The sequence below is a fragment of the Podarcis bocagei genome (assembly GCF_964188305.1).
Source record: "Podarcis bocagei genome assembly, chromosome: 10".
NCBI lineage: Eukaryota > Metazoa > Chordata > Lepidosauria > Squamata > Lacertidae > Podarcis > Podarcis bocagei.
The window spans coordinates 17,348,756-17,470,403 of record NC_138135.1 but is presented as its reverse complement, the minus strand read 5'-3'; the positions used below and the strand labels follow the sequence as shown (position 1 = coordinate 17,470,403).

Genomic DNA, 121,648 nt, shown 5'->3' with positions numbered 1-121,648 from the left:
ACTCTCCCCTCCTGTGGTTTTCAGCAACTGGTATTCAGAATCATTACTGCCTCCAAGTGTGTTCGTGGGTTCTAGTGTTGTGAGAGGAAGAAATACCTTTCTCTGTGTCATGCATAATTTTATAAACTTCTATCATAACGAAAAAGCTGATATCCCTGATATGCTAGCCTTCTAAGCACAGGGACTGATTGATGATTGATTGATTGATTGATTGATTGATTGACTGACTGACTGAAATATTCACACTTCCACTTTCAGTCTTCTATGGTGTAATTCAGGCACCACAGTGAGAACTAGGCTGTTATCAAGTTGCTTTAAGGACATGCTTTGCAGCCCATCGTGAAAAGCTCCGGAACATTTCTGAGGGCCATTAGCATTCAGCTGAACGCTGCCCAGTTAGACAAAGAAAAGTGATACCTGAAGGGGGAACAGTGTAATATGAACATTGTCTTAGACAATTGAATTATTTATTCATTAAGATTTCTTTCCCCCCCTTTCCCCACTGGCACTTCTGCTACATTTGCTGAAGTGTTTGCCTTGGAGAATATGTGCATAAGGGAAGTCACTGAGTGCACAGAGTAGGCCACTAATCACGAGGATATTATAATGAGTTTTTCATGGTCCATTGTCATTTAGTTATCTTCATGGAATTACTACCCTCTCTTTGCAAACGGTTCCCATTAGCACGAACATTTAAGAGACATACATATTTATTTCCTGGCATGCAATTTCAAAGGTGGCAATCCTTTCTGGTGCAATGGGCAATCTTCTGGACAGGATTATTATGCATCTAGGCAGATTTAGACACGGGTCAAATTCCATTCCCAGGTATTTGGCAGCGGATCAGGCTAAAGTAGAAAGCGTTGCATCCATGCTGCACCAGCAGAATTTTGCTCACACAATTCTCCCCCTTCCCTGCACATCTTCAACATTTGCTTTGAAAAGTCTCACAAGCCTCCAAACCCTATAAAGAGATACAACATACATATGAGGTCCCCAATCCCCATCCCCCCCAGTATAGAGTCTTTGTGTTCCGTAGCCAAATCCTAGATGAATTAAAATATTAGTTTCGCAATCGATGACAGACAGTAATTCTGAGTGGCCAAAACTGTAGACTAATCGTTATGATTATACCCCGCCTCTCACCCTGAGGTGATCCCAGGGCAGATTACAACACAAGCAATACAAATAAATAACCACACATATGCAACAAAAGTCAAGCATTAACAATGATAAGGTACGAGGTCTCAGAAATACTTTTCAACAGTTGAAAGCTGAGTACAGATGGATCTAGAGTAGTGGTGGTGGAGAAATACTATTCCGTTACCATTAAAGGCAGACATATCAAATTTGCACTTTCTGAAAGTGTGAACCAATTTGTGAACCAAAGAAAACACAGACATCTGTCGGAATGTGCACTTCTCCATATTTTGCAGTGCAGTTCTCCAGCCGAAGGAGGTGTAAAAAGATGCATATACTGAGATAATATGTGCATTAAAAATGCATGTACAGGCAACTCCCCATTTGTGTGCATTTGGCACGCGCACAACTGCTGGTGCCGGTGTGTTTTCGGCACCAGAATGGGCCGAGGTGAGCTAATGTGCAGCCTGACGATGCGCACCGTGCCTCGGAACACAACCCCCGCATAAATGCCGTCTTGCCTGTATTTTTGAAAACGCCATGAAAAAATGCATCAGAGGAAATTGCTTTGTAAGAATTTGTATACAGTGGTACCTCAGGTTACATACGCTTCAGGTTACAGACTCCGCTAACCCAGAAATAGTGCTTCAGGTTAAGAACCTTGCTTCAGGATGAGAACAGAAATCGTGCTCCGACGGCACGGTGGCAGCAGGAGGCCCCATTAGCTAAAGTGGTGCTTCAGGTTAAGAACAGTTTCAGGTTAAGTACAGACCTCCGGAACGAATTAAGTACTGTACTTAACCTGAGGTACCGCTGTATTAAGGGGAAAATGCACTCAAATGCTGGTGACTGTTCACAAAGTTCTTTTTTGTAATTGCAAATTGATATGGAAATGTGCAGAACTGAAGTCAAGATTGGAAAAATGAGAAACTGAGAAAAACTGAAGTTGACAGATTCTCCTTTTCCTAACTAGACACACCTCTTTAGGGAAGGATTTCCACAATTTGTGGTCTGCCACAGAGAAAGTCCTCCTCTGGGCTGTCACCACTCTGACATCTCAGTGTGGCCAACAGGGTCTCCTCTTAACACCTGCAAAGTTTTGTAGGGAAGCTGGGGGAGTTTCAGATACTTCAGGTGTAAGTTATTTAAGGCTTTAATCACCAAATAAAGCACCCAGAGTCCTCCTTTAAGCACACCCAGTCTTGTACATTCCTAATGGGATTTTTATTTATTTATTCTTCTTCAGTGCCAGAAGTGATTTGCCATGGGGACACAGGAGTGGCTGTTGAGAGGCAGAACTCCAAATCCCCTCAAGAACAAGGAATAAGCCAGGTGCCTCTTTGGATTCTGGCTGTGGCACAATATTATTACAATGGATTTTGACTAGCAGATGACATTTTGGTCTGCAGATAACTGAACCCGGGTGGACACATCACACACAAACACTCCCCACCACACGCACCAAAATACAATAGTTTTAAGGCACGCAAATCAGACTTAAGGAGCTTATAGTTTAGAAAGCTGTTGGAGCCGAAGGATAATTGCAATGTAGGAAAAGAAACAGAATTTGGATAAAGTAGAATATACTTCGCAGCGCCAGAAATGACTGGTGGTTTCTGCCATTCTTGGAACAGAGCCACCATATTGCCTGGGGAAATCAAACTCTTCCAACTCCACAATTCTATGATTCTATGATCCCCTGATGAAGAAAGAAAAGCTACACAAGCAAATACATTAAGATGCCTCCACAGTGCTGAAAAAGCTGTGAACTGTTTTCTATACAGAATGGAAACTCGCTGCAAGCAAATGTGAAGTTTAAATTGGATGCCAGAGCCACAGTTTTGGTTGTAGGCTGCCAGAGCTGAAGAATAACCCTTGTCTCTCCAAATGTAGGGGGACCTCATTGTGCCTTCATGCACTGCACCCTTCAAAAGTAACAGACATCCAGATCTGAAGCTTTAAACACACCAGATAGCTGGATTGGATCCATGTGTTTATATGCTGCTTCCTCTTCCCAGATTGCCCTCTAGTCTGCTAAGGCTGTAGTCCTAGTCCAGGGCATAAGCAAAGTCGGCCCTTCAGATGTTTTGGGACTACAACTCCCATCACTCCTAGCTAACAGGACCAGTGGTCTGGGATGATGGGAATTGTAGTCCCAAAACATCTGGAGGGCTGACTTTGCCTATGCCTGTCCTAGACCCACTTGCCTGAGAGTGCCAGTGGTCTATTGGTGCAAATGGCACTTCTCCCACCAACCTTCTTCACACAATGCATAATCTGTGTAATGGTTTCAATAGATCAGGGTATGGCTGTCAATGGCAGGGCCAGCCCAAGAGCTTTTGGCGCCTGAGGCAAGATGTGCCACTGACGTCCCGCTCCAGATCAAGGCCTGCACCCCAGTGGCATGGGAGGAAATCAGCAGCAATGCAGCTCCTTGGCTATGGCTTTTAGATGCATTTTCGGCTTACCTAAAGCTGAGTTGGAAGCTGCCACTGAGTATGGATTGGGATCTCCTGCCCCCTTTGGAACATACCACCCCGAGGTAGGTCATCTCACATGTACCACCCATGCTATGACAGCAAGCTAGCTTAGCAGATGCAGGGCGGACCACATGGCACAACTTTCCAACTACTTTCCACCCCCAACGTTTGCCAACTGAGGCAGCCGCCTCACTCTGCCTCATGGTAGGGCCGGCTACAAGTCATTATGTCTGTGTTCTACCTCCAGTATTGGAGGCAGTATGTGTAAGAATTCCAGTTGTTGGGGAGCACAAGAGGGGGAAATGCTGTTGGACTTGTGTTCCTGAATGTTGGCCTCTCTACCAGTCCCATCGGGCACCAGCCACCTGTGGCAATACCCACTGAAATCAGTAAGATTTCATTTTAAGTAGATATGGTCAGGATCACAACATAATCCAGTAGAAGGCCAGAATAAAGTATCCTGCAATCTATGATCATGAAATGGATCCAGATGCATATATGCAATAGGCCCCTAGCACCCATCTTTTCATTGTTAACCAATTTCCTAACCTTGAAATTCAATCAATATTTATTTCAGACATCTGTTTATTGTCTTTGGGGGCTTCTTTTTAGCTTCTTCTGCCGCAAATAAATGGAGACATTTCCCCCACCCAGGTTGCTGTGTTTTTGTGAAAACTCCCAAGGCACCATGTGTACAATGACTTTCAAACCACGAAGACACATGGCTTTATTCGTGAGAATGGCATTAAATAAAAAGATTAAAAAGACAACGTAGCAATTGCAAATGATAATCAGTCATACTAGATGCACCATCCCATTTTTTAAAAGTGCCTAAAGTGTCACTGCGATCTAATTCTTCCTCTGTTCTCATCACTTACTTGTCCCCTCATTGCTCTTTATTTTATCTAACATCTGTAAAGTTAGCAAATTAAGTAGTCACAGCTGCACAAGTGTGTTAATTCATGCACTAAAGTTTTGAAGAATGTTTGGCTTTTTAGATATAAATAATAAATATTATCTAAAATAATCGTGGGGTTGTTTTTTTACTCATCAATGAATTCTTTTCTCTGATGTACATTTCAAGTTACAGAATGGCATTGGCCTACAATTCAACACAGTGTTAGGTGTGCATAAGCCCACCCATTTTGCCTAACTATGGTGGACAGTAGCCCTGGTTTGTAAGACTCAGCAAATATCATGGGCACTTTGATGCGCCTGGATAGAGATATTAAAATCATAGTGGCACAGAGTTGCTGAAACTTTGAACTTGGCAAAATATACAGTTCAGCCATCCATTTCATCAAAGTGGAAAAACTTTATCCATAAGCTTTCTGAAAATTATGACTATGGGCCATCCTGAAATATGAGCCATTCACAAAACTCAGGAACACAACTCAGAGTTCATGGAGAGAACTTAGCTTTCAAGGCAGCAGTAAAACACTTCATGAACAGCACTTCTTTCTCTAGTTGCAGATTGTGTGCAAATTTGTCAAGTCTGGTGCGAATGCCAAAATATTGACATAGAAGATAAAGCAGCAACTGAATAAATAGCTAGCTAGCTAGATAGCTAGCTAGATAGATAGATAGATAGATAGATAGACAGATTGATTGATAGATAGATGATAGATAGATAGATAGATAGATAGATAGATAGATAGATAGATGATAGATAGATAGATAGTTAAAACGAATGACAACTTTACTCATTTATTAATGAAATATGCAAGCTGAGCTTGTCTTTGTTAAGAATCCCAAAGGTTAAAGAAAGAAGATATTTACATATTTGTTTCTATTTTCCTGCTTCTTGAGAATGTCTGTGTGCCAAAGGACTTACATACCTACATGCATACATAACCCAAAATGGGTTCATGGTGATTTACAATCAGAAATACAAAACATGCAAAATACAAAATAATTGCGGCTATATCACAACAAACAAAACCCACACAGCTTGCAATAAAATCCTTCCTAACCTCACAGCAACAAAATCAACATAATAATCAAGCTAACATGTTAACAGTCAATTGTCTATGAATGGTGCTGAGGAGATAATGTCTATGCTAGGCAGACCTTTCTGGGGAGAGTGTTCCATATAATGGGGGCCTCTAATGACAAGGTTCTCTCTTATAGCCACCCTCCGTACTTGTGATTAAAAGTACTGCTCATTTACTACACAGTTGCACTTGTGTATATTTCAGTGGGGAATGATTTGTGTGTGTTAACCTAGAAGCCAAGAAAACCTACAGCTGGCTAAGTTACAAGTGACAAAGGGAAAAAAGAACCACTTTGTTATTTAATATATGGTCACAATTAGAGTTCTAGACAGAATCTGGAGAAGAATCTGGATTTGCACATTTGTGTGTGTAATGTCTCTGATTCCAGTTCCAATTTTTGTTCCAGTTCTTGCATGCTGTGGTACCGCGTTGCTACTATACTGTGCAACTTCCTGATGTGCTCTTAGACCCAACGATAGTGCCACTACCATCTTCCCTGTCCAGTGCATTAAAAGAATATTGTCACATGTAGTTTACATCTGACATTCGTTGCATTTGACCAAACACAGCTATGGGATCTGTAAACTAAAGCGGAAAACTGGTGAAAAGCTCGGTGGTGGATGACTGTCTTTTCTTCACCTGACATTCTTCTAAAAATCCCTCCCAAGCTGTTTTTTGCCCTGCAAGGCAAAAGGCATGGCATACGGCTTGCCCCCTGTGCTGTTTCCCCAATTTATTGTAGTCTCAGCATTTTCCTCCTAAATGGGAACAAGCTACATGTGACCGAGCATCACATACATTTTAGTTCTCAGAGGTTTCGAAATGAAACCTTAAATCATTTCGAACCTTAGTCACTAGTGAGCTATAAACTGCAAACTGTTTTCTTAAGGAATTATTTTACTGGATTCAAAAAGCATAGCACAAGGGCTTCCTACAGACAGCTGCTCATAAAACAGGAAATCAGGCCATTGTTTTTCTTAGATGGCATTAATGATACTCAACATGCAAGATAAATAAGGAATGCAAGGAACAAAAAATATCCACGTTGCAAACTTCCCACACTACATTCATCTCATTCCAGTGGGCAATATACCAATCGCTCTCATGTTAAACCTGTTGCATATCTCCGTGGTTGGCATACCCTGCACCTCTAATCAGTGTGGGATATCTTAGAAAATGGGAAGGATCTGAGGTGTTTGAGAGACTGCATGCTCTAACTTGCATGCATCGTAACAGTGTGCACTTAACAAATGGAATTCACAGCCCCAGGACATAATGGCCATCACTAGCTTGAGTAGCTTGAAATGTAAATTACAGCAGGGGTTCACAAACTTTCTATCACTGGGGTCCAGCTGAGAATTATTAAGGCCCACCAGTCACAAAATGGCTGTGAGGTCAGTCACAAAATGATGGTAGGTGGATCAGAGTTGGGCATAATCAGCTGGCAATTACTAACATCATTTTCTACTGGTATCTAATCAGTCTTCAGAAATTCCTAAATTCTTTCCCGCAGCATTTATCTTGTGGGAAGGAGTTCCATAGGCCAGCATTCCTCAAGCTCAGTACACACATTTGCTCTGGAGGTATTGTGACAACCTTCCTATTTTACCCAGAATTTGTTGCTCCAAAGGCTGTAGGTGAAGATGGCATTTTCCAGGGGTGTCAGGTACTTATCCAAAGTTTGTGTTTCCTTTTGAAAATAAGGCACAGCGGAGACTGTAGTGTCTTTATGATATATAATTTATAGTATATAAAGTGGTACCTCGGGTTAGGTACTTAATTTGTTCCGGAGGTTCATTCTTAACCTGAAACTGTTCTTAACCTGAAGCACCACTTTAGCTAATGGGCCTCCTGCTGCCGCTGTGCCACCGGAGCACGATTTCTGTTCTTACCCTGAAGCAAAGTTCTTAATCTGAAGCACTATTTCTGGGTTAGCGGAGTACATAACCTGAAGCATATGTAACCAGAGGTACCACTGTACAACCTAAGCCTATGATGGTGGGGTTCACAGCATTAACACCCCCAAAGGGTCTTGGTTCTCCCATACCCACAGCCTCGGATTCAAACAGAAATCAAACATTGCTCTCAAACTTTGCTCTGACTCTTTCCAGTTCACTGCTTTATCCTCGAGGAAAGGAGGCCCCACCCACTTGCCACCTTGAACCAAGTCCCTTAACCCAGGTTATCACTTCACCAGGAGTTATCATTTCACCAGGAGTTATCACATTCACCCAGGTTATCACTTCACCAGGAGGCTATCTTAGCTATTCCAATAATTAGAAGCCTTGATTAAATTCTAACACTTGCTGGATCCAGGAATTAGAGGGTCCTGGCACCCAGTTTAAACACTGTTTTCTCTTCTCACCCCCACATGCATCTCAAAAACATTTTAACTCACCACTTGCAATTTCTTCTCCCTTTGTGTTTTCACACTCGACTTGGACCTTTTTTGTTTCCCTGACAATTTCTTTCATCCCCGTTTCCTTGTCTGTGTATATTCATGTCTCCCTGCTATAACAGCTTTCCCCTCTTACCTTTTCTATACCCATTGTATTATTATAATCATTAATGCATATTAACCTTTTATTTCTAATTTTCTTCCAATGCCTCCTCTAGCCTTTACTGTCAGAGGGAGACCATCCTTCCCTCTTCCTCCTCTGAGATTCTCTGTCTAAGCAAACAAGGAGTTGCTGGTGCTTGCACTGGTTAGGTCAAATAGCTCTGGCATGACTAGGGTGTGCAGCAGACAAGTGAGGAATTACTGAACAGGTCGTGGCACTAAGGCCCACCTGAAAGTGGCCCAAGTCCCACTGGTGGAGAAACACTGTCCTAGTGGATCACGGGAGCTAAATGGGACCTCCATGTACAGAAGTAACATGCTGCAGAGTACCAGATTGCTGGGGATAAACAATGGAAAATATTGCCACCTGCATTCCCTGCTTGTGAGCTCTCAGAAGCATCTGACTCATAGTTGTCAACTTACAGATTTGAAAATAAAGGACCAGCAGCCTTGAAAATAAGGGATCAGCAGCCAAAATAAGCAACCTGCAGCCTCACCTGTTCCAGGCACTCCAGTCTTCCTGTCCTCCTGCAGTCTGGCCAAACTCATGCTGGTAGCTTCAAGAACACTGTCCAACCAACTTTGTAACCAGAGGTTCAACTGAATAGAATCTGAATCACATGCACCACAAGGCCTACACAGCCTCAACTTAAGATGGCTCCCTGGCCTGGCTTTGTACTGCAAAGTTTGCAGCAGCACGTGCAACAAAATGGCGTCCAGCATTCAAAACCCCCCTCAGCTTGCATGAACTAGCCACACACACACACAGCTCCCCCCCTCGCCACGAGATTGCCAGTCACCCACCATTTTAGTCAACCAGCTCCTTTCTTTCCCCCCATAAGTCAATCGAAGGAGCCTCCAAAACAAATTCAAAAGCCCCCCTCCCACGAGATCTCCTTTCCTTTTCCCCCACCATGTGCCCCCGCTCCAGACAGACCTTTTCGCCGGCAAGGGTGAGTGGGCCGTCAATGACGTATCCATCTGATTCCGATCCGAGCACTCAGCACAGGTATGTTCAACTTCTGAGCCCCTCTGAGCCATAGGTAGAAAGCCCAGCCAGCAGCCAAATGAAGCCTCAAGGAAAACCACCGTCGCCTCTCCGCTGGGAAGCGCTGAGCAAAGGTGAGTCCCCAGGCAACGCAGCCGATTTGATTGGCACAAGGCATGCAAGCTCCACCCCCCAGTTGTTCTTAGACTTCTTATTGGGTGAGCAACACAGTCAAGCAACACAGTTGGAGCCTCCCTCCTCCCTGGCCGGCAGGGAGGGAGGGAGAGGAGCTGCTTCCTTTGAAATTTAAGGGACATCATTTAAGGGACATCCATCAATAAGGGACAGCAGCGGGACATGGCGCTGGAATAAGGGACTGTCCCTTCAAATAAGGGACGCTTGACAGCTATGATCTGACTTGGCTGTTAAGACTGACACAGAACAATGATTCAGCAAAGCAACTTTCATATGGCCTTTATGCATACTGAATACCATTGGCTCACACAAGTAAAAATAAGTTATGACAGTAACAAAGTAGTACTATTAAACCATGGTTTCTTTATTGAGGATTCAGGCTGCTGAGGGAGCTCTGTTAGCAAACATTATTGGTTAAAGTACCAAATATGCACAAAGAGTGAAGCAGGACGCAGGTTGACACCAAGTTTGGAAAAAAGTGGAACCTGGCGATAACCTGTAAATGCAATAGCAATGAATGAGTGGATTACAGGCAAAGTGATTCACATAGACATGTAAACCTTACTTCTGTCCCAAGAAATGGAACCTAGGAGGGAGCCATGTTCAGTCCTCTTCACATCTTCAGGTAGGGCAGGTAAAGACTTCTGCCTGAATCCCCGGAGAGTCACTGCCAGTCAGTGTACACAGTGCAGAGCAAGAACCCAATGTTTGACTTGCTAAAAGACAAGTTCCTATGTTCCTATAAGAACCTATGAGCGCACAGAGCAGTCACTGGGCTTGCAGCCTTGAGGATGTGGCCAGTGGCATCCTGGGAATCAGGATGACTACAGAAATACATGGAGGTACCGGTTCACACAAATAGGTTGTAAGCACCATTATGGACCTGCACACTCCTAAAACAACTGTATGTGAACCAATGTATTAACTGGCCCCTACATTCACCTAGAAGGGACACGGGTGGCTCTGTGGGTTAAACCACAGAGCCTAGGACTTGCCAATCAGAAGGTCAGCGTTTCGAATCCCCACGACGGGGTGAGCTCCCGTTGCTCGGTCCCTGCTTCTGCCAACCTAGCAGTTCTAAAGCACGTCAAAGTGCAATTAGATAAATAGGTACTGCTCTGGCGGGAAGGTAAACGGTGTTTCCGTGCGTTGCTCTGGTTCGCCAGAAGCGGCTTAGTCATGCTGGCCACATGATCCGGAAGCTTTCTGCAGATAAACGCCGGCTCCCTCATCCAATAAAGCGAGATGAGCGCCGCAACCCCAAAGTCGGCCACGACTGGACCTAATGGTCAGGGGTCCCTTTACCTTACATTCACCTAGAAGGGTCAGCTACAATTGTAAGTAACAAAGTAAACATGTGGTAGAGGACAGGACAGCTCCTGCAGCTGAAATAAATGAAGATTGCAGAAATTCCAAAAGGATGCACATTAAAAGACAACATTGTTGATCTGTATAAAAGGGAAAGCAGAGTTCACACTTTTAGGAACAGTGAAGACTCAACAATTAACGCCCCATTCAGTTCTCCACAATGTCACAAATTAAAGCTAGGCAACTAACATGGTTAAAAATAGTAACACCACAGCAATTTTTTGAACAGATCTGGTTTCAGCAATGATAGTAACACAACCACTGTACCTTGGAAGCACTCAATTTAAGGCTATGTTGCATATCATAATCAAGAAGAGAAAAATTTGTTGTTAGGGATTTGTGCATGGGGGGGAGGGGGACTAATACCTTTATTCATGCTCAGAAGTGGTAAAGTATATTGCCCAAGGAAGTCATTGGAAGTGAGAGAAAGCTGATCTTCTACAACAAATCGTACTAAGGCAAGCTCTGGAACTTGGATGTTAAATGTGAATGTTTCATTCCACCTGGGACTCAAAGCTGAAATAAAGAAAGCAATATAAGACAAGCAATGATCTGTTAAAACAACTCTACATTGCTAATTGTGTTCTATTCACTGACCACTGAAAATAAAACCTCCATTTGTTTCCTATTTCTTTCTCTGCTCATTGATGATTCTCACTGATTGCAGGAGTACAAGTCTGAAATGCTCCCACAAATGCAAAACAAAGGCTGGCTAAGTAGAAACTCTTCTTATGTTTTTAGCTTTTACTGTTTTATATCTATGCTTTTCTATTTTTTATCTGTAAACCACCTTGAGTCCCAGTCTGGGGACTCTATCATAGAATTACAAAATTGGAAGAAACACCAAAAGTCACCTAATCCAACCCCCTGGAATGCAGGAATCTCAACAAAAGCATGCATCACTGATGGCCATCCAATGTTGTCTTAAAAATAGGTTTTTGGGTGTGAGGAATTCAAATCTGCTATTATTTTTATGATTGGACAACATTTAGCTTGGTTTAAGTTTGATGAAGAAGCACATAAACTGCTTTTGGAAAACTACAGAATTTTAATTTATACCTTCTGAAAATGTCAGGTAATGCTAAATAATAAAATAATAATAATGGTAATGTATAACTTCAAGCACTAGGCAATCATTTTTAGTGATTTCTGTGCAAGTTTACACATTTTGCTTACCAAGCAAAATTAAATTACATTAATTTAACCAAAATATCTTTTGAATTCCCAAGTTGTGTTCCAACTTTTTTAGCACTCCTCATTTTTGGGAATTTGAAAGCTGAAAAATTCAACTACACCTAGACTTGTTTGCCTGATGTTAAAACTGGCATTACACTGCAGTAGAGAGCTGTCCCTTTGGAATTTAAATGATCCACTGACAGGCTCCTTCTTTTTAGTTTAATCACAACTGTGCACAGTTTCCAGCAGTGAACCATAATGAGGTGAACCATTTGAAGTGACACAGTGATTTGATTCCTCCCTTAATTTTGTCGTAATGCTTCTTTTCTTTCTTTCTTTCTTTTGCAGAGGGATAGTGGAAAGACACCAAGGATGCATAAAAGACACAACTTTCAAGATTTGCCAGGATTTTTTTTTTTCTACTGCAAGCCTAAGAAAGCAATCAAGCCAAAGGCTTCTCTAATCCAGCACCATGTTCTCACAGTGGCCAACCTGATGGGAAGCCTGCAAGGAGTTGGATGTTGCGGTGTCTCCGAAAAAAATTACACATCACTTGGGAAGACAGGCAAACTAATGCCAGTGTACTGGAAGAAGCAAAGATCACCAGTGTCACGCAATTATTCTTCAATATCAACTTTGTTGGACTAGTCATGTTGTGTGGATGCCTGATGATCACCTTACAAAGCAACTACTCTATTCAGAACTTTAAAATGTTAAACGTAAAGCTGGTGGTCAACAAAAGAGGTTCAAAGTCTCTCTCAAGGCAAATCTAAAAAGATGTAGTATATACACCGACAACTGAGAAACACGGGCCTGCGAGCGCTCCAGTTGGAGAACAGCCTTTACCAAAGGTGTCATGGGCTTTGAAGATGCACAAACTCACGTGCTAAGAGGAAGGCACGCTTGGCAAACCCTCACCATGATCAACTCCAGCCTGGAAACCTAAGTCCCCATGGGGAAGGACATGTGGGTCCAGAATTGGCCTCCACAGTCACTTACAGACTCACTTTTAAAACCATGTTTATGGAAGACTCAGCTATAGGTGATTGCCAAAGAAGAAGAAAGAGCTCTCGCCACTTGTGATTCCCAACAACTGAAATCCAGAAGCTGACGGGATGAAACAGACTTTCCTGCAGGGGTGGCCTTATCACTAGGCAGATCCTATAGAATGGCAGTGAGATGCTGGAGGACACAGCTTGATGCGTTTCACACTGTCCTGCTTCCCCGAAACTAGTCTGCTGTCCTCAGGCACTGCCTCATCTCCAGTGTTGAAGCAAGATTCACCTGCAATCAGGTCAGCTTCTATACATGACAAGGATGGGAAGCCTCTGGCTCAGGGACCAAACGTGGCCTAGAGACGTCTCCATCTGCCCCAGATAGAGACATATCCCCCCCAGTGGCCCCACTTCATTCCCCAAGTCTTTTTGCCTGGATGGAATGTGTCCTTGAACTCTGACAATGCCACCTGCTTATCCAGATAGAGAACAGAGAGGCATGTGTGAGGTTATGTAGAATGCAGCCTACTACATACAAGTAAAATCTTTATCTATTGCTCCACCCACTTTGGGCTCTGGCCCAGCCCATCACCAAAAGGAAAGGGAAATTTGTGGTGTTGCAGGCACCAGGCAATCAGCGCTTCACACAGCTGGCTTGGGCTGCCAGCTTACAGGACTGGCTTTCTATGAGCTTGTTTCTGCAAACAAAAGTGTATGTCTGTCCACAGTGTGGGGACCTGTATGCTTCTGTAGTGGCTCAACTGTTCAAGTAACATACATTTTTACACACCCCGGAAGAAGCACTAAAACCACAGCAGACAACTAGGGACAAGCAAAAACACAGAAAGAGAGGTATACTGGTACTACAAACATACAAATTCCTCCATTTTTCTCCGTCTGTTTTCTTCCACTGCCCACTTACAGCTCTGACGTAAACAATGAAGGCGGGAAACAAACCTGTCCACCTCCACAGAATGCAATTAGAACAAAGCTTGATCTTTCCTTTGTTCTACTTTCCCCCATACACATGTAAATGTATGTATTTTAGCCTGTCCTTTCTAATTCATTCAAATAATGGAATTTTTAATATTCCATATAAGAACTCTCTCTGTGTGTGTATGTACCATTCATGCTTTCCTTACTAATTTATGCACTGCTGTTTCTGTACATAGGCCCAGTTGCCAAAGGCAAAACTTTGATAAGCTATGCAAGCCCATGAGTTAAATCCCTAAATTACTGAAACATTACACAACCAATAGACTGTTGCACTTACCATTGCCCTTAACTACACAGCTCTGTTGCTTTGCATGGTCTTCCGGAACACCATAAATTTCTACTAGAACTAGGGGGTCAGCTTTATTACTCCTGGAGAGACTGCTAGGTGGTAATTGATGACCGCTGATAAGCTGCACAGAAAAACAACAACAGTGCATAAGCTTCAACTGGGATATACAATGGTACCTCAGGTTACATACGTTTCAGGTTACATACGCTTCAGGTTAGACGCCGCTAACCCAGAAATAGTACCTCGGGTTAAGAACTTTGCTTCAGGATGAGGACAGAAATCATGCTCCAGCACTGTAAAATGCAATTGATTATTATTCTGTAAAATGCAATTGATTATTATTCTGGCATCAATGGTTTTACTGAAAAACAGATGGGGAAGCCTACCACACAGGACAAAGCTAACTGAGAATTATTTACCCTTAACTATGAAACAGCTGTAAAAAAAACAAGTGTTTGAGCTGCTATTGGGGCAAGAGGAATGGTGGGAGGGAGGGGCTGCTTAATCGTGTCCTCTCAATTTTCTGTGTAATACTGGGGAGTCCAAGCTTCTTTTCCTCCCATATACATGTTATCAAATCACCAAAGATGGAAAAGCAGCAAGAGGAAGGGCAATTTTGAATGGGGAAAAAATGACTACATGGGAAAGGAACAAGAAACTCCTCACCTGCTATTCCTCCACTTGGGATTACAATTGCCATGGCCACTTTTCATTTTAAAAAGATTTTTTTTTAAAAAAAAAACCACATCTGACATATAATGCCTACTATGAGCCTCTGTTTTCCTTCATTTATGTGCAATCTTTAGCATTTTCTGCACCCAAGCCCCCCAAGTGCATCTGTAATTAGGTAAAAGGAGGTCCTTGTTCCCCCTTGAAAGTAAAAATAAGTACAGTGAACTTGAGCATGTTCTTCTTCCGCACTTCCCCTCCTCTCCATCTTTTGTGCCTCTTTTTGTCTCTGTTCTGTCAGAATGCTGCTTGCAACAAGCTTCTTTGGACAAATACTTCTCCTTTTTGCTCATGCTACTTTGCAAATCACAGTGTGTATCAACGGTTCTATATTTTATACCGAGTAATGATGACTTATGATTTCAACACCACTTTTGAAAATCCCAGTGGATAACAGCAGCAGTTTGTCACTGGCAAAATATACTCAGTCCTTGGTACTAGATGTGCTTGTTGCTTTGCTTGTTATTTACATAAATCTCTTTCATATAGTTAGATCAGACCTGTAAAAGCTACTGCCCATAAGTCTTCTCTCAGAGTATATCAGGTGAAGTTTGAGTAGAATGCTATGCAACACATCTTACATCCTGCTCCAAAGGGTGCTTCCATGCCTGTATTTCTCAGACTTAGGGCACTGCCAGACAGTTGCTATTCTCAGGTGGAATTTAAACATATATTTGGCAAATTCAAATTGTGTGTTTTATAGTTGATTGGGAGGTCTTGTGCAAAAATCCTGCTTCCCCAAAAGATCGGACTTTTGCAATAAAGAAAACAATGGGAAAATGCACTGCGACATATGAGCTAACATATGCTTTGACGCAACCCCATCTAACCTCAATGCAAACAAATAAGAATGAATTCTCAATAAACAGTCAATGTCGTCTAATCATCCTGCAAACAAATCAGGATGAATGCTCGAAAGGTCAACTGGAAGTGCCCTTAGTTTCTCATAAAAAAGGCCCTCGTATTACTGCAATACTCTCTATATTGCAAGGGCATTTCATTTTATCACATCTCTTAGCAACTGATCCACCACAAAACTGTCTTATTAGAGGGGTGTTTTTTAGTACATATCTACCCATTCACTAATCACTTGCTTCAATCACCACCTACTTAATCCCTTTTCTCTCTCTCTCTCTCTCTCTCTTTCTGACCTTGAACAATTCTGATCTCCTCACAACCCCACAGACATTTTATAGTCTTTCCCAACCTTTCACTAGAGAAAAAGAAACTCACTCAGTCTCAGCAGAACTATTGATATCTGTCTGTGCATACACTGCACTATGTTCTGGCTCCTAAACATAATAAGCCCATTCCAGAGCCTAGCACCACATTTTAAGCAGAGGCGCTACACATTTACAGAAAACCCATTAAAAAACGGGTTATGGGATGTCAGAGGGCTAAGAGGAATGGACCAAAAGCCAGCAAAATGGGGGGGGGGGGGCGACTGCAACAAAGAGAAGTCGCTCAAGCAACTTCATTGAAAAGGCAGGGATGCCTGGAGTATCATAGTCAGAATACTTCAAAATTGATATAGGGCTTGGGGTACATTATCTCAGGGTGCTTACAATAACCTTGTACAGCAGGTTAAGTATTATTATACCATACTGCTGGTGTGAGAGAACATTGGCTTCCTCAAGGCAATTTAGTGAGGTCATGACAGAGGTGACATTTGAACCAGGGATTTCCCACTTCACTTCCTTGCAGAGCAATCCTAAACCGTGGTTCTGTACTCCTCTGGGCGAGGGAGTGGCAGGTTCAGATGCGGCAGAAGTTTCTCCACCACCACCACCTCCACAGATGGCAGGGGGCGGTTTCTGCTGTGCCCACCACCAGCACAAGCTGTTGACAACCTACCCGGGGTGTTTGCTCCCTTCAGGAGGCCCTGAAATTTGTGGGGATGGGGGGAGCGGCAGAGCTGGGCCACACATGGATCTTCCTGGAGGCCACAGATGGGGCCTAACTGGGCCTTTCTGCAGCAGAAGCCTAGAGCTAGCAAAACGTAAAATAAGCTTCTGCCCTGGCCAGTACCAAGAGCAGAACTTTGAATGCCGTAGTGTTGCTGTCCCTCTGCCCAGCCCCACTGTTCCTTGGCTGGGACTGTGGATTGCTCCCTTAGCCTTGCAGCAGCTCCCTTAAACAAAAGGCTCAAAGCCCAATAAAATTGCAACATGTTAAGTAGTAGATAGGTAGCCGTGTTGGTCTGCCATAGTCAAAATAAAAAAATTCCTTCCAGTAGCACCTTAAAGACCAACTAAGTTAGTTCTTGGTATGAGCTTTCGTGTGCATGCACACGAAAGCTCATACCAAGAACTAACTTAGTTGGTCTTTAAGGTGCTACTGGAAGGAATTTTTTTATTTTGAACATGTTAAGTGTTTATTGGATCAAACCAGAGAGACAGCCCTTACTTAAGTGAAGAATTTCTGTTAATTAAAAGCACACACTGGCATGAACAAAATCTTTCAGTCTTTTTTTTTTTTTTGCAATTAATTAAGTGGGGCAAACTTTTTGAGTGCATTTTTTAAAATCTGAATCGGTGTTACAAAGCTGGCTCATTGTCACATGTTTGCAAACGCAGGGCAAAATGGCAACTGTGTAACAAGACAATGAACTACAGCAGTGGTATTTAATAATGTGCCAAATGCCTTTGATGACTAAATAGCATTTGCAAGAAGCTAGTCTCAGCATCTGTGGTACTCAAGGTATTTATTTCCAACAGCAAGCAGAGGAAAAGCACAAGAAAATATTGCAGATAATAAATCAAGCAGGTGTGATTTATTTTAGTTCTGACTGGCAATTTTTCAGTACCACTGCTACGTATGAGCCTCACAGCTTGAACTAAAAGGTCTATGTCACAAAGTTTTAGCACACAAATGATATTTATAGGTTATATGTGAAAAATAAGCTAGTTAATCTCAGCATAACAAAAACAATAACTGATAAGTGGAAAGCCGACCTGCCTTCTGAAAGAAGTAAGGTACAGGAATGGATTCAGACCGCATTACTAAACTGAGTGCAAGCCCTGATTTAACTGGATGGTGCCCTGCAGGTTCAAGCAACCCAAAGCTGAGGCCACTTATAGCAACGTCTGAGGAAATTGGGAACATGCTGCAAATGTGCCCTAAACCTTCCTCCGAGGGGTTCAGTGTGCCATTTAGCCTCACAACATGCCTGTGGGGCAGTTCACTAAAAGATCCCCACAACCAGTCATTAAACTTTGCAGTCCAGAGGGGATCTGAAGCAGAGTTTTCCATATCCAAACCTGACCCTCTAGCCACCATGATTCTCCAGCATCCATCACTAAGATGGATGGACATCTGATCAGCAGCACCAGCTGTGGGGGCAAGGTCCCTATGAAGTCAAAGGCAAACAGAACAGAACAGGCAGGAAAAGGGTAAGCTCTTGTTTTTTAGCTCTTTGAGTCATGAGGCAGAACAAACCACCAGTATGGGAGCCAGATCAAGCAGCTTCGGAATAATCAAAGGATAAGTCGGACAAAAATAAATAGAGATGACTTCTGTGACCAGGTAAAGGTAAAAAAAAAGGTAAAGTACCCCGGACGGTTATGTCCAGTCAAAGGTGACTATGGGGTTGCGGTGCTCATCTCGCTTTCAGGCCGAGGGAGCCGGCGTTTGTCCACAGACAGCTTTCCGGGTCATGCGTCCAGCATGACAAAACCACTTCTGGTGCAAAGGAACACCTTGACGAGTGCCAGAGCACACAGAAACGCCATTTACGTTCCCGCCACAGCGGTACCTATTTATCTACTTGCACTGGCGCGCTTTCGAACTGCTAGGTTGGCAGGAGCTGGCACAGAGCAACGGGAACTCACCCTATCACAGGGATTCTAACTGCCAACCTTCTGATCGGCAAACCCAAGAGGCTCAGTAGTTTAGACCACAGTGTCACCTGCATCCCTAGTTAATAACCAGGTAGAGACTAGCAAACATACACTGAAATAAAAACCCTGTTGGGCTCTGGGTGTGCTAAGGGCTCTAACTCTTTCCATAGACAATGCTTCCCAAAGCTAGTGCCCTCTATTTGTTTTGAACACCAATCAGTTCCCACCAGCACAGCTACAGCTGATGGGAATTGTAATCTAAAACAACTGGAGGGCAGCAGGTTGGGGAAGGCTGCTCTGGAGCTATCTATGTTTTAAAACCTGTATCCTGTTGATGTAATGCAAAAACTTTTGGAGGCTAAAGTGGTATTTGCTGCAGCCAAGGCTATTTGGTTGGTTGGTTGGTTGTTCATTAGTCCTTTAAAATATTTATATTCCACCTGTCTCAACAACCTGATTAAAACAATTCATTAATCAATTAAAAATAATTACACAAATTAAAAAAGAAGCAGGTAATATACAGTAAGTATAAAACAGTGCAGGTAGTCAATCAAGTGCCACCAGACACCTGAGCAAACAGGAGTTTTTAATTAGCGCCTACAATTTGACAATGTAGGCATATCCCCATGCAATCAACTCATTTCATACTTGCATCAGCCCCAGGACTTTCCTTTGCACGTTCCTAGGAGGAAAATTCAGAAACTGCTTATGCAGTGTCACTGGAATCAGTGGGACTGCAGCGATATATATATGTGTGTGTGTATCGTTCCTCCACATTTCATAATGGCACATCTATAAGTGTGACTTGAATCATGTTTATAGCTGAGTAAGTGCCTTGAAGCTATTATGCATCTTCACAAATCTACCAGAAAGCAAAGAGAGAGCAACCATATGCAATTGATAGCACAGGGGCGCTGCTGGTACACATTTTTATTTTAAATTAACTATAGGCCGCCTTTCACTGCGAAAAATAACAAGGTAGTTTACAAAATAAAACCAGTATAACACAATAACAATAAAACATAACGCAGGATATCAAGGGTTTGGTAAAGTCAGTATTAAGGATCTGAGCTTGGGAGTGCCCATGTAAATAGTTCAATATCTACCAAGCTGCAGAACACCTGTGCCATAGGTGCCCATCATATATTTAAGTGGAGTTCATTATACAATGTGGTGGCTAACACAAAGAAGGCCAGATGTGTCTCTACTAGATGCCTAGAAGGACCTCATCTGACAACCTAAGTGAACAAGCTGGTCTAGGTAGAAGGGTCCTCCTTCTCAGACAACCTGGTCCTAAGCTGTGAAGGACTTATATGTCAACAGCAAAAGGAGAACACTTCAATCTCCCAGGACATTCTATACAAGATCTCAAAGTAGCTGTTTTACTACAAAGGAATTTCAGAAATAGACTGGAAAGAGAAGCTGCTGAATTGCAACTCATTACCAAACTTAAAACCATGGAGAGACCTGGTCTGAACAAAGACATTGGATTCTTATCTCATTATACATGACTAAGCCATTTCTCACCTTCTCACCCCTTGCCTTTTCCTGTAAGACCTATTACAGTCGTTAAGAGTCGTCAACAGACTCATCTCAGCTATCTGCCAATCTCCCATTCCCACCACCCTTCTGAGTAATACCCCTCCCCACCTTCTCACTATATAGAAGGGTCTGGCAACTTCTGTTTCAGTGTATCTGAAGAAGTGTGCATGCACACGAAAGCTCATACCAAGAACTAACTTAGTTGGTCTTTAAGGTGCTACTGGAAGGAATTTTTTTATTTTGACTATGGCAGACCAACACGGCTACCTATCTGTAACAAAATCTTAAACTCAGCTCAGCAGCAATTATGCTGCCAATTGACACCAATCAGCTATCAGGTACAGGTTACTTGAAGTGCTTATCACGAGCTGAGGTGGAAAATACAGAGAAAGTATTAGTATTTATTTGCAAAAAAGAAAGCACAAGTGGTCTGGCAAATTAAATAAAGAATGTTATCAACAAAATGAACTGACCTTTATAGTAAGAAGCACCGGTTGACAGTTTGCAGATATAGCATGTGGAGTAAATTGTGTGTCTCTATTTCTTAGATATTCTGGTTTTAGTAAATAGCCAGAACCACCATTATCCAAAAATTTCCCAGTTTGAAGATCCATTTGCAGTCCTGCTGTTTGGAAATTTAAGGCCACTGTATGAAAAAGCAGAATGTTCAATTACAGAAAGGTAGACAGCAGGAGGCTACAATTTAAATATATATATTTACAATATCCACCCTGCAAGCTGCTTGAATATACACACCACAGTAACTCCAGCTCTGGATTCAAAGCACTTGAGTAGATACAGCTATTATGGTGTCTTCTTAGAAGGTTTTCCATTTTTAAAATAAGCATATTATGGACAAACTAACCAATCTCAGACTGAGTAGAGCAAATCAGTAAGGCATTAAGAGGATCAGGCTAGAATTAGCTGATCAGGCTGCCTTAGTTGATGGCACTTTGAAAGAGGGATCATAGCTCATGGTTATGTAAATTCATCCAATGCTTTTTGTTTTGCAAACCCAGGTATATTGCAAGGCTGTGGGTGAAATTTTACTGCGGTGCAGTAACAAGGCTACAACTTTTATTGGCAGCAGTGCCTTAGCAGTCTGGCTTCACATATGGCAAGGATCAATTCATCACCTAGCTCATCTACTGTGTGATGTGAAAGCCCCACCCTTAGTCCATGTGCTGGGTAGTTAATACACATTTTGCTGCTGCTTCTTTTTTTACAAAATTGCTTTTATTTGTTAGCTTCTTTTTAAAAAATGCTTTGTAGTTTTACTGCCTCCAGAGGTCCTCCCCTCCCCCAAATGTATAAAATGAAAGGCAGCTCTGATTTGTTTGTTCAAACACTCATTTTTGCCTTCATAAACCAGTATGTGCAAACTCCATCTATAATAATTTTTCTGCTTATTGCGGGCAGCAGCGCTCCAAAAATATGACCAATCTTTCAAAATTATGGAAGAGTGGCAGCCATACCTCTCTGGAATTCCCAGTTATTAAAATTCTCAGCATGTCTCTAGTGTATGGAATTGCAACATATGAACAAGAGCGATGTCGGCTGCAATCCTAAACACACTTACTAAGGAGTAAGCTTTGTTTGTTTGTTTTAGAGGATTTGAAATATTCAAGGCAAACCCTCCCAAGGAAGGTTACAAAGATAATTAGCTTCATATGCATAGCAGGAACATGATGCTTCCAAATAATTTATAGAACAGCCCAGCTGCAATTATTCCAGCCCAGGTCCTCAATGACAATCTTTTTACCCATCCACTCATAATCTCTCCTGTCCTGCCTATCCACAGAAGTTGCTTCCAGCTTTCAGGCATTGCCCCAGTGGTACAGTGCCTCAGTTTGTGGAAGTTTTTGTTCTAACGATGAAAAGATTTGGGGATTTGGGTGGGTATGGCTGGACCACCTTTCTGTTTTCCAAAACCTTTGAGGTCTACGTAACAGTAGCGATGAGGAGGAAATTAGACTCAGTTCGCATGTAAAAGCAAATGTACCTAACTAACACTTTCTGAAACAATATGCAAATTGAAACACAGCCATCCATTGAAACTCAAACTTCCCTGAATTTTGCAATGTATTATTATTATTATTTATTTTATTTCTATACCACCCTATACCCAAAGGTCTCAGGGCAGTTCACATAAAATATCAAATACATAAAATCAAAACAAAACCAACAACCCAACAGAACCCCCCCCCCCAAAAAAAAAAGAGCCAGCATTTTTTTAAAAAGGCATAGGATGTAGATCAAGTCAGGCAAAGGCCTAGTTGAAAAGGAACATTTTTGCCTGGTATAAAGGTGTATAGTGAAGGCACCAGGCGGACTTCCCTGGAGAGAGCATTCCACAGACAGGGAGCCACTGCAGAGAAGGCCCGTTCTCGTATTGCCACCCTCCTGACCTCTTGGCATTAGCTGTGTGGCCACAGGCTAAGGGCCCAGTGGCATCACTAATACGTCGCCAGCCTCAGATGCTCTGATGTAGAAGAGGACCTTGCAAACATTGGCCTCAAACAGCTGACTGCTTTATGGCTTCGTGGAAAATGTACTGATCCAGCATGCTGAGACACATTTATTTGCAGGGTGCAGTTCCTTAGCCTGGAGATGAAATTCATTTTTTTAAAAAAACACCCTCACACTTCAATTAAAACAGTAAAAAAAGTAAGTTTTGAAAAATCCATTTGCCTAGGTGCATGTACATAAAAATAAATATATTCCATGTGTTATATAGCAGGACTTTACAAATTTGTACAGTGGTACCTCAGGTTACAAACACCTTGGGTTTCAGACTTCACTAACCCAGATGTAGTAGTGGGTTAAGAACTTTACCTCAGGATGAGAACAAAAATCGCATGGCGGCGGCACAGCGGCAGCAGGAGGCCCCATTAGCTAATGTGGTACTTCAGGTTAAGAACTGTTTCAGGTTAAGAATGGACCTCCGGAACGAATTAAGTTCATAACCAGAGGTACCACTGTACTTTTCAATCAAACTGAAGGGTTAGTTTGGTACCTGCACACCAATGAATTCTGCAGCTCCCAATTTTCTGTATGGATTTTAGAGTTCCATTCAGAGTGGAGATCCCACAGAAATGGAACCACAGTCCATAGCAGAGAACGGCCATAGCTCACTGGTAGATCATCTTGCTTTGCATGCAGAAGGTCCCAAGCTCAATCAAAGAGGGCTAGGAAACAACCCAAACTGAAACCATAGGTAGTCACAGCTATTCAGTGTAGACTAGAGGTGGGGAACACGTGGCCCCCCAGATTTTGCAGGACTACAATCCCATCCTCCATGGCCATTGACAATGCTAGCTGGGGAGGATGGGAGTTAACAATTCTGAGCTAGATGGAGCAATGGTCTCTGTATAAGATGTTCTATGAGGTCTATTCATGCCAAAACACCGGGGGAAAGCCTACCTGGAACTCTTGAGTGCCTTTCATATGCAATTCCCTTGTGCTATGATGTTTGAAGGAGCTGTAAGAAAACTACGAGCTGCACAGAAAAGACTGCATTCTCTCAGAAGCTTCTAGCATGTTTATTCAACCACACAGGGTCAAATCTGGTAGCAGGGTTGGTGGAACCCTTACCATGCAAGCTGAGAAACTGCTCATGTGCTTCTATGTCATTGTATGCACCAATGCAGAGCTTTTTTCAGCCTGAACTCACTGGAACTCAGTTCCAGCACCTCTCAGGTGGGTGCCATTGCCATTCTAAGAGAACGAGGGAGGTGTTCATAGTAAGTTCTGGCACCTCTTTTTCTAGAAAACTTGCACTGCACCAATGCCATAATAAACATGAAAGTGCCTGTTTATAATTAATTTGGACAGCCTTGGGTTCTGAATTAACTATTCTGCAGAACCCCTAATAAATTTAAATTATGAATTAATTACAAAGCAGAGCTGACAGATCCCACTCACCCTTCAGCGGCTGTTCAGTGTTGAATGAAAGAGAGAGAAAAACAAGATCTGCTCTTCTAATTTAATGATAAGTAGTAAAACCTAATTATAGTAAAAACAGCAACACCTGTACTGAAAATATGCTTGACAATCTATGTAAGTTATGTGAAAATGCACCATTCTGTTGTCTAAACATTTGAATTGCTACACAAGCCCTCCTTGCAGTTTAATCATAAAGCACTGGTCTTTATCTTGAACACAAAACTGTCAGAATTTCCTTTTCTCAGAAGCTCAAAACACTTTCCGTTGTTTTGCTGCTGCAGTTTTGGAAATAAAACAGCACACTGCCTGGAACAGGATATTATAATTCATGGGGAAAAGACAGCACAGTTATCACTGGCATGAAGTAAAATCTTCCCTTGTCTAGGACTGTGGTGCTCCTCATATTGAAAATTCACTAGTCAGCCTAGTAAAGCACAAACATGACACACATAAAATAGATAAATGATTTTGGGTTTTTTAAAAATCAAGGGAACTTGATTGTTTGCCAGAGAGAAATACCGACCCAAAGAGGCACAAGTCATGTATAAGAGTAATTCAGAAGAGGCTTATTCTCTCTTCCTATGAGATAAATGTAGAACTACTGACTGCGTGCTGTCAACTTCACATTTTATATCTGAGGAAGAAATGTCTGAATTTTAGAGTCCTTGGGTTGTTATGCTGTGTGGGGTATGTGCGTGTGGATTCTTCTTGGTGTCACTGTTTTGAGTTCTGGATTCTGAACTGGCATCCTTACAGGCTGATCTATAACTGATATTTTCGGACTCACTGGAAATTCTGAATTCCCAAAACAATATGCAAACAAGAATGCATCTATTTTTCAAAATTTGCACTTCTACAAAATTTGCTGTTCTGTGTACAAACGTGTGAATATTAGGCGAAAGTGTGCATTGAAAATGCATATATTTGTGAAAACAGCATTATTTAGAACTTTAGAAAGATAGGAAACTGAGAGAAATCAAAAAGAGGTGTGGATAAGCCCCTGGTCAGTTTGTGCTGATCTACTGCATTTCCAAATATGCGTCCTAACAGTGGTGCTGCCAAGGCAGGTCTTTGAGGCAGATATCCAGGGGCCCTACTCAGCAGAATAAGCAGTAGCAGCCCCAAGTGCAGCAGGGCAGGCTAACTACATACTGAAGTAAATGAAGTAATACACATCACATCTAATGAGGGCACTTAAAATGCCCAATTTCATCGCTGCATATTAATGATCAAATCAGGAGTGCAGGAAGCACTCGGTCCATCTAGATCAGGATTGTCCACACCAGGTGTGGGAAATCTTTGGCCCTCCAAATGTTTCTAAGCTATGCTTCCCATCAGCACAAGCAAGTATGGCCAGCTGTGGATCAGCAACATCTGGAGGGCCAAAGGTCACACACACACACACACACACACACACACACACACACCTAGCCTGCCCTGAGTGGCAGAGGCTCTCCAGGGTTCAACATGGGAACATTCCCAGTACTGCATGGAGATGCTGGGGTTTGAATCAGAGGCCTTCTGGGTGCAAATCAGAGGTTTCTGCTAATGTTTGGGCTGGGTGTTCATCAGTATGCGGATGATACCCAGCTCTACCTCTCTTTTAAATCAGAACCAGTGAAGGCGGTGAAGGTCCTGTGTGAGTGTCTGGAGGCGGTTGGAGGATGGATGGCGGCTAACAGATTGAGGTTGAATCCTGACAATACAGAAGTACTGTTTTGGGGGGACAGGAGGCGGGCAGGTGTGGAGGATTCCCTGGTCCTGAATGGGGTAAATGTGCCACTGAAGGACCAGGTGCACAGCCTGGCAGTCATTTTGGACTCACAGCTGTCCATGGAGGCACAGGTCAAATCTGTGTCCAGGGCAGCTGTTTACCAGCTCCACTGGTACGTAGGCTGAGACCCTATCTGCCTGCGGACTGCCTCGCCAGAGTGGTGCATGTTCTGGTTATCTCCCGCTTGGACTACTACAATGCGCTCTACGTGGGGCTACCTTTGAAGGTGACCTGGAAACTACAACTAATCCAGAATGCGGCAGCTAGACTAGTGACTGGGAGCGGCCGCCGAGACCATATAACACCGGTCTTGAAAGACCTACATTAGCTCCCAGTACGTTTCCGAGCATAATTCAAAGTGTTAGTGCTGACCTTTAAAGCCCTAAATGGCCTCAGTCCAGTATATCTGAAGGAACGTCTCCACCCCCATTATTCTACCTGGACACTGAGGTCCAGCTCTGAGGGCCTTCTGGTGGTTCCCTCACTGCAAGAAGCCAAATTACAGGGAACCAGGCAGAGGGCCTTCTCGGTAGTGGTGCCCTCCCTGTGGAACACCCTCCCACCAGATGTCAAAGAGAACAACTACTACCAGACTTTTAGAAGACATCTGAAGGCAGCCCTGTTTAGGGAAGCTTTTAATGTTTGATGTATTACAGTATTTTAATATTTTTTTGGAAGCCGCCCAGAGTGGCTGGGGAAGCCCAGCCAGATGGGCGGGGTATAAATAATAAATTATTATTATATTATTATCATTACTGAGCTATGGCCCTTCCCTAAACACACAAGGAATTTAGCCCCATTGAACAGAGTGGGACTCACTTCCAAGCAAACATGCATAGGGAATGTATTGTCATCATTAACTTTCAACGTAACTGTTATAGGTAAGAATGATGGTGGGTGCGGGGAGAGAAGATCTCAGATGAGGCATATGGAAGGGCATATGCTTTGTGAGATTTGGCAGAAATTATGTGAGCAGCCGCAGTGTCAAGAAAAGTTTGGACTAATTACATTTTATAGCTATAAAGTCATTTTCATCTGCAAAGTTAAAGGTCTCGGTTACTTTAATGTTTTTAATTACATTCATTTTTCCCGTTTAACTGCAAATGTTGGTGCCTCCACTGCAAAAGCATTTTTAAAGTTATTATAAATCATTCATTGCCATTTCCCAATTACACCTGAAAACACATTTCCACGAGGATCCTTTGTATATGGGGGTGGGAAAGGAATATCTGTGGGGTGGGGGGGACAGCTCATTAAAAGAAATCTAAGCTGGGGGTTTTACTGAAATGGGCAAATCAATCTGATATTCACACTTTGGCCTAAAAGAACTTCCTGAAAGAGACCGGGGAGATGTTTTTAATATCATCTAAAATGCATTGTGTTTTTGACAGCACAATGCCTTTAGTCAGCTTCATTATTCCCTGTTGCCAAAGTAGGCCTTTAATACATTAATTAAGGAAATATGATAGCAAAACCCTTAAGATTGTCAGGAAGACTCAAGGGGAAGTTTAATACCTGAAATCATTTTGGCTCCTTATTAATTACCTAGACTGGATTTCAAGATCACTGTGTCCTCTAAAAAGTCTGTAGCATACACACACACAGAGTGAGGGGGGGAAGTATTTGATCCCCTGCCAAATTTGCCCGTTTGCTCTCTGACGAAGAAATGACCAGTCCATAATTTTAATGGTAGGTTTACTGTAGCTGTGAGAGACAGAATAACAACAGGAAAAACCCCAGAAACCCAGAAGACAAAAGTCAGAGATAGATGTGCATTATAATGAGTGAAATAAGTATCCTTTGCAAAGGATGACTTAGTACTTGGTGGCAAAACCCTTGTTGGCAATTACAGAGGTCAGAGGTTTCTTGTAGGTGGCCACCAGGTTTGCATACATCTCAGGAGGTATTTTGTTCCACTCCTCTTTGCAGATCCTCTCCAAGTCAGTAAGATTTTGAGGCTGATGTGTAGCTACTCGAACCTTCCGCTCCCTCCACAGATTTTTGATGGGATTAAGGTCTGGAGACTGGCAAGGCCACTCCAGGATTTTAATGTGCTTCTTCTTGAGCCACTCCTTTGTTGCCTTGGCCATGTGTTTTGGGTCACTGTCATGCTGGAATACCCATCCTCGACCCATTTTCAATGCCCAGGCTGAGGTAAGGAGGTGCTCACCCAAGATTTGACGATACATGGTCCCGTTCATCGTCCCTTTGATGCAGTGAAGGTGTCCTGTCCCCTTAGCAGAAAAACACCCCCCAAGCATAATATGTCCCCCTCCGTGTTTGATGGTGGGGATGGTGTTCTTGGGGTCGTAGGAAGCATTCCTCCTCCTCCAAACACGGCAAGCTGAGTTGATGCCAAAGAGCTCAATTTTGGTCTCATCTGACCACAACACTTTCACCCACTTCTCCTCTGGGTCATTCAGATGTGCATTGGCAAACTGCAGACAGGCCTGTACATGTGCTGTCTTGAGCAAGGGGACCTTGTGGGCTCTGCAAGATCTAAGTCCTTCACGGCATAGTGTGTTACCAACCGTTTTCATGGTGACTATGGTCCCAGTTGCCCTGAGATCATTGACAAGTTCCCCCCTTATAGTTCTGGGCTGCTTCATCACCGTTCTCATGATCATTGCAACTCCACAAGATGAGATCTTGCATGGAGCCCCAGACCAAGGGAGGTTGACAGTTATTTTGTGTTTCTTCCATTTGAGAATTATTGCACCAACTGTTGTCACCTTCTCACCAAGCTGCTTGGCAATAGTATTGTAGCCCAGTCCAGCCTTGTTCAGGTTCACAATCTTGTCCCTGACATCCTTGGACAGCTCTTTGATCTTAGTCATGGAAACCCTCAGCCTTCCAGATATTAAGGACATAGGAAGCTGTCTTATACAGAGTCGGACCACTGGTCCATCTGGTTCAGTATTGACTATGATGACCACTATCAGCTCTCCACGGTTTCAAGCAGGGGATAATCCCAACTCTACCGGAAGATGCTGGGATTGAACCTGAGACCTTCTGCATGCAAAGCAGATGCTCTACCACTGAGCCACAGCCCTTTCGGTTGCTGAACTACAAGTGCCCTCAATCCCAGGCAGAATGGAAGGAAGCTGGCCAGCAACATCTAGAGAGTCAAAGGTTCCCCACACCTGCTCTAACAGGAGACAGTGGACCAGGTTCTCTTCTGCAGTTTTACTAAGCAGCTGCAAACATGATTGTGGATGCAATAAAATTCCAAGGCTGGGGATAATTTTGGCAACTAGTCCAACTCTAGCTCCAGCTCCACAGAGTTGGGGTCTTGGATTTATTTGGAAAACATTCTGAGAGCTTCCATTTCACACATTCTATCCAAGAAGACCTCAGGACTAGTCTAGGGCATCTACATTCTCATGAGCTCAGCACCTAGACTTCTAATATTTTTAATGAGTAAGTATATAGGTAGTAATGATCAGGGGCAGGTAGAGTCTCACGCTCTCATTTTGAAATGTTGCCTCCTGACTGTGGGGTGTGAATGTTCAGACTGACTCTTTTAACAGTCAAATAAACAGAATATGTACGCCAAATGATACGCATATGCTGCAAAAGATGATATCTAAGCTCACAATGCAGGGAGCGCCCAATTTGCATGGGTCATGCCTAAAACAGTCATGCCACATATCGGTCATGCTTAAAATGGTCGCTGCATGTACAGTGGTACCTCGGGTTACAGACGCTTCAGGTTACAGACTCCGCTAATCCAGAAATAGTACCTCAGGTTAAGAACTTTGCTTCAGGATGAGAACAGAAATCGCACAGCGGCAGCAGGAGGCCCCATTAGCTAAAGTGGTGCTTCAGGTTGAGAATAGTTTCAGGTAAAGAACGGATCTCCAGAATGAATTAAGCTCTTAACCCGAGGTACCACTGTATCTGACTTTTAGAAGACATCTGAAGACAGCCCTGTTTAGGGAAATTTTTAATGTTTGGCGTTTTATCGCGTTTTTAATTTCTGTTGGTTAAGAATGGACCTCCAGAATGAATTAAGTTCTTAACCTGAGGTACCACTGTAACTCCAATGTAACACTTTTACTCCAATGTTATTTTAAAAAACAAAAAACAAAAACACAACACAATGGACATTATATTATTTTAAGACTTCATTCAAAAAAGAACCAAACCAGAACCAGATTGAAAATGGCTCTGCTTTCTCAGGCTTTGTTTTGGGGGGAGAAGCAGCAGCAAAAAACATTGTATACAAAATAAAGAAACACTTTAATCCATTCACATGCATAGTTTCGAGATTTAGTCTTGGAAAGAAAGGATCGTGAACTTTTTGCTTTCCCAGATTCATATTCCTTGGGAATCCTTGGATTTATTTATTATCCCCACCCCTGCACAGGGAGTAAACACGTGCTTATAGAAACTGTGAAGCATGAGTTGGTCATTTCAAAACAATAATACTGATTCATAATTCTCTTTGCTTAAAAGGAAACCCAGACATCAGAGGTAGGAACCTGGTGTACTGGACATCCTTCTAAATGTCCTGCTGGATTTCACAAGGCATATTTCAAGCTGACCTTATACCTAGTATAACTTCTCTGAGTCAGGGCCAAATAAGACACGACTCTCAGGTCCACAATTAGGATCTCATGTTGGGCTGTTGTTGTTGTTGTTTTTAAGTAGCCACGGTGAAGTTGTAGGGGCTTTGGACTGTGGGAGGGTACGTCAAGCCTTTCCCCTCACACAATTTCCCTGATCAAAATTGCCCCTCCCTCAGCCGCCATTTGCTTCACAGGTGCAACTTGTAGGTATAATGTGGGTATCTTTAAGTTTCTCCATCAGGCCAATAATAACTTGGAGGGAGAGGAAAAGGTGCAGAAGAAAAGGATTAACCCTACTGCCTTCAATATTGCAGTCCCAATCTGATTTAACTCACCCCATATCTGCCATTTTAAAAAAAGAAAGAAAAGAAATTTTGTGGGAGATCTCTCACAACGCATCTAGTTATGCCCTCAGACCCACAGCTAAAATGAAGGTTTTCCCTCCTCTTAGGGTTCCTTTCCTCTAAAAATTGGCTGTAATTCTGCAAACACTGGAGATTTTCCCATCCCCCCTCTTGTGTACATGTGCTGTCTTAGAACTCACAGCTTGAACATTGGAAATAGGTAATATTGAAGAGATCTTGTGACTATAAGAGTTCCATGTGAAAGTCTGATCTTCCATGTCTGGCAATAGCTTTTGGACTGGACTGTTAACTGTTCATCTATAAACAGTTGGGATGCATTGCGCTGTTGCATGGAACATTAATATCTCTAACTTGATTTTGATAACATGATAAATACTTCAAAAATATTTGTTGGCATTAAATGACTATTTAGCATTGCTACAGTTGCACTACAGATGCAACTATATACACACACACACAACTGTGAGTAAATCCCATGGAACCCAGTGGGCTTACTTCTAGTAGACATGCACAGGATTGCACTGCATTTGTGTGAAAAGTTCTCATTTCATTAATGCTAAGGCAATACCTCTAAAAGCATTTTGAATTCTACAACCTTTTTTTGGTTATTTCTTACTGTGTCAGATAAATGCAATGCAGACAATAACACTTTATTTAAATAATCACCGTGCATTTTCCTCTAGTGCGTATATCACTGCTTTTCATTTTACTTCATAAATAAAAGAAAATAATTGTATAGCTGTACTAACCCAGTTGTTTCCAACCTACACTGCAGTTGCGTGTGGGAGGCATACTAATTTTTGCTGAGTGTAAGGTTCTATTGTATATGTTTTGCTACATTAGAAGGCTTGTCTTTCAGGGGCCTTGCTATTCCCAAAAGTGTGATTTGATTCTACAATTTACCCATGCCAATTTCCTCACTGAACGCCATGTTCCTGTTTTAACATTTACGGATGCGATAGCTAAATACTGCATGTGAGATAGCTCTCTGTGATCTGTCTCAATATCAGCAAATCTTCACTTACAACAAATGTTAGCTACAACAAAGGAGGGGCGTAGATTTAGACAGACAGCTCAATACATAATAAAAAAATTCCTTCCAGTAGCACCTTAAAGACCAACTAAGTTAGTTCTTGGTATGAGCTTTCGTGTGCATGCACACTTCTTCAGATACACTGAAACAGAAGTTGCCAGATCCTTCTATATAGTGAGAAGGTGGGGAGGGGTATTACTCAGAAGGGTGGTGGGAATGGGAGATTGGCAGGTAGCTATGATGAGCCTGTTGACGACTCTTAACGTCAACAGTCGTCAACAGGCTCATCTCAGCTACCTGCCTACCTCCCATTCCCACCACCCTTCTGAGTAATACCCCTCCCCACCTTCTCACTATATAGAAGGATCTGGCAACTTCTGTTTCAGTGTATCTGAAGAAGTGTGCATGCACACGAAAGCTCATACCAAGAACTAACTTAGTTGGTCTTTAAGGTGCTACTGGAAGGAATTTTTTTATTTTGACTATGGCAGACCAACACGGCTACCTATCTGCAGCTCAATACATGACTCACTCTTAGCTCTATACTGCGAAGCATGCAGCAAGACAGGAGCGGCTATAATGGGTGGAGAAGCAGGTGGGATCTGGAGTCAGGATAGTAGGTAAGAGAGGCAACAGCAGAAACAGGTTCTCTCACCTACTCCATGGACAGCAAGCAAAGAAGAGCAAACGTCTACATGGGGAAAGCCAAAACACTTGCACTCTTTTACTGGAACTCAGGTGTCTCCAGTGATCTGACTGTAGCAGGAAGAGGCTGGGGATGTCTGGGCAATGCTTCTGAAGCTAGATACATAGACTAGTCCAGTCACTTCATCAGCAGTCCACAGAAATAACTCCACTGATTTGAATGGGAATTAAGCACCCTTTCTTTGCGTTGTATCCAAGTTGTGCAAGAGCAAAGGGTAGAAAAGGAATCCATGCTGACAATCTTTCACAGGAGTGAAAAATTCTTGTAATGAAATGTCAAGCCTTGTGCCATACATAAGCAAGAAGACATGTTCTGAACAACAATAACAATGACGATGACTTGAAATCACCTACCTATCTGACACCCAACATTCCAGAATTCTTGAGGGTTATAATTGGAAGAGTTGGTCCGAGTTCCTTTTGGGTATATTCTTGTAAGAAATCTGATGGTGTGCTGAACAAATTCATTAGCTACAAGACATTTTTAAATTCATGTTATTGGTACACAACAGCCCAACTGATTGAAAGCAATGGTTTTTAAAAAAAAAAAATCTGTTTGAGTACACATGCACATTTAAAATATTCTGATGTGTATTGATGTGGCCGTTCATTTTGTCATAATCTGTTCCTTTACCTTAATTCTTAATGCCCTGGAGGGAGGGGGGAGTACAAAGTTATTATCAAAAATCCATATATTTATTAGCTATACTTATATTAGCTATAAAAACATTCTTTATGTAAATCAAATGGTGTGATCACTAAAAGGGAAGAAATTGGATGGATATTAGTCCCATATTTTATTTATCAGGGCCTTTAGGCACCAGGCAAAAACTTTCCTCTATAACCAGGCCTTTGGCCTTGATCTGTCTGTCTGTCTTTTAGAAATGGGTGGAATGTTTTAAATGTATTTCTTTTTTCTCTTGATTTTGATGCATCTATGGGGTGTTTGTTTGTTTGTTTGTTTGTTTGTTTGTTTGTTTGTTTGGCACTCTGGGTTGCCCTGGGCAAGACAGAGCAAAGAACAAATTCAATATGTAATAATAATTATGATAATGATAATAAGGTACCCCTGCCCGTACGGGCCAGTCGTGTCCGACTCTAGGGTTGAGCGCTCATCTCGCTCAAGAGGCCATGAGCCAGCGCCGTCCGAAGACACTTCCGGGTCATGTGGCCAGCGTGACGCCGTTTACCTTCCCGCTATAAAGCGGTACCTATTTATCTACTTGCACTTAGGGGTGCTTTCGAACTGCTAGGTGGGCAGGAGCTGGGACAGAACGACGGGAGCTCACCCCGCCGCAGGGATTCGAACCGCCGACCGTGCGATCAGCAAGTCCTAGGCACTGAGGTTTTACCCACAGCACCACCCGCGTCCCGATAATGATAATACTGTGGCCCAATTATTTGTTATTCACTTATTTGACAGTGTTTTTAAACTAGCCACCATTTTGAAGAAAAAAAGCAGCCATGAAGCCCAATCTGGAACATCTTCCTGATGCAGATTAGGGGCTCACACCCATTTCCTGCTGACCCTCCCTCTCTATACCTGCTACTTGCCCCTGAAAAGGCTTTTTACTGCAAAAGAAGGCACTCAGCAGCAAACAGCAGCCAGAGGGGGGTAATTTTCAATAGGGAATGAGTGTGAGGCCCTGATCCACATGAGGAGCAAGCTCTGAATAGGGAGCTCACAGCTGCTGATCCCCACCCCAAGTAAAATTCAAGCACCCAAAATGCATCAATAAAATAACATGCGGTTTGGCCTGTACCTGATATATTTCTGTTTCTGGAGGCTTTACGTCCAACACAGTAGAAACAGCTCTTATGAATCGAGAGACAGTCACAGGCTCAAAACCATTATTTCATCCTTACTGCGTCCTACTTAGGCACAAATCACTTCCCACACCCTTCTTCTGGTGTGGTGTTACATTTGATCATTCCTAGTCCTGATTAAAATGTACCTGGTTCAATCTGGTCATGAACTTACCTTGGAAACCCTGATGAAAACAGTACTCTCTGTATCAATTGAGAAGCGTATTCAGGCTTATTTTAATCAGGGTTAGCAATGAACAAATTATGCCAAACCAGTTTAGAGAGTGAGTGGGAGTTTTTGTTCATTTGTTTGGGTTTTTTTGTCCCACCACTTTCCCCAGGAAAAACCTGCAGTTTACCACTCAGTCTGAACAAATGTCAATCCACGGAAAACCCAACTGACGTATTTTCTGCAGAGAGAGGCAGAAGGGAAGATACACTCCTGCGTTCCAGGCCAGGCTCAACTCCACCTGGACTGGATCCAAGCAACACTGGACAGTGGAACAAAATTGCAGTCACTTATCCGAGATTTCTTTTTTTCTTTTCTTTTTAAAGAAACAAAACCCTGCAAGCTTCCACTTACTGATATTTTTCTCTTTTCGTATATTTTTGGCTTGGATGAAATGTAGCTAACAGCCAATCAACACAAACCTTTAGCCACTCAACTCATGCAGAGCGCTGAATCAACGCTCTAAACATCTCACTGCCTGCCAGCTGGTGACAAGCTGCCTCATAAAGTTTATTGACAGTTCAGAAGGCTTAAGCAAGAGGAAACAGCAACATTACCTGCGAGTTTTGCCAGCTTTCGGGCTTTTAGCTCACCAATTGAATTGTTTTCATAAAAAAACTGCTTTTCTCTTGAGTCTTCAAAGCTTACAAACTTCCGAGATTTGGTATAAATCACAAGTTCTGACAGTGCCAAGGCAATCTTTATTTTCTTCATCTATAAATAATATGGGAGATGACTGAAGGTTTGTTAATATGTTTTTTTAAAGATACTATCTCAGTTTCAACTGAGATGTCAATTTCTGTTGAAAGCACACCAGGAAAGGGGTTCTATTCAATGTCAATCACACTCTGAGTTAAACTCATTAAAATTAAATAACGAAACAAAACTAAGTCCATTAATTTCAATAGGTCTACTCTGAGTAGAATTCAGTTGGCTGCAACTCATAGTCAAATCACTATTCATATATGTTTTCTACCTTCATTGCTCAATGCAGCATACATGGATTCCCTTCTCTTTATCTTCACAGCAACCCTAAGAAGTAGTCTAGACTGAAAGATAGTGACTTAGCCTAGCCAGCTTCATGAATAGGGATATGAACATGTTTTCCCGATCCCATTCTGAAGCTGCATGCACACCACAGGTGCCAACTCCCTGGGGCCCTGGGTGCCCAAGCACCCACAAAGTTCCTCATGAAGGGGCCCGGCACCCATGAATTTTGGTACCAGGACCATGCACACTGCACGGCACCCACAGCCACAGGCACCCACAGTCACAACCAAGTTGGCATTCCTGATACACGCTATACATTTTAAAGCACATTTTCCTTCGAAAAGAATCCTAGGGACTATCGTCTGCTAAGGGTGCTGAGTACTGCAGCTCTGCTAGAGGTAAACTACTATTCTCGGGATTCTTAGGGGTGGGGGGATGTTCTTTAAATATACGGTGTCTAACTACTATACCGCACCGAAGATCTGTAAAACAACATTTGCATCCTTTCTGTGTAACACTTAATGGTTAAACTATACAATATGGAACATACTGATTAAGGCTGCAGACAGTTGTTTGCAGGAAGTGCAGGTAGTTGGCACCTGTCGTATCTTGACAGGGGATACTGTTTCACAAAACAGGGGCAACCACACTGAAAGCCCTGCTCTGAGTTACTGTAGAGCAGGCATCCACTAGCTTCAGACTTAAGGAGAAGCTCCCCTGCAGAACACACTGACTTCCTGGAAATAGAGGGGAGAAGGCAGTCTCTCAAGCAACCTGGCCATGTGCTGCAAAGACCTTCTACATTAGCCCCAGATCTTTGAACTTGGCTCAGTAGCAAATTGGCAGCCAGAGCAAATGCAACAGGAAGGTGTTTTGTGATGGTGTTACACTAGCTGCCGCCTCAGGACCAAAGGGCAACCCTACACAGAGCACATTGCAGTAAATCTTAGAGCAGTGAAAAAGATGTCAAAAAGAGGAGGGAGGGCTGGTGTATTTGCTTTCTGGTAGGTTTTAAACCCAGGATCTAACTAGACATGACTTCAGGTCATACCTTTTGTTTTTTCCGAGGTGGAGCTGAGCCTTTCCAGCGTGCCCTTCTCTTTTTCAGCAGCGGTTGCTTGGGGTGCGAAGGGTTGTCGTCCAGCTCCTCATCGCTTGTTTCTTCCTCTTCAAATTCCCCTGTCTGACCATGGCTATCCGTGCCCTTCCTTGCAAGCGTTTCTTCAAGTGTCCCAATTTTCTTATTTTTAATCATTATTTTGAATTTCAGTGACTGTGATAAGAAAGCAGTAGGTATTAAGAATCATACATAACACAAGAAGGAAGAAGAAAAAGTAATAAAAATGGAAGACAGTGATCCAGAACTTATGGGCCTCCAGAAAATGTTGCTCCAAGTCCCATCAGTCCCAGCCAGCATGGCCAATGGTCGGGGCAATGGGAGACAACATCCAAGAATCTCTGGAGACTCATGGGTTCCTATTTTGCTGTTAGCCCAAAGCTGTGCCTAACACATGACTAGCTGTTCACTGGCACTGCTTGCTGTGCTGTTGAGGTGTTTGCTTTGTTTGTTGGTTTTTCCTCACATGTTAAACTCAGAGGTTGCCTGAGTTTGAGCCAGGAGATACGAAGCAAGCATTATCATCTTGATCAAATGAATCCTGATGGTATTTTTCACATTTCTAGTGAAAATTTGGCTTGAATGAGGTATGACACAGGAAGAAAAGACACACAGACAAAAGAGCACATTTTGAGTTTCCATAGCACAGGAGAAAAGAAAGGGCAGGTACTCTGATTTTACAATAACTGGAATTCCAGCCCCCTCCAAAGTCCTCATACCTCCTGAATCAATTTACAGCAAATCTTTTGAGTTCTGCAGTGCATTTAAAGTTATTTATATCCCTTTCCACCTGAAATCAAGAAACGTGAACAGTACTTGCAAGATGGCATTATTTCCCAAGAGTTCTGCTTTATATCTGTAATTCTCTCCTGATCCATTTGTTCCTTTTTTGCAATTAAGAACAGTACTGCTGAGCATCTGTATGATTAAATTCTCCTCATAAAAAGTATTACACTGTACTCCCGTGTAGGTTTTAATGGTGTACCGTAGCTGAAAGAGATGGCTTTAGCCCATTTCTTCTCCTTTTTTTTTAAATAAAAAAACCCATCCAATTGCCAAAGTTGCATGTTTAAACTCTTGTGCTGATCAGGTTGCTGTAAACATGCAATGGCAGCCTGAGCACCACATTTCCTTGTGGACAACCTTCAAGGGGCGGCGGGGGGGGGGGACATGCTCACCATGGTGGGTGGGGTCAAAGGCAAAAGTGTGGAGCAACAGGTGTGACTCTCACTTTTCTACAATAACCTCTGTTCCAGCCATGCATGTCAGCCCACACACCTCCCCACACTCATCTGTTCATCCAGGCAAGCAAATAGCATTACAGGCAACTCCCCATTTACATGGCGGTTGCATTCCAAGGCACCATGTGCGACAGTGAGACACCCATCACGTCTGCCCTCCCACTGTTCCACCCTCTTTTGGTGCAAAAAAGGGCACGTGGTCATGCATATCCTGGACGCACACAAATGGGGAGTTGCCTCTATTACAGCCCAAGGACACATTCCAGCAAAAAGCAGTTGAAGAGGGCACAGAGTAGGGAAGTGAGGGATGTGGCACAATGAGAACCCTAGGGGCCAAACAGAGAGGTCTGGAGGGCAGCAGCATTCAACACCTGGGTCTGCGTTGCTCACTCCTGGTTTAAAATTAGAACGTATTTGTTAACAGTGGGCAAATCTCCAAATAAAAAACTGGGACTGTGCAAATAAAACTATTCAAATAGCTACCTTTCAAATTCAAATGGTCTGGGATCCTTTTCGCACATTATTGCTACAGGAAACTCACCATTTGTGTGACTTCAGCACATGCGCGACCACTAAAGTGACCACCGTTTTCAGCGCCAGAAGGGGGCAGAATGGGGTGGGCTTTCGTGCACACTGCCAACACGTGGTTCATGGGCTGTCACTTGAATAAGGGGGATGTTGAGTGGATGCCACAAATAGTTTAGAGACACAAGCAGCTTCAAATCCACATTAAACTCTGGTGCAGACAAGCCCTTTAAACTACAAAGGCTGGGACAAAAGTGTCGATCTTTATCACTCAATTGTTGTGCTCCATCCCAGCTTTTCCAAATGCCATCCCTTGAAGCTGCCATAGGGAAAAGTTGCTAGGATAGTGCATGAAGTCATTGGCCCCTTTCTTTTGTCCTGATTCTCTGTGGCAACACAGAGAACAGGTTGCAGCCAAGTAGCTTTCATGGCAAGCCATGCTTGTCAACCTCAAGTAAGTACAGTTGCCTATCTGGTGTTTTCATTCAAGAACTCTGGAATGGAGATGTAGGATGGGGGGGAAAGGATGTGCAAACTCCCAGAATGCATATTTTAAAGTCTGCTTTGAAAAGCAAATGAGGGATATGGAGCTCAGATTGTGAGACTTTTAATGCATTCCACACAAGTACCTTTCTGACATGTTGCAGGCTTTTGTTTTGGAATCGCATAACTAAAATCGCATAACAAATATAAGGTGTGTTATCATCCTTAGGGTAATAATAAATCATGAATACATGCACTGGAAGGTTCAAGGGAATCTACAATGTATTGTATTTCCAATGTTTTGGTCTACACTTGATTTTTTTGACACGCATATTTTCTTCTTAATCTGGGGGGTGGAGTGTACTGGTTGTTTTCTATTTGTACAATAACTCTATACCAAACAGACTGCATTCCAGGTGTAGTTAATTCTGCATATTTTAATGGGAGGAACATGATAAACTTCTTAGGAAATAACCATGCCAACTGCAGTGATTTCCTCCTTGTTATCTTTTATGAAAGAGCAACTCAGTTTTGTTACCTCAGGGGAAGGGAGCTCAGTTGGCATTATATCATCAATCGCAGATATAACCAACATGTCACCCAGGATATTTGTCAGATAATCTGCCATTACTTCCTGCTGTTTAGGGCTACAGTGATTCTCCAAAGACAGTATCAGAGGATAATCGGAGACCTGGAAGTACAATTCAATGAATACTGTAATTCCCAGTTACACAAATATGAAAATATAAAACAAGAGAAAAGAATACTATGAAAAGCATGCACTGTTATCTGCAATAAAGATACAAAACAATACTGCGACATCCCAGCTGATTTGTCTAGGCAGAAGCAACCACTCTCAAAGAAACGACAGTTCTCTTTTGTGCTACAGACCACACACAGGTGCTGTTCTGGGATTTGGGTATACATTTTACCTTACAGAACCAGTGGTGGTATTGTAATGTGTGTGCATCAGTGATAGGTTAAACTTCGAAGAGCTACTTCAGGCATACGCAAGAACTCGGATATCCCCAAAGGGATTTTCTGGCTATTCCCCTTTACTCAAGTAAGGCCAATGCCATATTACAAAAAGATTTGTGGGGGCTGGGAGGTGAGGTGAGGAGACACACTCCTTTTCTAAAAGCAGTTTGTTGTATGGCATGGGGGGAGATGCTCTTAAGAGAAGCAGACACCCTAAGTCCCTTGGGAACTAGCAGCATGGTTCTCTGGACCTTGGCTATAGGCATTTTCCCTCACCCCACAATATTCCTTCAAGCATTCTCAGGACTGTATTAATGTGGCGATTTCTCATATGAACTAGGATCATCCTGGATACAGCTACTGATTTATGCGACGCTGGCAGCTTCAAGGCAAAGGGAACTGACCAAAAATAGCTATACCCGTGGGAAAGCCCGAGAGATATTCCATGGGGAAATGTGTGTGAGCATTACGTGGAAACAAAACTGGCCATGAAACAGCCCTACAGCTACAAACCGCAGCTTGTAAAGGATTTGGATATATGGTGAGTCATGTTCAGATTACTATCCCGAAGTTTCATTGTTGCTGCAGTGGAGACTGGTCCATTAGGGTGAATGAGTCACTTCCCCACCAACCTCACTCTGCTCTCAGAAAATCCCCACCTGCCTGACTCTCATTTGCAATTAAACCAGCTTTGCCATAGCAGGACTGGGGCAAAACTTTGGCTCTGGTTCCACCTTCTGTTAGTCTCTTTACCTTCTGCCCTACCAATCGCAATGGCTACCAACCACCACTGTGTTGCTTTAGTTTATGGTGCCAACCAGACATATACAAAGAGAAAAGAGTACCTTAAAATAAGTGTATACAAGATTTCCCTTAATAAATAAATGCCAGGTATGTGCAAGAATTACTTTATATTTTTTTGGCTGTGTAATCTCCTTCAAAACCAACTGAACCAGATTGCCTTTTGATTTAAAATGCTAAAGTTTTAAGACTGACAGGTGAAAGCCTCTTTCATTTTTGTCCTTGGCACCAGATGGAAATAGTTTATCTGCCACATTTCATCTTATCCTTTGTTGAAGGGAAAATACTCCGGATTATCCCATTTTCTCTTCACGAGAATTCTGTGAGGTAAGCTAGGATGAGAAATTGAACTTGCCTGTGGCCATAAAGTAAGCTTCCTGGCAGAGCAAGGCCATCTTCAAAAGATTGTGCTGGTATAAACCATGGAAAGTGTGCAGAACTATTAGTGCCACTCCCGCCAGCTGCACCTCCAAACTTCCCCAGATGACAATCCCATGGTTAGGTTCCCTCCTGGCCATATTATCAGACTGCCTTGCTTCTATATTGGTTGAAATTACAGCATATGCCAGATTCAAGGTTGCCCCAAAAGACCATTATTTGAAGCAAAGCTGGGCCAGCCAATGTGAAATCCATATAATCAATTATAGACTGATTGTTGATGGTGTGCAAGATTGCAACCCCTATATTTGCAAAGTATTATAAATGAAGTTAAAGAGTGGGGCCTTCTGTTAGCTACTGTAGATCTCATATCCAAATATGTAATTCTCACCAATTTATTCAGGGAAATCCAATCATGGTCTTCCAGTTTTGTTTTGTTTTTAATTACAGGTTGATGCGTTGAGGAAGGTATGCACAGCTTTGAGATTTCAAACTATACCCACAACATATTTGGGTGGGAGATATACCAGGATACCTGCAAATCTAATGTTTGTATACTGTGGCCAAGGAGAGTTGGAAATATTGTTCATTATGTACTGTATTGCTTCCTGTTAAATTCTCCTAGGATTATTTTTTAAAAAAGAATTCTCCAGTTTCCTTTTTTGAATAATAGGGAGAAAACCTGTCATTTGTTGATGGATGAGGATAAATTCATGACATAATAAGGTTTCTACTTTTATATTAGAAGCCCAACTGATCAAGCAAAATTTCATTGTACAACATTGGGGCCCCATGTGCTGTTAAAGTGGTGGTGGTGATGATGATGATGATGATGATGATGATGATGATGATTGAACGACCAATAGTTTTTCACAAATACATTTGACTGACTGGCACTATTTGTTGTGGGAGTGAATTTCATAGGTTAACTATGAGCAATGAGAGTTAAGAAGTACCTCATTCTGCCTGTACTGAGTCTTCCAGCATTCAGCATCATTGGACACCCCTGAGTTTTAGTGTTTATTAGAGAGTGCCCTTTCTCTATCCACTTCTTGTCTCAGCTAAGCATGTGGAAAATCCCTCTTCTGACCTTACTACATTAAGTGGGAAAGTCAAGAGTGGCAAAGATGGTGCAGATGATGGGGGCAGATCTGGCCAACACACACACACACACACACACACACACACACACCTCCTGCACAGTTTATGTTCACACATGTTCAACAAATGCCAGAAGGCTACTGACATGCTAAAGACTATTTTGAAATAAATTTGAGGGCTGACGTGGAGAAAAGAGTGATCTGGGACGCAAGCAAAGCGGTGATGCGAGGTTTCTTGATTCAACAAAACTCAATAAAGAGGAAAAAACAAAATGAGAAAAAAGAAAAGATTTTGGAAAAGATAAAGGAAGGAGAGAAAAAATTAAGAGCAAAACCAAAGTCCCAGGAGATTTTAAGAGAGATTAAGTTATATCAAACACAATATATGGAATTGATGAACCAAGAGATTGAATGGAAGATAAAGCAGATGAAACAAAAGACATTTGAATCAGCAAATAAATGTGGCAAACTTCTGGCATGGCAATTGAAGAAAAGGCAGAAACTAAATACAGTTACAAGCCTAGAAGTGGATGGAAAGAATATATCTAAACCTAATGAAATTAGAAATTGCTTCTTGAGTTATTTTAAAAAACTTTATACTCAAGGCCCGCAAAATGAAGAAGATATAGACAAATTCCTTGATAAATATGGATTACAAAAAATCTCTCATCAAAGCAAGATGGATCTGAACCAGAGAATAACAGAACAAGAGATAGAGGCTGCCATTCAGAATATGCAACTGGGCAAATCTCCAGGACCAGATGGACTGACTTCAAGATACTACAAATCGCTGAAGGAATGGTTGATTCAACCACTAAAAGAAGTCTGTAATGAGATCCTTGAGGGAAAAAAGGCACCTGAATCGTGGAAAGAAGCATATATTTCACTCATACCAAAGACAGAGACTGAAAAGACTCAACTGAAGAACTACCGCCCAATATCACTACTTAATGTGGATTACAAAATTTTTGCAGACATTTTGGCAAAAAGATTTTAAAAAGTGCTGATGGAGAAGATTCATAAGGACCAAGCAGGCTTTCTCCCAAAAAGACACCTAGCAGACAATGTAAGGAATATAATAGACATTTTGGAAAAGCTAGAGGTGAATATAAATACTAAAGCAGTACTGATTTTTGTGGACGCGGAGAAAGCCTTTGACAATATTTCTTGGAGTTTTATGATAAAGAATCTTCATGGGATGGGGGTAGGCCAAGGTTTTGAGAATGGTATGGCTGCAATATATTCTGAACAAAAAGCTAAATTGATTGTAAATAATGTAGTAACTGAGGAACTTAAGATAGAAAAAGGAACACGACAGGGGTGCCCAATTTCCCCATTACTCTTCATTTCAGTTCTGGAGGTGTTGCTGAATATGATTAGGAATGACCAGCAGGTTAAAGGAGTGCAGGTCGGAGCTAAACAGTATAAGTTAAGAGCATTTGCAGATGACCTAGTACTGACTTTGCAAGAGCCAAACACTAGTACAAAAAAGGTCCTGGAAATAATCCAACAGTTTGGCCAGGTAGCTGGATTTAAGTTGAATAAGCAAAAAACCAAAGTTTTAGGGAAAAATTTAACAGATATGGAAAAAGAGAAATTCCAAGAGGAGACAGGGTTGACGGTGGTCAAGAAGGTGAAATACCTAGGGGTCTATCTGACATCCAAAAATGCGAATTTGTATAAGGATAACTATGAAAAATGTTGGTCAGAGATTAAAAAAGATCTAGAAATATGGTCAAATTTGAAATTGTCAATGTTAGGCCGAATTGCAGTGATTAAAATGAATGTATTGCCTAGAATGTTATTTTTGTTTCAGACCTTGCAGATTCTTGATAAGATGGAATGTTTCAAGAGGTGGCAGAAAGATATTTCGAAATTTGTCTGGCAGGGCAAAAAGCCCAGGATTAAATTTAAAATATTGACAGACGCTAAAGAAAGAGGGGGTTTTGCCCTGCCGGACTTAAAATTGTACTATGAGGCAGCAGCTTTTTGCTGGCTGAAAGAATGGATGCTCCTCGAGAACACAGACATTTTGGATCTGGAAGGTTTTAACAATGCTTTTGGTTGGCATGCATATCTATGGTATGACAAAATCAAGCTGCATAGTGCCTTTAAAAATCACATTGTTAGAAAAGCATTGTTCAATGTTTGGATAAGATATAAAGATCTGTTGGAAAACAAAACCCCTAGATGGGTGTCACCAGTGGAGGCTAAGGCAGTGAAGAAACTCAATATGGAGGTCGGATGGCCGAAGTATTGGGAAATTTTGGAACAAGATGGAGATAAGTTGAAATTACAAAGTCATGAGAAATTGAAACATAGAGTACAAAATTGGTTTCAATACCATCAAATAATGGAGTTTTTCAAACAGGACAGGAAAATTGGCTTTCAGATGGAAAAATCAAAACTAGAGACTGAATTGTTAGAACCCAATACTAAGAATTTATCCAGAATGTATAACTTGTTGCTGAAATGGAATACACAGGATGAAACAGTCAAATCGGCTATGATTAAGTGGGCACAGGATGTTGGTCACAACATTATGTCAGCTGACTGGGAATGGTTATGGAACACCGGTATTAAATTCACGGCATGTAATGCCTTAAAGGAAAATATTATGAAAATGGTCTATAGGTGGTACATGACCCCAGTCAAGCTGGCAAAAATTTATCATTTGCCCGATAACAAATGTTGGAAATGTAAAGAGACTGAAGGTACCTTCTACCACCTTTGGTGGACATGCCCGAAGATTAAGGCTTTCTGGGAAATGATCTATAATGAAATGAAAAAGGTACTTAAATGTACTTTTCCTAAAAAACCAGAGGCCTTTCTCTTGGGCATTGTCGGCCAATTGGTGTCAAAGAGGGATAGAACTTTTTTTATGTACGCTACAACAGCAGCAAGAATACTCATCGCAAAGTATTGGAAGACACAAGATCTACCCACTCTGGAAGAATGGCAGATGAAAGTGATGGACTATATGACATTGGCCGAGATGACAGGCAGAATCCGTGACCAAGGAAAAGAGACGGCGGAAGAAGAATGGAGAAAATTTAAAAGTTATCTTAAGGACTATTATAAACTTAATGAATGTTAGAGTGTTGTGGTTTTCAGGAACAAAGGGATACAGTGATATAAGGTCAGAATATAGAGATGACTAAGATGACAGAGGTTGGAAAGTAACAAATGGGAGTTGCTATAAAATTATGGACATTGGGATGCAGAAAGGGGGGGTATGGGGAAGTCCCAGAAAAGAGGTTTATGAAATTATGATATGAAATTATACGTGTATGTTTGTCTTTTTAAGTGTTTGTTTGTTCTATAAAATTTTGTAAAACCAATAAAAATTTTATAAAAAAAAAAAAAACAGAAGGCTACTGACATGCTGGCTTTTTGCCCTCTGGTGACCTCTGCTTTCTAACTGTTGCAACTTGTTTCATCTTGTGGGGATGGTTAAGGAATGGGCCAAATTACCTTCAGGTCCTTTCCAACACTTAGAATTCTCTAATTCATTTTCATTCACCTACCCACCCACAGCAAACATGGTCAAAACAGCAAAACCTGAAATGCACTATTTCTTAACATTATTAAGTTTAAGACATTTCTACACCACCTTTCATTTGCCCAAAGCTAAAATTCAAAAAGCAAATATCATTAGCATATTTACACGGCAATGCTATGGATGCCTACTCAGAAGGAAGTCCCACCGAGCTCAGGGAGACTTCAATCATATGCAAAAGTCTGTTGCAGAGATGGGGAACCAGTAGCTCACTTGATGTTGTTGGACTCTTGTCTCCCATTAGCCCTAGCCAGCGTGGCCCATGGTCAGGGATGATGGGAACTGGAATTCAACAACATCTAGTTTCCCAACTGTGGTGGATGCAATTATCAGCTTAATTAAAAAAGAAAAGAAAACTAACAATAGTAAGAGAACAGCATAAAGATAAAATAAAACTCAGAAAACAATCAGAAACAGCAATAAATAATTACCATAGCTGTCAACTTTTCCCTTTTCTTGCAAGAAATCCTATTTGGAATAAGGGAATTTCCCTTAAAAAATGGGAAATGTTGACAGCTATATCCATAAGAAAGAGCTTGGGCAAATATGAATTTTTCACCTATAGCTCTGCACAGTCAGTGCCAGGCAAACATTCTTGGAGAAAGTTCCATGGGTAGGACACCATCACATACTCTATCTATGGCCAAAACGCACCTTGGTCATTGTGCTCTGTTAACTGACCCCCAATTTGTCACACATGTACCTACCAAAAAGGCATACTTGCTGATCACCTGGATGACGGTCTTAAAGCTAATTTTGCTTGTTAATGTATGTCCATGATAAACAACAGGATCATTGTTTGGTCCATCCCAGCAGTCAATTTCTAAGCAGCGGCATCCTTTCATTAGAGCACTAGAAAGGAAGAAAGGAAGAAAGGAAGAAAGGAAGGAAGGAAGGAAGGAAGGAAGGAAGGAAGGAAGGAAGGAAGGAAGAAAGAAAGAAAGAAAGAAAGAAAGAAAGAAAGAAAGAGGGTTGCTGTGAGGATAATACGGAGAGTGGGAGAGCCAGGTACCTCATCCTTGGAGAAAGGAGGAATATATGTAATAAAGGAACAAATCTCTACAAATGCAAAATAGCACCCTAGGTAGGTGATTTGGCTAGCACCCTTCTCTCTGACAAAGGGTGCTTTCATACAGTTGCTTACTGGGCGATGCGTGCTCCTTATGCATGCAATTTTTTCACAGCATCTATATTTCCCAGCATTCCTGGTATCTGCTTTGCCTTCCTCTGACTTTGACTCCTCCTAAGAACCTTACACTGTGAATAAAGCTACCCCACAACTCCCACTCCCATCAGGAACCATCACCTGAAGGATAGGACATGGATCCATTTGACTCACAGCAGCTTTTCAGAGAAAGCAGAGCTAGAGGCAACCCTTAGGCTGCCCAACTATGAAAGCTCACAAGTGGGGCCAGGCAATGGTGGAAACTACATCCCTGGTTTGCTGCTCTGAGCATCTTTGCATCCAGTTAAGAATGAGGGAGGAATTTCTATACCACTTTGCATTTAAAGTCAAATCTACCTAATTCACACTCCAACCCTTGTGGTGCAGTTCTCCAATCAAATGGAAAGCAAAAATGCATATACCAGGGGAAAGTGGGCAACAGTGAGTATATTAGTGAATGCAACATACTAAAATGTGTTGTATAAGAGGAAATTGCCTGCAAAAAAAATGTTTATTAGGCAAAACTGCATATAAAAATGTCTGTCGTAGGAGAGATATGCACTAAAATGCTGGTGATTTTTCATGAGGACTTTTTAAACACACCCACACAAACTGATGTGGAAATGTGGAGAATTGATATTAAGATTGGCAAAATAAGAAATCGAGAAACCAAAACTGACAGATTTACCCACCCCCTACATCCATTTTCTTATATTCATTCCATAAGGAGCTGGCTGGGATCCTAATCTCCTACAACTAACTCACCCTCCTGCCAATACCCACATAGAGGCCTAGTTGGAAGAACATGTTATGTATGTATGTATGTATGTATGTATGATCTGATTTCCATCATGCCTTTCTTCCTGAAAGAGCCCAGGGCAGCAAACACAGCAATGATTTTAAAAAAACCCAAAAAACTAAACACAATTTTAAAACATTATTTAAAAATAAAAGTTTAAAAACATTCTCAACCAGCAATCTGGCAGGAAAACATGAGGCGCTGCTTCTCTGAACTACTTATTCTACCTGATAAACTACTATTTTAAAATGGGCACAAATACCTTGCATAACCCCACAGGTGACTCGGCCCTATTAGCTGGTCAGATATGAGGTAGGTGTTGTGCGAGGATGAAATAAAGTATTCACATAGTGGACGGGTCATATCCTGGTAAACAGTTTTGTGCTCAGATTTAAATACCATGCATTCCTCAGATGTCATGTATCTTAGAAATCCTTCAAATGTCATCTGTGAATTTTTCTTTGCTGAAAGCCAGAATATTACAGGGAAAATAATTACATCTCTACTATGGTTCCTTACAGAATTAAGCAAAATTTCAAACCATTTCAGACTAAATATGTTAATGCAACATGGAACATGTGGGTGTCAAATCACATACAGAGGCTTTTGCTCTTATTTCAGGAATGAAGAATCTGTGGCCCTCCAGATGTTGTTGAACTCCTAACTTGCACCATGCTTGACTACCAGACTTGCTGGCTGAGGCTGACAAAAAGTGGTCCAGCATATGAAGGGTCCACCCAAGTTATCTCAAAAGAATATTGGAGATATATGATTTTGCTCATCAATATCCTGGATAACTACTGTAATGTGTGATATATGGGGCTGCTTTTGAAGAGCACTTGGTAAATCCAATTGGTACACAATGCAGCAGGCAGTTTTAGGGTTGACTGAGAGAATGTAAAGGGACCCCTGACCATTAGGTACAGTCGTGGCCGACTCTGGGGTTGCGGCGCTCATCTCACTTTATTGGCTGAGGGAGCCAGCGTACAGCTTCCGGGTCATGTGGCCAGCATGACTAAGCTGCTTCTGGCGAACCAGAGCAGCGTATGGAAACGCTGTTTACCTTCCCGCAGGAGCGGTACCTATTTATCTATTTGCACTTTGACGTGCTTTCAAACTGTTGGCAGGAGCAGGGACCGAGCAATGGGAGCTCACCCCGTCACGGGGATTTAAACCGCCGATGTTCTGATCGGCAAGTCCTAGGCTCTGTGGTTTAACCCACAGCGCCACCCGCATATGCCATTAATCCATGCATATACACTGCGTGCATGTGTAACAAATAAACATGGCACATGATCTTTGCAATCAACCCCAGTTGCCAGTGTGGCTCTGTTAAAAGTGCAAAGGCATATACTGGAATATTATGGAAGACCACAGTGATTTCAAGGCATTTTGGGTGGGGCAAAACATGCCTGGAAACCCTCTGTGGCATCCTGAGGCTTTTAAGCGCTTAATCCTATTTCTATCTTGTTTTTCTATAAAATATAATACTCTAAAAGTTAGTTATACATCGAGATGGTACCATGCGGAAATTTTAATCTCTATATAAGTCTCAGCAGGATCCCACAGCAACATCTGTTGACTCACATTAAGCTCATGGTCCCCTAGGATCCCAGGATCCTTTTCATATGCACTGCTAGTAAGCAGGCATCCTCTATCTTATATTTGACTCATTGACTCAACTCAGTTTGATGCAGCAGCAGAAAAAGACACCAGTATTCCAAGTGTGGCCTGACCAAGGCAGAACAGAGCAGTACTATTACTTCCCTTGATCTAGATACAATACTTCTGTTGATGCAGCCTAGAATAGCATTAGATATTAGCTAGAATAGCATGGGGGGGTGGAGACCTCAAAGTGGCTAACAAAAAGATAAAACAATAAAACCAGAAAAAATGTTTTGTGTTGCAAACTGCCCTGAGACCTTCAGGTGAAGGGCACTATACAAATTTAATAAATAATAAAATTCATGACCATACTTTTAAACCATACAAAAAGTTCAATTCTCATGGATCATATAAGGACATTTGAGCTACTTTTTGTGGGTTGTAAAAAGTTTTGTCTTTATTGTGTTTGGTATTCAAATTTGCATTTGAGGCTGGGGGTGTTTATAGTGGGGGGGGGAGAGAGAGTTTGAACCTTTTAAGAGGTGCAAAAGGGAGGAGACAGCTTGGTGTTCACAGAGTTGTGAAGTGCTTAGCCATCTTTATTTCTACATAAAGTACATTTTATCTTTACTTCTGTTCTTCCCTTTGATCCCAATTACTTCCAAGCCTCTCTTTCTTAGACTGCAAGCCCTTTGGGAAGAGAGAAACCATATTTTTCAAGGAGAAAGACTGTTCTGCATCTGAGCCCCTGGGAGAGGCAGGCTGTAGCTAATTAAATAACAACCCAATTCTTTGCTTTACTACAAAGTGGGAGAGGATAGGATTGGGCTGTTAGGCTCTTAGAAGCCGTGTAAGAAGGCAAGCCATCCCCTTGCGCCAGTGCTGAAAGCAAAACATGCATCTAAACTGTTCCAAACTTTCAGGAACATGTCCTTCCCAGCACCACTGTGTTGTAGGAACCTGGTATTGTTTTCCAGCACTGCTGGTCATAGGGGCCAGTAAGACAGATGCAAAATTAATATTCACCAAATATGTAGCTACATATCTTGTTTTTCCTAGAATAATTATGAGTGCAAGACCAATTCTTACTGGGGACAGAGGTTATTGCCTAACACAACTTGAAACATTGGGGGGGGATCCCAACCAGTGCCAAGAGGGGATTATTTTCCTAAGACTCCTATTTGCCCGGGGACGGGGGCTGTATGTCACAATGTGGGGGTGTGAAGAGGTAAGTCTCCCCTCCTTGTGGACAGCCTTCCCAATAAGAATTATGCTGCATGTCTGACTTGAGAGACAATGGAAGAGAGTGCCATGGGGGGGTAAAGTCAAACCATTGAAGAGTTACAGTGCTTGCTGTGGCTCTAGACACCGATATGGGAGAGACATGTTTTATTGGAGGTAGGGGAAATGAAGGGGTCCGCTAAAAGTAACACACACAGCTGCCTGTTATGTACAAAGCCAACAACTACTTTGTCTGTACATTTTGTAAGGTAAAGGGTAAAGGGACCCCTGACAATTAAGTCCAGTCACGAACGACTCTGGAATTGCGGCGCGCATCTCGCTTTAAAGGCCGAGGGAGCCGGCGTTTGTCGGCTTCCGCAGACAGTTTTTTCCGGGTCATGTGGCCAGCATTTTGTACTACAGGATATAACGGCATTTTTGTACAAAGTTATCTTCCCATTGCCTTGATTTGCTTACACTGCAGTATACTAGCCGTGTCTACTCAGATGTAAGTCCCACTGAGTTCAATGAGACTTAGGGCTTATCCACACTGCAATACTTATCTTTTGCCCCAAGCTTTCAAGGCACAGGTACGCGCTTTTAAACTCCAAATCTGAGTGAGCTTATTTTCATCTCAGCTTTCCCCACAAAGAAGCTCTCTTTAAAGCTGGAGCTCAATGAATGTCAATCCGGGTTTTCTGCAGATCGCTGTTTGCTCCAGTTCAGCAGTAAAGAGCAGGCTTTCGTGTGGAAAGCTATGGGGCGGGGGAAAGTGCTCAGACATAGAGCTTTAAAGTGCCAATCGTGCCTGGAAAGCATGGAGGAGAGGTAAGTTTGGATAAGCCCTTACTTCCAGGTAAGTGTAGATAGGCCTACAGTCTCAAATTGATAAAGTAAGACAGTTTCACTGGTTGACACTCTATCCACTATGAAACTCTCACTTTACAATAGCCTCCCCTTTCTTCCCACATTGTTGGTGCTGTGTTGCTGTTTTCTTCTGAGTAATTTGCAATTGCGATTCTGACTGCAGTTAAAAGGCAAATGATCGGCTCTGCATCTCATTCTGCAATTTTTACAGCTCAATAACCAGGAAGAGTCACCAACAGTTCCTGAAGTACAACATAACAACCTATTGATTTGATACTTATTAATGATTTTGGGAAATGTGCTATAACTGGACTGTTCCCAAAAAGACATAAAATCTGCCCCTTGAGAACTGAATCTCCAGTAAAGATTGTGAGTTAACTTTTAAATCCATTTGAGTTTAAGTAGGGTCCAATGCTTGATGTGTAACTTCAAAAAGAAGTCTGAATGATCACATATTGTACTTTGGCATGTGCACTAGAGCACAAATTGTAATATAAGATGCAGCCCAGAGACTGAGAATTCTTAGTGGCTCACATCAACAGACAGCTGAGGCGTGGGGGTCAAATGGCAGAGAATCAGAAAATTATAAAGGTGCAGTTCTGGGATTAAGGTTTTGAGATTGCGCTGTTACAATTTTTGTGTAGACAGCAGCCAACTGAGCTGGCACAATCTCACTCCCTTTAGAAGGTTTTTGCTTTAAGTGCACCACTCCACTTCTCTCATGTTTTACATCAGCTGAAGAAATGAGGCCACAACCATTATTTCTCTTTCCATCCTGACTAGTGTGAATAATTCATTTCTGCCATTTTTGCAACATTTCCATGTAATATCCAAAAATATATTGCTAGTCATTTTCCCCCTGCTGTCTTTTCCTTGGGCTAATTTGACCTGTTTCCGTAACATGTTCCTTCTATCTTCTTCTTTTCTTAAAAAAACCCTTTTTTGATCACTTCTGAACTTTATCCAAATTGGAGTTTTTAAAATACACTGTCCACAGCTGAATAGACTGTCACATAATGCATAGTAAACTGGCTCTGAAACTAACCAAAAAAAAACTACATAAAAAGACCAAAATTCTTTTTTGGTTAATGAAGTCACTGACATTACTGACAAATAATATTTTGAGAGGGCCGGGCAAATTTTCCTGTGCTTCTCAAAAAAAAATGTTTGAACAGAAGAACGTGGGTTCTCTGTAATAGCTTGAACAGCTAGAGGTAGAATGGGAAAGTATGGAAGTTACTGAAATACAGGGTTGATATTTCAATAACTTCCATACTTTCCCATTCTACCTCTAGCTGTTCAGGCTATTACAAAGAACCCACGTTTCAAGATGGATGGGCTCAGACTGCCCTACTTAACAGCCAGTGAACCAGACAATCCTTTCTGAAATCACTTTGTTCCTTACTTCTCAGATTACAATCACAAATTGTCTTCTTGTTCTCACAGTATCCAAAGGTAAATATATGCACCCTGTTTCAAAGATATATTTGCCTGGCTCTGCGTTTTTCTGATGCTGCAAGGTTCACATCTCTTTAGTCTTTTCTCATTGGAAAAATGAACATATTTGTTGTTTCCTTCTGTATCTCTTCCTAATGTACTGTGTGTTACCAGGGGTTGGGGTTGGGATACCTCTTCTAGGGAAGACTGTTCTACCTTCCCAAATGTTTAACTCACCTTGTAATTAGCACGGATTTTACCATTTTTTTGGGCTGTTGGGTTCATTTTTTGCTGTTTTATATTTGCTTTTGTATAGTCATTTGAGATTGTGTACTACTTTACTGTTGTTGTTGTTTTATTTTATAAGTTTATTATAATATACCTTGTACATTCCAGGAACAGGAAGACAAAATATTTATCTTTAAAATACTACTTCACAGGCAACCAACGTTTTGTAGAGTACTCAAACTGTGAACGCACAATTATTTTACATGCATGCATTCAATTTTCTGCATTGTTTCCAACAACTCTCTTGATTGCTAATCCTTGTAAGCATAATTGTTGATACTTTTTTTTAGTTTACATCATTTCAGATTTACCAGCGTTGGATTACACCCACTATTTCATTGCCTACCTGCTTGAAGCATTCTCTTAACTCTCTAAAGCCTACAGCTTCAAGCACATCTTTTTCGGTTGTGGCTCCAATCTGGTGGAACGCTCTGTCACAAGAGACTAGCGCCCTGCGGGACTTGACATCTTCCTGCAGGGCCTGCAAGTCAGAGCTGTTCTGCCAGGCCTTTGGTCGGGGTTCAGTCTGACTCCCTCTCCCCTTTCATAAGAACTTGCATGAAAGTGGCCTCCCAATTTTTCTCACAGGCCCATATAAGTTCAGCACAAACAGTTGGGCCTGGTGAGCATTTAAGGTCCCCAACCCTAATCTGTGGGTTGCCATCTGATTGGATTTTATTCTGATCCTGATCTGAGTTGAGGATGTATTTTAATTGATTGTCTGATTTTATGTTAATGTGTTATACATTTGATGTTAGCCGCACTGAGCCCGGCTTCGGCTGGGGAGGGCGGGATATAAATAAAATTTATTATTATTATTATCTAGATGATATTTTTCTCCAAGCCACATAGCTTGTGATGTTGATCGAAACCTTTGCACAGAGACTGATAAGGAGAGTTATACTTCAGTGATTTAAACAGATATGCCTCTGGCCTATTATGCCATTTATGAATTTCTGCTGGTGGGTCTACAGGATCTGGAAGGTTACCAGGTTTCTGACCATACATATTTATTTTTCATTCAACCTGTCTTACCACATTTTGACAGGCTGAGAAACTAGACTTGTCAATTGATCTTGGTTAGGTTGAATCAAGGCAAGATTGAAATATCAAAGGACTATTAATTTTATATTCAAAAGAGGGCACTAACTCCCCTCATTGAGGGAGTCCAACTTTCCATAGTAATACAGGCCCATCCGGCGTGCCACTCATTATCTGAATATTTGAGATGGCCACTATCTTTTCATCTGATCCAGTGACCATCATTTGCACCTTCGTAGTCAGAACTGGTCTACATCAGGCCCCCTTTAATAACCATTTGGAAGTTTCAACTGGCACTAAATATAGCAGCCCATCTTACAATAGGTGAGTTGCTAACATCACATTCTACAAGTGTTCCAGCATTTTCATTAGCTTCCTGTTGCTCTCCAGAGATAATTCAATATGCTGGTTTTGATTTATTAAACTTGGTCCAGCCTATGTATGTGAGAGATTTCCTCCTCAAACTGGGCCCAGGCTTTTCCTCAGGAAAAATCAAAGGGTGAGGGAGATCAATGGGGGTTCACTGCTCAAAGACACCACATGTACCTTTTGGTAACAGAGCCCAGTAGCACACAGTTCTCTTACCCTTGTCTCATCTCACAGGACAAGACTGGAGAGGGGGTGTTGAGCACCACTTTCCAAAGGTACTCTGTGAACCTTTCAGTAATTGTACCCAAGAACAGACACTGTCCAACTTCAAGCTCTAGCGTAAAAAATAGCTACCAGTGATTAATGCTAATAAAAATATTGTAAGAACAATTATGAAATTAGATATTTAAAAATCTAGTGTACCTTCTTCGATGGGCTCAAACTTTGCAATGAGTTGAGCAGCAACCACTTCATCAACTTCAGGCTGAAACTGTTCATTTCTAAGAAACTGGACTAGATTGGAAAGTGGGAGCAATTTGTGGTTCGGAGACTGAGTTTTGAAAAGATCATGGATTTCACATCTGTGTGCTATCGTACGATAAATTCCTCTAAAATCTTCTATAGTAATAGTTCCAGACTTCAATGAATCACTTGCCTGCTTAAAGGGGAGGGGGGTGAGTTAAGAATAATGCGTAACAAAATGCACAGCATGACATCATTAATGCAAAAAGATAAGGACAGGCACTTCCATGCAACCGTCAGATACAGTACTTCTTAAGACAGAAAATTTGTTTTTTTAAAAAAAACTATCTATATATTTCTTTTATGGTGATAATGTTAAAAATGAACATAAAAAGTACTGCTGTATTAGACAAAAGGCCCACCTAGTATAGCATTCTGTTTCCAACAGTGACCAGCCAGGTATCTCCAAAACGTTTGCAGGAACTCATAAAAGCAACTGAGGATGAGAGATGTCTTCAAAACGTACACAGTCCACTAAAAAAACCTGCATGTTGAGCTCTTCAAATCTTATGAACCAGTGGAATGGGACTTTGGGGACACCAGGATCAGACAGAGAAAAGGGGTGTGTAGGGAAAGGGATGCTTTGCATTTCTCTGCATGGAAAGGCTTTTCTCTGATATAATCAAATGCAAGGTAGAGTGTGGTGGTTGTCACAGCTCTGGGTCATAGTAAAGCATACTTGTAAGTAGCATATAAGAACACCAGGCATAACACCTTGACTATGGTTTCTTTTCTGAGCCACATATTACCAACAAAGCTGTAACAAGTAGAGTAATAAAAATGCTTGTGAGCTAGTAAATTTCATTTGTGAAGTTGCAGTAAAGGCCTCCCTTTTATCCATTAGCTGTTTCATAAATTTTAAAGCTCCGTCAGGTGTTCTGCATTATTAATGTTCCTCTTACAACTTGTGGATACAGCCAATGAACATATCTGCATACTGTTGTGCAAAATTATCATTTGCAGTTAACCACAGGGAATATTACATGCTCTTGCACAGACACACCATTAATTCTACACACTACTACAAAAACTGCAATCTTGCCATGTTTAATTGATAATATAATTTCTCTGAACAACAGTACTCAGATATAGGTTGGTTAACGTGAGTGAAACCGATTTAAGGGACAATCTAAAGCCAAGATCTGCTGGGATGCCTAGCACAGCGTAAGCCCCACATCCTCTGGCTCAGCCAGAGATATCCCAGTGTAACATCCTCATGCTGGCAGAGCTTTGCTCAGCTAACTAAAATGAAACCAATAGATAGTATGCTGGGATAAGCCCTGAAGAAAATGGGCATTCTGGGGGTGGGGCAGTGGTGGGTGGGGACTAATGGTGGGTCCCAACTCTGTTCAGCTCAACCACATGACCTGGCAACCCAGCGGAATATGCCTCAGCAAAAAAGGGTGGTGTGAATCAAATTCTATTTTGAATGTTTGCTTTCCCTCTTGAAAGGCTTAGGCCAACTCAGCCAACCATAGCCCCACAATTGAACAGTTTCAAATAAAGGTAGGTTCCACCAGCTTTCTGTATTTAAAATGGCCTGTCAGGTTGTCATCCTAATTCTCCTTTCTTGGGTGCAAGCCCTACTGAATTTCATTTATGTCCCTCTCATGTTAAAATGAGGAAAAAAGTCATTAACTAACTTCCACTGATTTCAATGGGAATTACCGTATTTTTCGCTCTATAACACGCACCCGACCATAACACGCACGTAGTTTTTAGAGGAGGAAAATCTGTAGGCATGCCACCTGTAGGCATTCCCTCCATAACACGCACAGACATTTCCCCTTACTTTCTAGGAGGAAAAAAAGTGAGTGTTATGGTGCAAAAAATACGGTAAGTGAAATGGCCTCTTACTCACAATTCTTAAAGGTTCTGACAAATAAAACTTCAGTCATAGTTTTTAAGCAACATATTTCTGACTACTTCCACTAAAGTCAGAGATATTATATTGGAGTTTGAAGTACTGAAGTAGTAGCCTTTCAGACAGTTCTTAGTGAGATCTGCCCTCACTCCCCATGACGTGCTTTGATCACACCAAGAGGCATAGCCCCATAAAACCTGTATAAATTAAGAGGCAGTGTTTCCTATTTGACGATAGCATTGGAAGGCAATGACCCATATTTTATTTCATTTAATTTGCTTCGTACACACATTTTCTCCTAAGCACCTTAAGGCATATCTTAGGCCCATGTGCTCCTATCCTTTCCCTTCTATTTGATTGCCCAAGGCATGAAATGCTGCTGTCTCTTTTCGTTTTTAGATGGTATGCATTAGGTTTAATTTACTCCTAATTGCCATTGTTGTTTCATATTGCTTGTAGCACACTTGCTATCTGATTGCTCCTTCCAAATCTAATTTAGAACAACTTCCAGAGGGGTAGTTACAGACTGCCTGCTTCCTTATAGCCCTGCCTGGTCACTGAGGTCTTCGGTGGAGTAAATGTTAGCAATCCCCAGGGCTTGGATGCACAGCTCATATTAATTCAATATTGTGGGTCCAATTTTCTGGAACTCCCTACCTGCTGAGATCAGAAAGGCCGAACTTTCAGTGCCAAATAAATACCTTTTTATTTCAGCAGACACTTTAAGTCATTTCTGATTTTATAGTTAGGCACTTTCAAGTTGTTATTACAGTGAGCTTGTTTTATGGACATGCACATGTGTTTTAAGGGTGCTTAACTTTGACTGGATCGTGCTAATGGGTGAACACTGTAACTGAAGAAGGTATAAACAAAAAGCACCTGGAAGAGAAAAGCAGCAGCAGGGACTATGAAGGTGGTGGTAAAGGCTGCATGAGAGATGGTTGGATATTGGCTGGGGGAAATGCAACAGAAAAAAACACGCGAATATTTTCAGGGAATAACATATGGAGCAAAAATGTAGGGGCATGATCCAGCAAAAACTGAGCATTTTAAACGAAAATTCCATATGTGTCAGTGGGGACCAATAAAAACATACTTAAATATTTATTGTTATCCACCTAATATTGGCTGGATAGTGCCTCAAATTTGTAAAACATGTTTCTCTCCTATGGAATTAATGGCTTTTTTTGACATCTGCATGAGAACTTAAAAAGCTTGTTTTGCACATTAAAATAGGTTTGCATTGCCACTGCATTAAGAAGCAGAATCTTCATTCTGTACAAAAGCTACACATTCATAAAATTAAAATCAGGTTACTAAATTCTTCAACAAATGTATCCAGCTGAAAAGGATCTTAACTTTCCAACTCTCAAGAGGCAATAAATACAAGCTTATTTTGATTTTTCACACAGGAAATGTTACTTCATTTCATACAACAAATAAAGAGTCCTTACCATTGGAGAGGAAATGTTTAATATTTTTTTAAAAAAATGTTTTGGTTTAAGAAGAGGAAATACATTTGAGAACATTAAGGTTAATTGTTTTTCCTTTTATATGCAGTTTATTTTAACTGTTTCATTTAAGTGACAAAATAGGCAGATGATATATAAACATATTTATATTTTAAAAGCAGTATTTAAATAACTGATTACGGCCATATAATTGTTACATATATGTATATATTTAGATAAACCACCAGTTACTTTTGTAACAGTCTGTTGGATACTGAAACAGGATAAATATGGAATTGTGTAACATTAGATAAGTCTGTCAAAAGTAACTTAAAATTTAAAAGGTAAAGGAGAAAAAGGGTACCCCCGACAGAGACTTTATATAATAATAATAATAATAATAATAATAATAATAATAATAATAATAATAATAATAATAATAATAATAATAATAATACTTTATTACTTATACCCCACCCATCTGGCTGGGCCTCCCCAGCAAATCTGGGTGGCTTCCAACAGGATATTAAAAACACAATAAAACATCAACTTCCCTGAACAGGGCTGCCTTCAGATGTCTTCTAAAAAATCAAATAGTTGTTTATTTCCTTGACATCTTACATAAAATGAGGATGAAAATATATTGTTCCTTGTTGTGAGAATGATCTTTGTCAGGCCAGCAGGAAGCCCTAGAGAAGCATTGTGTGGAAAATGCTGCATATGAGGGCCAAACTTTAAGTTCCATTGAAACTCCATACAGTATTACAAACTTCAGGATTGGGGACACAGCAGAGGGTGGAGAGGGAAGCTATGGCACTTTTGGTTGACATGCTCAGCATATAACATGCCATATGAATGAAAGAGGCTAGACTTTTGAGATGTTGAATGTATAAGACCAATGCAAAATATGACCACAATGTGCCAGAAGGTGATGACCAAATATTGCTAGCTTGAGGAAAAGTTGATTCTGCAACAAGTTTTTCCTACTCTGCTCTGCTGCTGCTTCTAGTACTGTTTAATATGTAATGACGTAACTCCAACAATGTGCTAGAAAGCACTGTACAGAACACAGTAATGACACAGTCCCCGACAGAGATTTTACAATACTGAACAGAGAATAATGTCTCCAAATATCATTGCACTCAGTGACAAACTAATCTGCTCAGTCTTTCACATATAGTAAATTCATCTTTAAAACCTTATTTTAAAATAACAGTTTGCAGATTAATGGTACTTCTAATCCTATTCAGTTATACGGGTTTTCTCACCTTAAAAATGTATTTCACATGAACATAATCAAAGGGGATGTCAAATTTAGTAAGCAATTCCAAAGTACTTTCAAAATTAATCTTTCCTTTTCTAAACTTGTCATGGATGACGTTTAAAAACCACGTACATGGAAAACTAGTTAAGGAAATCAGCGATCTTTATTAAGCATTTATCATTTTTCTCCCTTAGCCAGATTGTGCCCAATCCCCAATCCCATCCTTCCCATTACACACAGTTTTATCCCGTGCTAGTCCTACTCATAGTAGACCCATTGAGGTTAATAGACATGACTAACACACATTCATTAACTTCTGTAAAAAAAAGGTAAAACTTCAGTAGCCTACTCTAAATACACCTTAGATACAACCCACAGGTTCCTGCACCAAGTCGCTTAGATTATAAAAGTGAACAGTGGGAGCATTGAAGAATATTGTTTTGTTATTTAAACCACTGTTTTAGATGTGTTTTTCTGCTATTTTTGTTATCTATGAATAATCCAAGGCACTGTGAAAATTGCTGCAACTGTAGGGCAAAACTATACAATTTAAATAAATGGAGAGCTAATAGAAACACACAAGATAGGGTGCAATAATAGTAAAAGCAAAGATTAAAAGGTTCCTGTGATATATGTAATTTTTTTCCACTGGGACTGTATTAAGGGTCCAATATACTTCCAAACCTCAACACACAAAGATTTGTATAGGCTGCAATCCTACAGAAACATTTCCGAAAGTTCAACCCATTGCATTCAAGAGGGCTTTCTGCCATAGAGTGCTGCAGTGATAAACTGCCTCCAAAGTGCCCAGATATTCATTTTGGGGGTTGTATTGGTGGCGCATTTCCTTCTGAAGAACTTTAGCACTATAGCGTATAAAGACTCCCCTACTGATCTATCTGCTTCCAGACTTTATATTGCAAACTTCTTGGTGCAGGGAAATCCTGAATGGTGCTTACAAATTCTACATGTCAACAGCACATAATTTCCTAACAATTTCACCACACAGGTATCCCATGCTTCCTTGCAAAGCAGCCCCAGGCTGCGTATGTGGATAACCACTTAAAACAGTATTTCTGTGAATGAAGCATCGCTCCAACAGGGAGCACGAGTGGTCTCAAAACAGTTCATTGGGTTTTCTGGTATGTTGAGTAGGGTGCTATGCTCCTTACTTGGGAAAAGCTCTATCCCATTTCCCCAGGAATGGTTTGCCTTGAGTTTGAACTTAGCCTGATCTTTTATACCCCTTCCTTCCCTCCCCCTCCCCTTTTTATGAAGATTACCCGCTCTGGGATCCCACAGCTAATTCTCCCCTGGTCTCACTGGCCCAAATAGGACTAATTTAGCCAGCTAGCCCTGGTGATCATCTAATGTTTATTGGATGGATTTCCCCCCTAAATTGATTTTTGAATTCTGAATTTATTGTTATTCACGTTTTATACTGTATTTTATGCTGTTTTTTTGTTGCATCAATTAAGTGTTTTAAATTTGTTGGTAGCCACCCTGAGCCTGGTTTTCTGAACCAGGAAGGGTGGGGTATAAATAAAATTATTATTATTATTATTGAGTTACTGGTGCACTTTCTAGCAGTGGGTGAGACTGCCCCCTGCCATGTGCAATTCTGCAATTGGGTGGGTGAGTGTATATATATGCCATAGCTGTCAACCTCCCCTTTTTTTGCGGGAAATTCCCTTATTCCAGCGCTGTTTCCCATTGCTTCCCACTGCTATCCCAGATTGTTAGATATCCCGTAGACTGTCCTCGGGACAGGTGAGGCTGCTGATCCCTTATTTTCAAATCTGAAAGTTGACAGCTATGATATATGCATGTATATATGCATGCATGTATATATGTATGTGCAAACACCACAAGGACTGTGTGTATATGCATATACAACGTCGTTAACTCTCCCCCAGTGGTGCTGGGGGAATGAAAACAGCCTACGAAGGATATCTGGCTTCCATGGTGGTCGCTCCTCATGGCCTGTTGCCCTCGCTCCTCGCTTGCTCGGGTGGTTCCAGCAGCTCCTGGCGCGGCATAGTTTTCGCCCCCCGCCCCTGGGCCAGCCAGGGGTCCGAGGGGCGCCAGGCAAACGCCCCCACCCCACCCCGCGCCCCCCCAAAGTGACGCTCCCCTTCCTTCCGTCCACGCAGACGAAGGGGAGCAGGGCGGGGGGGGTAGGTGGGGAGAAAGTGAATGTTAAAAAAGGAATTGGGGGAGGGGAGGGGGGACAGGGCGGAGGCAAACGAGGAGGAGTCCAGCGGGCGGGGCGCGCGCCACGCGCGAGGGGGACCCGAAAGGAGGAGGAGGATGCGCGCGCATGTGCGGCGCCGGGCGAACGCCTAGGAGGCACGCGGGGCTCTTGTGGCGTCACGAGGCCGCGTTCGACGCCAACGGTTTCCTCCCGCCAGCGCCCGTCACGTGGTTGGCGGATTTTTTCCCTCCAACACCCCCCCCCCCCATTAAAATTCTCTTAGCGCGTCACCCTCGTTTGCCCAACCGCGCGCGCGCTCTCTCTCTCTCAGAAAAGGCCGTTAGTTTAAAGCGCGGGAAAAGGATTCTCTCTCTCTTTCTCATGGCGAGAGCAATATGCTATGGAAATTTAGTAAATAAAATTATCCGTCCAGTGCAAGGGGCCTGCGAACGACTCGTTTTAAGAGCAAAGAACCATCCAGGGAAACATAACGGAGAAAATGAGAAACAAAACACCTCACAATAAAAGGCGTGCGGTGACCCCCCCCCCCGCCAAACAGATACACACACCCCATAAAAGAAAACACCAACATAGCAGAAATATCGCCACCCGTCAAATGGGGGAGAGAAATACTTCCCCTCCCCCTTACCTAGTGCCGAAAGGATGTTAAATGCTGGCGCTGGGTGGGCCTGGCAGGTGAGAAGAATCTTTGTCACTGGGGAACCTCGCCTGAAAATTGTCCTTGTTATTCGGAGCAGTCAGTCCTTGTTAGAGAAAGGAGGAGATTCCCTTCAGCCTCGCCCTCATTCTGCCTCAGCAGCCCCATAAGTCACTTCAGGCCTAAGGAAAGCGCCTGAGGAAAAAACGCACACAAAAACACTCTCGAGCCTGGAACTCCATTTTGTATCCTCATAGAATTGTAGAGTTGGAATCATATTCTAGTCCAACCCCCTTCAATGCAGAAATGCGCATTTGTCCCACATGGGCGTCAAACTTTGGCATTATCAGCATACCATGCTCTAACCAACTGAGGTACCCAATTTGAGTGGGTGGAGTTGATGGGCAGATCATCCATTGTTTGGTGTATTCTGTATTATACATGATACCCCAACTTCCTCCCAAGGTCGTTGAAATCATGGCATATGTGGCTCTCCCCTCCTTCCCAAAGGAACCTCCAACCTTGGTTCCAACAATATTCTTTGTGGCTAACTTGAGGGGAGGGGAAAATGCGCACTCCGACAGGACTAATGTAAACATTGGGATTTAGAGCCACAGATTTGCACACCATTGCAGGTCGTCTTGTGAAAAGAAAGAGGAAAAAAAACTCCTGCTTTGCATGTGTTCTTGCATGAATTTGCAATTCCTGCATAAACACTGTTCAGCTTTTGTTTTTTGTCTTGTCAGCCACTCGGCTTTCCGTCAGTAATAGCACATTTCCTTAAGGGAGTATTGCTAAGAGGGAAGCATAGACATGAAAGCAGAAGGCGACTTTGCAAGACCTTCCTTTAAATATCTGCTCTGAAGGATTGCACATAATGAAATTTTCATATGCTCTGAGGTTCCGCTGTCTATTGTGCAATGTGCCCAGAAGAGCACATAGCCCCACAGCTGCTGACTAAATGGAAGAAATAAAACTGATGGAAGCAGATTAGTATATTTAAATAAATAAATATGGAAACTGAGCTGCCTTTTACAGCATCACATTTAGGCTAACCCCAAAACTGGATTCGAAGTAACAAAAAATATTTTTTGAAAATAGGAAAGCAGTTACATTTTTGCTAGCTTAAATGTTTCTTCTGCCCTTTACAGCATCACATTTAGTCTAACCCCAAAACTGGATTCAAAGTAACAAACAATATTTTTGGAAAATAGGAAAGCAGTTACATTTTTGCTAGCTTAAATGTTTGTTCTTCCCTTTACAGCATCACATTTAGTCTAACCCCAAAACTGGATTTAAAGTAACAAAAAAGCTTTTTGGAAAATAGGAAAGCAGTTACATTTCTGTTAGCTTAAATGTTTGTTTGTTTGTTTTTTTAACAGTTCCTCCAGCCAGCATGAAAATCTCTGAAACTGCAGTCCCAGGTAAATGCAAACCTCGCTGGACACAGCATGCTTCCTTTTGAGTAAACACCGCAACTGTGAGCGTAAATGTATGAAATATTTGAGTAATCTGTTTTCTTCTTTGGCTATGTATCTTTTCTTTTTTCTTTTTTGGGAAAACACTTCAAGGACATGATTAAAACATCTATTAATAAAGACTAATCATGACTGATCCCTCTTCTAGGGGCCCTCACTGCACAGGGTTGCAGTCTAAAGTGCTAGATGAGAAAAAGGTTCATAGAGGTCAGAAACTCAGTGGAGTCTAGGTCTGTGTTCTGATGATTATTTTTATCAAGCAACGAGCAAGAGCACAGGCATAATTCCCCACTACCAAAAGGCCTTGTCTGTTTTAAAGCAATTGGACGGCTGGTTGGTGGCCTATTGCTTATTTAAATCCCATTGTTTTAAGCTCCCCCTGCTTCATTTCTGACGGCTTGATTTGTATTTATAGCCAGGTACTGTACAATATATTTGCATGTATATTCACAATACATACATACCCTATAACCGCCCTATCCTTTGTATCCTGTATTTGTTTTAAACTGGTTTTAATATTGTGAACTGCCCTAGGATGTTGTGGTGAAGGGTGATGAAGAAATTGAATAAAAAAATACCATAATAATTATTAAAATTACACACAGGTGGAAAAAATGCCCTTTGGGATCTACTATTGGGATTGACTATGTCATGTTATCAGGAGGGGCAGTATCTCTGGTTGGGGACACAACATGGGGGGAGGAGCACAGAAAGAAGAAATGCCATGGTGCATCTGCAGCAGCACAACCAGGTACCTTCATCTGCCCCAGCTGTAACAAAACATGTCTCTCCCATATTGGTCTCTACAGCCACAGCAGGTGCTGTAACTCTCCAACAGTTTTTCACCCCCAAAGGCACACTCCTCCATTGTCTCCTGAGTCAAGCAGATGTCAACCAACCAACAATGCCATGGGGGGGGGAGGCCTTTGGCCCTCCAGATGTTTTTGGCCACACTTGCTGGGGCTGATTGAAATTGCAGTTCAGCAACAAAGCTCAAAGATTCCTCACACCTGCATCTGTGCACTGGAGATGAAGAGACCTGACTCCCTTTGTGATATTTCAGCATTCTTAGACTACAGGCAAATTTCAGAAAATGCTATATTAATTAAGTTGGTGCAAAGATTACCGTATGTTACAATCTGGAAAGTATTTTGAGGGTATTTTTAAAGGAACATTTCCTTTACTAGATAATCTATATTTTCTGAAGGACTCTCCTCCCTTGGAGGTTTTTAAAGAGAGGTTGGATGGCCACCTGTCATGGATGCTTTAGCTGAGGTTCCTACATTGCAGGGGGTTGGACTAGATGGCCCTTGGGGTTCCTTCCAAATCTAAGATTCTATGATTCTAAGGAAATAATATGGAGATAAGTTGCAGCAGCATTTCCAACACTAATACAGTGGTACCTTGGTTTGTGAACAGCCTACGGGAGTTTACGACCATTTTGGATTATGACTAATTCAAACCTGGAAGTGTGTGTCCCAGTTTGCGACCTTTTTTTGGTTTACAACCCCTTTTCTATTATGAACAATTTTTTTGGTTTACGAACAATTTTGGGGGGATTACGACCGCTTTTTTTTCCCTTGGAGGCCCCATTGGTGAAAGCGCACCTTGGGTTACGACCTGTTTTGGTTTACGAACGGACCTCCGGAACAGATTATAGTCGTAAACCAAGGTACCACTGTATAACTGTGGCAGCACAGTGCAAGTTTTCACAAAGATTATGTAGTGATCATGTGGAGGTATGCTGCATGAGGCATGTGCTATTGCACACGTGTGTGCATGCAAGGCCAGTTTAATATTTGAGCATAATATAATACTTGGTGTGTCATATAATAATCGTGTACTTTTTCACAAAAGCACCAAAATCACACCAAATATGGTGATCATTTGCAGATATTGCAGGGGGGGGTGTGCATGTGCAGTTGACAAAGCATAGCATAACACAAAGTGACTCATACACAATGGTCTTCAGACAATGCATTATACTTTGCTTCATCACATGCACAAAGATGTGCAGTACCACATGCCCTGATATCTGAAAATGGTCACTACATATTAGTCTACATTTAATATAAATTTGGGGCTCTGCTAAAAAAAGCATAAGATTGTTACAGTATATGAGTCACTGTGTGTATTATACCATGCTCAGTTGCCTGTGCATGCTCACATGCCCTAATATCTTAACACGATCACCATGTATAAGCCCACACATTGTTTAATTTGGCGCCTTCTCAAACAGTGCATGATTGTTATATAAGTCACTATGCTCACTTGGCTATTTTTGTTTAATATACCACACAGCCTGAAAGAGACACCTAAAATGATTGTTGACTGTTTTGTAACATGTTGCTTAATCCCAATAAATGTTTGCTTTTATTTTTTTATTATTATAATAGACCAACGTGGCTGCAAACATTATATAAATAGACCAATTAACAGTAAGGCTTAGCTTTTCTGGCTTTTTCCCTTGCTAAATCATGAAAAAGAAAAGTCCTTGTCTACTTTTGAAAAACTGGGCAATTGAATGGTATCCTTTAGCTTATTTTAGTTTACTTTGTTCAGCCTCATTACATTTCTGGTTGCCTGATTTTTATTTATAGCCAGGCATGACAGTATGGTGTGTGCACTAGACATTTATTCGCATGTTTGAGTGCTGGAAATCCTACCCACAGCACTTGCTCACTGGATCGAGTGTTACTACCGTATAGTGCTTTCCCTTCAAAGAATTCTAGGCACTGTAGTTTTACCTCTCGCAGGTTTACAATGCCCTGAAGGAGCACACTCCACCTGAAGGAGCGCACAGCTTGGGAGTACTTCTGAAGGGCTGTCTTGAAAATCTGCCCCATCTTCTGGAATATCATCAAGGATACATAAACATCTCAATATTGAGATGAATACTGTTGCTTTTTAAAAGGCATTCTAATCTATATCCTATGAGCGAACTAAATCATCGATGCATTCAGAAACACAAATTAGAAATTCAAGAAAATAGCCATGCATAAAATATGAGTGAAAGAGCTGGAAGGACTTCAGTAATTCTGCTAAAGATGTAACTAACTGTTCTTGTTAGGAGGTCAGAGATAGCCTCTGGAGCTTTAGCTTTCATTCATGCATCCACTACAAATGGTTCAAGAGAGGTAAACAAGAGACTTTCCACATGATTGGTCTGAGCATGTAATTTGAAAGCTAGTATACTCCTCTGTACCAGGACAAGCTGATCCAATCAAATCTATCATCTTACAGTTTTAGCATATTCTTAGTGTATCTCTTTCAGAGGAAGATCATGTAGCTTCAATTTCCCTACCTGCCTCAGGCTCTCACTATCTCAAGGCAGAAAAAAGTTTTTTTGCTGATTGAAAAGTGCCTTTCAACTCAGCTAAGGCAACAAGTGACAATTCTCTAAACTTTTAGGGAGCATTTTTTACACAACCCTTTACATTTTCATCTTTCCGAAAGTACTAGGATGAGATGAACATATTTTTTCTGCTTTTCATATATATATGCATATTCAGTCATATTTGTAATAGCCTTTTATCAAGTGCTTGCATTGATCTCTGGCATATGCATACCCTGCGGGATTGCTTCAGCAGGAACTGCCACTGATGGATATCTCAATTGCTCTGCACAGCTAAGATCACAAGGCACATTTCAGATGTCAAAATGATCACATTGACTATCGATGATGAAGGAACTGGAATACCATTTCAAATTTGGGTGGGTGGGTAGAAGAGTTTTCTCTGAAATGGGGAAAGATTCTCAGCGAAGTGTAAAGGCCCACACTTTGATACAATCAAGATTAAATTACAAGAAAACAGTGTTTTAAGACCACATTTGTACCTCATAGTAATTGCTTATTTTGTGTGTGTCCAATCTCTCCTATTCAGAAGCAACCAGAGCAGCTTACAAAATAAAAATCATGCTTGAACAATAAAAACATGATTACAACAAATAAGAACAGTAAGAAAGTTACAAGTGTTTTATCTCTTTTTAGCTAGCATCAATTTGTTGGTTTTCGTCATCTTTTGAATGCTTTTAGATCCCTGTTTTTATCAAGAATTTTAATATATTGTAAACTGCTTAAAGGTTTGTTAGCATAATCAAGTAGTATACATTTTTTGTTAAATAAATAAACAAATGGCAACATAAAAGCACCAACATAATCATAGCATAAAAACAAACAAAACAGCAGATCCAAAAGGATGAGGACTCATGCCAAAGACAACTCTGATACCCCACTGCTCCTTATACCCTTCCATTGGAGAGAGTGAGGTGGCTACCTGAGGCAGCTAGTTTTGGATGAAAAGGCAACAATTGTTAGTTATTTAATTTATTATTACTGGATTACTAGGGAGCAGGAGAAATAGTTGTGGGATTTTCTGCCTCAGGTACCAAAATAATTTGACCATGTTGTGCTTCTCAACATGGGATGGGGAATACCATTAGCTGCTCTGCCCAGGAAACAAAATGTATTATGCTCATTCTGGTTTTAAATTAGAATCAAAAAGCATATGTAGTGTTGTGACTTGGTGGGCCTGCCTACCGCATATCCTTACATCAACTTTCAAAGGAATCCACATCAGAGGCTTGGAAGTTGAACAAAATGCTTAGAGAAGAAAATATAAGGAGAGGTGGTCCTTTAAGTACCTATGTCTCAAACCAGCTGGGGATACTAAAACAAGAACCGATTCCATAACCTGAAAATAAATAGGTTAGTAGTGCAGATCAAATAGCAACTGGGTTCAAGATACCCTTTTCCAGAAAGCAGCAGCATCATTTTCTGCAAAAAAAAGGACACGGGTGGCGCTGTGGTCTAAACCACTGAGCCTAGGGCTTGACAATCAGAAGGTTGGTGGTTTGAATCCCTGCGACGGGGTGAGCTCCTGTTGTTTGGATCCTGCTCCTGCCAACCTAGGAGTTCGAAAGCACATCAAAGAGCAAGTAGATAAATAGGTACTGCTCCGGCGGGAAGGTAAACGGCATTTCCATGCACTGCTCTGGTTCGCCAGAAGCGGCTTAGTCATGCTGGCCACATGACCTGGAAGCTGTACACCGGCTCCCTCAGCCAATAAAGTGAGATGAGCACAGCAACTCCAGAGTCGTCCGCGACTGGACCTGATGGTCAGGGGTTCCTTTACCCTTTACCTTTACTACATAATAGCAATGATAACTATGCAAGTAAAACAACCCCCTTTTTGAAGCGTTGTAAACATTTTAAGCAATTTGCATGCCTTGTGTACATCCCGTGCTGGGTAGGAGGAAGGTCTACCAGTTCATGACTGGGAAATTTCCATAGGATCACTTGCTGCCTGCAAGTTGCTGAGGTGGTTAAAACATTATTGGACTGGGGGCAAGGGAACAAAAATCCACAGAAAGCCAAAGTCTCTATTAATACCAAGCAAAACCACAAAATTGTGAGCAAGTTTTTCAGGTCTATTCACTGCATTCCCTTGTTTAAGAGAGAATATGCAATCCAGAATTCTTTATCAAGTGGTACGCTAAACAAAGCGGCAGGGTAGGATGCTAGCTTGATGTTGAAGGCATAGAGTTTGAATTTAGTTCCAATCTCAAAATGGAGTTTGAGAGGAGATAGCAAAATTAAATAGATGAGGCTTAACTACAGGGTAGGCAAACCTTTTGCAACCCCAGGCTCCTTTGGGGGAAGGCGCAGGACAAAAATATTTTTTTTTTTAAAAAAATGGCCAGTGGACCGTATTGACTATCGGCCACCCTTGAATGGGTCACATGTCAGAACTGGGCATAGGCAATGTATGCGTACATACATACATATGTATGCATGCTACATATATATAGTGCACAGACGTACATATAGACCACACAGACATACACTCACCAGCACCAAGTCCACAATAACAGAGAATCATAGCCATAGAGTTGGAAGGGACCACAAGGATCATCTAGACCAGCTCCCTGCAATGCAAGAGCCTTTCACCCAATATGGGGCTCAAACCTATGACCCTGAGATTAAGAGTTTCATGCTTTACCTTCTGAGCTATTTTGTATGGTCTGATGATTAGATGCAAATCTGAATGTTGTCTTTGGAAGTCGTCTTGGGTAGGCATGATTTGGCTTTAATTTGAGTTAATGACTTCAAGGATTGAGACTTGTAGATTTCATTAAGAGCTCCTGGCCTTTCCCTCTATAATATGACTATTGCCCCTTCTTTTCCAAGTTTACTGTGTCCCTCCACTGCTATTCTGTGTCAAGTTTTGATCCAAACCCCTAGAACTGCATGTTATCTTAAACACACCCCATAATTTGGATAAAGAGTGTGTTGCACTGTATATGTATATTTTCTGTCTTGTTAAAGAGAGGCAGAGAGAATCCATTTTCATTCAAAAATTATTTTCATGTTGTGATTTTGATTTATGTTCCTGAAATGCTGCCTAAGAATCACAGGAAATTAGAACATATGGTAAGATGCGGAATTGTGCCTCAAAGACAACTTCATCTCTCTTGAAAACTGTCTTCAGCAAATGCTGCTGGCCAAGTAAAATATATAATCATCCTCTCCATTCCATAGTACTCACTCTCTTAAGGTATATTCTCACATAACCCTGGGATATCAAATTCCACAGGATGTATCAATCTAGTGACTAGGGCTACAGTTCTATACACATGGAAATAAACACAGTTCCAAGAAAACACACAGGATTGTGTCATAATTTCCATTTACCTTATTGGCCTTATAAGGGATGTGGGTGGCGCTGTGGTCTAAACCACTGAGCCTCTTTGGCTTGCCGATCAGAAGGTTGGTGGTTCAAATCTGCACAATGGGGTGAGCTCCTGTTGCTCTGTCCCAGCTGCTGCCTACCTAGTAGTTCAAAAGCACACCAGTGCACATAGATAAATAGGTACCACTGTGGCAGGAAGGTAAACGAAGTTTCCGTGTGCTCTGGGTTCGTCACGGTGTTCCGTTGTGCCAGAAGCAGTTTTGTCATGCTGGCCACATGACCTGGAAAGCTGTCTGTGGACAAACACCAGCTCCCTCAGCGTGAAAGTGAGATGTGCGCCTCAACCCCATAATCACCTTTGACTGGACTTAACCATTCGGTGGTCCTTATTGGCCTTATGGATGGGTAGCCATCAGTGCCATGGAAGGGGAGAAGCATTTTTCCTTGAAGGCTAGGACACAATTCATTTAAAAGTACCACACGGTACAGGGGCTTGCAAAAATGGAAGTTCATTGTGGCTTATGTCAGTAACATTGTAGAGGAGGAATGAAATCAAATTAAGTTCATCTCTTAATGGAGTGAAGGAGAAACAACACAATCAAATCAGTATTTCATACAAATTAATGAGATGAAACATGCAGTAATAATGAAAAGTGCCTCTGAGAATGTCCAGTGTATTTTCCTTGCTACTTAATTTCTACAATTATCCCCTACCCATCTGGGGTTAGGGGCACAGTCTTCTAATTTTTTTAATAAATATTTATTAGGTTTTCACAAATTTTAAAAACACATACAATACACAGAGTACAAAAATATACATACAATAACAAACAAACACGTATAATTTCAACTCCTTTTTTTCCTTAAACTTATTTCATCGACTTCCCCATACCTTCCCTTTCTGCATTCCAATTCCCCAAATTATTTCAGCAAATCCCTCCCCTTAATTTTATCCGATTTTTCCTTTTTCTTTTCTTTTACTTAATCTTTAACAGCTGTAATTCCTTACTTTATATAACCACAACATTTTAACATTCATTAATTTTGCAGTATTTCTTAAGATAAATTTTAAATTTCTTCCAATCTTCTTCTGCCGTCTCTTTCCCCTGGTCTCGGATTCTGTCAGTCATTTCAGCCAGTCCCATGTAGTCAATCACCTTCATCTGCCACTCTTCCAAGGTGGGTAGATCTTGTGTCTTCCAATACTTTGCTATGAGTATTCTTGCTGCTGTTGTAGCATACATGAAGAATGTTCTATCCTTCTTTGACACCAATTGGCTGACAATGCCCAAGAGAAAGGCCTCTGGTTTCTTAGGGAAGGTACATTTAAGTACCTTTTTCATTTCATTATATATCATTTCCAAAAGACCTTAATCTTCGGGCACATCCACCAAAGGTGAAAGAAAGTACCTTCAGTTTCTTTACATTTTCAACATTTATTATCGGGCAAGTGATAGATCTTTGCAAGCTTGACTGGGGTCATGTACCACCTGTAAATCATTTTCATGATATTCTCTCTTAAGATCTTTTTTTACCTCTGTCCAACATTTCTCATAATTGTCTTTAAATAAATTCACATTCTTAGATGTCATATTGATCCCCAAGTATTTCACCTTCTTAACCACATTTAATCCTGTTTCATTCTGGAACCTCTCCCTTTCAATAACTGTTAAATTTTTCTCCAATACCTTAGTTTTTTGTTTGTTCAACTTAAATCCTGCAACTTGACCAAATTCTTGAATCAATTCTAAAACCCTTTTCGTACTAGTGTCTGGCTCTTGTAGAGTAAGTACCAAATCATCTGCAAAAGCCCTCAGTTTGTACTGTTTAGCTCCGACCTGTACCCCTTTAACCAGCTGGTCCCTTCTAATCATATTTAGTAGAACCTCCAGAACCGATATGAAGAGTAATGGGGAAATTGGGCACCCCTGTCGTGTCCCTTTTTCTATTTTAAATTCTTCTGTTATCACATTATTTGCAATTAATTTGGCCTTTTGTTCTGAATATATTGCCCCCATACCTAGGGGCACAGTCTTCTAGGACAAAGGAAATGTCCCAGGGTATAGGGAGTCACAGCTCAGTAGCACAACACATGTTTTGCAAGCAGATGCTACAAAGTTTAATACCCATTGTCTCTTGTAAATAAACATTAATCAGGTGGAAAGAGTTGGGAAAGACCATAACCTGCTTAAGACTTGGAGCGACATTGCTTATCAAAATACACAGTATCAACAAAGATAAACCAAAGGTCTGATTCTCCCTAAGGCGAATGTCCATTCAGGCATGTGGTGCTACCAGTTGCTTTAGATTAGACTGTGCAGGCTAGAAAGGTGGTGCTTCTTTTATAAATCTGCTGTTAAAAAAAAAGGGTAACTATTCCTAATACCTTTCTGGTTAAAAAGCTCTATTTTTAAAATCTCCATACATTTATTAAAAGGAAAAGTAGTGTTCAGATGTCAGTCTTTTAAAACATGCAAATTATAAAGGAGAAGGTTCTTATCAAGTTTGATCTTCATTTTTCATTCAACCACTTCCACAATTCACAAACTGTTTAGCAATCCCCTTTTCTTCAGTGCAGCTATCTGATTTGGTTCTGGTCAGCTCTGAACAGTCAGTATTTTGTGGAACATACTAGAAATTTAGGCATGAAATTTTGGCTCTGGTACAACAAATCCACTTTTTAAAAATGTACTTTTTGCAGTTAAGAAAGTGATGGGATAATGCACCAAAGTGTATGATAAATGCATTTGTCCATCACTTTCCTTACCGCAAAAATAAATAATTTTAAACAGTGGGTTTCTTGCACCAGAACAGCTTAGTTGAATGCTCATCATCATAGAGCCTTTCTGCAAACAAATCAGAACCAGTGGCGTAGCGTGGGGGGTGCAAGGGGGGCCGGCCGCACCGGGCGCAACATCTGGGGGGGGGCGCTCGCTGCCTCCGGAGTCGCCGAAGAGCCTCGGGCGCAGGCTGTAGCAGAGCCCCATGTCTCGCGGAACCGACAAGCTGTGCGCGCGCCTGGGCTGAAGGCATCCGGCAGGCAGCGGCTCTCAGCGCTCGTCGCAGTCCCCGTGCGTCAGGGCCGCGGAGGACGTGCCAGGCAGCCCCTCCTCACAGCCCCGCCTCCGCCGCTGCTGCTGCAGCTGCTGGGCCATGTTGCATTTTTCTCGCCTCTCTGCCCCCCTCCTCCTCTGGGCAAGCGGCGTCGTTTGGGCGGCAGCGCCAGCGGCAGCTCGCCTCAGATCGGCAGGTTAGGGGTTGGGGGGCGCAAATTACTTGCCTTGCCCCGGGTTAGGGGGCGCAAATTACTTGCCTTGCCCCGGGTGCTGACAACTCACGCTACGCCGCTGATCAGAACAAATGCTCAGTAAAGAGCAGACACTGTATAATTGCCATGTAAGCTTTGTGCAAATAATCAGGATGAATGCTGAATAAACTGAGGAGCCCTCAGACTTAAGGATGCATTTGCTCTGTTTTGCCATTTTATGAAAGATATTTCAATTCAAGATCTAAGTTCTGCACTGAGGCCTATGCTTTCAGTCCTTCTGAACAATATAAATATTAACAGCACAATCATACACATGTTTACTCTGAGGTAAGTTTCATTAAGTTCACTGGGGATTACTGCCTAGCCAGTGGGTTTAGGAGAGAAGCCTCAAAGTCTGTATTGAACACCTAAAAACATTATAATTGTCATACTGAATCAATGCAAGATCACACCCATCCTGTTTCCAAATGGTAGTCAGGCAGATAGATGCTTCAGGGAGCTCAGCTGCTTAATTGTCACCTGATACTAAGTGGTATAATGCTTGTGGACTTGGGGATTACCCATTTAACTGTCATGGTTAGTAGCTGATGCCAAAGTTATGTCTTATAGGACTATGTCAAAACCTTGTTTAAAGCCATCTAATCTAGCAGCCATCATCACATTTTGATGTGTGGTATTACACATCAAATACTCCCTTTTCTATTGCCGATCTCTTTCATCAGATGAATGAGTTCTAGATGTTATGAGAAGTGGGGGGAGAGAGACCCTTTGTGCAATCTCCCATATCAAATTTGCCCTGAGGCTTTTATTGCTGCTTGTAACTCTGCACCTGAGGTTTGTTTTAATTTCCTAGACTGGTTAACTGCTTCCAACTTGCATTAATATTTGTTGAACATCGGCATTTAATATTTATTCTCAGATTGATTTTATAATGTTCATGTAATGAAATTCTCTTAAGCAGAAGCCAATAATGGAAACGGCTTTCCTATTTTTTAATATTGCATTTCTGTTGTGCTGTTATCAAATTCTGGGACAAAACATCCATAACTGTTGGAGCTTTCAGAATGCCAGTTGTATTTTAGAAATGTCTTTCAAATTGAGCTTTCTAATTTATTTGCTTTAAAATTATATCTTTTCCTCCACGCCCCCAAAAAGAAAAGCTCACACAACAGTTTCATAATGATTTTTAAAGTCAAAATCCTATTATCTGATTGGCAAGTTCTTGTAGGCAACAGTCAATGAATATTTTTAAGACATGATGTTGGTGAAAAGTATGCCTGCTCATTACAAGCTTTCTTTTAGTGCTGCTACTAGTGTGGTTTTTTTTCAATTTGCTGTTTAATACTTACAGTCCAGATCCAATTAAAATTACTAGAGGCCTCAGGACAATGATATTTAGTGGATCCCTGAATGTTTGACAGGAGTCTTCACTATTTATTGTGAAATTGCCTGTCTTTGGACATTTCACCCTTGGTAGGACCCAGAGCTTAAAGACAACAAGAGATGCCAGTAAACAGGTAGGGAAGATGTGCTCAGTGCATCATGTCCATTTCATATGACACTAGACAACAAGAGATAGAAAAGGTAGCTTCAAACATTATAGTGGCCACATGGAGGCCACTGAGGAATGCCTCTATGTATGTGGTCAAAGTTCAAACTGGGTATCTGCTGTATATAAAAGCAAGGAATCAAGTGTGCAAAGAGGAAGTAGATGTATACAAAAAGTAGCATGTAGCTCTAATTTGTGCACAGGTTTACTCAGCAGTAGATACTATTAAGTACAGCTGGATTTATTCTGAAGTAACAAAGCAAAGGCCCTATCTGGTTTGGGATACGGTTTTGAGAAAGATCACTTGATGTATGTTCAGAATTCCTGCTGCAGGTGTTCCCATCTTCAGAGGTGGATGGTGACTAGTGATAGGGCCTTCTCTTTGATGGTTCCTCAGCTGGGAAATATCATCTGCAGGGACATTCACATCCTATTAACTTTGAAGCATCAGGGTAAGGAAATTCTATTCTCCCAAGTTTTCAATGGATGGTATACTTTTTCCTTGCTTTTTACTGCTATCCTATGGGACTGCCATATCATTGCTTTAATGCTGCTTTACTATCAATCCTTTCTTACGGATCCTTGTTCAGAATTTAATTAATTAATTACCATTGTTGACATTGCTGTCTCGGGAGACAATGGAAGAGTGCGCCTTTGGGGTGAAGTCAAACTAATTACCATATCAGTTAATTTGTTGTTAGTTACCTTGAAACTGTATACTGAAAGGCAGGATATGAAACATTTCAAACAAATGAAGAATGAAATGGCTACATTTCTTCCTTATAGTGTGAGCCATGGGAGCAGAAAGAGCAAAGGGTTACCACGTGCCCTGTAACAATCTATCTTGCGATCTGTGGTACCTTAGTGAAACCACTATATCTAAAGAAACTTTATTTTGGCACCTCTTGCTTAACATTTGCACTATAATGCATGCAAAATAGTTATCACAGCGCCCCTTCATCGGGTATTTTTATCTCCTCTAGTCATTAACAAATCACAGCTCCTTATTTACATACCAAGTGCATTAGAGTTGAATGAAAAGCACTAAAGTGCACTGTGTGGAACAATTGCTTTTTTAAACTTTTCGACTGAGGATGCCCTGGTTAATGGAACAGTGTAGTAAGAAATGGTGACCTGAAATGTCACACTAATGGTAAGCAGAATAAATAATGTAGACTCAAGCATTCATATCACATATCTACTCAGAGGTAAAATTCCTTGAATTCAATGGGCCTAACTCCCAGATATGTGTGTATAGGATTGCCACTTTAGCATTCTGTATCATCATCATCATTATATTTGTATGCCGCCTTTCCATAGTTAAAGCCATGTTCAAGGCGGCTTACAACATGACAAGATTTACATAATTACCAACATAACAAAAGTCATAAGCAATAAATAAAACACATCAAAAAGTACACAACCAAATGGAAAACAATTTCCACATAAATCATAAAATCTAAAACTAAGAATACAGCACTAATATCAATCACAATTTAAAATGACATAGATAAAAAATAAAAGCAGTTTAAATAACAAAAATGGAGCCCTCTCTGCCCAGATGGAAGGAGGCAGGCAAGGCCCTTCAGGCCCTCAGCAGCAGGTGAGTCCCTTGCTGGGCAGCAGCAAACAACAAACAGTACCATAACAATAAAGTGTCTCTATCACCAATCACAAGACTTCACTGTGATCTTCACATTTATTATTATACCACTAAGATGTGCAACAAAATATTACAGTCTATCTACCCCTCTAACAGGAATGCTTTTATTCAGGGTTCAATCCACTAGAACATTATAACTTATTAAAGGCTCAAGCAAGCCATTTCACAATACTCTGTGACTTCTGGTGTCATGAGCATGCTCAGTTTTCACTGGACTGCTTTTGTGGGGGGGCGTGTCATCTCCCCTTTCTGCGTGTTTATAATGTTGTTTTTGTACTTCTGCAAACATTGGCGTCCCCCAGTGATGATGTCTTCCTCTTTTTTTGTGTTCCTGATTTGCCTTCATTTCTGTCATCAGGAGAGTAATGAACTCACTATTGGAGGGGGTGATTTATTTCCTCAGATGATAACACTGAAGAAAATGTTCCTGAAGTAGCTGTTATTCTTTGAAATTATACTCATAATCTTTTGTTTACTTCTTCCCGAGTTCACCAGCTCCATTGTATCATTAGTACTTCTACAAGATACACGATAATGTATGAAATATGGCTGCCTTTGTTTTGGTTTTTGGCTGAAATGAATTCTACTTCCCAGGATCACTTTGTGGCTGTAAGCTGACAACCTCTCACAGTCTCTTCACATTAATTAAATTTTCAAATAATGAAACCCATATCAGAATGAAAAACAAAGCTATACATTATTTGGATGCAGCTCTTCCAGGGCAAAAGATATTGAGAACAAATCTGTAAATATTTAAAGCAACTAGTTGGAAATATGAAGAAATAATGAAAAATGCAATAAAGAAAACGCAATTAAAAAGATTTTCCCCATTTCACTGTCAGCAAAATTCAGGAACTGAATTTCTTTAAAGACCTGAAATTTTTATCTTATGCTTAATTATATTCTCATTAGAGAGCAGATATGAAAAACACATCTATTTTCCAGTACTGGTTATTTACAGTTGATTTAACCTTTCACCTTCCATTTCTGTATCAGGAATTATTCGTTATCATAATACATTCTTTTTATAGCGTATTTCTGGTGACTAACAGCCTAAGTGACAATTCAGCAACTCTGTCTATGATCCCAGATGTGCAAAACAGGTTTTCTGTAGGAAGAAGCTATAAATTGAATTAAGTTTCTCACCTTTAGATAGATGCTCCTAAATTCAATCCTTCCACACCTATTTGATTTTCCAGTTTCTACACAGATACATCAGTCAGGGGACATTCTGTGGCCACTGAGTATGGTGATTCTTCATTGGGCTGTTTCCCTTCCCTTGAGATTCTCCTCCTCCTCCTCCTCATACTAATACCCCACTCTTCTACTAAGTGTACGTAGACTAGTATAGAAAATAATAGGAGAAAATAATAATATAATTAATACAAATGTAAAATGCCGGCTTCCTTGGGCTTTAAGGCAAGATGAGTGCTGCAACCCCACAGTCGTACGCGACTGGACTTAATTGTCAGGGATCCCTTTACCTTTAAGTGCAACAAACAATTTCTAAAAGCAATAACAAAAATCTAGCAACGCTTAAAGCAAAGCAAAACAGAAACCTCATAGCGGTAATAATAAAAGTAACAGTTGTACATTAAGACTGTCAACAAAATGAGGTGCTGCACATTAAAGTCTTTTAAAATAAGTGTCTTCAATTTTTCATGAGAAACATACAAAGAGAGAACCTGATGAATTTCTGCCACAAGGCAGCCCTGTTTTTTGTGCACACTCACTGAATTTCCCAAGACGTAAGCTGGGCCCTAAAGTAATATCTTTTCCTAAGCCATTTGGGGTTTTAAAAGCTAGAATCAGTACTCCGAATTGACCCCAGAAGGAAACAGGAAGCCAATGAAATTTATATAAAATCCGAATTATGTATGCTTTGACGTATAAACACGAGGCCAAAGTCTGGTAACCAATTTCTAACCAGTTGAAGCTTCCAGTCTGTCTTCAGAGGCAGACTCATGTCAAATGCATACCTGTTGCTTATGTAGGAAGCATTCTTGCAGATCTGCTGCTAGAGGGACTCCTTTCACACATGATACCCAACAGCCAATGCAAGAGATGGCAAGTGGAACAACCCACCTGTCGATCATGTTGATATAATGATACCATGTGATTGATAGGCAGGTGGTCCTGCCCAACTGTCTAATTTGGCCTGTAACACCAATCCCGATATAAGGATCAGGCCCATGTAGCCAAAAAGGTTCTCCACCCAGTAAAAGCAGAATTAAGAGGGAGAGATCATAACACAACTCCCATCCATCTTGGGTTCCCTTCTCATTGAATATTCCTTTCTATTGGATATTTGAAGTCAGCTTTCTATATGTCCAGAATGCTTGTCCAACTACACTCAGTCTTCCCCTGCCCCTGTATCTTGAAACCCAAAAGAACATGATCACTTCCTTCCAAGGTTCCCAGTACTTCCACTTGGTTGATCAGTTCATCTCTGTTGGTGAGAACCAGGTCTAAGATAAATAATCCTCTTGTTGCTTCTTCCACCTTCTGGAAAACGAAATTGTCAGCGAGGCAACTAAGAAATTTGTTGGGACCTTACATTCTTGGCAGAGTTTGAGTTCCAATGGACTTTGGGGAAGTGGAAATCTCCCATGACTGCTATATCTCTCCTTTTAAAATGTTTGGTAATCTGCTCTAGGAAGACATCATCCAAGTCTTTAGTCTGGCTTGGGGGTCTATAGCAGACACCCACAGTAAGGTCACTGTTGTTTCTCTCTCCTACGATTTTTACCCATATACTCTCAATCTGCCTTCCCTGCTTTATGTCATTGCTTTCTTCACAAGTGTACACATCCTTTCCATATAATGCTGCTACTCCTCCCTGCTTGGTCTATTACTTTTGAACAGGTTATACCCCTCAGTTCCTACATTCCAGCCATTGAGTCTCATCCCACCAGGTTTCAGTAATGCTTATTAGATCATATTTGCCATCCTGCTCAATACTGAGCAGGAATAAATAAAATGGCTGAAATTATAAACAGGAAAATTTAAATTATAGTCACAGTATCCCTGAAAAGTATCAACTTTGCTTTTCCTACTCACATTGTACAAGCTGGTGCTTCAGTTGTTATTTAATAAATGAATTAATAAATCACAGGTCAGAAACATCAACATAGGACACACCAGAATATAACAGTTTGGCAGTGAAATCGTATGGATTCCTCATAAAAATTGAGTGAACAAGAGTGGCAATTCCAGAGAAATGGACTAGAGTAGAAGGTACCTGGAGTAGCTTACCACTGACATTTTAAATGTATATCAGATCATGTAGACTTAGCAAAAATTCATTGGAAGTAGCTTTGTTTCTTATGATGCCTGTTTTTAAAGTAATTAGTGAAACCAAAATGAATCTCTACCAGATAATTGTATTCCTGTGGGCCTCTGGTAATTAGGACAAATGCTTCATTGCTGCATTTCTCCTTCTACCAATTAGAACATGCCAATTAATGCTGATTTGCAGTGAGTTCAGAAAAGAAAGGAAGTGTTTAGGAGGATACTAAAAGTTTAGAAATAACAAGGTCAAAAAAGAACTTTATAGCAGGCTGAAGTAAAATATTTAAGCTGGTAAATAACAGTTACCATAAATTCTCATTGAGAATTCTCTATATATGACTATTTAGAGGACTGAATATTCCTTATGTACGGTATTATATATTTAATGTTCTCCATGTGCTCTCCATACGCCTTTCGCTAAGTGGCATCGCTCCAAGCTAATTTGGGATATATGAACACTTGGAACATGGAACTGATTTAAACTGGGGAAGAGGGATAACTGGGGAGGGAAGGCTTTCAACTGATGGTGTAGTTCCTTTGTACTAATAATGCCTCAATTATTATAATTTAATTTACTAAGCAACACCATGGTGAATAGAATGCTTATGAAAGCATATGCCATAATAAGTTTGGTAGTCATTAAGGTGCCACAAAATGCTGTTGTTTTTTGTTTGGCTGTTTGTGTTAATAACATAAGAAGAGCCTTGATGAAGCAGACTGAAGGCCCATTTAGTCCATTATCCTATTCTCACATTAGCCATTCAGATGCCTTTGGGAAGCTCACAAGTAGGACATGACTGCAACAGTACTCTCCCTACTTATGTTTCCCAACAACTGTTAGTCAGAGGCATTATTTCTCTGAGCCTGGTGGTGAAACATAGTCATCATGGCTAGCAGCCACTGACAGCCTTACCCTCCATGAATTAATTGTGTGAAAGCTAATGGGATATACAGAACTCGGTGTTCAGTTCACTGATTGCTTCTGGCGCTAGAAGTGGCATTAATGTGCAAAGCCATCATAGTTTGAGATACCAGGGCTACAAGTTGATGTGTGTTCCTAAGCAGTAGAGGGTTCTCAGATAATGCAGTAATGCTACTCTCCCAAACTAACCATTGGCTATCCTCAACAAGAATGGCCGTAAAAGCTTTCTGTTCAAGATAGAGCTTTGCCTGGGCAATAATAGTATTTACTGGCTCTGGTCCCCTCATTCAATCCCATTTTCCAGCACCCTGCTAAACAATTGCCTACAGTACAATTCAGACAGCATTTATTTTGAGGATGTTTTATGTTTTTTATTTGCCCCAAGAGTGATGTGCTAAAGTCAATGTTTTAATAGTCCCACACATACTATTGCTCTGTCACAGGGAAGGCAGAAGCCATGTACAGCCAAGGAGGCAGGAGGTCTGGCCAGCAAATTGAGGTACTAGAGAAAACTGAGATTGAAAAGGCAGCCAGACCACAATGGCAGACTTGGGTAGTATGGCATCCTGTGTGAGGCCAAAATTTGGAGCCTCACCATCACTCCTTGTGCTGCCTTCCTTCCCAAAGGTGGGTAAAGAGGTGCCTGGCTTTGGGAAAGATGCTTGAGGGCTCTAGTAGGGTCCTAGAGCCCCCTTCTTCCTAAAGCTGAGAAAGTGCTAACTAGGCTTTGAGAAGGAGGCATGAGGACTCTAGGACCCTGTCGGAGCCTCATGCCTTCTTGCCGAAGCCCAGCACCTTTCTTACCAAACTTTGAGATGGTGCTTCCTCAGCTCAGTGTCCAGTGCATGTGCATGTGAGCCACTCACACAGCCCTAAATCCAACCCAGCAGACCAGTACAATGCTCGTTATCAGGGGTAACCAAAGGAGAGCCCTCTAGATGTTGAAGCAACATATTTCAGCTACTGAATATTTTTATGTAATTGGTAAACTCGAAATCCACTGGAAGTCATTTTTAAAGTTGGGGTGGAAGAGATACTTATGAAATCTTTAGGATTAACACTTAAAGAATGCTGAAAAACCTTTGGGGGGGATGTGAAACTGCATCTCAAGAAGGGTGGAGGGGGAAAGTGTTTCTCATATCAAGGTCTGCTCTTTTTTAAGTTTGGAAGAGAGACTAACATGAAAATAACTCACACAATTTCCAGTCCGGGTAAGAAAATGTAAAAGGCATGTAAGCCACCCAGGGCTCAAAATACACATGACAGTGGCTGGGGTGTCCCAATTACTTATAAAATAAAATAAGATGGGGAGGGGTAATTCTGTTGGGATTCAAGCCATTATCAGGAGGAACTGGCCACTCTCCAGGCACCCGGCTTGAATCTTTGGTTGACCTCCCTGTCTGCATTTCCCGGCAGAATACAGGCAAGGTCGCGATCGGCGATCCTCCTCAACGTGAGAAGAACACACCACTCTTTCCTGCCCCCCCCGGGAGGGGAAAGAGATAGACAGAAACGTATTTACATGTCTTTATTTCTGTCTTTTGCAGCGTTACAGAAAACACGTCTGCTCTCTTCAAACTCCACCAGCAGAGAGACGAACTCCTCCTGTACTTCCTGTACAGCTCATATTACACTCTGAGCTAATTCCGGTGCTTCGCACTGTGAATAGACTGTCCCTTTGTTTCCCACGGAACAGCCCCAACATTCCCATTTATGTTTTGCTTTCAAGCCAGCAGCTCGTGGCCGCATTGCTTCTATATCGTAACAAATTCTTAGGGAAATACTGTTTTGAAGGTGGGCATCCTAATTTATTCATTACCCTGGATTTACCTCCTGGTACTTTTCTTTGGAGCTTTGCTGAGAGAAAAATACTTAGAGAAAGTTAGCAGCAGGCATGGAGAGATCTCAGGTTCCCTTACCCCTGCATCCCTTTTGTGCCCTGATCCATGGGGGATTCCCATCACTGCAGATATGACCCACAGAAGGTGAGGTTGTCTGTAGTCCCAGGGTTCTAGGCAGACAGGAAGGTAAGGCAAAGCAAGATCAGCACCTTGGACAAGGACCTAAGTGTGGGTTTCAGGATTGCTGTTAGTGCTGCTGCAGCTGAAGCAGAACAATCAAGTTGTATTGGAGGTGTTCTGGAGCAACTGGCAGATCTTTATCACCTGGGCTATTTATTCATTGAGTAGAGGTGCCATCCCTGAATGATACATCTGACCAGTTAAAGGGCTGGAGCTTTCTTCTGCAGCCATTGATTTCTTCTAGGTCCTGGGTTTTAAGCTGTGGGGATATCTCATTGAGGTTCTTCTGATTCTCCAAGAAGTCTTTGCTTCAGTCATCAAAGTCCAGTGACTGAGGTGTCTCCATGGGGTTAAAGAGAGGAGATGTGGGCTCCATTGGCCACAGCTATTCATGGAAGAGACCAGAGAGTGGATTCATCCCCTCATCAGGGCTGTTGCCATCAGGGGATGCTGCCTCCAAGGATTTTTGGCCTGGGGCTATGTCATTTTGAACCTCACCCACACCACCATGCCATTTGCTTCCTCACAGACTCCTAGTTAAGCTCTCATCTCAGTTTATAGGCAATTGAGGGCAGATCTTGAGGGCTTGCCCACACTTCTGCTTGTCCCGTGCCTGAAAAGCATGAGTCCAAGAGGTCTTCCATTTGCCCCACCGCTTTCCAGGAAAACTCGCTTGCTACCTCTGAATCAGAGCAAGCATCAATCTGTGGGAAATCCTATTGACATTTGCTCTGATTCAGTGGTAAGGAAAAGGTTTTTCTGGGGGAGAGTGGTGAGACAAGCGGAAGTGTGGATGAGACCGGAGTTTAAAACATGCAGTTCTGCTACTTTTACATGCAGCTTGAGCTTAAGCCTTGCCTGCATAGGCAGATGAGCCTTTGCTCTGAGAAGATACATCACACCCTCCAGCTACCCCAGAATTGAACTGAGCTGACTTGTGATTGACTAACATGTTACATATATTAAATCTCTTTGTTGCTACAATGACCTTTGAATTTCTCCTTTGCTTTCCTTCTGTGGTGAGGCCCAGGTATGAGGCTCAGGTGTTCCTGAAGCTTAGAAATGCCTTCCATTTGTTCTTTTACTCTCTGCAATATTTTTGTTGACTGTTTTCTCTTTTCAACTAATGTGTGGCCCGAGAAAGTCTAGCTCAAATCTCTAATTACCATCGTTTGCTATAACAGCTTGTGTGTCTTGTTCAAAAGAGCCGCTGACTAATTCAGGCAAACAGCTGTCTTGGCATGCAACAGGCAGCCTGGTGATTATCCTCCTACCACCCCATGACAGTCACAGCAGTGTCATCTTGTATAAAACAAGCCTAACAGAGCCAGTCCTTTCCTGTTCCCTAAAGCCTATATAGGCTTCTTTCCTTCAAAGTTTAGAGGTTTTTGCAGTCAGACCAATGAATGCTGATGTAGCACAGAATATGGAGCCAGCCTGTAAACACTGGAGCAAAGGGAGAGTGTATGAGCAGTGGGTCTTGTACCCTGCTGCCTCTGCCCAGCAAATATTAGGATTAAGCTCAAGTTCAGTGCCAGCTCTCTCTAAATGTTGCTTACAAACCTAAATGTTCATAGTGGACTATTCCTGCACCACACACACACACACACACACACACACACACACACACACACCGGCAGCTCCTTGCAGCTACAATTTTCTATGATATGGCAAACAAAACATCCAAACAGGCAGCTTGGGAAAGGTAGCTAGGATTTCCCATCATCAACATTCTGGGGACCATATGTCAGTAGTCGGCTAGAGTGCTAGAGGCAAAACTGGGCAGAGCAATCAGTACAAACTAGTAGGATAGTTTCTACACCACCACCCCCCAACACACACACACACACACACACACACACACATTTATAATCCATGCAGGCAACCAAGAGGCATCATTTGATCTCAATGTTACATTCCAGCCAGGCAAAAACACTCAAGGAGCAAATGAATTAGAGTTGGCAAAGGGTATGGGCTGGAGAGAGGCAGTGTAGCTGATGAGCAGGTGTGACCTGGAGCAAGTCAGGAACCAGACAGAAAGAACCGGGTGGCTGCATTTGGTCCCTGTACCTAAGGTTCCTTACAAAGAAAATATGTTATGTGGGAGAATAGTTAATATACAAACTGCCCTCCCGCCTTCCTCTGCATAGTAGCTATTCAGCCTTTTAACTCGAGTGATATGTTGAGTCACATCACTTTGGGAGAGGAAGGAACAGAAGTATTATATATAAAGTCCAGATATCTATTATTTGTCTTGTTTCCTCTTTTATTCCGTTTGATAGACTCTAATTTTAATTTTATTTCTTCCTCTGGGCATCTATGCTTGGAACAAGTAGTTCAGAAGCTTACTGAAACCATGTTTTTTCATGATTCATTGTTTCAATTATACTATATATAAAACACATCCTAATAACCTCAAGGTTTCTAGTGAGACTTCCGTGTTCAAATGTAATGCTAACTTTTTTCCTGCTAAAGCTTTCCATAAGCACAAATTTCATTAGTTTTGAGTTTTGCATTACAGCTCTGCTCTTTCATTTTCTTATGTAAAAATAGAGGTTATGAACAATAACTTGTGAACAATAAAACAATCTAATCCAAAGATATCAGGATGTCCTAAGCAGAAAGGAAATCACAGAGGGCTTTCATCGATAGGCCGAAGGAGAGCAGCTTGCCTCTTATTAGTATGATGTGTTATAATGTGGTGTTTGAGATTATATGAAAAGTTTGTTTAAGGCATAATTAGTTAGAAGTCTTTGCATTTGTAACTAGTTCACACAGAGTAGCACAATCAAATTGAAATCTCATATGATCAGTGGGTAAAACGTTTCCTCTGATACTGATTTTTGTCTCTCATACTGGTAGGCAAACAAGATGAAAGCAAGTCAATTCTTCAGCTTGCATTTGCTCTTGTTCTTCTGTTCAGTTGCTGTGGATCCCTCAACAGACTCAGCAATAAGTCAGCATTTCTAATAGAACTGAGCTCAACCTATTTTCTATTTTCCTTTTTGTGGAACTTCATCAGACTTGTTGTATTTGCAGGGTGGTTCCCATGTGTCATGATACATGATGCTAGGACTTGCTATAGGTACTTAGCAGATAATCTGGGATATGTCACACAGAAAGATTTGTACTATGCACTGGCCGAGTCCAGAGAAAATAACATTTTCTCCATTTGGGGGAAATAAGTTCTCCAGTCAGACCCTCAGTAATATGGTGAGAGTACCTGAGGCATGCTGCAACTGTAGGGGAGCCCACCTTGTATACCCTTTGACTGCCCAGTCCCTCCTCCCAATAAGCACAGAAGTGTGAAAATTCATTTGTTCAGTCAAATGAGAAGGAGCAGAACTTTCTTCAGCCAGCATACTTGATATTTGGTCATTCATCCTCCAAGATTCTCCCTCTTTCAGGGTAGCAGTTGATTCACAGGCTCTGGGCCTTCATGTAAAGGTGGTGTTTCCCCTTTGCATTAACACTCTGGCACAGTCAGCATTGGTATTTACAGTCTTTATTACATATATACAAGAAACAGCTACAGTTCAGAATTACACGTCTGAACCCATTGAGTCAGATTCGGGGAGTGACTTCCTACAATTCCCGCGCCAACAAAGTAGGCGTGGGAATCGCGCAAGACGTCTTTGACCCTTACGTTTCATTTCCCTCCTTGTCTGTACTGATTTGAAAGCTCCCTCCCTTCCTGAGTCTGAGCTTCCTTCACAAGCCTCTGGGTGGTTGCAGGGCTCTTCAGCATAGCTGTCAACTTTTCCCTTTTCTTGCGAGGAATCCTATTCGGAATAAGGAAATTTCCCTTTTAAAAAAGGGAAACGTTGACAGCTATGCTCTTCAGCATCCCTGAGCCCTTGCGCTCCCTGGCTGCTCTCCGCCCCTTCTGCTTCCTCTGTCTCTGGGTGGTTGCAGGGCTCTTCAACATCCCTGAGCCCTGTCCCGCCTCTTCTGTCCATTGCTCCTCCAAATCCTCCCTGATACTTCAATACCATCCTGTACAGAAGGAACTGTGTGTGCTTCAAAGTATAGGGCAGAGAAGGGAGCCTCACCCAAAAGGTGGTCTGGGACCTTTTAACACGTAAGATGAAATGGTGGGAACCATTGCTGTATGCTGCAGGTCTCTGCTGCCTTCCATTTTGCCTACCATCTGCAAATGGTGTATGTGCAAATACAACCACCATGTGGGCAGAGATTGAATGAGTTTCAGTTAGGACTCTCTTCCTGGCAAGGTGCCGATCATTTAGGAAAGATGGGCCCATGGAGTTGACTTTTATCAGTCTGGTTTGGGTATTCATTCATACACACACACACTGAGAGTGATAGCTAGTACTATGGAGAAGCAGTTCTCAGACGGGTGTCTGTGTGTGCGTAAGACACAGAAGAAACTTAAACATTTTTATAGCAAATGTATATAGGCCTTCAGAAGAAACTTTGGCAGAGAAATCAGTATGTTAGCAAATTATGAAGCAGTCCTAACCTTGCTGGAGGCATTCATTCGTATGCACAACACAACCTAGTTAGTGCCTTCACTTTTTAATGCTGCCTCGGTGAAGATTTATCCCATGCTGATTTCAAGCCATCCTTATATGAACAAAAATGCATCAAGGAATATATATCTGGAATGTAGTTGAAAATAGTTTGCCACAATCAAACTTTGATTTCACACACATACACACAAATACTCCATTATTAATTATCAGCGTTTTTAAAAGTTATTTCTTTCTGTGTGCTAAATAGACCTGCAGGTGCTCAGGGCATGCCACTGTTTTAGATACTGTATTTAAAATTGCTAGGAAATAATCGGATCCTTTTACTTCCTAGCCATTGAACATTTTGTGGAATATGCCAGTCTAATTTTTGAGATACAAGGTCTGAGGAGGACAGCATTGTCTCCACCCAGCTCTGTTTGAACAATTTAACTAAAACCATACAAAAGTGCTCCAAAGCTTCATGATTTAAAAGTCTGAATTTTATATGTGTTTTGGCTGTGATCTGCTGACATTGTGTTTGAATTAAGAGGTTTTTTTGTTTCTTTTGAGCTGCACTCTATTGAGTGATCGTCAGATGTAGTCCAAATTATGACTGTTCATAACTTATTCTAAGGTTGCGTGGCAAGTCCCCTCCCCCATGCGAAATGAAGACACTGGACACAGTATTTAAGGTTAATGGGCATAAAAGGCCACAACTTTATTGATTACAGAATTGGAAGGTATTGGCCTTAGGCATTGGCTCCTAACGACTACCCGGCATGGGGTTGTCCACAAGCTGTGGGAGTCCTGTTGAAGTACGCCAACTAGGATCCCAACGGGTGTCACCGCTCTGGGGCGTGCCGGAGGCCCTTACCTCCCTAGGTTTCGGACAAGGCGACGCCCCCCGGAGTCCTCTACCGGACTACCCTTTTCTTTTGGGGAAGGTGATGGGGTTTCCTTCCCCCCTTCATTTGCATAACAATAGACCCCTGCCAATGCCTAACCACCAACACTGAAAAAGTTGTGACGTTTGCTACGAGGTAAGCGAAAAAACCAAAAGGCTCGAAGAGTGCCAACTTGGAAAAATTCCTACCAGGCCCCTTGCAGCGACCAACTGAAGTCCATAGCAAGGTCAAGGCTACCTAAACCTAAGGGGTGGGTGGGTTGGGAAAAAGCCGCACAGCTGGAAAGGGCAAAAGAGGGCGGTCCCCGGGCGTGCCCAGCCTTAAATAGGCTAGACCCCGACTCCCCGGTCCGTCGATTGGCGGGCCGGGTCACCGACACGCCCGGGGATTCCCTAATCTCGCGGGGGCTAAGGCCAGCCCCCGCGTGTGATGTGGGAGGGATTTCTGCCCGCAACCCCCTCTCCTCCCAGGTCGGAAATGGCTTTGTGCCAGCTTTGCTGTGAATAATGGTGAAGAAAGATGCAATATTGTTCAGTGGCACTGCCAGTTTCAAGAAAATAGTAGGTCAGCCAATCAGGTTTCACTGGGTTTTAGCTAACTGCATTCAATGCAGAGTAGACCCATTTAAGTTAAGAGATCTAAGTTATCCATGTTCATTATTTTAAATGGGCCTTCTCATTGGACCAGCATTGGATGCAACCCTTAGTATTTGCAAAGTTTTGGAAGTGAAAAGAAAAAAGAGTTTAAAGGCAATTATGATCCAAACTTAGGAGAAGATAGTACTGGATATCTAGACACCACTTGATTGTAAAAAACAAAAAACCTCAAAGCAGTTTCCTTTAAAGTGAAACTATGGTTTACAACTATGAGAATGAGTTGTGACAAACCTTAGAATCTCACTTCCTGTTTTCATGTCTCAGACTGAAAGCTTCCACTTCTAAATTTAAATTAAGCACACAGTTCCCTATGATAGCTGAACTCAAGGAACTGCAATTTGTTCAAACTATTATTTGAAGTAAGGTAGGATCTGACCTGTTTGATCCTGACTTGTTTTCACTAACTATAGTTTAAATAAACCATTGTTTCCTGAGTCTGGGCATCATGAGGAACTGTAGTTAGTTTAAAAGCAAGAATGGACATTTAAAGTCTCCTTCTCTAGCACACAAAGAAGGGAAGAAGGAAGTTTGTGAACCTGAGGCTTACTATGGCTTGTTCTTCTAGTGGGAAACCATGATTTCCTTTTATATCAGAACCCGGTCAATACAGACTCCTGATAGGATGTAAGTCAATGATCCTAGTTCTAATTGACATTTCTTGGCTGGGTTGAAATACAATAATTTTAAATATTTCCCCCATATATTTATCCCTTTTTATCAATAATGATAATGAACCCACAACTAAATATAAAATTGATTCAGTTTCTACTGCATCATTTTATTTAGTATAATAAATCACCAATTTTAAAACTGGGACAAAATACCAGAAGACTCATAACAAAAGTTTTGCAGGGCCAAGTATCACTAAGTACTATCAGTCTACAATTTCAACAATAGTGTATGGGTGGTGGGAAATCAATGATATTCATTTGAGGACAGCAACATATACTGGTTCTAATTTATCTATCCAATTGAAGCACCTGCATTGTGGGGGAATGTGGGCAGAATTACAGGAATGTCATTCTTAAAACCACAGTAAAAATCTGGAGTAAGTCTACCAAGGACTATATTTTATTTAGTTACTTTTTTTTTACTAAATTTCTATTCCACCCTTCCTCCCAAAGGAGCTGTGAGCAGCATCTAGCTATACACCTACTTTATATGTTTTTCAAAAAAAAGTTTGCTGTTGCTAGAACAAGTAATGATTTTATTGTGCAGAAAAAGGATGGCCCAATGAGGCTCATTGATTTATTTTATTTTTGTGGAAGATACATTTATTGCTTGTGATGAGGTGAAAAACATAATGCAAAAACATCTGCCTTTCCCCAGTACTGTTTACTTAATAGGATTTTTTTTTTAAAGTCCAAATAACTTTCCAAATTCTAAGAATCCCAGCTGAGTTGGAGCTCCTAATCCCAGGAATTCAGATAAGGGCCTTACTTCAAAGAATTAGATTATCTTAATGGAAATTTTGCCCTGTCAGAACAAATATAAAGGAAATTAGAAGAGGACATAAAAGCAAGTATTTCAGAAAAACAGAGGAACTGTATTCTAGTTTATAATTCTCCAGAGCAGATTGATTTAAATCAAGGCTCTTTAAATCAATGGTTTAAATCAGCAAGCATTGAGACCAATTAAAATCATTAATTTAAATCAAATATCCCATTGATACTTCTTCCCTAAATCATGTGAATCTGACCCCTAGACCATGTTAACATTGCAACTGAAAGAGCCATCCTATGATACCTGCATACCAGCAAACAAAGAACATACCGTAGTAGAACTCTCCAGCTACCCACAGAAGGGCTGGCTGAAGACATTTTGGCACCTGGGGCAAGCCACACAATGGCACTGCCCACCCACCAGCTAAGAAGGGGTGAGTGAAGATATACATTGGGAATGAGGGTGGGAGGAGACCAGCAGCACCTCCTATTCATCAAGAGGCCACCGTAGAGGTGGCATGGGGGGGGAGCTGCTGAGGAGATGGCAGATCTGATCTCCAGAGTTTGTGCTGCAGCTGTCACGGCAGCAGCAGTGGGCGATGAGTGGGCCAGCCCTGGGGGACCTGGTCCATGGCACAGAAGGGATCCACAATTCTCCATTGCAGCTGCAGAAACCTAAAACTGCACTGTAGGAGCTCTGATGGTGGTAACTGCAAAAAGGGGGTGTATCAGAGGCAGATTAAGGAAGCCTTTTGGTCTATTAAGATATTTAGAATGGAAAGCATGGTTGCGGAGAGCCATCAACAGAAGGAAGAGGAAAGAATAATGCTGCCCACTTTCAGACTCGCTAGTACAAGCCTGGCAGGGCTCTGCATTTGGCAGTTTGTTCTTCACAATTGTCCTCTCCCCTGATGAGCAAGGATTGTTCTGCCCATACAGTCTTTACACTATGGTTTCATTCCTACGGCTAGTCCATGCTCCTTTGTCACCCCATTTACATTTCTCCATGCTTTTCTTTTGTTTTTACCTGTTGAGGAATGTCTATAAATATTCACATAGAGGATCGGTTTTATGATCAGCACCCATGACAGATCATGAGGTTAAGAACACTTTCTAGCCTAAGGGTCACATTCTATTAATGTGCACTTATACAGCAGTGCAGCTATGAATAACTACACAGCATTTGGGTTGTTGTTGTTTTTAAAAAGTCCATCTGTTCTCAACTTTGCTGTAATGTCTGCCAGTTAAATCAGTGGCATCCTCCTCCTCCATTACTGGTCCACAAAATCCTCTGCAATAATAATAAATCTGTTAGTATGTAAGATTCTTTCTTGCTTTTTCTGCAACAGACTAACAAAGCCACCACGCTAGACAATGCTCATGCATTCTGATTGCCCTCTTTTTTTCTACTCAGATATAAATGTCCCTCTCAGTCCCAGCTCCTCTGATGAGAGTTGGAAGTCGGGGCGTATTGCAACCCATATCAGAAGTCTCGATTTTGGTGAATTTCTATTAAAAAACCTTCAAAACGTCTTCCTTTTTTTGAAATTTTGCAAAAAAATAAATAAATCTCAAGAACTCCAGGCAAAAAATTAAATATTATCGCTTTTTTGAAATATGGCAACCCTAAACTAGATCAGGAGGACCCTAGGATGGAGGAAGGCAGCTGTTAAGTGGTAGTGAGAAAGTAAATGTGACGTTACCCTCTTTGGGTATTCAAAAGACTCTGTGAGGTCTCAACGTGTAGGAGGCATAAAGGCCACAATCCCATCTTCCAACAAGGAGTATAGGATGATTCTAACAGCATTCAGCTGAAAACAGAATCATCTTTTGATCAAGAAACTTAATGGTGCAAGGGTTCCCAACCACAAAGCAAGTTCCAACCATGATCTACTTAACCTATTGGAATCCCCCTTCAGACTTTTGCTGCTAAATAGATGAAGGAGATGCTGGTTCACACAGCAGTATTGGGGGCAGGTCTTCTGTGTGTGCTACTCCCTACTTGAGGCCAAAATGTGCTCACCTGAACACCTGAAGAGCCCTTATGCAACAGCTAGAATTGTTTTAGCGAGAACATCAGTATTTTTTCCTGTCATTTGATTAAGGTGACCCATGTTGGTGAGTGCTTAGGGACCTTAGCTTGTTTTTTGAAGGTTGCCAACAGCCACCTTGTGCTAATATGCAAGTCCCTTAAAGCTGTGAAAATATAGCTGGCAACATCACCTGCATAATAAATGCATGCATTAGTAAAACACACTTCTCTCCTGCTAACCCAAGTGCAGGCAAGCATTCTGTCCTATTTGGAACCTTTGCCCAAATGCCAGTATGCTGAAAAAATATCTTACTCCTCTTAACAATTGACAATCTTTCTCTCCCTTTTTTGTCAGAAGGCATCAGGGGTGAGTACAATTGGTAGCAAGGTAAAGGACTGGTTGGAATAGGGCTTAAGAGCACTGAAATATTGACTTTTAGGAAACTTAACAGGCAGATTCTGTTTTCAGATATGGGATAGATTAGTAGAGATTTAAACTGATTTAGCTGTTATTCCCTCTTCCCTGGGAACTGTCACCTATCGGCAGCCATTACTTCAGGACACTGTGGAGGAGGGGAAGGACCATCAGCATGGCCACCATCCGCTCTGCTGAGAAATAAGATTCCTCCCTCCAGTAATTTCCACCTGGCAGCAGGCATTCCATCACACTGCACCAGAGGAGGGAAGAGAAGGGAAGCAGGCACACTTCATCAGCAGAGCTGAGAGAACAGCAACTTTTGGTGTCTCCTTTCCTTGATTTTTTTTTTCTTTTTCTTTTTAGTACCACAATCAAAGAGGTAGTGTGTCCTCTTGATCCTGAGGCTAACTCCATGCATTTTCACATTCTTCATAACCATAAGATCTAGAAACTTACAAGCAGGTCTTTTTTTCTTTTATTTTAATAAAAGCTGACGTGGAAGTGCCTAATACAGCAGGTGCCTTGGGCAAGTTATCACAGCATGCTCCAATATTAATCTAGGCCTGTAACTAAATACAGAAGTATCAAGGTTACATTTTAATTACTGTGCTAGGTATTCCTTCCAGGCTCATTGCAGTGATTTACCTAGGTTGTGAAGCTGGCAAGGTTGCATTTTTTGTTTGCTTTGTTGGCTGAATCTTCTCCATAGCCTAGGCAGAAAGCGCCTTTAGCTTCCCCTCTCCTGCTGAAATGCCAGGGATGATTTAACACATTTCATGCATGCAGCAAGCCTCTTTTTCAGCACAACTGACAGCCTAAGGTATAGATATATCTGTCGGCTCATTCATCTCCAAATGGCATAGCCTGTGCTTGATATAAGCATCTGCCACTTTCTCTTACCAGAGGTGTATACGCTTCAGAGGCAGGTGAAATCAGGCCCTTAAATCGCTGGCAGACAAGACAAATGCTAGAAGCATGAACACAAAGAAAGGATATCACTTCTGCCATTCTTCTTTACAATTACAAGCTATTGTCCTATTTTAAAAAGTTGTCAAAACATCTGATTTTCATTTACTAACAAGCATCCTAGTAACAAATCAGGTTAGCTTTCCAAACTGAACACAGTACACTTTCCAGACTGAGCACAGTATGCTAGCAACGTTTTGTGGCTTCCAGGTGCTTGAACCTCCTCCTTCCCCCACACCACAGTGTCCAGTAAACAAGACATTTATCAAAGCATCAGTGGGCCACCATGCAAAGAGCTGGTTATCCGCATTCAGCTAGTTGTCACGACTTCTGCAGGCATATCACAGAGTGCCTTAGAGCAAGTTTTAAGTCCCATAGCTGTCAGCTTTTCCCTTTTCTTGTGAGGAATCCTATTTGGAATAAGGGAATTTCCCTTAAAAAAAGGGAAAACGTTGACAGCTATGCCCCCACCCCTGCCAGATTTTCTTCAGGTCAAATCCCGTAATAGGAAAGGTTACAGTGCTTAAGACTTTATAGCTTAGAAAGAAAGTGAGCATGTGGTGATGCCATAGAGGTGTGTACAACTGTGCATGGTGTGGGAAACATGGATAGAGAGAATTTATTATTCCTCTCTTATAATATTAGAATGTAGAGTCATTCAACAAAGTGGAATGTTGGAAAATTTGGTACAGACAAAAGGCAGTTTTTCTTCACACAGTGCATAATTAAGCTGTGAAATCAACGTGTAGTGATGACTGCCAATTTGGACAGCTTTCAAAGAGGATTAGACAAATTCATGGAGTATAAGGCTATCCATAACGACTGAATACCTGTTGCTAGGATTCATGAATGAGGAAGGTGCTCTTGTTCTCATGCCCTGCTTGAGGGCTTCCAACAAACATGTGATAGGCGGGAAATAGATGCTGAACTAGACGGACCTTTGGTCTGATCTAGCAGGGTCCATAGTCTTACATTCCAAAGCCCCCTTTGGTTTGGCATATGCAAATCCACAAGGGAAATTACTTGGGTTAATTTATCATCCTGTGTGTAGCAGGGTAAAGTAGGATAGTTGTGTAAATAAGGCATGGACCTTCAAGTTTGGAGTATCTGTTTGGAGGTGTTTTTGTTATTTAGAACTACCTACAACTCCAAGATCCTCCAGCTGGAAGCTGATGTAAAATGATTGCCCAGGAAAATGAGTCAATTGCCTAATGCATCCACCTGAGCCATGTGTTTGGATGGCCAGTATATATACAAGTACAAATCTTTGGCTGTATACCCGTCCTTCGTTTAAAGCACCTTTCCTTCCCCACCAAAAAAAATTCTGAGAACTGCCGTTTACCACCCACAGAGCTGCAATTCCCAACCCACTTAACAAACTATAGTTCCAGCAGAGGATACTGAGCTAGATTGGCTGGTTCAGTCTCGGACAGCTTCCCACATTCCTATTTTGCAACACCTTCATAGACTTGTTTGATATAGAGAAGCTACTGTAGCCCTTAAATCAGGGGTGAGGAATCTCAGGCTCAAGGGACCAAATATAGCTTCTCTTTGTGACCCTTGGCACCCTTTCTAGGCTGCATCTCCTTCTCAGCCACATTTCCTCTCCCCAGGCTACAACCCCTCATCAGCCCTACTTTGCACCCTTTTTTAATTGTCCTTGCCTGGTTGGAATGTGTCTTTGAATTCTTGCTTGCTGAAGAGGGGTGTGTGAGCAGGTGAGCAGAGACTAGTGTACCACATAAAGTTAATTTTTGCATTCATTATTTTCCCCACTCTTGCCTCTGCCCCCACCCACCACTGGCATCATGGAGCCCTGAAAAGTTGCTTAGAATGGAGCCCTGAGGCTGAAAAAATTCCCCCAATCCCGCCTTAAATGCTGTCTCCTGGCTAACAACCACTTTCTGATTCTTCCCCAGGCTCTTTGAGGCTGCCTGCCATCTCCCACTAGACCAGGGGAAGTGCTTCTTTTCCCTCTGCACAGTGTAACTTCCCTAGCTGACCTCTGCACAACAGTCAAGGGTACTACACAAGGGTATTGGGCAAATATGTCCAATGCCCTTTTGAGAATCTGCTGTTCAGTGAAGAGATAATGATGAGAAGCAGTGGGATCAAAGGAGGGGGACCAAAAAAGCATGTTTTAGTATATCCATAAATCCTTTCTAGCTTGGTAATAATCATGCCACGAGCCAGTAACTTCCTTCAGCATTTTTTTAACTTAGATTTTATTTAGTCCCAAGTAGTTACTGCCTCATAAACAGAAAGATGATGTCAGGTTATTTTTAAAGATACACTAAAGGCATAAACCACACACACACACACACACACACACACACGGGGGGGGGGGGAGAGAGAGGAAGAGAAACCTTTTAGCTGTTCTTTCTGGTTTCATGAATGCAGCATTAGATATGTCTCCCTGCTTTATTTCCCATTGTAAACCCTGACAACTGGAGAGTGTAGATCATCAGTGGTGCTCATTCCAAAAGTGTCTGGAACACACAGTGCTTTACGGTTCTACGGAAGGATGCCAGATTCACCATCTCCGAATTTCTGTAGCTGTTTCTGCAGCAGCACTTTCCTGCAACAGTGGTTGGACATCAGCAGTATTTATTTTATTTGGAGCACTTATCAAAGACCCAGGTGGTTTTCGTTTTTTGGAATGAGAGGGGAAAGTACAACAAAATGGTTAAAATCACAAATATCAACAAAACATTAAAAGGAACAATGCAGCAGATCAAAGCAACCCATAAACTAAACAGAAGAACCAAATAACAAATTTATTGGGGGGGTCTTCACTGAAGGTGCCAGGCAGTTCTCTGGAGACCGCATTCCACAATTGGGGCACTACCACTGCAGTGTAGCCACCTGCCTTAGCGTAGATTGAGGTAGCCAACATGGTGTGCTCCAGATGTTACTGGGCTACCGCTCCCATCAGCTCTGACCATTGGTCATGCTGACTGTGGCTGGTTCTAATTGTAGTTCAACAACAGCTGGAGCACACCATATTAGCCACCAGGGGCAACAGGAAGTTACACATTGAGACAGACAGTATTTAATTCCCATGTGCAACTGTTCTGATTATGTGAATTGATTAATTAATTTATAGTGCATTTTATTTCCAAAGAATTACAATAGCCATTTACAACAACATACAAAAACTTAATATATATACAGTGGTACCTCGGGTTAAGTACTTAATTCGTTCCGGAGGTCCGTACTTAGCCTGAAACCGTTCTTAACCTGAAGCACCACTTTAGCTAATGGGGCCTCCTGCTGCCACTGCGCTGCCGGAGCACAATTTCTGTTCTCATCCTGAAGCAAAGTTCTTAACCTGAAGCACTATTTCTGAGTTAGCAGAGTCTGTAACCTGAAGCGTATGTAACCTGAAGCGTATGTAACCCAAGGTACCACTGTATATTTCTATATTATTATTATTATTACTTGTGTAACTATAGTAGATATGAAAGTAACCTCAACATCCCTTCATATATATTCCAAATCTAGCAGCTCTTCTGAATGGCTGCCTTCAGATGGCTTGGGGGTCGGATAACTCCAAACCCTCCAGCATTTCTCCTATGGAAATAGAGATGTCCTAAGGAAAAGCAGAACAATTTGGGATCAAATCAGTAACAGCTTCATCCAGGACTGTCCCTGGAAAGTATCCCCACTTGGAGGGTCTGTAGTTGATTCAGTAGGACATACTCAAACAAACATGCTTAGGACTGGACTTTCACATACTTTAAACATACATAAGAACATTGTAGAGAAAAGAGCCAGTGTTCTGTAGTGGTTAGAGTGTCAGTCCAGGAGCTGGGAGATCAGGTTTCAAAACCTCAGTTAGCCATAAAGACTGGGTGACCTTGAACCAGTCACTGTCTCTCGCAGCATAACCTACCTCACAGGGTTGTTGCAATGATAAAATGCCGATTGGGAGGGCCATATAAGCCACTTTTAGCTCCTTGGAGGAAAGGCACAAAGTAAACGTAATAAATAAATAATAAACGTGAGGCCAATTTTAGAATAATTTCCCAAAGTTTCCAACAGTGTAAGTTCCTGTCCCCAAAGTGATGGAAAAACTGAACTTTTAAATATGGCATTTTAATCTTTTAAAATCCCCAAAGATAACCTCCATTTCTTAATAGTAGCTTGAGAATTGGGCCTCTGCACGAAATGTCATCTTTCTCTACTGCATAGCACACAAAGGACAGGGGAACACCTTTCATCATTATTGGCAACAAATTCACCATCATTAGTTTGTCTTGCTAAGGCAACCAAAAGTTACATGGGTAAACAGAAAGCTTATTATTTATGGCTTAATCCGATACCTAGAATACTGACACTGCAACTCTGCCATGTGTGTGTGTGTGTGTGTGTGTGTGTGTGTGTGTGTGTGTGTGTGTAGTATTTACTGAATAGCTAATGATTTTTATTACATGGTTTATGTGTCCCAGTTTGACAGAATAAATCCTTCTTAGTCTCAGAAAAACTTCCACTTCAAGAGACAGGAGTATAAAAACTGCAAATAAAACAACTTTTATTTGAATTGTAAAATATTCTCTCCTTACTATAAAGTGTCATCTTAAACATCCTGGAAAACACCCGCAAAGAGACGGATCCTTTGGTCCGTTTCTCCATCAAGCATGTATGATACAGTGGTACCTCGCAAGACGAATGCCTCGCAAGACAAAAAACTCGCTAGACGAAAGGTTTTTCCATTTTCGATTTGCCTCGCAAGACGAATTTCCCTATGGGCTTGCTTCGCAAGACGAAAACTTCTCGCGACTTTGTTTCCTTTGTCTAAAAACAAAGACATGTTTTGTTTATAAAGTTAATTTATTTTCCCTTCAATTTTTGAACTGCTCTTTACAGTATGTGTGACTTTAAAGAGCAGTTAATAAACTGTTGTTGTATCAAATTTGGCTTTGTTTGGACTTTTTTTGACCATAGGAACGCATTAATTGATTTTCAATGCATTCCTATGGGATTTCGTGATTCGCAAGACGAAAAATTCGCTAGACGACAAAACTTGCGGAACGAATTAATTTCGTCTTGCGGGGCACCACTGTAGTGGTTAGTAACTGGAAACCACTGGTCAAATCTGGGTCACAGTGATGTGGGACAGTGCTTTTTTCAGATTTCTTCTATTTCATAAATCCATTAGTTGTTAAATCAACAGATGCTAATTGTGTAGGAGATTAGCAGTCAAATGATTAATTCTAGTGGCAAATGACCAGAGAGCCGTATTACTAGAAAGGCAAACTCATACCATAAGGATGTAATTGATGAAGAGAGAGCTTTGTGTGATGTCATTTACCCTATTTCCTGTGGTGAGAAGAATGAAGAGATTAAATATTTCTTCTTCCTGCTACCTCTCTATCTCTCACCATCTTCCTCACCATGTCCTTAAAGTGCAGACTCCATTTTTGTAATCAATTATGTATTTTGAAACCTAGAAGTATTTTTACCTGCATAGTTTTGCTGCCATTGCTGTGATCAGTGCAAGACTGTTATGTAAGTAAACACTATATTTTAAGCTTACTTTATAAGCTGATTCTTTTATTAAGAGGGAAACCAAGGGGAAGCCAGCTTATTTCATAAAATGAAATTGCTCAGAAAAGGAGAAGCTTTGCAATCTAGTTTCAAGCTTCTATTTTCAATACCAAGGATGGAATTTTAATTCTCTGCTTAACCCACACATGTGGGAGATTGGTGGGATAAATTGTAACTAATATGTCCTGTCCTACCCATCCCACAAATTGCAAATATGATATTAGGCAAACTTGACACTTTCAAGTTATTTATCTGTTTCCAAGTGTTCAGTAAGCAAAATAAATGTGTTATATTAGATCACTCTCTTGGGCAGATGTAACCAATGTGGTGCCCTCCAGATTTTTGTTGGACTTCCCATCAGGGATGATGGGAGCTGTAATTCAACAATGTCTGAAGGGCACAAAATTGGCTACCCCTGCTCTAGGACACCAGCAAATGTTCCAATCAAAATTTTCTGGAAAACCTTCATCATTGCAGAGGAGCATTCTTGCTCCAGGTGCTTGAGGTGAGGATTTCCATTACTGTGGATTCTGATGTGAACCGACCCCATCTGCACCACCTGGACTAATAATTAAAGAATTGTTATTCTGAATTTCATGGTGGAGTTATAATCTTAGAAAATATAAAAATAAAACGGAAATGTGTTAAAAATGCATTGGGCGGGAACAATATCCATCTTAAGTATTTTACAATCAAATATGTATTTTAAAGGGATTACATGCAGGCATGTGTGTTTAATGCAAATTAATATGGAAACAGAATGGGTTCAATTTTTTTACAGATTAGAAATAAATTGATCCGTCCATTCTGACTGCTTACTCCACAAATGTAAATCCAGGGGGCTGGAGACAATAAAACTGTGATTTGTTAGTAGGGCATTTGGGGAAGTGGAAGTTGGAGCCATCAGCCTTTTCTTCTCATAATGGTCCTTCAGCAAAGCTACAATCGTCCTCCAGCATCCCTCTATTGTGGTGCTGTACCTTAAAACATTTGACCCTCCAAAGGGGATTGGACTCCAGCTCCCGTGATCCCTTACCATTGGCCATGTTGGCTGGGGCTGATGGGAATTGCAGTCCAACAACATCTGGAGGGCCACAGGTTTTCCACCTCTGTCCTAAGAGGTCATGTAGCACATGATGGTCAGTCCTGATCTTTGTGGGACCAAATCTACAATTTATTATTGGGTCTGCTGTGATAGTGCTTTTCCCAGCACAGATGTAAGAACATAGAAAGGTACCTTATTGCAGGTCAAACTGCTTCTCCATCTAGGCCAGTATTGCCTATTTTGACTGGCATCAGGTTTCCACATTCTCAGGCAGAAACCTGCTACCTAAAACTATCAACACCAGATACCCATGATTGAGCTGAGATCTTCTCAGGGCCAGCATCACCATTAGGCAGTCAGACAATTGCTTCAGGCACAGATACTGGAGAGCGGCAGCAGCAGCAATGCCCTCAATCATTCCTCCCGAGCCGCCTGGCCATTCCTCTCTGCTGGAGTTGTGTATTCTATGCAGCCTGCCATGCATTCCCTATGCTAGCCTGCTGCTCTCAGGTTGTAGTGGAGGATGCTATCCCGCTGCCAGAGTTGGACTAAGATTCAGCAATCCAATCAGCTTCTGTACATGAAATAGGGGGCCACAATCTTAGCATTTGCCTCAGGCATCAAAACGTCTTAATCTGGCCTGGGACCTTCTTTGTAGCAGCAAATTATGGCCACAGTTACTGGCTGTGCACTCTCCTCATTTGCACCCCTTTGAGAGGCACCCTTAGGCTCATGTCACAATCAATGTGTGGCTGTTTATCACACCACTGGATCCTTTGTTAGCAGCAGGCTAATAAGCTCCTCTTCCTTAATTTATAACAGAGGCCAGTTTATGACAAGAGTTCTCTCCCTCTTCCTGGCAGCCAAATTTCCCATCAGTTAGCATGGGGAAAGCAAATACCCAGATCGACAGCAGCTTTTCTGAAGAACAGTGCTTGTGACTCGACTTTAAAAGGGGGTCTGTCAACACCTCAGGCGGGATATGATGGCTCAACTAACAGAGGACAACTTTATTCTCCCTGCAGCTGATGACGGCAGCATGTCACTGAATTTTGTTAACACTTCATCTTCCTACTGAACTGCCGCTTCGTCCCGGGGGGCAAGAATGCTTTCTGTCTTGCCTTTAAAGTTGGTCTCCTACTAAAAATGTCAATGTGAAGGGCTTGCTAGCTGTTTATTCTGGGACTGTTTCATAATCTTTTGTTGCAATTCTCTGCTAGTCTGGCTTTATGTTTCTCAGGAAGCTTATTCAACCTCCATATAGATGGCGGAGGGGGGGCAGATCTGATCACTATGCAAATTAGGCCAGGTCTGACACCGTCAGTGTGAAGCAGGAGCTTATTTCAAGGGAGTCTCATACGGTGACAACATAATTAAGATTCCTGCCAGAAGTAATGAGCGTTATTTGCTTAGTTTGAGATATTTCCTTATGATGGAGATGCACAGCTTAAGGACAATGTTAGGAAATTCTGCCTGCTGAAAATTAATTGGCAGAATTGTGTTTCGTGTGCAGAATTATCAACAGCGACTGAGTATATCATTTTCTGCTCTGAAGCAATACAATCTACTGAGCACCCTCAATCTGAGCAACTAAGGGAGACCACCAAACTTTCCTTATTTTTCAGTTACCCCTCCTTCTACAGATACTCACCACCTCTCCAGCCAGGGTGTGCTGACCTTTGTGAACACTCTGGCCACATTCACACCATATATTTAAAGCACTATGGTACCACTTGAAACAGTTACGGCTTCCCCCAGAGAATTTGGGGAGCTGTGGTTTGTTAAGGGTCTTGAGACATGTTAGGAGGCCCCTATTCCACCACCCCCAAGCTTCAATTCCCAGAGTTCTTTGAGAAGAGGGATTGAGTGTTAAACCACTCTGGGAACTGTAGCTCTGTGAAGGGAATAGAAAACTAAAAACTCTCAGCTCCCTCCGTATCAAACAACAGCTCCCAGATTTCTTTGGCGGAACTAATGACTGTTCAAAGTGGTATCATAGTGCTTTAAAAGTATGGTGTGAATGTGGCCTTAGACCAAGGCACCTGACAGCTAGCTGGTCTCGCCAAGTATTTAGCAAGTAGGGAGCAAGGGAGTTTCTTTAAAAGAGGCAGGCCAAACTTTAACGGTGCTCTCACACTGCTTTGCTGACTTTTATTTTAAGGGTGTTTTTTTTAATATAAAAAATATCTGTAGACATGACATCTACTTACACACTCCTTGCTGTGCAATAAATCAGTATGGTATGTAAAAATAATCTCTCTCCCCACCCCACTTTTTCTTTTGCATCCTTCAGTTCACATTGCCTGCTAAAAATATAAGCTTCCCATTAAAGTTAGTGACTGTTTTATAGACCTAGGGCTCTTAAAATCAGGCAACAAGCAGAAACACAGAGCCTTTTGGCAAGAATGTGCAGCAGTGCATTATTACAGCAACCTCAAAGGACCAGCGAATATGCTCAAACTTCCCCCATTTTCTGGTCCCTAACTTGGGTAAATCACTGTTTCTTCTTTGGCTAAGAGGGCAAGCACAGGCCCTTTGGCTGTCTGGAAGGACCAGATGCACCCTCTTCCATACCACATATAGAAACCAGCTGGCATGGCAGTTGGCGAGGTGGCAAATGGTGAGGTGGCAACATCCTCCTGAGCACTTGAGAGCAGCAGGCTAACTTGGAGGTATGCAGGTAATGATGAGAGAGAAAATTGATCTGGCTCACATTTTAATAAGAATGTACCTGATTTGTACTTCCTAAAACCAAAACCAAATATAACTATCTTTCAAAATTTGCACTTCTTCGAATTTAGGGTGCAGTTCTTCAACCGAAAAAAGTGTACGGAAATTTATATATAGGGGTAGGAAAGAAGTGTGCATAAAAATGCATATGTGAGTGAAAATAAACATACAAAAAGGCACTGTATTAAGCAAAACTGAATACATAAAAGGTATATTGGGTGGAATGTGCTTTAAAATGCTGATGAATTTATGTGTGAACTTTAATGGAAAATCTCAGACAGATGTGGCAATTGAACTTAAGCTTGGAGAAATAAGAAATGGAGGAAAAACTGGAACTGGAAATAAGAAATGGAGAAAAACTGGAACTGACAGACTCATCTATCCCTAAAAGGAAGGCTACAGCTCTATCCTCCAGCACCTTTTCACTGCTCCCTGCCCTGTTTCCGTCAGCATCTGAGGCAGTCCCCTCACCCTGATGGACCTTCTTAAAATGCCATGAGAGTTGCCTTTCTATGGGGCTCAGCCCTCTGCCCTGAGTCATTAGTGTGTTGGCAGGGGGAAGCAGCAGCATTTTCTTTCTTGTGCAGATGCATGTCAATACACATACATGAGCATTAAAGCTGCATATGTTGCAATGCCTTGTGAGGTCCATTTTGAGAGCCTGTGTGGTATAGAGGACACAGTGTCAGACTAGCACCTAGGGTTCAAATCCCTGCTCTCCCATGAAACTCACTGGGTGACCTTGGGCCAGTCACAGTCTCTCAGCCTAACCTAACTCACATGGCTTTTGTAAGGATAAAATGGGGAGTAAGGAAACCCCGTCTGCCACCTTATTTATTTATTTATTTATTTATTTATTTATTTAAATTTATACACCACTTGATTGGGAAAAAAAACCCTCAAAGCAGTTTACAAAAAGATAAAACATTAAAATTGAGGAAAAAATTAGCTCCTTGGAGGAAAAGTAGGATATAAATGTCATAAGTAAATAAGTAAACTGTTGCTGATGGATGTGATATCCCCTGGGGTTTTCAAAGCAATTTGGGACAAGCTGTTGTTAAATAATACTACCTGCAGCCGTTTTAGTACAGCTATCAGCAGTGTGTAATTGCGGGGGTTTGTGTGGCTTGAGCAGTGTGTGTTAATAGGAGTTTTGCAATTCACAGCTTTGAAATGTTGGAGGGATGCATAGCAGGCAGCCACAATATCAGGCTCACCTTGACATGTGTACTTCCAAGCCAAGAATGAAGAATGAGGAACCTATGGCTTCCCAGATGTTGTTGAACTCAGGTTCCCATCATCACTGACCATTAGCAAGGGTGGCTGATGGGAGCTGCTGTCCCTCAACATCTGGAGAGCCGCAGAGTCCCTAGCCCTGACTTACCTGACATCAGCAAACATGGCAGCTTGCCAGCATCTTCCTCTTTTATTGTGGACTAGACCTGACAAAACAGTATGGATCTCATGGACCCAGATTTCCTACAGCCAGGAGAGAAACCCTGGGATGGTAATAATAGCCCAACTCTAGAGATCTCTGAATCTTGACTGTGTAAACAAGCTGAGAGAGAAGTCTATTTGAGAGGAATGGCGGAATTGAAAATGGTTGTCAAGCTCCCCAATATTTATATGAGCTGTGAGGAAACATATGGCGTTAACACTCTCAGTCTCCAAGGCCCAGGGTCACTTTTGTTATGAGATGTGACCTTTTGCTTATGGAGCTAAACAATGTCTTGGCAGAACTTTGAGTGACCCTTTGTATGTACTTTAGGCTTGCCAATTTCTTTATAAGGCTTTAGCCATAAAGATTCTCGGTTTTGACAACTAAATGTTGACTTTCTCTTCTTTGAAATCAAGCAAGCACTGCTGTTGCTGTTATTCTTGTGTGCTAATGGAGTGTTTTACTGGTTGACAGTCAAAAAGAAACCCAAGATGAGAAAAATATTGTTACAGCCGACAAAGAGAGAGCTGCACAGTGGTTTGCTCTGCTTTCTGATACTACTGATAACAACTAAAGAAACCGGTTGCAAAGTGATGTCTTTGCCATCCCCTACTCCAAGGCCCATCATTTAAATATCCTAGGTTCAAATCCACACTCAACCATAAAGCTCACTGGTTGACCTTAGGCCAATTACTGCCTCATAATCTAGCCTAGCTAGAGTTGTTGTAAAATAGGGAGGGGAAGAATAAATCTGAGTTACTTGGAGAAAAAGTGGAATATGGATGCAATAATAATTTTTAAAGAATAATAAATTATTTGGCTAAAACTGAGGGGAATCATGTGCTAGTTTCTGGCTTCCCAGAGATAATTGAACTTTTTCTCGCCTCTGGTTTTCTTCTCATAAATGGCATTCTTTTTACATGGAAGAAGAAGAAGAAGAGTTTGGATTTGATATCCCGCCTTTCACTCCCTTTAAGGAATCTCAAAGCGGCTAACATTCTCCTTTCCCTTCCTCCCCCACAACAAACACTCTGTGAGGTGAGTGGGGCTGAGAGACTTCAAAGAAGTGTGACTGGCCCAAGGTCACCCAGCAGCTGCATGTGGAGGAGTGGAGACGCAAACCCGGTTCCCCAGATTACGAGACTACCGCTCTTAACCACTACACCACACTGGAGGCATGGGAAAATTGATGTGAGGTTTGGGGGGGGGGTTTGCTGGGGCTGGCTTTTCCTTTTTATTTATACAATTTCTCAGCTACTTTTCCATAGAGGTGAGGGAAAATGGGGGTGGGGTGTTGAAGATTTTGAGTAGAGTATGATATGATGAATGTGACATTATTATTTGATTTATTGATTGATTACCGATTCTTCACTGTCCCATGGATGGTGTCAAAGTTGTCCTCTGCTTGGGTGGACCTCAAACACCAGGTCAGTGGTCAGGAATGATGGGAGTTGGAGTCCAACAACATCTGGAGAGCCGCAGGTGCCCCATCCTTGATCAGTTCATTATCCTATAAAATGATGGTCAAGGATGCTTTAGTTGAGATTCCTGCATTACAGTGATTTGGACTAAATTACCCTTGGGGTCCCTTCCAACTCTACATTTTTACAATTCTATGGTCTATGATAATTCATGGCTCACCTGGCTTAGAGTCCAAGCCAGAGGACTTGGGGCATATCTACAGCAACCTTTTTTGCCTCCAAGAATTAACTTAACATGATTTCATTAATGAGAATTTGAATGCCACCTTAAGATGGAAGCATCCTTTATATCTGCTACTATACTGTACTGATTTAGCTTCGATACATGGGAGAGAAGATTGAGTGGCACCTTATGATATAACAGCAGCTTTTTCAAGGAACATTTCATGCTATACTCATAAAATTGTTGCCTGCCTCTTTTCACTTTCAAAGCCCAGACATGTATATAAATTTAGAAACATCAATCTGCTACACACTGTAATATACTATCCCCCCCCCCACACACACACACTCCACTGCCGCCATCACCAGGAGCCTATTATGTTGCTCTCTTTTCCACTGTGAACCAATTACACACTTTCAGAACTTGGCTGAGCTGTTCAAACCAACATATTTTTTAATAAGAGCCCTCTATCACTTTGGTGTCTCCCCACTCCCTTGCTACCTTTTGCAAGCTACCGTTTGAGGCTACAACCCCAGAAAGCCATATGTCCAAATGAAGCAGAGCTGCAGAAACTTTGGTTCTTTCTGTCTTGTTGCAAAGTACAAGTGGAATTGCAACGGACTTTCCATGCTTTCAGGAAAATTGCACTTTTAAAATGTATACATCCTGCTATGTTCCATCTGCATAAGTTGACGTGGCATAGCTGGTGTGGATGGGACCACATTCACTATAACCCATGTGGTGGGCACCAATTTATGATGCACACCCTCAATTTAATGCTTTAATTTGTTAGTTAGCACTGCAACGCTTTTTCAACTATTTTTATGATGCAAGTATGGTGTTACAATGCCACAATACTATAATGCTATTTTTGTCTTACATTCTGTTTCCAAAAGCAGCCAGCCAAATAACATCTCTGTTTGCTCCCTAGCAGGGAACAATGCTCAATTCCTTCCCCTTATTGTTATCAGCATCTGGTATTCATCTAATAGCTATTGATGGACCCATTGCAATCCATGCATTTGTTCCCTCACCAGCAAGGTCTCACACATTCACTTTGATCAAGGGGACAGATGTGTGCAAACATTTTTTAAAAGAACACAGTGCTTTTCTTGATGAGAACAGGAGGGGTGCTGATTCATACCTCTGTGCACCCATTCCTGGTGCTTCTGTTGCACATAGAACAAGCAGCCTATGCACAGGAACATACACCCATGCAAAACGCTGTATTAGGAAATGGTTGGTACGTGGAATTACTTCTTCACTAGGGAAGGGAGTGTAAGAGGTGGCTAGATCAGGCTCTGCTGGTAGATTTCTGGGGGATCTGCTGTGGATCTGCAAGGGTTTCTGACTCTTGGTTGACTAGCAATAGCAATAACAAAAAGCTCCCCAACCCACTACCCTAAACAAGGCTGATAAAACAAGCAAATAAAAAGCATTAGGAGAAACCATAAGTGCTCAGATGTACTGTCTTCTTAATTCATGGCAGATCCCTGAGCCACTGTTGTATACATGTCTCTGGTTGGTAGACCACAGCAGGGGGGAACGTAGGCAGAGGGTGGATGTAGAACCCACATATCTAAGGTTTCCCCACACCTCTGCAGTAAGGGGGAATGAGGGTCACTGCCCCAGTAGATAAGTCCAAAGCTATGCCATAGAAGCCCCAAGCCTTATAGAACTGAAAAGAGCTGGGCCACTTCTTCAGTTGTTCCTAGTTGCTGCCTTTCATTAGGCTTGTTCACACATTACACCGAACACAGCTACAAGATGCCTCTACACATGCACCAGTGTTTGTGTGGGTGTACACTTGTTGATTTGTACAGCACAGCTATTGTGTAAACAGCTTTACCAACACAGATGGTAAACTTGTTGAACATTACATGTGAATACAATGTAAAACAGTACAACACTCAACACAGGTGCACAGATTGTACACTCATTGACTGTTGTGTGAACACCCCTATAAGACATGACTTATAGTGCTCTTCTAACTACTCAGAAGTAAATCCTATTGAATTCAATGGGGCTTATACATGGGAGTAGGCCCCACTGAACTCCATAAGGCTTACTTTAAGTATACAGTGGTACCTCAGGTTACGTACTTAATTCCTTCCGGAGGTCCGTTCTTAACCTGAAACTGTTCTTAACCTGAAGCACCACTTTAGCTAATGGGGCCTCCTGCTGCCGCTGCGCCGCCGGAGCACAATTTCTGTTCTCATCCTGAAGCAAAGTTCTTAACCTGAGGTTCTGTTTCTGGGTTAGCGGAGCCTGTAACCTGAAGCGTATGTAACCCGAGGTACCACTGTACATGCATATATTGTGCAGGATTATGCAGCTAGTCTAGGCTCGTCGGTAGCAATTCTGACTGTGAGCCATGTCATTAATAAAAGAAATCCTGCAGCTTGATCTGGGAGAACCCTCCCTGGTGGGGTCAGAATGATTCACTGGCTGTTGCTTTGGTTTCTATATAGTTGTTTACAATGGGCTCTAAAGAAACAGACATCAAAACCTCCCTTGTGTTCATTGGAATACTAAATTCACATCCATCAAGACACTGGAAGCTAAATTAAAATAGAAGTGTGTGGGGATTTTGCTACCCACTGCAGGCTACATGAATGCATGCAGATGGTTTCTTTTAAAGAGCTATGCCTTTGCAGTAGCATAGGGGGCAAATATATATATATATTAGTTCACAGATCATTCTAAATGGACATGAATCTTGGGGATAAAGTTGTTGTCCCATATCCTCACCCCCACCCCCCAAAACACAGAAGACATCTGTATGGATGAATTTCAAAAACCTTCACAATTTCAAAGTCTCCATACAGGAACTTGTTAATAATAATAATACACATTTTTCTTTGCAAGTCTCTAGATTTCTAAAAGGAACATGTCATGAGGAACTTTATTTCCTCTGATGTGTATAAATGTGCATGTAGCTGTCAGAGAGCCTGCAAGGCTTAGTTGAGATTCCTGCGTTGCAGGGGGCTGGGCTAAATGATGCTTGGGGGTCCCTTCCAACTCTACAGTTCTATGATTCTAGTTCAGGGATAGCCAACGTGGTACCTCCACATGCAGTTGAGCAACAGCTCATCATTGAGGACACAGGTCGTCTTGGCCTGGGGCTGATGGGAGTTGTGTTCCAGCAACATCTAGAGGACACTATAAGAACCTAAGAAGAGCCTGCTGGATCAAGCGAGTGGTCCATCCAGTCCAGCATCCTGTTCTCGCTGTGGCCATCTAGATGGTTGTGGGAATCCACAAGCAAGGCCTAAGTGATTATAAATAAATGTAGAGGGCCTTCCTTTCCCATGCACTGAAGCTTACTGTAAATCTGTGACAGGGCCTTAATGTATTAGCAGTCTCCATTTACCCCCAACTCCAACTCCCCCTCTCTTGCTTTAGAGACTATATGGAGAACTTAGGAGAGGGTGGGATTTCTCTCATTTGCACTGGTGTAGGGAGAAAATAAGAAACAATGAAAGAGATTCCTCTTTGTTTTTACCTTCCCCAGACTCCAACATAAGAGACACAATGTTTTGCCTCTTTCCCATGTAGGGCAACCAGGTGTCCTACTTTACAGAGGGCAATCCTCTATTTGAATAAGTCCTCTACTGGATGAGCTTTCTGGTCCAAGTCCTAGAATCATAGAATCATAGAATCATAGAGTTGGAAGAGACCACAAGGGCCATCGAGTCCAACCCCCTGCCAAGCAGGAAACACCATCAGAGCACTCCTGACATATGGTTGTCAAGCCTCTGCTTAAAGACCTCCAAAGTAGGAGACTCCACCACACTCCTTGGCAGCAAATTCCACTGTCGAACAGCTCTTACTGTCAGGAAGTTCTTCCTAGTGTTTAGGTGGAATCTTCTTTCTTGTAGTTTGGATCCATTGCTCCGTGTCCGCTTCTCTGGAGCAGCAGAAAACAACCTTTCTCCCTCCTCTATGTGACATCCTTTTATATATTTGAACATGGCTATCATATCACCCCTTAACCTCCTCTTCTCCAGGCTAAACATGCCCAGCTCCCTTAGCCGTTCCTCATAAGGCATCGTTTCCAGACCTTTGACCATTTTGGTTGCCCTCCTCTGGACACGTTCCAGTTTGTCTGTATCCTTCTTGAATTGTGGTGCCCAGAACTGGACACAGTACTCCAGGTGAGGTCTGACCAGAGCAGAATACAGTGGCACTATTACTTCCCTTGATCCTGTCCTCCGGGGTGTTAGCCACCCCTCCCAGTTTGGTGTCATCTGCAAATTTGATCAGGATGCCCTTGAGTCCATCATCCAAGTCGTTGATAAAGATGTTGAATAAGACCGGACCCAAGACAGAACCCTGTGGCACCCCACTAGTCACTCTTCTCCAGGATGAAGAGGAACCATTGATGAGCACCCTTTGGGTTCGGTCAGTCAGCCAGTTACAAATCCACTGAGTGCTAGCATAGTCAAGACCGCATTTTACCAGCTTCTTTACAAGAATATCATGGGGCACCTTGTCAAATGCCTTGCTGAAATCAAGGTAGGCTACATCCACTGCGTTCCCTTCATCTACCAGGCTTGTAATTCTGTCAAAAAACGAGATCAGGTTAGTCTGACATGACTTATTATTCAGAAATCCATGCTGACTATTGGTGATCACAGCATTCCTTTCTAGGTGCTCACAGACTCTTTGCTTGATGATCTGCTCCAGAATCTTCCCTGGTATTGATGTCAGACTGACTGGGCGGTAATTATTTGGGTCCTCTCTTTTCCCCTTTTTGAAAATAGGGACAACATTTACCCTCCTCCAGTCTGCCGGGACTTCGTCTGTTCTCCAGGAATTCTCAAAGATGACTGCCAGTGGTTCTGAGATCACATCTGCCAGTTCTTTTAATACTCTTGGATGCAGTTCATCTGGCCCTGGAGACTTGAATACATCTAAACTAGCCAAGTATTCTTGTACTATCTCCTTAGTTATTCTGGGCTGTGTTTCCTTTGCTGAATCATTTGCTCCAAATTCTTCAGGTCGGGTATTGTTTTCTTTATCGGAGAAGACTGAGGCAAAGAAGGCATTGAGGAGTTCAGCCCTTTCTGTGTCCCCTGTTTGCATTTCACCATCTTCTCCTCTGAGTGACCCCACTGTTTCTTTGTTCTTCCTTTTGCTATGAACATACCCATAAAAGCCTTTTTTGTTGCTTTTAACCTCTCTAGCAAGCCTGAGTTCATTCTGTGCTTTAGCTTTTCTGACTTTGTGTCTACACGTGCTGGCTATTTGTTTGAATTCCTCTTTGGTGGTTTCCCCCCTTTTCCATTTTTTATACACATCCTTTTTTAATCTTAACTCAGTTAAAAGTTCTTTAGATAGCCACCCTGGCTTCTTTAAGCACCTTCCATGTTTCTGTCTCACTGGTATTGCCTGACGTTGTGCTTTTACTATCTCCCTCTTAACAAACTCCCAGCCATCATGAACTCCCTTTCCTTTTAGTATTACTGTCCATGGGATCTCACCCAGCACTTCCCTAAGTTTTATGAAGTCGGCTTTCTTAAAGCCAAGAAATTGAGTCCTAGTATGCTTGGCTGCTCCTTTCCGCTGTATAGTAAACTTCAGAAGAGCATGATCACTCACGCCTAATGATCCTTCCACTTCTACCCCACTAACCAGGTCATCAACATTGGTTAGGACCAGATCTAAAATGGCTGTTCCTCTTGTTGCTTCTCCCACTTTCTGGACAATGAAGTTGTCCTATTGAAAGAAAAACAACTTTATGAAAGGAGAGCATCAGGGGCCTTGAAGTTGCCCACCATCAACAGTATGCAGCACCCAGAAAACAGAATGACGAGACACATAAGATCAACTTGCTGAATCAGGTCAAAGGCCCATCTAGTCTAGTATCCTGCACTCACAGTATCCATGCAGATGCAAATACAGTAAATTAGCACATGCAAATTTTATGCAAATCTCCAACTTCTTTTTTTTAGCAGTGCATTTCCTCTTTTCTTTTTGGGTGCTGTGTAAGAGGCCACCCTACCCACAAGCTCAATGACAAGCACAGATACCAAGTGATGAGGCCTTAGTTGTTGCAACACGCACTCCTTGTACAGTGGTACCTCAGGTTACATACACTTCAGGTTACATACGCTTCAGGTTACAGACTCCTCTAACCCAGAAATAGTACCTCAGGTTAAGAACGTTGCTTCAGGATGAGAACAGAAATCGTCCTCCAGCGGCGCGGCAGCAGCAGGAGGCCCCATTAGCTAAAGTGATGCTTCAGGTTAAGAACAGTTTCAGGTTAAGAAAGGACCTCTGGAATGAATTAAGTTCTTAACCCGAGGCACCACTGTATTTATATGCTGCTGAAAAGGCAGCAAACATGGTTTCCAACAGCATTCCTGACATGAGAAAAAAGTGTGCTGATAGAATGCCAAGCTGGACTAAATTCCTGTTTGGTGGTGCAGAAGGAGCAGTGATATCAGAAGCAGGTTTTTCCTCACTTCATTGGCTAAGTCTTGAGAGCTGCTGTCAAACCAAGGAGATGATGGCTGGCTGGCTCCTTTCCAATCAACCTCCTGTATCTTCAACAGGGGCACAAAAAGGAAGACAATCTATCAGCTAATTGCAACCTCAGTTCTCCGACCCCCTATTCTGATCTAGGCAAAATGGCATCATCTGTGCACAGGGTGGTATCAGCTGCAGCTAGGCACTTTCAGGACCTTGGTTAAATGGTCTTACAGCACCACCATCCCACGCTTCAGATGACCATGTGGACTACCTCACTTGTGAAGCCAGCTATTGAATGCTCCACAACTGCTTCTACATTCTAGATACATTTGAACAAAAGACAGGCAAAAACAGTTTGCCAAGCCTGGTTAAATATATATATATCTGTGCACATACAGTTTTGTATTTTAAACGACACTGCTCTTTCAACCTTGGGTTTTTGGTGGTTCGAAGAGCAGTGTGGGACTGTTTGCAAAAGAGCTTTCAAATAAATTCATTGAACCACAGGGAACATGCTGGCAAAGAGCACCCATCAGGATTGAACCCTCCAGCCACCAGGTGATGAGCAGAGTGTTCAATGCTGCTGGCTGCAAAATTGAACCCGGCCCTCCTGTCCATCTGTTGATATCTCCCAGTTACATCAGCTGATGGCCAGGTGCTCCTGGTTTGGAAGAAATAGCCTTGTGGACCAATTTGGTCACCCCAGTAGGCTATGATTGGCCAACGGGTTGGAGGTTTCCTGTCTCTGGCCATAAGAAGCCATCAGCTGAAAAGGAAGGCACTGGCCCTTTAACTTCCTCCCCCTTGCATGGGACATCACCTGTCCAGGGTCCTGAGCATCCCCCATGGAACAGCACAACTTCAGCCACACTGTGATCACTTCTCCCTTTTCCATTTGACCATCACCTCCCTTGCAGTCTGCCACAGAGTTAGGCTCCATTTCTGACACTAACTGAGGGATGGGGAACCTGCGACCTTCCAGGCGTTGTTACACTCCAATGACCATCAGCCCCAACCAGCATGAAAAATTATCAGAGTTTATGGGTTTACTCCAACAGAATCTGGAGGGAAACAGGTTCCCCATCCATGTACTAACTGAAGCAAAGCTGATAGTTTTGCTGTCAAATTAAGGTTTTCCACTACAGAAGAAAAATTGTATCTTTTAGGGAAAGAATTTGGGCCCCAAATCTGTTTGGTGCTCTCATCATCTAGTTCTAAATATACATAACCTGTCTGGTCATAGCATGGGTTAAAATTCAAATGGAATATTGAATAATAATAATAATAATAATAATAATAATAATAATAATAATAATAATAATAATAATAAAAAACCTCATCACCAGCAGGGTTTGGAAAGGAAATCATCACCCAGAAAACAGAAAACCCTAGGTCACCCAAAATGTCTTTTATTGTTCATTCCATATATTGGAAGCAATAAAATGCAAAATGAAATGAACCATTAACTGCGGTTAATGGAGAGCAAAACAGGTCACTGCCCCACAATATGTTTCCCTTGACTTTAAAAGAGAGAGTGAGGAGTGGGGGACTTGAGCATAGGAAGTAGTTTCATTCTAGAAAGTGGAATAGGTGAGGTAGTAAACTCAAATCCTTGAACAAAATATGGCCAGATCACTAAGCTATGATTCAGTGGGCCTTCTGGCAGCCTTCCCAATCCTGGTGCCCTCCAGTTGTTTTGAGCTACAAGTCCCATCAACCAAAACCAGCATGACCAATGATTAGGGATGATGAAGCTGTAGTCCGGAGAAACAGTTGGGAGAATTTCTCCTCTGCTAAAGAAATTCCCTGGAATGATCCTCCCAACTTCTATGCCTACAAATAGGTTGGACAATTTCAAGAGGTCACTTGAACACAGCTGTTATGTGTGATGCAGTAGTGTGGATAACTGACCTGCAGAAGCATTGTGTGATACAGCCAGATGTCAGCTGACCTAGAGAAGTATCACAAGTGGGGCCTGGAATTAAATGGTGTCATTTAGGCTCACTTTCTGCTAACAATCTTCTTGAGGTTTCTTACCAGCCAGCTTCCTAAAGGATACTCTACTGCCACCACTCAAATTGAGTGTTTTGGCTTCAACTGTGCTCACAGCTGGAATTCCTCTCCCTCCCAGTACAGGCCAGCAGGGGCAGAACCACCCTGCATCTCTGATTTGGGGAGGATCATTCTGCACCACTCTGGTGGGAAGCCACTTTTGGGGGGGAGGAGCCACTTTTACATCAACCTCTGAGCCCAGCAAAAGACATTTCCACTACTAACAGAGTTTCAGAAAGGGGGCATTCCCAGCCCCACTGGGAGATGCTGGGGATTGAACTTGGGACTTTCTCCATGCAATGCAGATGTTCTACCACTGATCTACTGCCCTTCCCCATTGAAGCAAGTACAAACATCCCCATATCTGTTCACTGGTTTTCATTCAGAAGAGATCCAAGAAAACTGGACACAATTCCATTTTGCTTGTTCTCATGCTCTGCTGATCATCTCATTTAGAAGCTGTTGCAAAACATCCCCTAGCCATGTTCTCAAGCATTAGCAAGAAGAGTTTTGCCAAGTTCAGCTCTGAATCATTAACTGTTGCTTCACATCCAATTCCCAGAGAAAGAGGAGCAGGGAAATCTCATTCTCTATATTTTCCATAGCCATCACCTTGAACACATCTATTATGTAGACAGAGCTGCATAATATTATATATTATGTACACTGCTTTGTTGCATCACTTAGGGCCAAACTGAGTTAAATGCATCCTTGCATTTGACATGCACATTTTAAAAACTGAAATATAATTATTGGGATCACAGTGGGTGATGGAGGGGGACGTTTAACCATTTCTTAACCAGTTGCACTTCTGTCAAAGACTGAATTTGTGTTGATGCATATGTGCATGCTTTAATATTGTTGTACGTGTGTGTGTGTGTGTGTGTGTGTGTGTGTGTGTGTGTGTGTGTGTATTTTACTGTTGTGATATGTGATTTCAGTTGTGACTTCTGGGAAGACTTAAGGCCATACCCTCCAACATTTATCCGATGAAAATAGAGACATCCTATTCCATTATTATTATTATGATTTTATTACCGTATTTATACCCTGCCCATCTGACTGGATTGCCCCAGCCACTCTGGGCAGCTTCCAACATATATAAACACATAATAAAACATTTAACTTTTTTTAAAAAAAAACCTTCAGATGTCTTCTAAAGGTTGTAAAGTTACTTATCCCTATGGTTTGGGGCTCACATAACTCCATACCCTCCAACATTTCTCCAGTGAAAATAAGTATGTCCTACCATACCCTCCCACATTTTTCCAATTAAAATAGAGAAGTCCTAAGGAAAAACGGGACATCCTGGGATCAAATCAGAAACCAGGACAGCTTGTAAATCCAGGGCTGCCCCTGGAAAATAGAGACACTTGGTCTGTAGGGTAGGTTATAAATGCAACAAAAAAATTTTTTACAGACATTTAGTTACCCAAATTGCACATCTCTTTTTTGGGGGGGGGGTTCTAACTTGTCTCCCCCACTCCCCCCAAACAAGATGTCTTCATAAAACTGTGTGTAGCAAGTTTATTCCTTTCCTCCAAACAAACCAAGGCAATCCCCAATTAGGGCCGAGAACTCAGCTGAAGCAAACTCATTTGAAAATTCAAAGAAATATTAATGGGGAAATGGTGTGCAATGTTTTCCCAGCTGTAAGCATCTCATAAAATCTCTGTGTGCAGTAATATGCTCCCTGAACGAATCAGCTAAATTGAGCTTTAAATACAGACCACATTCATTTGAAGCTTCATCTAGTTATATACAACCTTCTTTAAGATATCTCCAACCAGGCTTGCTGTACTGTGTTTGCGAAGCTTTTTGATGGACACGGCTGCAGTTGGCGGCTTGTAACGAAATCCAGAGCCCAGTGAGTTTGATGTGGTTTGGGGGGATTTAAAAGGAAAGCTTTCCAAAGCTGTAGATGGGGAATGCAGTGCTTTATATATTTTTTACTGCAGAAGTGTAAAAAAATAGGAATTTTCATCAAGGAATATGGAGCCCCATTAGAATTGGCACTGGAAGTGTTCATGTGTGCGCACATACACAAATACTATGCAGCAAAGAATCTAAAAAATTATGCCTCTGGGGTGAATGACATTAAATTATGTTACACAAACCAATATTAAATCATGGAACTTTTGTGGCTTTTTAAAAACTTTGTACAGTTTGGACAGGCATCAGTAGTGAGCCTGCCCAGTATGCTGGGATGCCAGCTACCGCCCAAGCACACCATGGATCGGCCAGTTATTCATGTCACTCCATGTTCATAGACCTCTGCATAACATTGTGTGTTGTACAACAAACAATAGAGGAGGGCTGTTTCTTTCCTGCCCTTCTTGTAGGCTGCTGTGTCTTATACTAGTACTGGGGAACCTGTGGCCCACCAGATACTGCTGGACTGCAACTCCCATCAGCTCTGCCCATTGGCCATGTCTGGAGGACCACAGGTTCTCCATCTTTGCCTTATCCCAAACCAAACCATTGGTCCACCTAGCTCAGTACTGTCTATGTCTACATGGACTCACAGGTGTTTCCCTCAGTCCTGCTTGGAGATGCCAGGGGTTGTACCTGGGATCTTCTACACACATGGCATCTAGTGCATGAACGGCGTGTGACTTATGCTGCCACACTGAAGACGAAGAATCAGTGGCGTAGCGTGGGGGGTGCCAGGGGTGCCGGCCGCACCGGGCGCAACATGGGGGGGCACGTTTGGCCGGCCCTTCGCAAGACAAAAGTCCATAGGGAAATCTCCGGGACAGCGGGGAAGCGCAGCGTGTCTTCCCCACTGTCCTCGGACCTCCTCCGAAGGCTGGCGGTGGGGCGGAGAGACCTCCTCCTGCCGCCAGCCTTCGGAAGGCTGCTCCGAAGCCTGCGGTGGGGCGGAGAGACCTCCTCCCGCCGCCAGGCTTCGGAAGGATGCTCCGAAGGCTGGCGGCGGGAGGAGGGCTCTCCGCCCCACCGCCAGGCTTCGGAAGGCTGCTCCGAAGGCTGGCGGCGGGAGGAGGTCTCTCCGCCCCACTGCCAGCCTTCGGAAGGCTGCTCCGAAGCCTGGCGGTGGGAGGAGGTCTCTCCGCCCCACTGCCAGCCTTCGGAAGGCTCCTCCGAAGCCTGGCGGTGGGGCGGGGAGACCCCCTCCCGCCGCCAGGCTTCGGAAGGCTGCTCCGAAGCCTGGCGGTGGGGCGGAGAGACCTTCTCCCCGCGCCAGCCTTCGGATGGCTGTCCTGAAGACTTGTGGTGGGAGCAGTGGCGTAGTGTGGGGGGTGCACCTGGCACAACATCTGGGGGGGGCGCGGAAGAGACTCGAGTGCTAAAATCCACGGGTTAGGGGGCGCAAATTACTTGCCTTGCCCCGGGTGCTGAGAACCCACGCTACGCCACTGCGAAGAATAACCTGCCTTTGCCAACGCCAGCTTTCTTACTGGCTCTCAAGCTAACAGATCATGGTTTTCAAATTCAAAGTGTATATGACCAACAAGGACAGGCATGCGCTCTGAATCTTGAAGCAGAACTCTTTAATTAATGCAGTAACATTTCAGATTGCTATTTCACAATCATGCTGATTCAACACCCCCCCCCCAATTCACCAAAGGTTCATTCTTTTCCCTTTGTCATGTGAATAGATTTGCAATTAAGGCCTTTGTTTAATTTCCTTAAAAGATCATTCCTGTGTATACAGCCTCGGTGCAATTCCATTTTTAAATGTAATTGGTTCTCAATCCCCAGGGATATTAATAGTAGCCCCCACACTGATACATTTGAATGCAAAGTGCTGTGATTTAGAACTAGCAGAGTAAAAAATTAAAGAAGGGTGAGGAGGGGGAAAGAAGCTGAAGTTTATGATTTGGGGAATGGCTTCATGTTGTGACTTGCTAATTTCTCCACCTAATTCAGGATGTAAGTTGCATACTGTGCAACCATCCCAATTTGAGTGGGACATCCCAGAATTACAGAAACCATTCCAGCTTCTGATTGGATCCCAGAATGTCCCGTCTTTTGGCCCTGCGCTCTCAGCTTCATTTGTTATACTTTGCAGTCCTGTCAATATCAACTTCATTTGTTATACTTTGCAGCCCTAATGAAAAATGTCTTTATATATATACACGCATCACTGTGTTCCCCCCCACCATTAATTCCTTGAGTAATGCCCATCCGTTGCTGATAGCAACAAAGACTTTCTCTTCCCTGCCTCCAATAAATATGGTGGCGTCCAGGCACTGAAACAGGCATGCCATTCCACCTGCCATTTTCCTTCTTGTGATTAAGGTGGATGTCTGTGGGTGGGGAGTCCCTTGACAGGCAGCTCTGTGCACAGTGACGGTAATAGCCGGTGTGAGGCGGGGGGGGGCGTGAAGGAGCCTCCACAGTAAGGAAGGCTTGGGAACAGGGCTGAGGACATGGGGTGGCAGGGAGAAGACATCAGGCTGCAGCTAGAATGGGGAGGGCAAATGTCTTCCAGGGGTAAAGGCACCTAGAAAAGCTGGGATAGTTGGAGGGAGGTGAGTTGCTCAAGTGGGGGGATTGGGAGCTTGCTAAGAGAGTGAGTGGGTGTCTGGAAGCATTCACTACAGAGGGAGGAGTGGAGGAGAGGAATGCAGGGGGTAGACAGGTCTGGAGCCGATTGGGGTCCTTGGGAGCTGGGAAAGGAGAGGGAGCAAGAGGGAGGATGACACTGACAAAGGGGACTTGGTGTGTGTGTATGGGGGTGAGCAGCCTTGCAAAGGTAGATGAAGAAGGGAAGGGAGAAAATGAGCTGGGGAGGTGGTCTGGATCAGGTAGGCCATGTGTGTGTGTTGAGTGGGAGACACAAATCTGCTTCTTCAAGAGGAAAAATTGATAGGTAGGGGAACCAAAAAGCACACATCCTGATTTTTGTCACCTAGATGTTGGAGGGGATGGAGTTCCATGTATAACATGGATGGAGAGCTTCAGGCTGGCGGGGAGAAAATATGCTCCTCCACAACTTTGTATCTGGCCCTCAGGACTCTTCCCCAGACCACACACCCTCTTCAGTCACATCCCTCGCCACCTTCCTTGAGTGTTTTTGGAATTCTTGATCTCTGATCATGCCTTTTGTTTTTGTGGATGGAGGCTAGAGAGGAGGGTGGGAGATTGTGTAAACACTAGGCTACTGTAAAAGAGAAAACTTTGCATTTGTTGCTCTGCCCACTTTTGCTTCTGGACCCACTCACCACTTGGAAGTCACCCCCAGATGGTTGCTGAGAAGAAGGAGAAGGAGAAGGAGAAGGAGAAGGAGAAGGAGAAGAGGAGGAGGAGGAGTTTGGATTTTATATCCCACTTTATCACTACCCAAAGGAGTCTCAAAGTGGCTAACAATTGCCTTTCCCTTCCTCCCCCCACAACAAACACCCTGTGAGGTGAGTGAGGCTGAGAGACTTCAGAGAAGTGTGACTAGCCCAAGGTCACCCAGCAGCTGCATGTGGAGGAGCGGGGATGCGAACCATGTTCACCAGATTACAAGTCTGCCACTCTTAACCACTACACCACACTGGCAAAGGAAAAGGAAATTTTCCCCCTTTTTAGAGTAATGCACATCTACTTCCCATGTTTTTCCACTTGCAAAGGGCATGCATACATCTATCTATGCAATAAATTATTCCCCAGATACATAAAGGAAGAGGAATGGACCTCTCTTTCTCCAGTGACCTGCACTGGGAACATGAATAAAGGAAGTCAAGACACAATGTTAAAAAAATGTCTCCTCTTGCGTTTCGTCTTAGCATGTTATGTTCTTATGCCCCGTGAACTTTGGGCATAAAGCTAAAGAAACTTAGATTCACTGGGCATAAGAACATAAGGTGCTCCCTCCTACTGAATCAGATTGTTGGCCCATTTTTCTCAGTATTTCTCTAAGTTGCAGCAGCTCTCTAGGTTTCAGAGTCTTCTCTGAGATGCTGAGGGCTCTTTGCAAACAAAGTATGTGCTCTGCCACTGAGCCATGACCCTTCTTGTCACCTCTGGCTTGTGCCACAACTATCTCCCCGTGTAAACACAAGCACAGGTCTACTTCTTTGCATTTATTGCCCTCCCTCCAGGACATAGCTCACATATTCCCAGGTAGCTGTTCCCAGGTAGCTGCCCATCACAGTTCCCAGGTAGCTGCCCATCTAGGCAACCAACCAACCTGCTTATTATCCTCTCTCTCTCAAGCAGGGCAGTACTTTTAGAGCTGTGGACCAGATCCAGCTTAATTCCAGATTCAGAACCAAAATGGGCTGATTCCAATTGAGCCAGGATTTGGCCAGATTGGGTTGAGGCAGCCCTGGGTTGGACTGGGTCCACC

At 42.1% G+C, this 121,648-nt stretch overlaps 1 protein-coding gene and 1 long non-coding RNA gene across 2 annotated transcripts; one reads left to right on the top strand and one right to left on the bottom strand.

Moving 5' to 3' along the window:
- Positions 1-9,700: 9,700 nt before the first annotated feature.
- PLCZ1 (phospholipase C zeta 1) lies at positions 9,701-61,889 on the bottom strand. Its single transcript, XM_081210060.1, has 13 exons — positions 61,738-61,889; positions 59,789-59,912; positions 55,107-55,338; positions 48,118-48,319; positions 46,599-46,743; positions 39,614-39,766; positions 36,761-36,982; positions 35,277-35,433; positions 33,039-33,155; positions 20,765-20,937; positions 14,170-14,302; positions 11,092-11,241; positions 9,701-9,853 (listed from the first exon to the last, which is right to left on the bottom strand). The coding sequence occupies exons 1-13, from the start codon at positions 61,746-61,748 to the stop codon at positions 9,765-9,767; spliced, it is 1,908 nt and encodes a 635-aa protein (XP_081066186.1). The 5' UTR covers positions 61,749-61,889; the 3' UTR covers positions 9,701-9,764.
- A 339-nt stretch (positions 61,890-62,228) lies between these two features.
- On the top strand, positions 62,229-64,240 carry LOC308595856. Its single transcript, XR_014012129.1, has 2 exons — positions 62,229-62,674; positions 64,019-64,240. It is a non-coding gene; the product is annotated as an uncharacterized lncRNA (long non-coding RNA).
- The last annotated feature ends 57,408 nt before the right edge of the window (positions 64,241-121,648 follow it).

Excerpts from the sequence above, each read along its gene's own strand:
- PLCZ1 (XM_081210060.1), bottom strand. Across the intron at positions 39,767-46,598 it reads TCAGCAAGTATGCCTTTTTG|GTCTCCGATTATCCTCTGAT; the intron begins GTAGGTACATGT and ends TTGTACTTCCAG. Across the intron at positions 36,983-39,613 it reads CTGAGCTCCCTTCCCCTGAG|TCACTGAAATTCAAAATAAT; the intron begins GTAACAAAACTG and ends TTCTTATCACAG.